Genomic DNA, 144,179 nt, shown 5'->3' with positions numbered 1-144,179 from the left:
GTAAGGATCGAGAGAAAGTGAGAGCGGAGAGCCTTAGGAGGAACTGCGAAAGGTCCAGCCGAAGCTGCGGCCTAAGTGTACACCATGGAGGTGTATTTGAATGGACCTGGAGGAGAGGTGTTAAAGGAAAGGACTCTAGTTCAGACAGAAGGGATCAAATGTGGACAGCGATCGTAGTTCCTGACTTGGGCCACCGATGCAGAAGATGAACCGCCGCGGTTGGGAAAAGGAGACGATAATTTGGACGCTCAGGAGAGCTACGAATATGCGCGGCATAATTGGCGAGCAATTTTCGACGTATGATCTCCAATGAAGAGCCCCCAGCCTCCACCAGTAGTCTGATCACTGGACTTGCCCTAAAAGCCCCAGTCGGTAGACGAACACCGCAATGGTAATTGCCAATCTTCGTAGTCTCTGAACTGGCATTCCTGGCAGCTGTTTGCTTTGATGGAATATTGAAAGTTCGAACCTGTGGCTGGTAATTTGCGATATATGATCACTTTAAATCTTCTTCCATACAGGTACTGGTGTAATTTCTTGACCCCATAAATTATATATAATTCTTCCTTTTTCCACGAATCCTGACGTTCAATTCCAATCTTGGAAGCAAAGTCGACGTATTTTTCTGATCCACCCGAACGCTTACGAGACAATACTGCTCCCAATCCATACGAATCCTTCAGTAGCTAATATCACAGTTTGAGTTGGGTCAAAGCGATGCAGTTTAGTTCCCTTGATAATTTTGTTCGTGGATTTCAAGAATACTGCTTCTTCTTGCTTGGTCCATTTAAATTGTACGATTTTCTCTTGAAGCCGATTCAGTGACCCAGCGGTTATAGTAAACTGCTTAATGAATGTGTTGTAGCAATTTATTTTTCGAATAAAGGATTCTAGTTCTTCGATATTCTTTCTTCCACACTTGCATGAACGATTTGGCCCAGTTATTCCACTTTGTTTTTGAAGAATTCACATACCTTCCTACTGCATCCGAGGCCGTTTTCTTCCAGTTGTATGAAAAATATGTCCAAATTTTCAAGTCGTCCTCCATATTTGTGACAGTGACAGTTATATCGTCCAAGTAATAGACACGTTTACGTATGATATCTTGATTTATTCAAAAATCACTAATATATTGCAGGAACAATTTCTATGCCAAATGCTAGTCTCTAGTACTCGAACAGTAGAAGTGGGGTATTGAAAACCGTCGCCTTCTTGGTTTCTTCCTCCAGTTCCAACTGGGTTTATACATCCGATGAATCTAATTTTGTTAATCGTTTGCTATTTGATTTTTTGGGAGAGTTCCTCAGGTTATGGAATCGGATACTGAACTATTAGCAGCCGTGAATTTGCTGTCATGATCCTGGTACATTTTCTTATCATCATCTATTTTGTTCCACCAAGTTTCCAATCATCAACCTATTTTCGTTGATAATCGAGTTGAAGGTATAGAAACACTTCATTCCAAAGAGATTTCCTGTATTTTTTTTTTTTTTTAGTTGACACCCGTAATGGAAGCTTTTTGGTTGTCCATTGTATTTGACCACTGCAATTATTTTTCCAGTTAGGTTAATCTAGATTGTATTCAATGTTTTCGAAGCTGAGTTTGAACTGAAATAGTCTGGAAATGCCAGCAGTTCGTGAGTATCCAGGTTTATCAGTAATATTTTGCACAAACAACCGGCAGGAATTTAAAAAATTTAAAAAATTTAAAAAATAAAAATATAACATAAAAAAATCTCAACTAAAACTAAAACAAATTCTAGGCAAAACGTAATAAGAACCAAACCTATAAAAATAATAAAAAATAAAAAACAACCAAATTTCCACAGATCATTTATTTATAATGTTAACTATGTAAACATGTAATACCGCTGATCCATTGTCATCCAGGCTCTGAAGGGAAAAATAGCATACATAAGAACCAACTAACATCAGATGGACGTCTCCAACGTACATCTAAGGAGAAACTAATAATTCTAAAAAAAGACAGGACATGGCAGCAACGATGTTATATGTAGAGTAAAAACACCAAACGAATTTAATATAAGTTTTTTGATCATAGTTACAGACCATTGTATTAAGACCATCTACGTATTTACAGAGCATCTGATGATGGCAATATGCCGAAATGAGCTCAACGTGAGTGATTTATAAAATAGAAACCATTCAAAGAGCAGCGTAGGTGGCTGATATTCATAATAATGAACAACAAAAGTTCATCGACGTATTTGTAAGTTTTACGGTGAAAGTACTATTAGAGTGGTACTCACATGGGTACGACAGTTCAGTGAAGGAACTGATAGAGATCATGATGATGAACAAAATGGGTATGTTTGGTTAATGAAATGAAATGATCGTACGGCATTGTTGGCCGGGAGACCCCATGCGACTTGCCAGTCAATGATGATGAAAGACACACAACACCCAGTCGTCTCGAGGCAGAGAAAATCCCTGACCCCGCCGGGAATCGAACCCGGGACCCCGTGAGTGGGAAGCGAGAACGCTACCACAAGACCACGAGCTGCGGACTTTGGTTAATAGAGAATTGGTTTACACAGCTGAAAAACTAGAACTGGTTTACACAGTTGAAAAAACTCGTAAAGGGAAGTCATAAGTTTACAGTATCCTATCTTTCTAACAACTTACCACAAATTTCAAGATATTTCTTCATGTAATTTCTGTTTTTGAAAAACTAAATTTTCGAAAAATGTGTGCTCCATAGGTGTTAAAATCGCTTACAGGGCAACACAAAAAACAGCGTACTGGCGGTGCACTTGAGTTTTGAAATGTTATAAAGATGATCATCATTTTCTAAGCACGATAATGACCCGAGAATCTTACGAAATCCCTCAATCGAAATTAAAATCATTGGAATTTAGGTACATTGCGTCACCAGTAAAGATTAAAGCCAAGCATATCCTGACATCTCGAAAAGTCATGTGAGGTCTTTGGAGATAGATATAGAGCCCTGTACTGGTGCATCTTTTTTTTGCGCCGTGAAGTGAAAGAACCAATGCAGATGCTTAAAGTCAGACGCTCTTAGAAACTGTGTTGCGCACTACAGAATGAGCATCGCGAAAAGCTCACAAACGGGACAGTTTTGCTTCCTGACATTGCCTAACCTCAAACTGCAAACAAAATTAGGTATATTAAGGGAACTGATAATTTAATTGTGTCAGTGGGAAAACGAATAGAAAGAAAAATAGTAACACAATATGGACTGTGAGAAAGGAATGAAAGGGAAAGCTGCCAGGTACAATTTTCCATAGATCTCTGTTCAATCATTGCAGATATTTGGTTCAAGAATAGTGAAGGAACGCTGTGTACATGGAAGAGCAATGGGGCCATTGGACAGCATTAGACATGAACTAATTGAAACAGGGGAAAGGAATACCATAGAAAAGGAATGGATCGCTTTGAGAGATGAAACAGGGGAGGCATAAGTGGAAACGCTTGACAAAAAGACAAGACCAAGCAGAAATTCTTGGATAACACAACAGATATTAAATTTGCTTGAAGCAATGAGGAAATAATAAACTGCAGTAAATGAACAGACACAATTGGATATAGATGAGCTCGATAGTAAGGGCAAAATAGCAAAGCCAGAATGGATAGAAGAGAAATGAAAAGCTGTAGAAGCATGTATGGCTATAGGAAACGCAGATGCTTCTTACAGGAATATTAAAGAAACTTACGGAAAAAAGAGAAGAACATCAAGAGCTCAGTGGCAAGCTAGTACTAATCATTGAAGAGAACGTTGAATAGTCAAGCTGAATAAAATAAAAGAGGTATGTAAAGGAAAGAAACATGATGACAGTCTTATGGAAAGTGATTGAAGCTGAGATGAGTGAAGCAGCACTGAGAGAATAATTTGGCAAAGCACTGTAAGACCTAATTCGAAACAAAGCACCAGGAGTAGACGACATTTCTATAGAATTATTAAGACACTTGAGGGCTCCAACAATGAAAAAAATGTTCCTCTTGGTATGCAGAACATGTGAAACAGGCAAAATAGATTTTAAGAAGAATATAATAATTCTAATACTAAATACGGATGAATCTGACAGGTGTAAGTACTACCGAGGCATCAGTTTAATAAGCAACGTTGTAAAATGTAACACAATTACCGCAAATATGTCAGTCGTCAGCTGCACAAGAAGACCTATATTTGGTTCACTTTACCGGTTTCGACAGTTTATGCTATCGTCTTCAGAAGTGAGACAGTCTCAGATCATTGGTAAGCCAACGTCAAAATAAGAATCGGACCGTAGTGTGCTACAAAGGGTAAGCAAAAAATACTTATATATAAAGCAAGTATGTTAAAAGCAGACGTACCAATATCGAACAACAGAAGTAAAACAGCTTTGTTAAAACAGATGTAAAATAATTAAACTTAAGAGCCACAAAATATCTTTGCTACAGAGTAAAAAAACAGAGTGACTTCTCTAACGATATATGATACGAGCAATGAATGGTAAACAGTTAATTGACAAACTTCACATTGTACATAGCATGTGTGAAAAGCCAACAACCAGATGATGACATGAAGATCACTGAACTCCCCTATACATAAAGTGGGAACGCTAGAGTTCACACAAACTGTAATAAATTCTGCCACAGTTGAAGCGCAAGTATCCATTAAACCTTATAAAACCATGTAAAATTATTGATAGAATCAATAAACCATGGACAGTGTTAAGCAAACAGACATACAAATCTAACATCATAACTAAAGGAATAAACAAAGGAAGATAAACTGTTCGAATTTTTTATCATTTTATGGTGGCGCCACGGGCCACTGGAACAGCGGCGATGTGTGGAACTGTTCAGTATCCTGGATACCAGGCCGGCCGCTGGACGCGTGTTAGCAGGAAACACAAGTAAGTGAGCTGCAGTCCGGCTTCAATGGTATGGCGTGGGAGGGGCCCCAGAGCGTGTTTACAAGTTGACTTGCTGTGTGAAAACGTGCTTGTAGCGTTTCTGGATGCTAAAACTTGGTGTGTGGGACCTCACAAACCTTAGCAGGCGTTTAAAAAGTCAAGCCTGTGATAGTCACACGTTTAAAGTGAGTAGTAGTTCATGGTTATACCAAGAAGATATCATCAGGACGTAAAAATCTATGTTACGTAAACGCCATTAATACATATTAGATAGGAGAGACAAAATAAAATTGCTTAAAATCTGTGAGTAATCCAGCTTAGACTGTGTACTCAGATACAACACGAGTTGAAAATGAAGTAGGTCACTGTAAATCATTTAACATGGAAGCTATAAATCAAAAAACCATTCGTTTTTCAATGCGTGTTGATCACTCAGAAAATCTTTAGCGTTACGGTGGGAATGTTCATAAATTTCAACTTCTTCTTATAGGTCAATTTTGCACATTTTGTCAGCTATATGCAGAATTTCCATATCGAGTAAACATGACGGGGGTTCAGATGGCTCTGAGCACTATGGGACTTAACTTCTGAGGTCATCAGTCCCCTAGAACTTAGAACTACTTAAACCTAACTAACCTAAGGACATCACACACATCCATGCCCGAGGCAGGATTCGAACCTGCGAGCGTAGCAGTCGTTCGGTTCTAGACTGTAGCGCCTAGAACCGCTCGGCCACCCCGGCCGGCCATGACGGGGGGGGGGGGGGGGGTAAGTGTGTTTTTCAGTATAAGATATTCTGCAAAAGTTGACTTATAGGAATTCTCACCATCTTTGTTGAGTAAGTACTCGCGATAACGGGCTTCAAAAGGCCTCCATGTCTGTCCTGTATAAAAGTTCGGGCACACATTGCACTGAATTTTATATATCCCAAATTCTTTTGGAAGAAGTGGAAATCTATCATCTTTTCGGGTTGCAATATCAACAATATTATGAAAGGAATAGATTGCTATTCACCGTAAAAATGACAGACTGAGTAGCAGGCATGCATGGCTGTTACATACTGGGTGACAATTATTACACTACACTAAAAAAGAAGTAAATTAATTATACTGCCTGAACATACTTTATTCAACGTGTAATCGTCACTACAGATATTCGGATTTAGATAGTGAAATATTCGATATGTATGTCATCATTGGCGATGATGTGGCGCAGATGAATAACGAAATTTTGCATGACCCGATGAAGTGTCGGAACATCGATGCTGTCGATGACCGCCTGAATGGCTGTTTTAGACTCAGCAATTGTTTGGGGTTATTGCTGTACACCTTGTCTTTAATATAGCCCCACAAAAGGAAGTCGCATGTGTTATGGCCCGGAGAATATGACGGCCAATCGTGGCCCATGCCAGGGGCCTCTGGATACCCCAGAGCCAGAATGTGGTCCTCAGAGTGCTCCTCCAGGACATCAAACACTCTCCTGCTTCGATGACATCGAGCTCCGTCTTGCATGAACCACATCTTGTCGAAAACAAGGCACTTCAGATAGTGGGGATGAAATCATTTTCCAAAACCTTCACGTACCGTTCGGTAGTCACTGTGTCATCAAGGAATATCATACCTGTTATACTGTGGCTGGACATTGCACACCACACAATCAACCGCTGCGGGTGAAGAGACTTCTTGATCACGAAATGTGGATTCTCAGTCCTCCAAATGCGCCTATTTTGCTAACAGATGAACCCATCTAAATGAAAGTGGGCTTCATTGCTAAACCAAACCACACAATACATACCAATTCCCATTATGTCCTGTGGCCAACTGTGCAGTTTGTACATCCTAGCGCAAATCATTCAGAAGTTAACACAATTTGAGCTTTCAACCAATGCGTTCATCAGAAAGGAAAACACACACACACACACACACACATTCACACAAGCAAGCACACCTCATGGACACATAACTGCTGTCTCTGCCCACTCCTGTCTAAGTGCAACCATGTTGTGTCAAACGGAAGCAGCAATCTGTAGTGGGATGGAGAAGGGGAAAGAATAGCAGGGTATGGATGGGGGAGAGGAGAAGTGAGCACTGCCTGTCGGGGTGTGCAGAGACTAGATGGCAAGGCAAGGCTGCTGGGTAAAGTCTCAGGTGACTGTGGAGGAGGGAATGGGGGAAATTTGAGTGGAAAATGAGGGGACAGAGAAAGGGAAAAGACTGGTGGGTGCACTTGGAGACAGCAGCGTCCAGTGAGGATGAGGGAACGTGAATTTAGAGGTGATAGGGCAGAGGGGGTGGAAACTGGTGAGTGGAGGGTACGGCAAGAATTGGTAACTATAAGTTGAGGCCAGGATGATTTCGTGAGTGAATAATGTATTGTAAGGATAACTCCCATCTGCGCAGTTCCCCTCCACCACCAGCTTTTCTGAACTTAGCAGATGGGAGTTATCGTTACAACACAGTCTCTGCCCCCAGAACCATCCTGACCTCATCCTGTGGTAACCTGTTGTCCCCACAGCCTTCCTCCAACAGTTTCTACCCCCTTTGTTCCATCATCTTCTCCCCTCACTCTCACTGTGGGCCATTCTCTGCCAATGCATTCATCAGTGTTTCCCTTTATCTGCCCCTCTCCTTTTCTGCTCCCCATTTCTCCCACTCCCTCTTCCACAGCCTCGATACACTGCACCTGGCAGCCTTGTCCTGCCACCATCTAGTCCATGCACTCTCCCGTCGCCTATGCCCTACCATCCCTCCCCCTCCACTCCGGATTGCTGCTTCCATTTGATGTGACACAGCTAATTTCTGGCAAGAGCAGCCAGACAAAGTGATCATGTGCGTGTGTGTGTGTGTGTGTGTGTGTGTGTGTGTGTGTGGGTGTGTGCGTGTCCAGTATGCTTTCCTGTGTGAATGTATCTGTGTTTTACTTTATGAAGAAGGCTTTGGCCGAAAGCTCAAACATGTAACAGTCTTTTCATTATGCCTATCTGCAACTCAAAATGAGATCTTTATTGTGAATAGCAGTCTATCCCTTTCATAATACTGTTGTTTATATATTTACATTGACATCTGACCATGTCTTGTGAATGCTTCACTTTTTTATTGAGCAGTATATTAGTTCTTCTTGATTATAAGTGTTACTCTAGTCTCGTACATCTTCTTGTTTTGATTTAGATCTGCCAGAGCTCGGTCAAATCCTTCTTGCAGTAACATATCTCGTACCTCATCTTCTTTGTCCCCTGACTAAAATATTTTCTTCAAGTTCATTTTGCTAGTACCACTGTTTTATATATTCCTTCCACCTAGAGCCTACATTTTTTGCTTAGTATTAGGTTGCAGATCAGGCTATTAATATCCATACAGATGTCTTTACCTTTCCTACAGGCAGCGTTATCTTTCCCACAGTCATGTAAGCTTCTATAGTTTTTCTTTTTCCTCTAGTTAATCCGACTTTGCCATTTTGCACTTTCCGTTAATTTGATTTTTACACATCTGTGTTCCACTTTCCCATGTCATTTCCTCCATTTTTATGTTTTCTCCTTTCTAAAATTAAATATAATATCTCGTGCATTGTCCAAAGATTTCCTTCAGGCCTTGTCTTTTTTCCTATTTGATGCTCTGCTGCCTTCACTATTTTGTCTCTCTAAGCTATCCATTAGAGTTCTATTGCATTCCTTTCTCCAGTTTCAGTCAATTGTTGCCTAATGCTCGCTCTGAAACTTTCAAAAACTGACTATTTCAATTTATCCAAACCCTGTCTCCTCACTTTCGTACCTTTCTACGATTTCTTCAGTTTTAATCTACTGTTTGTAAGCAACGAATTATGATCAAAGTCCATATCCGCTCCAGGGAACGTTTTGTAGTTTCAAATATGGTTAAACCTTCATCCCCCGTAACTAGCTGAATAATTTCTTTTAAACCATCATGCATTCTTGCAATTTCTTCATCGTCTGCGGAGGTAGCAGACATATAAGGTAATGCTACTGTTCTTCGTGTTGTCTTTGTGTCTACCTAGAAACTGATTATGCGTTCTGTATCTTTTTTTTAGTAGCTCAGCCTCATTCGTATTTTTTTATTAGTCCTTCTCCTTCGTTACCGTTATCTGGCTTTGTGTTTATTACACTGTACTTTCCTGACCAGAATTTCTGTCTTCAACCTATTCAATCGTCTTTTTAAATTTTCGAACCTACATACCTGATTTAAGGGTTTTAACAGTTGCTACTGACGTTTTGCGTTCACACATTAACACTATGTGGAGGGAGATTTCCTAGGAACGTAAACAGGCCCTATCGGGTCCAGTGTCTTTGTATTAAAGAGTCTCTGATTACATCACGTGGCAGTTCCACATCATAATAATAAGAGACTGTACTGATACACATTCATTATGTCATAGCCGGTTTAGTATAAGAAACCCCCACAGAGTTGGCAGTGTAACCTGATATTCTGTCGAATAAAACCAGTCGTAACATAATAACTGTGTATCAGTACAGCTGATGTGATTTCTTATTGCTACTGATACGCACAAAAATAGTATTGGAATGGGAGAGTAAAAAGACCCCACAGCCCAGCATTGCTTCAGTGCAGGGACGTGTCAACTCAAGTCAGCCACAAGACATAAACATTTCGACGCGGTTAGTGGCTCAGCAACTGTTGTGGCAGAACACCTGAAGGAAAATTTGGTAAATATTTCGAGTAGATTTCCCCACCATGTTATAGTTCTGGGTGGAGATTTATATTTGCCGGATATAGACTGGGAGACTCAAACGTTCATAACGGGTGGCAAGGACAAAGAATCCAGTGAAATTTTTTAAAGTGCTTTATCTGAAAACTACCTTGAGCAGTTAAAGCGACTAGTGGTGACAACATATTAGACCTTCTGGTGACAAGCAGACCCGAACTATTTGAAACAGTTAACGCAGAACAGGGAATCAGCGATCATAAAGCGGTTACTGCATCGATGATTTCAGCCGTAAATAGAAATATTAAAAAAGATAGGAAGATTTTTCTGTTTAGCAAAAGTGAAAGAAAGCAGATTTCAGAGTACTTGACGGCTCAACACAAAAGTTTTGTCTCAAGTACAGGTAGCGTTGACGATCAGTGGGCAAAGTTCAAAACCATCGTACAATATCCATTAGATGAGTATGTGCCAAGCAAGATCGTAAGTAAGAGATGGAAAAGAGCCACCGTGGTACAACAACCGAGTTAGAAAACTGCTGTGAAGCAAAGGGAACTTCACAGCAAACATAAATATAGCTAAAGCCTCGCAGACAAACAAAAATTACGCGAAGCGAAATGTAGTGTGGGGAGGGCTATGCGAGAGGCGTTCAATGAATTCGAAAGTAAAGTTCTATGTACTGACTTGGCAAAAAATCCTAAGAAATTTTGGTCTAATGCCAAAGCGGTAGGTAGATCAAAACAAAATGTCCAGACACTGTGTGACTAAAATGGTACTGAAACAGAGGATGACAGACTAAAGGCCGAAATACTAAATATCTTTTTCCAAAGCTGTTTAACAGAGGAAGACTGCACTGTAGTTCCTTCTCTAGATTGTCGCACAGATGACAAAATGGTAGATATCGAAATAGACGACAGAGGGATAGAGAAAGAACTCAAAATGGTTCAAATGGCTCTGAGCACTATGGGACTTAACATCTTAAGTCATCAGTCCCCTAGAACTTAGAACTACTTAAATCCAACTAACCTAAGGATATCACACACATTCATACCCGAGGCAGGATTCGAACCTGCGACCGTAGCAGTCCGGCGGTTCCGGACTGAAGCGCCTAGAACCGCACGGCCACCGCGGCTGGCGAGAAACAATTGAGATCGCTCAAAAGAGGAAAGGCCGCAGGACCTGATGGGATACCAGTTCAATATTACACAGAGTGCGCGAAAGAACTTGCCCCCCTTCTTGCAGCGGTGTGCCGTAGGTCTCTAGAAGAGCGTAGCGTTCCAAAGGATTGGAAAAGGGCACAGGTCATCCCCGTTTTCAAGAAGGGTCGTCGAAGAGATATGCAGAACTATGGACCTATATCTCTAACGTCGATCAGTGGTAGAATTTTGGAACACGTATTATGTTCGAGTACAATGACTTTTCTGGAGACTAGAAACCTACTCTATAGGAATCAGCATGGATTTCGAAAAAGACGATCGTGTGAAACTCAGCTCGCGCTATTCGTCCACGAGACTCAGAGGGCCATAGACACGGGTTCCCAGGTAGATGCCGTGTTTCTTGACTTTCGCAAGGCGTTCGATACAGTTCCCCACAGTCGTTTAATGAACAAAGTAAGAGCATATGGACTATCAGACAAATTGTGCGATTGGATTGAAGAGTTCCTAGATAACAGAACTCAGCATGTCATTCTCAATGGAGAGAAGTCTTCCGAAGTAAGAGTGATTTCAGGTGTGCCGCAGGGGAGTGTCGTAGGACCGTTGCTATTCACAATATATATAAATGACCTTGTGGATAACATCGGAAGTTCACTGAGGCTTTTTGCGGATGATGCTGTGGTATATCGAGAGGTTGCAACAATGGTAAATTGTACTAAAATGCAGGAGGATCTGCAGCGAATTGACGCAGGGTGCAGGGAATGGCAATTGAATCTCAATGTAGACAAGTGTAATGTGCTGCGGATACATAGAAAGAAAGATCCCTTATCATTTAGTTACAATATAGCAAGTCAGAAACTGGAAGCAGTTAATTCCATAAATTATCTGGGAGTAGGCATTAGGAGTGATATAAAATGGAATGATAATGTAAAGTTGATCGTCGGTAAAGCAGATGCCAGATTGAGATTCATTGGAAGAATCCTAAGGAAATGCATTCTGAAAACAAAGGAAGTAGGTTACAGCACACTTGTTCGCCAACTGCTTGAATACTGCTCACCAGTGTGGGATCCGTACCAGATAGGTTTGATAGAAGAGATAGAGAAGATCCAACGGAGAGCAGCGCGCTTCTTTACAGGATCATTTAGTAATCGCGAAAGCGTTACGGAGATGATAGATAAACTCCAGTGGAAGACTCTGCAGGAGAGACGCTCAGTAGCTCGATACGGGCTTTTGTTGAAGTTTCGAGAACATACCTTCACCGAGGAGTCAAGCAGTATATTGCTCCCTCCTACGTATATCTCGCGAAGAGACCATGAGGATAAAATCAGAGAGATTGGAGCCCACACAGAGGCATGCCGACAATCCTTCTTTCCACGAACAATACGAGACTGGAATAGAAGGGAGAACTGATAGAGGTACTCAAGGCACCCTCCGCCACACGCCGTCAGGTGGCTTGAGGAGTATGGATGTAGATGTCGATGTAGTCGGTAACTAAAAGTGCGACGTCGACACTTGAGTGCTAGTAAACTCAGGGTAAAAGTGGAAGGTGAACACATACCAAACTGCCTTCTTTGTCCTTGTAGTATTAAGTAAGGTGCATTAGATAGGACGCAAAAACGCATATCAGAAACCTGACATTGCTGTTACAACACTGGATAAACCTGTTAAGCAAATGTAACAGGACTACTGATGGCTGACCACTTGCAATAAACTGGATCAATTTGGTCATTATGAATGGTGTCTTACAGCAAGCATCTCCTCAGTTCAAAATAAATTCCCCAACTGGCTAGCTTACAGAAAATCCATCAGGAGGATTGAAGGCGTCCATGTCACTCGCACTCGACTCCATGATTATTGTATTTTAACATCTTGGGTAAGATTGTTCTAGTATTATCACACTATGCCAGTCATACTCTCGCTGCCTGACTTAATGACAGCAGTTCCGTAACGACGGATAAATGACGCCAGAATCAAGGATGGAAGAGGCCACTTCACGGTAGTCCATGGATTCACCAACACCTTTCCAGATCGGATCTCGGCTGCTCTGTTACTTCAGCATCACTCTACCAGATGGCCTACCTTGCTGGCAGGCCTGGATCAGCGCACAACATGACATCAGAGTTCATAGCACCTGACACTGTTGTCGATCTGATAGGGTAACACGGGAAATGACCAGAGAGGGACAGTGGACTCTCAGGGTGGCGTGTAAATCAATAACATGTGTACCATTGTCACGCATCCTTCGCAGGGATCTGCCATACGGAAGCGCCTACAGATCGACGTGAGGGGAACTTTCCAGACCAGGAGTCGCCGACCTGTGCTTCGACAGACGTTACAACCTCCGACAGTGTTGAATCTGCTACTGACGACAGCAGGTTCCACTGTAGCCGACGTAGCAACCGGCTGTCTCTGAGGCCATTGCTACAATATATGTATTGAACAGGGTGATTTCATCTGAAATCATACAGGTCATGTCAACTCGTGGTCATGAAGTGCTCCGAAAAAACTATGTATTAGACCTCTATATCATAAGTCTTAAGAAATAAAATATTTTCGTTCTAAGTTAATTTTTGTTAATGGTACGCTCCTTTGAAAAATGTGTATTTTGTTAATAACTCTTAAAAAAGTAGAGAACAAGAAATAATATAACTAATAAACCAAAAGTACTGGAGACCTGGCAGATATTTTGCGTTAAAGCTCTCTCACTTAGTGTGTTGCAATTTAGTTGACACTCACACATTTATGGGCTTCCTTTAACTTACCTATTTAATACGAAATTTAAGTTAATTTTTCCACTAAACATTTTTTTTCTAATTTGCAATGTCACAGGACGCGATCTTTTCTGTCATATTACCAGATACTACAGGTATAATTATAAACAGTGTCTTCTCTGCTCCATCTATCTGTATTATGTAACTATTTATTGTTAAAAATGTAAAAAAATTGCATTTTTACGAGTTTTTACGAATTAATTACTCGAAACCCCCGTCCGAAAACTTTTGAGAATTACCGGTACACAAATTATTTTTTGGTTAATATTTTAGTAGTTAGTGCAAACACAGTGGACAATATTTTTCAGTGTAAATTTTCAACATTCTCCATATTCCGCATCACTGGATTTCTAGTGTAAAATATGCATCCAGTGCTCTTCTGTTTATAACAAACGAGTGAGAACTTGCACATAAACCGTTCTGCATAGAATTTAGTGTTTGGTTTGAACATTTTGTTAGATACAATGTCAGTGAGGAAATATAGTAGTGAAATAGTGACGTGTGTGTACTAGAAAAAATACACTAGCAAGTAATGTTTAAGACAAGTGAACAAAACTTCACAGTTTTTGGAGTTCTGTCACAGGTATTGTAGAAATATCTTGGTCCTCAAGTAACAATATTAGCATCACATCCACTGTGTAGGAAATGCTACACTCACTACAAGAAGAAATTGAGTGACAACCCACTTCAACGATCACCGTCACCCGAATGTAAAAGTGAAAAAGACAAAGCAGATGTTTATATTCCTGGGTGTGATATTAACATATCTGCTGTAGCTCCTACTATATCCCACCTTAAACGTCCAGGAAAGGTAAGAAGCACAAGAAGAAAACAGTATGTAAAAAGAAAAATGGAAGAAACTGAAACAAGTTTTACGCAAGCAACGTCTTCAAAACTTTGCGAAGTGTATAATGTAGATGCATTTGGTGCAGAATCTGAGGATAGTGATATTGCACGAAATGTGACGTATGGTTTCAAAACCTAAATACGGCTATCTCAGCAGCCACCTATACTGAGGTTCAGCTACTGACACTGAAACCAAATTGGTTCAAATGGTTCTGAGCACTATGGGACTTAACATCTGAGGTCATCAGTCCCTTAGAACTTTAGAACTACTTAAACCTAACTAACCTAAGGACATAACACACATCCATGCCCGAGGCAGGATTCGAACCTGCGACCGTAGCCGTCGCGCGGTTCCAGAGCGCCTAGAATAGCTCGGCCACACCGGCCGGCCACTGATACGAGGCAGCTACTCTAAGCAGCCGACAGAACAATACATACCCACTTCCTCACATTATTTCATTCCAAAAGCTCATAAAACAAAGAATAAGAAAGGTATTTGGGCATCCATTGCAAGATGATATGCTTACTGTTGCTCTGGATTATTACCTAAGTGACTGCAGCAGGCGAAGACCTAACCAGGCTGATGCTATCTCTCTAAGTGAAAATGGTGAAGAAGGTAAGAAGATATGTGACAAGATTAATAGGAGAAGCATATCTCTTAATGAAAAAGGAGAACCCGAATTTAAAGATTGGTCTCACAAAATTCTACTCCTTACGATCAAAATGGGTAAAATGCCAGACAGTGAAGGCAGTGTGCACATGAATTTACTGCACCAATTTGAAACCTGTTCGTTTCGCCATAAGCAGTGTCACAGGAAAGAAGTACACAGAGATGGACCTCATGTTTTTGTGTATATTTCAAGAGCCACAACATAAGTGTTGGTTACAGAAGTGCGCAATGTGCCCTGGTGCTGAAGTGATGACTGTTGAAGCATTACACTTTCAGGATACTGAAAATGACGTAACCTATGCATTATGGGAGGTAGGAAATTTGTTGAAGAAGGCAGCAAAGCCAGAGAAGTTTGTTACAGAGGTTAGGCATTGGGTCATGAAAGGAACAAGCCATAGCAGAAGTAAAATCAGCCACGTCCCAGAATACTATCAGATTAGTTCTTCATTTCGAATTTTCTGAGAACTAGTGTGTTGCTTTGCAGAACGAAATACAAAGTTACCACTGGCACACATCACAGATATCAATATTCACATGTGTTGCTCACTTCATTGGAACATCACACTTTTTTGCTATTATCAGTGGTGATCTCATTAATGACAGTGCACATGCCTGCCACGCTGTCAGCATGATAACTGATGACATAGCATCTAGAGGCCACTGGTGGAGCAGCATCTCGTTTTAAAAACTGCTTTCAGCTTTATGAGCTTTCTCGACACCGTAATACACGAATTAAGACCAAAAATGGAGATTTTCAGCAACAGGTCATGGAAAAAGTGCATGTGATGGGGTAGGAGGTCTCCGTAAACATCTTGCAACCAGATTTAATCTTCAGTATGAAGCCGTTGTGCTGTAAGAGATGCTACTGGATTTGGACACACCGCATCCACAGTAGTAACAAACACGAAACTCTTAAATCTAAACGAAAGTACACTAAGGGAATTCCAAAAAAAAAAAAAAGAGAGAAAAGAGTGGTCTGCTTTGAGGCCTGTCGTAGGAATTCAATCAAGTCACTGCTGGGTTGCATCCCAGAGTGGCACATACACTACAACAATAGTTCTCCACGAAATGCAGCCTGTTTGTGTGTGTGAAATACAGAGATTGCAGTATACATTAGAAGACTCTGTAGTGAACCACTTCATTTCTTGTGTGTATGACAGTCAGTGGTCGGTGGGACAAATAAAAAGTGTCTCTCATGAGTTGCAAGATATAGCCGTCTCCTTTATGACATCTCATGGTCCTGGTAATGCTTTCAAATGCAATTCCCATTTCCCAAGTACTGCTGTCACTGGATCATTCTTGTCTGTGTGCAAATTCAGCTCGACTATACAATTTCAATGAGAATAAGATGAAAAAAACCAATGAACTCTTTTCAACAGTGCAGTGTTGATTGTTACATTGTTGGCAATTTTAATTCATGGAAAGTCATGAAGAAGTAAAATCATGACAGAATACAATAATAATTTGTGAATAATATCATAAAAAGAAAAACGGGTCTAAATATTCTATATCCCTTTATTTTTTTTTAAATCCTTTCAAAGAAAATTATGAATTGTTTTCCCACTCACTTATAATGCCGTAAAATAATTATTTGATTCAGAAATTTCAGTTTTATATTACATCTACTTCAAGTCAGCTACAAATTTAAATATTTAAGTCTCCATGATTTTTTGACCAAGAGAGTAGAGCTAGGTCTACCTAAAAAATTTCTAACATTTTGTATAGATAAGTATTTTCCACTCTGATTGCGTATTCCCTGAGACAATGACCAACTAACGTACCGTGAAATTTGTAGAACTTTTAGGATGGAGATTTTGGAGAAAATGATTTCCAGATAACCAAAACATTTCAGATTCTTTTATCTATATGTACAAATATTTTTCACAGTTTAAGAATTTCATGCATTAATGTCATAGCTGTCATTTAGCAGTTCTTCCGCTTAATAATTTCTCAAGGCGGTGAACATACTGTGACTCTTCAAATTTTCTAAACATAATTTTGAAATTCGCATAATGTAACAAATTTTCATAGTTTATTTTTCCGAATGAAAAAAATGAAAAAAGCTCAGAAGTGTATATGTCTTAATGATATAGTACTGACAACAAAGTATTTATTGAAAAGAAATTCCCATCTCTATCACTTTTGTTTTCTTTATTACAATTTTTCAATTGTCCCTTTCGTTACGACATTTTCACAAATATTATCATTTAGGAAGGTCTGTAGCATTTTAAAAAATCATCAGAAAATCAAAATATTGTAGTTTTGGAGAGGTGTTTTGTGGAACTTCAACATTTTTTTTTTTCAGCAAACTTTCAAATAGAGATGCGACACATTCACTCTTGACCCGTATGATTTGAGATGAAATTGCCCAACAGTAAGTAGACTGATAACTAACCTTATTTTACTAGCGCAAAATGTCGCCTCAAAGATCCTTAGACCACATATCATGACAAAATAATAGGCGTTTTCAGCCTGGGAGTGGACAACTCCTACAATATTAACAAGATGGTCAAGACTGGTTTCAGTTCCTAAAACTGGAGATCATGTTCAGTTCTACAGTCCAAATTATTTGTATGTTGTAATATACAGTTCCGCAGTTTAAAATACATTTCAGTCACACATACAAGGGCAAGGTGAGACATATCAGTCTAACAGTGAGAGACTATGCATTTTTAAGTAAGAAAATGCAGTTCTTTTTAACGTTGTCCTCTTCTGAGCCAATGCTCTTTGTCAAACTGGTACTTTTTCCATCTGTGAAACTAAATTCTGAAATTACTGGAGATACTCATCTTAGGCTGTCATAAACTCGTCATTGTCCTCAAAATGTATTCCCACCATGTGTGAATATGGGAATACACGGACTTCAGATGGCGCTAAATATTGTGAACAGAGTGTTGCTATAATTTGAACTTTCAATGTATTAGTTTCCTCAATCCCAAAGCACCTTTGTGATAAGATACTTCTTCCTGAAAAATAGACTTTTTTGCTTTAGTCTACTGATCTCTGTTAGTGTATTTTTTTCGTCTGATCGGTACAGAAGACTGGCATTGCAATCGCCAGTTATTGTTTTACCGCAATTGCCACACAAAGAAACGTTGGGCATAACATTTCCGCTAGAATAAAACTATTCCATGTTTTAGTAACGTGCCATTGCCTCCCATCTGCTCAATGATTGATGTTTCGTTTCTCGCGTGAGGTGGTGAACTCACGACTCACGAACGCTAACAACTCGACGCTTCTTATCAGTTGGATTCTTTTGAAAACAGTCCAAGGATTGCAGAAAATCGTTTTCACATCGTTTTATGGAACTAAATCCTGATTTCCCTTCTTTTTTGCTCTTCAGAAATATTTTTATTGTTCCACGCATATGACAAAGGTTGTCTGTTGTTACGGTATGTGCGTCCGCCTGATTAGCTGAGTGGTAACACCTCTGCCTTCCATGCAGCGGGATCGGGTTCGATTCCCAGCCGAGATGGAGATTTTCTCCGCTTGGGGAGTGCGTGTTGTATTGTCCTCATCGTCTTCTCATCATCACCGACGCCCAAGTCGCTAAATGTGGCGTCACATGAAATAAAACTTGCATCCGGTGATCGAAAATCCCCGAATGGGATCTCCCGGCCATCAATGTCACACGATTATTTCATTTCATTGTGTCCATTTCTCTACTGACAGTTGAACTGTATCCTATATACTTTAAAATAATGCGATGCTTGTTAGAGATTTTGACTCAGCGCTGCTATTGTGGAACGTACTGGAGTTTTAGCCAGAAAAATTATTACTATTGCTTCATTTTTTGTGTTACTAGTGGGTAATCGAAACAGATGATATGCAACTAACGACCCGCCTCGGCTTCGCAGTAGAAGTACTATCGACGGGCAGACAACTTTTCTGGCATAGCGGTAATACATACAGGGTGAAAAGTATTTAAACTGACAAACTCTGTGAGGTTGTAGGGGACATCAAAACAAATATTTTTCCCTAATGCCATTTTTTCCTATGAGGAGTATTTAAGCCGGTAGAGGAAGATTTCTCTGGCGGCAAATTAATTAAACCAACAAACACTTTTCAAATTTTTTTATGACCAAGAGACAACACATTAATACAACCCAGTTTCAATTACAGTAGATTTTCAAAAATGCCTCCATTGACACGTAAACAAAGGTTACACGGTCGGATAATGTTCTGTCTGACACAGGCAGAAACCCCAGGAGTATCCTGAATTGCTCCTGCTGCTGCTACTATCCGGGCAACCAGATCCTCTCCTGATGCAACAGGAGTTGCGTAAACAAGGTTGCGCATCTCTCCCCACACAAAAAAGTCCAGAGGGCACATATCTGGGGATCCAGCAAGCCATGGTACAGGACCACCTCTGCCAGTCCACGTTTCTGGGAACCGTCGGTCGAGGAATCGACGCACACGACGACTGAAATGTGCCGGCGCCCAGTCATGTTGGAACCACATGCGTTGTCTTGTACGGAACGGAACGTCTTCCAGCAATTATGGCAATGCTCTGGCGAGAAAATTGTAATAGTGCCTGCCATTTAATGGCCTAGGTAGCAGATACGGCCCAGTTAAACAGCCCCCAACAACACCGATCCACACATTAACGAAGAACCGCACTTGATGAGCGCTAGTAACTGTGGCATGTGGGTTATCCTGTACGAGTGCTGGTTGAAGGATCCCGCTCCACATGCTGCAGGACAACTTCCTCAAATTTGCAGCGTTCTTACCGTGCAACGGCGTCCCTGTTCAGGTAATCTGCAAAATGACACGGTATCACGCAGACGTTGGTACACAGCAGCAAAGGTCGTATGATGCGGGATACGGCGATTAGGATATTGTTGTTGGTAAACCCACTGTGCAGCTCGTCCGTTGTGGTGCGCTACGTAGTACTCGCCAACCATATCAGTGTACTCACTCCAGATGTATCGCTCCATTAGTAAACAGAGACAATGCACCACTACACTGGTGGACAGCAGTTGCCTACAACTGAAGAGCGTAACACGCCCTCTAACAACTGAAGATGGTAATACAACCTCTAACAACTGAAGAGCGTAATAAGACCCCCCGCGGTTTAAATAATCCTCATAAGAAAAAATGACATTAGGGAAAAATATTTGTTTTGATGTCCCCTACAGGCTCCCAGAGTTTGTCGGTTTAAATACTTTTCACCCTGTATACAGGGTGGTCAGAAACAGTATGAAAAGCTTGTAAGGGTTGTACAGGATAGGTTGTGCTGGGAAACAATTGTTAAGAAAAATATCGATACTCTGTGCCGTTTCCGAATTAATTAACGTCGAAGCTAGCCAATCAGGCCGCTGCAAGCGCAAATCCAAGCGGTCCGTCGAGACGGTGTCGCCAAATGTTTACTTCGTTTAGTTCCCTAAAACCGAACAAGAGGGCGATACAAAAATTAGAAATCGGACGATAGTAAGGATTGAACCCGAGCCAAGGCTGAGCAGCCTCATGCTCGTATCATCCTCGCTATGACAACAACTGACACTAATTACACCGGGCGGGCCGGCCGTGGTGGCCGAGCGGTTCTAGGCGCTACAATCTGGAAGCGCGCGACCGCTACGGTTGCAGGTTCGAATCCTGCCTCAGGCATGGATGTGTGTGATGACCTTAGGTTAGTTAGGTTTAAGTAGTTCTAAGTTCTAGGGGACTGATGACCTCAGCAGTTAAGTCCCATAGTGCTCAGAGCCATTTGAACCATTTTTACGCCGGGCGGGCCGCTCGAATTTGCGATCCTAAAGGTCTAACTGTCTAACTTCAATGCTATTATCTCGGAAATGGCGCAAGGTATGCAGTTTTTTTCCTTAACAATTATTTCTCAGCACAACCTACCCTGCAACTCTCTTGCTTGTTTCCGACAACTCGGTAGATACAAACCTTACCCCTGAATCAGTCTAGTAGCGAAAACCATATCAAAATCCCTACAGTAGTTCCTGAGATTAGCCTTCACATACAGGCAGAAAAAAGTGGTGGGGGGTAGGAGGAGGAGGGAGTTTACTTTATAATGGATGAAATCTGCAGACATTCACAGTGTAAAAAATAGCCTCGGAATGTCCCGAGGACGACGAAGCGCAAGACTAGTATGTTTCACCATAAGAAGATTTCTAAAAGTTGACACATGCTGTAAATGGATGAGCTATTATGTGGGCCATGGAAATGACGACAGTTTTCAGTTGGCTGAATAGCAGATAGAATACAAATTCCTTAACTCTTTCATAAATGTTCTAGGTTAATGTCAGAGTGATGCAACCAACAGAGCGGCTTTGAAAACAGCGAAACTAAGAGGAGGCGTCAGGCTTGGCTAAATGGCCCGCGAGGGTGTTGTGTCAGCTGCCGGCTGGTTCCCGGCCGCGACGCGAGCAGCGCGCTTTGTCCGGCCTTAACAATGGGCGAGTCTGGGGCAGTCGCCCGCAGCCACCCTTGCGCCGCAGGTCACCGCCTTACCGCCTGAATAGCACGGGGCTCGCATTACCTCGCTTCGCCACTGCCGCAGCACCGGCGAACGCCTTGGTGTGATCGGCTATATTGTCACGATGCCCTTGGCGCAAACAGCATACGCTCGAAAAAATATTCCATTATTTCCGCAAGAACACTAAATACCTTACAATTCAAAACGAATATAGCGATTTCACCATGCCTATAACTACTTAATAAATAGCGATACATCGATAAGGGCACGGAGAAGATATGAGAAAATCCAAAGAAGTTTCTACATACAGAGTGATTCAAAAAGAAAGAACAGATTTCATTTGTTTATTACAGACAAACTATAAAAAAAAAATGGTTCAAATGGCTCTGAGCACTGTGGGACTTAATATATGAGGTCATCAGTCCCTTAGAACTTAGATCTACTTAAACCTAAGTAACCTAAGGACATCACACACATCCATGCCCGAGGCAGGATTCGAACCTGCGACCGTAGCGGTCGCGCGGTTACAGACTGAAGCGCCTAGAACCGCTCGGCCACAATGGCCGTCCAAACTATAAAAGAAACACCTTACGCATGTCACTGGATAGAGAAGGTACAAAGTTTTGACACAGTTACGGTGTTATTTGTTTGTAGCAACATGGTGACTCCACCACTAGAGAAGTCTAGATTGGATTGGAAGAGGTGGACAACAAGATCTTGTTCATTGTTTTTGACCTACCAGGTCCCCAGATTTCAAACTTTGCAATTTTTCTGTGTGTGTGGGGTGGGGGGGGGGGGAGGAGGGGGTACATAAAAAATAGTTTTCGTCCCTCCTATGGCAGCTACTCTTCTAGACACGAGAAATTGTTTTGTTGAAGCTGCCGATTCAAAAAAAGAGAAAGCAGTTGATACGTGTTTGGAATAAAATGGACCACCGTTTCGATGTTTCTCGAGCAACGTGAGGTGCTCTTGTTGAGTATGGTATAGTGTCTGTGCGAACATAAGACTCTATCCAGCGACATGCGCATTGTGATTCTACCTTTCACAGTTTATAATAAGCAATTGAAATCCATTCTTTCTCCTTGAATCATCTTGTATTTTAGAAGTGCTTCTATGACTTCTCTTGGACAAAAAATGGTTCAAATGGCTCTGAGCACTATGGGACTTAACATCTATGGTCATCAGTCCCCTAGAACTTAGAACTACTTAAACCTAACTAACCTAAGGACAGCACACAACACCCAGCCATCACGAGGCAGAGAAAATCCCTGACCCCGCCGGGAATCGAACCCGGGAACCCGGGCGTGGGAAGCGAGAACGCTACCGCACGACCACGAGCTGCGGGCTCTCTTGGACAAACGCACACCACCTTGGCGACAGTTTATTTCACGCCATACATCGTGAAGCATAGGCGGAGTCACCGATGCCGAGCTCAAAAGAAATGCACATTCTGAATTTTCGGCAAAGTCTTTTACATAACCCCACAACAACAACAAAATTAATGGGTGTGAGTTATGGATATAGGTTTACAAGAGCAGCATACATTTTCGCCATGTCCAGTGTGACCAGTCCAATGATTTGGAACATGGTTATTTAAAAATGAGCGAACACCCATCTAGACAGTGAGAGATGAGGAAGGAGGGGGGGGGGGGGCGGAGGTTGCCCCATCTTGCTGAGAGGTGTCATCCGTGGAGTCTGTATGAAACTGTGACACTGGCCATTACTTAAGCATGTCAGGAAAATTTTTGTTGAACGCTTAGCTAAATGAAGAAAACTGAAACGCACAAATGCGTTAACTTTCGGCGAGTCACATTGATGTTCAGCTGCACACTACAGCTTTTTCTGTACCCCATATCCCGAATGTTGTGCCGGATAACCTTGCCGCTTATGTGCAAAGTTGACATATTATCAAATATGAGACATGCAGCAAAAACTTTTGTTCCTCCATGACATTCAGCGCACTGCACCTGCGGTTAGAAATTTTGTACATTCTTTTCTTAGTTCTTACCGATGTATCGCTGTGTATTAAATAGTTACAATCATTTGTAATCACAAATTCATTTCGTTATTGCCCCGTATATCAATAACTGTGGAAATTGCAAAATCCTTAAAGAATGCTTCGAATGAATTCAAACTCAAAGGATGTTTGGAGCAATGGATCAGCAATAGCTTACGTAAACTACAGAGAGAAGATATACACGCAGGCCCAGCAATAATATTCCGTGTGAGATATCACCGACCCTGTGGGGCACGTAGGGCAATCAGCCTACTTTCTGGCACTAAGGCTTCTTCATTTTTCTGTTGTTTTTGCTGCTTCAGTTGATCAAATAATTCGTATGAGCTTTATTTTTAAAACATTTTAGGTTCTAAAAAATTAGAAAAAACAAGATCCACTTCAGTTCAGACCATATTATTCTATGGCCGAAAACAGAAGTAAAACGTATCATTCCTGTACTAGGAAGAATAAAATCGTTTCGGTAAGTGTAAGTAGGGTGTTAAGATTTTTATATTGGTAACGCCACGTAGCACCCTGTATGAAAATCACTGGCTGTGCTGTGTGCAGTCTGTGGCTGGTTTGCATTGTTGGAATATTCGCTATTGTAGTGTTGGGTAGTTGGACGTGAACTGCGCGTAGCGTTGCGCAGTTGGAGGTGAGCTGCCAGCAGTGGTGGATGTGGGAAAAGAGATGGCAGAATTTTGAGAGCGGACGATCTGGACGTGTGTCCATCAAAAAGAGTAGGACTGGATGTCATGAACTGATATATATACACTCCTGGAAATGGAAAAACGAACACATTGACACCTGTGTGTCAGACCCACCATACTTGCTCCGGACACTGCGAGAGGGCTGTACAAGCAATGATCACACGCACGGCACAGCGGACACACCAGGAACCGCGGTGTTGGCCGTCGAATGGCGCTAGCTGCGCAGCATTTGTGCACCGCCACCGTCAGTGTCAGCCAGTTTGCCGTGGCATACGGAGCTCCATCGCAGTCTTTAACACTGGTAGCATGCCGCGACAGCGTGGACGTGAACCGTATTTGCAGTTGACGGACTTTGAGCGAGGGCGTATAGTGGGCATGCGGGAGGCCGGGTGGACGTACCGCCGAATTGCTCAACACGTGGGGCGTGAGGTCTCCACAGTACATCGATGTTGTTGCCAGTGGTCGGCGGAAGGTGCACGTGCCCGTCGACCTGGGACCGGACCGCAACGACGCACGGATGCACGCCAAGACCGTAGGATCCTACGCAGTGCCGTAGGGGACCGCACCGCCACTTCCCAGCAAATTAGGGACACTGTTGCTCCTGGGGTATCGGCGAGGACCATTCGCAACCGTCTCCATGAAGCTGGGCTACGGTCCCGCACACCGTTAGGCCGTCTTCCGCTCACGCCCCAACATCGTGCAGCCCGCCTCCAGTGGTGTCGCGACAGGCGTGAATGGAGGGACGAATGGAGACGTGTCGTCTTCAGCGATGAGAGTCGCTTCTGCCTTGGTGCCAATGATGGTCGTATGCGTGTTTGGCGCCGTGCAGGTGAGCGCCACAATCAGGACTGCATACGACCGAGGCACACATGGCCAACACCCGGCATCATGGTGTGGGGAGCGATCTCCTACACTGGCCGTACACCACTGGTGATCGTCGAGGGGACACTGAATAGTGCACGGTACATCCAAACCGTCATCGAACCTATCGTTCTACCATTCCTAGACCGGCAAGGGAACTTGCTGTTCCAACAGGACAATGCACGTCCGCATGTATCCCGTGCCACCCAACGTGCTCTAGAAGGTGTAAGTCAACTACCCTGGCCAGCAAGATCTCCGGATCTGTCCCCCATTGAGCATGTTTGGGACTGGATGAAGCGTCGTCTCACGCGGTCTGCACGTCCAGCACGAACGCTGGTCCAACTGAGGCGCCAGGTGGAAATGGCATGGCAAGCCGTTCCACAGGACTACATCCAGCATCTCTACGATCGTCTCCATGGGAGAATAGCAGCCTGCATTGCTGCGAAAGGTGGATATACACTGTACTAGTGCCGACAATGTGCATGCTCTGTTGCCTGTGTCTATGTGCCTGTGGTTCTGTCAGTGTGATCATGTGATGTATCTGACCCCAGGAATGTGTCAATAAAGTCTCCCCTTCCTGGGACAATGAATTCACGGTGTTCTTATTTCAATTTCCAGGAGTGTATATTACGACTTTTGATCAATACTAAGGTAAATACATTGTTTGTTCTTTTTAAAAATCTTTCATTTACTAACTATGCCTGTCATTAGTTAGTGCCTTCAGTAGTTAGAATCTTTCAGTTAGCTGGCAAAATTGGCGCTCGCTGTATTGCAGTAGTTCGAGTAACGAAGATTTTTGTGAGGTAAGTGATTCATGAAAGGTATAGGTTATTGTTAGTCAGGGCCATTCTTTTGTAGAGATTATTGAAAGTCAGATTGCGTTGCGCTAAAAATATTGTGTGTCAGTTTAGTGTTTATCAGAATAAGTAAAGAGAGAAATGTCTGAGTACGTTCAGTTCTAATCAGCTGCTTGAAAATCAAATAACGCATGAGGTTTATCAGCACAGTAATTCATAAATTTTTCTAAGGGGACGTTTCATAAGTTATACAGCTGACGCTCCTGTTGTTTTCTTTTCAGATAACATTCAATAAATATCTGTATTTGAGTAATTTTCAGCGGTGGCGACGTTCTGGAGAACTTTTAACATATTGATGCTATTGAGAAACAGTAAAGGCTCTTATATTGTTGTGGAGTGGAGAGCTCAGATGTAAAAGTGTGCGAATGGAGAGGTTAGCATTGCGCCAATATCAATTGATGAAGAGCTGTTCAAAAGAATTGAAAACGTGATTGAGTGCCAGTATACTTCGTCGACGTCAAATAGAGCGATATTAGCTTGTGAAAGACTCTCTCTCTCATATATATCAAAACAAGGTTTTGCATTACCCCGGTTCCCAGAACTCCTGAAGATAGACGTTGACTGTGGATACTGTATCAGAGACACCGTCCCTTTGACTGTTCAGAGATGTCACTAAACCCTCCCTAAGATTTAAACAACCATGCATGAGCAACACCTATTAGACGGAGGGGGTCCGACAGCCTTTCAGTTCCAGTCATTCCACCAGGAAGGAGGTACACGGCTCGTGTTGTCCGTAGTCCAACCATACCTAGACGGTCAATGCCGCGGTTCGCTCGCGTTCGCATTGTTATTTTGTGGCAGGAAGGCCTCTCAGCAAGGGAAGTTTTCAGGCGTCTCAGAGTGAACGAAAGCGATATTGTTCGGACATGGAGGAGATAAAGAGGGACAGGAACTGTCGATGAAATGCCTCGCTCAGGCTGCTCAAGAGCTACTACTGCAGTGGATGACTACTACCTACGGATTATGGCTCGGAGGAACCCTGACAGGAACGTTACCAAGTTGAATAATGCTTTTCATGCAGCCACAGGACGTCGTGTTATGACTCAAACTGTGCGCAATAGGCTGCATGATATGCAAGTTAACTCCCGACGTCCATGGCGAGGTCCATGTTTGCAACCACGACACCATGCAGCGCGGCACAGATGGGCCCAACAACATGCCGAATGGACGCTCAGGATTGGCATCATGTTCTCTTCACCGATGAGTGTCGCATATGCCTTCAACTAGACAGTTGTGGGAGACGTGTTTGGAGGCAACCCGGTCAGGCTGAACGCCTTAGATACACTGTCCAGGAAGTGGTGGTCATAGAAGGTGCCGTAAAGGCTGTACGACACGTGAATGCCATCCTGTGACCGACAGTGCAACCATATCGGCAGCATATTGGCGAGGCATTCGTATTCATGGACGACAATTCGCGCCCCAATCGAGCACATTTTGTGAATGACTTGCTTCAGGAAAACGACGTCGCTCGACTAGAGTGGCCAGCATGTTCTCCAGACGTGAACCCTATTGAACAGGCCTGGGATAGATAGAAAAGGGCTGTTTATGGACGACGTAACCCACCAACCACTCTGAGGGATCTACGCCGAATCGCCATGAGGAGTGGGACAATCTGGACCAACAGTGCCTTGATGAACTTGTGGATAGCATGCGACGATGAATGCAGGCATGCATCAATGCAGGACGACGTGCTGCTGGGTATTAGAGGTACCGGTGTGTACAGCTATTGGACCACCACCTCTGAAGGTCTCGCTCTATGGTGGTACAACATGCAATGTGTTGTTTTCATGAGGAATAAATCGGCGGAAATGATGTTTGTGTTGATCTCTATTCCGATTTCCTGTACATGTTCCGGAACTCTCGGAACCGAGGTGATACAAAACTTATATATATTCCAACTCTCTGCTCCTTGTGCCTTCGATCTTCCCCAGCAATAACATCTTTTCCAATGAATCATGTTTTCTCATAATGCGACTAAAGTAGGTCAGTTTTTGTTTCAGTATGAGATCCTCTAGGGATCAGTCTGGTTTTATTTGGTCCTATACTGACCTATTTGTTCTCTTTGCGGTCCATGGAACTTTATGAAGTTTCCTCCAACACCACAATTAAAAGGGGTCGATTCTACGCCGTTCAGTCTTTCTTATGGTCCGTATATAACATCCGTACATGAGTACAGCACAACTGGAAAGACCATAGACAGCCTTTACTGTATAGATCTTTGTTGTTAAAGCTATGTATCTATCCTTAAAACACTGTCAAGGTTGGATAGTGCCTATGTGCTACGTAACAAGCGTCTCTTGATTTCGTGGCTGCAGTCACCATCAGAAAAAACCTGGGAGCCGAGACAACAGAACATAGAAACAGCCTACATTGTCTCTCCTCCTATATGCCATGAAGTGATTGGTGTAGTTGCCATAATTTTCGTTTTATTCTCGTTTAGCATTAAACTAGCCTTTTCTCTTTCTTCTTTCTCCTTCAGTAAGAGGTTCTACAGTTCTTATTGATTTTCTGCCATGAGTGTGGTATCACCTGCTATATTAATTCCGGTTTCTTCTTCACCTAACCCAGCGTTCTTCAAAATGTGCTCTGCATACAGATTGAACGCAGCGTTGCAGTAATCCTGTCTGTAACTTGACCCGTATAGTTGCTCCATACATGGTTCTCAATGTGGCTTCTTGTTCAGAGCGCAGCTTGTAGTCTACACAGAAATTGTGGTTCCAGAGACCACAGGTCAAAGTGATTGCTACCATAAGAGCAAGGAAAAGAGGCTCTTCAGTTTTAATAAATTTGGCTGTGTCTCATCTGAGTGCACGAAGGAGAAGAATAATCAAATGTAGACAATGAATGCTTACGCTGTTAAGAAGAGTATTAATAATTTAAATTGAAAAATGTCCTAATAAGGATCTAAGAGGTAAAGGCGCTAATTGACTGTGGCAGTCTACTTATTACAAGATATTTAAGAGGCAATGAACTTCATGATAGTGGTATGCAGAAAATGTTCAGGTACCATTTCTGTTGTGACTGATGATGTTAAAATTGAAACAAATGTATGTGGTCTATGGAAGCCCTATGAATTTAGACCTTGTTCCTTTAAACAGCACAAAATTCAAATCAAGTACAATTAACACATAAATTCTTTTAATGGGAGGTGTGACTCTGCTGTCTTATTAGCAAATTTTCAATATTTGACATCAGTTTAGTTAGGTATAACCTTAAATCTCATCCGTCACTGGTTTCAAACTTTTTTTAAGGAGATTGGCTACCAAGCTGAAACCCCTTTCCATGAAGTACGAAAATTAAAAACCTATCAATAACATTTTTCCAATAATCCATAATTCAGGTTAAGCAACAGGTGAGCGTCTCTGAAACCAGAATTACTGAGATCCCTTTCTAAATGGCAAGTTCGTCGTTAGTGCATATTCCGATCAGTTCTTCTTGTATATGACATCAATTTCTCAAATACCAATGTATTTATTAATAATCCACTGTGGTATTCCCATAGTAAAAACATTCTCAAGCCTAGTGTCAAAGTCTGCGTGGTAGTTTGTGTGTGACAGATTGGGAAACTGGAAAAATGTGCGCTCTCTTATGGTTTTGTTTCATTTGTTTAACTCTGCATGAGAAAGATGATACGAAGAACTTTGTTTTCATCAAATTTAGACCGGCATATTGTAATTGCAAGCTATTTTTATTTAATTTGATAAAGAAGTCAGTTAAGAAAGCGATCTTTGGTTTCCACTTGATTAAATTTTCTTTTAAAATTTGATTTTTGTCATCCAAAAACTCTAAAACAGTCTCAAAAAGTGAGAAAAATATTGTCAAACAAAATCTTTTGACAGTCAGCGTACCTCTATGCGTAGGACTATCGATCAAAGTTCTCGTCATTTTCTTCAGATAACTGCGCAAATAACCTAGAATTCAACGGCGTTGTTTCGAATTTTCTTTACTGTATTAACAATAAATTGAAGAGACTGATGCAAGCTACCACTCTGATTTTCAGTAACTATATGGATGGATGACGCAGTATATTGCAAACACCTCAGACACATTTTCTTTCAAACGTTTTATAAATCCACAATAGTGGCCGAACATGGCAGATGCTCCGTCGGCTACCACTGATGTTATATTTGACAAAGGGATCGTTTTTTCGACGAAATAACCTTTCTAAACGTTAAATATTGATTCACGTGTAACGTCTGTTTTGACAGTTCTCACGAAGAGCAATTCTTCATGGATTCCTTGGTCCATAACAAAAACGAACATATGCCAATAATAATGTTTCGTTACCACGTAAACTTCATTCGTCCAGTTGCATGGAGAAATGGGTCAGTCCCCGATAATTACATAAGATGCTTTCAAAATCATATCTCATTTCATTAATATGTGTTTCAATTGTGTATTTGCTCAGTGGAATCCTTTTCAGTGTGTCATAGTAAGCTTATGTATACAGTTTTTAAAATCTCTTCAGGGATGGCACAAACTGTTACCCGGCAGCAAGGGATTTTCCAGATTTTGCTATAAGTAGCGAGATATTGTAAGATGCTCGCATGCCATCATTATGTCTTTATGAAGTCGAAGCAAACATACCGCTGTGCGTCTCTTTTGAAGTTCTTGTTTGAATAATTGTAAGTGCTTCAAATCTTTACCCGTTTCATCAGGTTGACACCTTCTCAGATGATTCTTAGCCAGTATGGTTTCACATCGTCGTTGCTTAATACTTCTCTGCATAAAAGGCACATAGATAATCGTTTGCCCAACAATTATGGTATGAAGCCAAACTTCAAATAATCAACACTGTACTGTCTACATTTCCTTTTAGATTCGATCATGATTAGTATCAGTTATGTGTGAGCAAACATTAAATTGTTTAGGTAAATGTGATAAGACATAAAAATCAAAGTCAACTCTCAACCGTGGTTATAGTGGGTGGGGCAGGTAACAGTATTGACAGAGATCCTGGGTACAGTATAGAGTGTGACCTGGCAAAGATTGCATCAGCATCAAAGCATACTAGTGTTGAGTTTGTATCTGTTCTTGGGCGCCATGACGGACCTCATTTGAACTCTTCTGTCAAGAGAGTTAATTTGGAGCTGGAACGGCCGCTTATGTCGGGTGCAGGGTCACACATTGGTGTGGTTCCTGTTGATTCTCTCAATAGGTGGGATTATACTAGGGATGGCCTTCACCTCAGCCGGAAGCGGAAGGGTAAATTGGCTGGGGAAATAGCAGGAAAGTTAAAGGGGGAAGGCACTGTCATGAGTGGTAAAATACCAGTGGTTATAGGGTTCAGACTCAAAAAATGGCTCTGAGCACTATGGGACTTAACATCTGAGGTCATCAGTCCCCTAGAACTTAGAACTACTTAAACCTAACTAACCTAAGGACATCACACACATTCATGCCCAAGGCAGGATTCGAACCTGCGACCGTAGCGGTCGCGCGGTCCCAAACTGAAGCGCCTAGAACCACTCGGCCACACCGGCCTATAGGGTGACCCTTTTTTAGTGTAGAAAGGACAGAAAGAAAGCAAATTTTAAGAGAGATTAGAACTGAGACAAACCTTCAGCTTGAGAAAGAAACCAAAAAAACCTAATTCTAGCTTATTACATCAGCATAAACAACTATTGGTTAAGAATTTTCAACAGTCAGCAAATGTTTTAACTCTGCCCAATTTTAACTCAGTCAATGTGAAATGTCAGCTATCTTTATTGCATCAAAATATTCGAGGACTGAGAAATAAAATTAATGAATTAACTATCTGCATAGAAGAATTAGAGTCTACAAACCCAGCACACATAATCTGCCTCTCTGAACATCATGTGACCACTGGTATAGAACTTTTAAGTGTTACAGGGTTTAGGTTAGCATCTCACTTTAGTAGATCAGAAATGGAGAAAGAAGGAGTTGCCACATTCATCAGGAACTGTCATAAATTTAAGAACATAGATATTCATAAATTTGGCCTACAACAGCATATGGAAGCATGTGCAACAGAAGTACAATTTCACAAAAAATCCTTCATATTATTAAGTGTATATCAAGCACCTGCAGGTAACTTTAATCTGTTCATCAACCACCTTGAAGCTGTACTGGCCCATTTAACAACCAAAAACAAAGAAATAGTGGTTGCTGGTGATTTCAATCTACATCTCCCAATAAGAACTTATTTGAGTTAGTAACATTATCATTCAACTTAATTCCCACTGTAAAGTGACCCACTAGGGTAGCCAATTGCTCACAAACAGCCATTGATAATATCTTTATAGAGAAGTCCAATGAACAAAATTATATTACAAAACCAATAGTTAATGGCCTCTCAGACTATGGCATGCAGTTCCTTCTGTTAAATGTTAATACTGAACAGGATATAAAATCTGTTAAATCTGAGCTCAAGAGGGTAATCAATAAGCCAAAAATTGATTATTTTAGGACACTCCTCAGAGACATTCACTGGACTGATATTTACAGTGCTCATGGCATGAATGAAAAATATAACACTTTTGCTAATGAAGTGCTTACCTTATTCGAACATTGTTTTCCCCCAAAACTTACCAAGGTTAGAGCAAAGTCTACAAAGAAGCCATGGATTACTCAAGGAATAAGGGTATCTTCTAAAAGAAAAAGCAAACTGTATCTGCCAATCAGAAACATTTCCGACGTTGATTCTATAGCACATTACAAGAAATACTGCAAAATATTAAAGACTGTAATACAGACTTCAAAGGAAATATATTACAAGGAAACATATCAGGTAACAAAATAAAGATAATATGGGATATAGTGAAGGAGAAGACCGGTAGAACCAGACATGAAGAGAAACAAATAGCATTAAGAGTAAATGATACATTGGTTATAGATGTGTATAGTGTTGCAGAACTTTTTAACAAACATTTTATAACTGTTACTGAAAAGATGGGGTTGTCAGGTTCGGTAGATGCTGCTATGGAGTACCTCAGACAAGACATTTCAAGTAACTTCCATAATATGAATTTGATCCTCACTACCCCAGCAGAAATAATGTCCATCATAAAATCTTTAAAATAAAAAGCATCTAGTGTGTATGATGAAATATCAACGACGTTAATTAAAGAATGTGATTCTGAGCTAAGCAATATATTAGGCTATCTGTGTAACCAGGCGTTTATCAGTGGAATATTTCCTGAATGGTTGAAATATGCAGAAGTTAAGCCACTGTTTAAGAAGGGAGATAAAGAAATAGCATCAAATTTCCATCCAATTTCACTGTTGCCAGCATTCTCAAAAATTTTAGAAAAAGTAATCTACAGTCAGCTTTATAACCATCTTATCTCAAATAACATACTGTCAAAGTCACAGATTGGATTTCTAAAGGGTTCTGATATTGAGAAGGCTATCTACACTTACAGTGAAAATGTGCTTAATTCATTAGACAAGAAATTGCAGGCAACTGGTATATTTTGTGATCCGTCAAAGGCATTTGACTGTGTAAATCACAATATCCTTTTAAGTAATCTACAGTCAGCTTTATAACCATCTTATCTCAAATAACATACTGTCAAAGTCACAGATTGGATTTCTAAAGGGTTCTGATATTGAGAAGGCTATCTACACTTACAGTGAAAATGTGCTTAATTCATTAGACAAGAAATTGCAGGCAACTGGTATATTTTGTGATCCGTCAAAGGCATTTGACTGTGTAAATCACAATATCCTTTTAAGTAATCTACAGTCAGCTTTATAACCATCTTATCTCAAATAACATACTGTCAAAGTCACAGATTGGATTTCTAAAGGGTTCTGATATTGAGAAGGCTATCTACACTTACAGTGAAAATGTGCTTAATTCATTAGACAAGAAATTGCAGGCAACTGGTATATTTTGTGATCCGTCAAAGGCATTTGACTGTGTAAATCACAATATCCTTTTAAGTAAATTAGAATATTATAGTGTAACAGGAAATGCTGCAAAATGGTTCAAATCTTATATCTCTGGCAGGAAACAAACGGTGTTATTAGGAAAGAGACATGTATCAAGCTATCAGGCATCATCCAACTTGGAACTAATTACATGTGGGGTCCCACAAGGTTCCATTTTGGGACCCTTACTTTTTCTTGTGTATATCAATGACCTTTCATCAGTAACATTACCAGATGCCAAGTTCGTTTTGTTTGCTGATGATACAAACATTGCAATAAATAGCAAATTAAGTGTAGTCTTAGAAAGATCAGCTAATAAAATATTTGTGGACAATAATCACTGGTTCCTAGCCAATTCTTTGTCACTAAATTTTGAAAAAAACACACTACATGCAGTTTAGAACTTGTAAGGGGTGTCCCACGAGTATATGTCTAACATACGATGACAAAAAGAGAGAAGAAGTGGACAGTGTTAAATTCTTGGGATTACAGCTTGATAATAAATTCAGCTGGGAGGAGCACACCACAGAACTGCTGAAGTGTCTTAACAAATCTCTGTTTGCAACGCGAATTGTGTCAGACATAGGGGATATAAAAATGAAAAAGCTGGCATACTATGCTTGCTTTCATTCCATAATGTCATATGGGATTATTTTTTGGGGTAATTAATCAAGCCAAGCTAAAGTTTTCTTGGCACAGAAACGTGCAGTAAGAGTTATATGTGGTGTGAACTCAAGAACACCCTGCAGAAGCCTGTTTAGGGAACTAGCGATACTAACTACTGCTTCCCAATATATTTATTCCTTAATGAAACTTGTCATTAAAAATATATCACTTTTTCAAACCAACAGCTCAGTTCATGGAATCAATACTAGAAATAAGAATAATTTTCGCAAGGATTTAAAGTCACTTAGTCTTGTACAAAAAGGTGTGCATTATTCAGGAACCCACATTTTCAATAACTTGTCAGCAGCCATAAAAAGCTTAACAACCAATGAAATTCAGTTTAAGGGAAGCCTAAACGATTTATTGGTGGCCAACTCCTTCTACCCCATTGACGAATTTCTCAGTAAAACCAATATATATATAGTACAATATAACTTCTGCACAATATCAGTGCAGTAATGTGTTCATCGTAAATATGTGTGTGTGTGTGTGTGTGTGTGTGTAAGTATAATCTAACTTCTGCACCATTTCAGTGCAGTAATGTGTTTATTGTAAATAAGTATTATAGTAGTTGTATTACATGTTTATTACCTTATAAATAAATAAAAAACTTTTTATTTTAAATTCAGTGCATTGGTACACTCCTGGAAATTGAAATAAGAACACCGTGAATTCATTGTCCCAGGAAGGGGAAACTTTATTGACACATTCCTGGGGTCAGATACATCACATGATCACACTGACAGAACCACAAGCACATAGACACAGGCAACAGAGCATGCACAATGTCGGCACTAGTACAGTGTATATCCACCTTTCGCAGGAATGCAGGCTGCTATTCTCCCATGGAGACGATCGTAGAGATGCTGGATGTAGTCCTGTGGAACGGCTTGCCATGCCATTTCCACCTGGCGCCTCAGTTGGACCAGCGTTCGTGCTGGACGTGCAGACCGCGTGAGACGACGCTTCATCCAGTCCCAAACATGCTCAATGGGGGACAGATCCGGAGATCTTGCTGGCCAGGGTAGTTGACTTACACCTTCTAGAGCACGTTGGGTGGCACGGGATACATGCGGACGTGCATTGTCCTGTTGGAACAGCAAGTTCCCTTGCCGGTCTAGGAATGGTAGAACGATAGGTTCGATGACGGTTTGGATGTACCGTGCACTATTCAGTGTCCCCTCGACGATCACCAGTGGTGTACGGCCAGTGTAGGAGATCGCTCCCCACACCATGATGCCGGGTGTTGGCCATGTGTGCCTTGGTCGTATGCAGTCCTGATTGTGGCGCTCACCTGCACGGTGCCAAACACGCATACGACCGTCATTGGCACCAAGGCAGAAGCGACTCTCATCGCTGAAGACGACACGTCTCCATTCGTCCCTCCATTCACGCCTGTCGCGACACCACTGGAGGCGGGCTGCACGATGTTGGGGCGTGAGCGGAAGACGGCCTAACGGTGTGCGGGACCGTAGCCCAGCTTCATGGAGACGGTGCGAATGGTCCTCGCCGATACCCCAGGAGCAACAGTGTCCCTAATTTGCTGGGAAGTGGCGGTGCGGTCCCCTACGGCACTGCGTAGGATCCTACGGTCTTGGCGTGCATCCGTGCGTCGCTGCGGTCCGGTCCCAGGTCGACGGGCACGTGCACCTTCCGCCGACCATTGGCGACAACATCGATGTACTGTGGAGACCTCACGCCCCACGTGTTGAGCAATTCGGCGGTACGTCCACCCGGCCTCCCGCATGCCCACTATACGCCCTCGCTCAAAGTCCGTCAACTGCACATACGGTTCACGTCCACGCTGTCGCGGCATGCTACCAGTGTTAAAGACTGCGATGGAGCTCCGTATGCCACGGCAAACTGGCTGACACTGACGGTGGCGGTGCACAAATGCTGCGCAGCTAGCGCCATTCGACGGCCAACACCGCGGTTCCTGGTGTGTCCGCTGTGCCGTGCGTGTGATCATTGCTTGTACAGCCCTCTCGCAGTGTCCGGAGCAAGTATAGTGGGTCTGACACACCGGTGTCAATGTGTTCTTTTTTCCATTTCCAGGAGTGTATTTGTATAATGACTCTTTCATATAGTGTTCATTAAAAAATGACGCTCATTCCACTTGGGACCTGTGAAATAGTACATTAGCTTATTTGTTTTAGTTGTAAATATTTGTCATGTATTGTTGTTTTTCTGACATGTTCCATATCCTGGAGGACCTCCTCAGTACAGATCAATTGGAATGAAAGTAAATCTAATCTAATCTAATCTCAACCTCAATTCATGAGCGGCGCGACTCCGTGCAATAGAAAGAGTTAGAAAAAGTTATTAAAAAATAATTTACTTTCTTTTAAGCGGTACTCTCAAACAACATGACATTGACTCACTTTAACCAGTACGGTATCTGACTATAGTCTATTCACACAGCGATAAACTATGGCTTCCTAGTCCTGGATCGGCAGAAGTCCTTCCTCCACCCCCCCCCCCCCCCCCCCCGCACCCACCTCAAATGTATTGTGCGAAGCCGCTGCGAACCTTACCTACGTAAGACACGAAACTATGCATATGTAGCCACGGCGAAGTGCTTGTTGTGTTGTGTTGTTGTGCCACTAATAAACATAAACTCTTGATGAGCGACGAAGTGGTTCCCTTTTCATCATGGGCAGCGCCAGATACTCTTTCCAGTCCTCAAAGGGTACGGGTAGTACTTTACGGAGTGGAGCTAGAAAAATAATCAATAATGTCGCTGAATGTTGCGAACAGGAGAGCGGAAAAGAGTAGCTCAACCCCTCTCTCTTAGCAGGTGAGGCGAACAGTGACGTACACAGGAACAAGAATCACTTGTTAAGAACAATTTTTTGCAACATTGTGAGCAGTATTCTCCAAGAATGCACAAAGGGAACTGCTCAACACCAACTGTTCCTTCGGTCATCAAGCAATGTAAGATCTCCAGACGATCTGTTACAAGATCGAAACTGGTCATCTAAAAAAAAAATAAATAAACAATTTAAATGCGAATACAACTGTGTGTATTGAAATAAGACTGTACGAAAAATTCAGAATTTCGTTTGCGACCAGCCTAAACAGGATCCTATCTCGTGGAGCCCCATTACATCTAATTCACTAGTTCACATCCAAAAAGTTTTCTTTTTTGTTTTTGTTCTGTTTTGATTCACTGTTCTAGAGCGAAGTGAAGTTTCAATAAACGAGACGGATTTACTGTTAAGAAGCCAGAAGGAGAAGTTCATTTCAAGGGCAGCCGTAAAGCAGGAAATGACAATTAGATAATGAAAGCTCTGCTAGAGGTGAGATTACGAAGCACATTGAAGTGTTAGGGTCTAATTAAATTCCAATAAACAAGAAAATTACTGAAGTGAGGATGATGATTGTTGTGAAAGAAAACCAACCAAACTATATCAGGCCTAGCAGACCGTCACTAGTAAAGAAAGAAAATCGCGACAGCCAATGTTGTAACTTGTAGTGACGGCGACCGGAACGGTCGCGGGGTGGCCGAGAAAGGGCGGCGGGACCAAACGGAGAGCGGCCCGCGAACAAACAAACGAACGGAAAAGACGGACACGAAACAACGGCGGACATGAAAAAACGACGGACGATGGAGAGACGACCTTACGACGACAACGCGCAAGAAGCAGCGGAGAGACAGAGACAAGCAGACGAATCCAAGACGCCCACTATTAATGAAAACAAAGAACGATAAACACGCTGTCTGTTGTCGAGGGCCGGCTGGTGTGGCCGAGCGGTTCTAGGCGCTTCAGTATGGAACCGCGCGACCGCTACGGTCGCAGGTTCGAATCCTGCCTCTGGTATGGATGTGTGTGATGCCCTTAGGTTAGTTAGAAGTAGTGTTCTAAATTTGTGGCGATGTGTCGAGACTCGCCGGCTGAGCGAGAGGCCGGCTCCTAAATACTCTATCGGTAGCGCCGCTATTGACCGCTGGAACCACGTGTTCCACTGTGGCGCCCTCACAATATATGTGGGCCAGGACGCGCGCGCCGCCACAGCCTACGGCGCGATGGTGCAGAGACCTCTAGGGGTCTTCGACGTCCATGACGTCTGGCGGGGATTCAAATTCCGCGGCGCGCGGTACCAGAGCCAAATTCAGATGTGGCTTCGTCAAGGAATTACAGAACCAAGTACATCTAAATATTGCTCTGAAATTAAATTTGCAGCCATTCTTGAAGAGAACTGTTAAGCTTCTGGGATATGCGGTACAGGCCGTCAATCACCCTTGTGTGCATCCCTACCACAGGCTACACATTTGTCTGGGTATTGACAAGACGTTCTAGTGTGGTTGAAATGATGACACTGGTAGCAGCACATTGGGTTTGGAATGGATGACTGGACTGTGGTAATTTCTTAGCCTGCTTTGATCTTGGACAGTAGCTCTATGGATCAAAGGTGAGAAAGAGAGTTTGGGTGGGTACTAAGGAGGACCCCAACTTTTTCATTACCTGATGGATAGCAATGACACCCTGATCAGATAGGTAAGACTGGATTTTGGCCTTGGTTAGACCGTTGAGCATCCTAGTGTAAGTAACACCATAGGAAGAATACAAAGTTCTGTGGACATCGACACAAACAGAGTAGCTGTGGAGAAGAGAGTTGGCAAACAATTGGGTTTGAGAATCAGAAGTAGTCTCCGAAAGCAATATGCCATTCCGTAAACGAGAGCAGGATTTCATAGGGCTGGCATTTGCATCAACACCTTTCTGAATAATAAACGAATTTACCATGGCAAAGGACTGACCGTTTTCAGTATGTGAGACCATGAGGAACCGTGGTGCAGTGGGAAGGATCTTTGAATCGCTAGCCTCAGTACTCTTACGTTTCATAGATGGTGACTGTGAAGATGATTGGCTCATTGCGAGAAAATCGCCCATGTTTGCCAGCATTTCCAATGGCACACCCCATCCACCAGGGGCCCCTTCACAAGGGGGCGCACCCACCTTAGGTGATTGTTCACACCTCAGGTCACACCTCCTGAACACCTGACAGAGGGACAAATCGTAATTTTGGGAAGGTTGGAGCTCAGGCAATCACCCCTCCTTGGGCCTGAGCTGTACCAGGGGGTATGTGTGAACCCTACCTTTCGACCTAGGGCTGGGAATGATGCGTTACCCAGTCACCTGTTACGATTCAGACGCATGGGCTGGCCTTCAGAAGGGCACAGGGAGGAAGAAGGGAAAGAGGAACCTCAAACAACGAAGCAGAGGAACGAGAAGAGAAGGGAAACAAAGAAAGGAAAATGGAGTGAAAAACAGTGGTGAGACTGTTCTTATGTCAGTGACAGACAATGCAGAACATTCCCAGTAAGACCCCAGACATGTTCCCCAAGGGAGGGGAAAAAGAACAGCAAGAGGACAGACATGCAGCACGGAAGGGAAAAGATGCTGTAAAGGCTGGGGCCCCATGGTAGCCAAGCACGAACCCGCCAGAGAGTGGCGAGCCCTCTGGGAGGCAGGAAGATTGGAAAGTGGCCACAACCACACAGGTCATTGTAGACTCTGCAATGGATGGATGGGAGGAGACCAGTGCTGTAGATGGAAATATCAGTGTTGTGCCACACTTAAGTTTCTGGGGGCACCAGTATACAAGAGACAAAGGTCGAGATTTACTGGAAAGTTTCTGGTGTCTTTCTGTGGATAGTGTTCATGGTTCCACCCCAAAAAGGTTTATGGGCACTGAAGTCACCCGATATTAGGAATGATGAGGGGAGATGGGAAACCAATGGAAACAATACATTCTGAGACACTTCAACATTGAGAAGGAGACAAATATCACAGATGGCAAAACCCAGAGATGCCCTTACCCAAACACCCGCAGCCTTCAAAGTTGAAACAAGAGGCACATGTTTGCTAAATACAGAGTCCAGAACACATGTGCAAACTCCATACAACACCTAATCATAGTTGGTGCGATTCTTAAAATATCCCCAGTAGCCACAAAAGGCAGGAGTCCAGTTGCTGGAAACTAAGTTTCTTTAAGGGCAATACAGAAAGCAATGGATGACCTTAAGAGATGTCATAGCTCAAACAGGTGTTCGGAAAAACCGCTAAAATTCCACTGGAGAATCATATTGTCATTATATTGTAAGGGTGAGGAGGGATGAAGGAGGCAGGCTATGCCCCAGGGTCCACTGCTACCACCAGTTGAGAGATTATGCTACGAACACATATATATTTAGAGACATGTTCTGTGGTGTGATCTGGAGCCTCAGGGGCCATTGATCTGATGGCATGGGGGGCCACCTGAATCTTCATCATCTTGGAATAGTTCTTTTTATCTTACTTTTCCTTAGGGGTTTATATTCCTGGGAGGATTTTTCCAAATTAGTTTCATAGACTGAGGAAGATCGTAAAGCCCTACAACCAGCACCCTGAGGCTGCTTCATCCACTGGCTGGTCACAGACCAGCAGAAACTTTGGAAGGGAGTGTCCCAAGGGACCTCTCCCTGGCGTGAGAAGCCGTAGAAGGATGAGAAATCTCCAGCTGAGAGATGGGAATCAACATTCCCAGAGGGTAGGGACCCATTGCTTCCAATGTAGATGTGGGAGTATAAGCAGCAGGAGAGCTCTCAACTACCAGGGGGCAGGAATGGCCGAGCGGTCCTGAGAGCTCGATGTAGGAGGCATAATGGGCAAGGATACCGCTGCCAGAGAGAGTGATGTCATCATAGCTATAGCATACTTTATTGTCATACTTGTAGGACGTAGACACTCTTACTTTTTCTTGGCCTCTTTGGATATTAGTCTGTCCAGAGTCTTATATTACCGAATTTTTTTTTCTCTTTGTGAAAGACAGTGCAGTCTGTTTAGCAGGGAGAATGATGCTCTGCATAGCTGACACAGGTGGAGGGCGGGGGGGCGGGGGTACAAGGAATGGTCATATGTATGTAACAGTCGTCCATAATCCCTACAGACTGGCCTCGTGTTGCAACTCTAAGACATGTGCAAGAAATTTCATGTTTTCGAATCACCACGTGGGTGGTCATAAAGTTCGATGTCACATCAGTGTACCATCATACTAACCTTTTCAGCCGACGAATTGCTTTCAAAGGCCAAGATTAAGGCCCTGATAGCAACCCTGTTGTCCTTTTGCCCCTATGGACACAACAGACAAAGGGTACATCACATTGCTCACAGTTGGTGCGTAGCTCATCATTAGACTGCAAGAGAAAGTCACAACGGAATATGATGCCTTGAAGTATGTTTATACTGTTATGGAAGCGACAGTTACGGAAATGTCACCCTGTTTGTCGCAAGCGAGCACATCTGTGGTGTAGCGAGGATTGCTGTTTTAATAAGAACTGACTCACTCTTCATTTTGGAGGTGGCTTCAACTTCCCCAAACCTGTCCTCTATATTCTCTATGAAGAATACGGGCTTTGTAGTAAAAAAGAATCCTCTTCTCTCCTTGTACAAACCAGATCCTGAGGGTAGCATTTCTCTGTTGGTCACTTAGCCGTACATTCATCCCACAGCATAAGCAGGGAAGGGAACATTTTGGGGTCGTACTGCATTGAATGAGTTCTTTCCCTCTTAAGAGACTGCTGGAGCTGTATGACAACCAGCAGGAGAAAGCTTCATCTGCTTCATTTGCAAATCATCCACCATAGTGCCAATCACTCTGAATAGAGACACTCCCCATGAGCACCACCCAGCCTTAGCAACGAACGACTCTCTGGCCGTTAATCCATTGTTTGGCATCCCTGTGCCCGTGTCATGATAGCTACGTACTCCTTTGTCGTACATGGGGAGTTTCCAGCTCCGGCACCAACAGTGTGATTCCTGGGTAGTCAGGGAGCTATCACTGTGCAGACACATGGTGATCCCCCACAGTAAGATGGCTACCATGCTAGGTTTTAGGTGTGCTACCTTATAGGAAAAGTAAGGTGCTAAGGTGGGAAGGCACAAAGGTGGAACTTACACCACATGGGGCAACCTTCCTTGCACACACTTATGAAAAATTTGGAAAAGTGGTGGCAAGTCCATTCCAACAATGGGGACCATGTATTTATTAATGAAAAGGTGTAGAGAGCGCCGGAAGTGAAGTGGAAAATTAGGTCTGTACAGGTAAGACCATCCGATAGAAAGACAGAAGAAGAAAGGGGTAGTGGGACTATAGGTTTGCAACACAGAAAGAGAAGTAATTCTGCAAAGATTGGGGCTCTGTGGTAGCCAAGTGCGTACTTACAGAAGAGTTGTGAGCACCCGTGGGGGCTGGGAAGAGGGCGGTTACCACTGACATCGATTAATATCTTGATTAGTGAACTGATTTATTTATTCTTTATGTGCTACCACAAGCTTCTACAGATAATAAGTCGGACTACAGGACAGAGAGAATGTAACAACACTGTGAAGAGATTGGCCACATTAGTTTTCTGTTTGGTTGGTTGATTTGGGGGAGGGGACCAAACGGCGAGATCATCAGACCGATGGGATTACTGAAGAATAGGGAAGGAAATCGGCTGTGCCCTTTCAAAGGAACCACTCCGGCATTTGTCGAAAAGCGATTTAGGGAAATCACAGAAAACCTAAATCGTGATGGCCGGATGGGGGTTTGAACCGTCGTCCTCCCGATTGCGAGTCCAGTGTGCTAACCACTACGCTACGTCGCTCGGTCATTAGTTTCTGGTTCAAAGTCAATGTCCACATTTAGAAATTGGATTAAGATCTAGTCATAAGTTATATATTAAAAGGTTATGAAAGCGACTGACTCCAAGCAGATTATGTGGTTAAAATTACAAATTACGAAGAAGCATTATCAGCATTAATTTCAATTTATATTAATAACTGTACTGCAGTTATAACATAAAAATGAAAGCCTGTGAAAAAGGTATGTTAATGTTTCGACACTAGTAACGGTAATTTCTCAAAGTGATAAATAATTTTAAAAATTAATGTTACAATTTACAGAAATTGTGTTTGTCTCCTATTTAACTTAAATATAGCCTTGAAGTGCCCTGTCCTTCAACCATTTTTAAAAAGTTTACTTTTCACAGTTTTAGATGTCCATATTAATTGTTTATATGGTTTCCAAGAGTTTATTGGTCTGCGTTTAACTTTATTTATACTTGTTGCTCATAGGGTCGCTTTCTGAAACCGGACTCTCACCTGCCATGTTAGAGAAGTCGAGAGAAAATCATTACCACCACAAAATTGCTACAAAAAATAACATGATGGTGTTTAACATGAAAAAGGTAAATTGTTCAAATAACGATCCATGTTGAACAACCAGAATATGTGTCTGGTCTCAAAATATGTCTGAAACAGCAGTGTATGCATCTACACAAGTGTTTGTACTACACATTTAAAATAAAACCCTAGTTCCTCAGACTGAGATTTATTTTAATACAAAATTCTTCGATAGCATAAGTCTATGCAATAATAAATACATTTAACACTTTGGAATGTGATTAATAAATGATTGTCTGGAACATTGTTTTCATTTAATTACTGAAACGCAGTCAAATTAAATTGCAGCAGTATTCACATTAGTGCTGCGAAAAAATGCTTCCACTTCGAACATATCGCATTTATAAGACAACCGGTAGTCTGTAAAATGCACATCAGTCTCACGAAATTATCACAGATAGTAAAGGAATCTAGACATTCAGCTGTAGCAATCCTTAGTTACGTCTACGTGCTAATCAAAATGCAGATTCCTTATTTGTTTACACAGGGCGCTACATCTATATATATTTAACACCTTTATTATGCGGGCAGTATATCACGGCAGTCGACCGCGACCGTAAACAAACGAGAACTTAAAAGACTGTCCGAGGGGAAAGGAGAGGTGCAAGGGAATAAGTCCCGCCTCCATCTCGTAGCGATCACTGACTCCTTTTGTTGTAGTAAGAGATACATTCAAATACCTTTATGCACCGGGAATAGTCTCTCCAGTCTCCATTCATTTCAAAATAAGAAAAGAAAACAAACAATCCACAACACAAAGTAAATTGGTGAACACGAAGCACTTGGTAGCGGTTACAGGGAAATTGTTTGCTGCGGCTGGCAGCGGTAGTTCAGGTCTGACAGGAATGTTGGGTTACAAGGATTTTTTATAAAACACAAATTTTCCGTTGAAAAGGATATATTTAAATTAACATCAACACAGAAGTACAATCCTTCAGAGTGACTGCTGTTGTGTCCCGGTTTTAGTGTGATTTATCCTGGAGGGCTATCTCTCTAAAATAACTTCCGGGAATTCAGCCAGGTAACACTTTCAGCATCCGCCGATATTTTGGCGGAAGAACACCCCGCCATTTTCAAGGCAACTGCAACGGACAGGCGACGTACATGCAAATTTAAAACCTCCGTTCTCGGACTGATGCAGAAAACGCACACATTGAACACTAGTGCCACCAAAGATGACCAAAGTCAGAGCTATCGATAGTGAGACTGCTAATTCGCAGGTGAGGTAGTATTGACTCTTTCCCTCTGTGTTTTGACAAGGGAGAGAGCCGGATTCCAAACAGAGTTTAAACAAAACCTCCATTCCTATTAACGAGGTTGTTTACTAATTTAATATCAACTGCCTCCTTAATAACTAACACTGTCCCAATAGCTGGCCGTGCATGCCAGTATCTCGGTGTTGTTATATAACATGGGGTGACCACTATCCAAGCAATGTTCGGCAATAGCAGATCTACTTGACTGCTGTAATCGTGTGTGCCGTTTACGCTCAGTACATCGGTCCTCCAAGGTCCTGATAGTTTCACCAATATGCCATGCCGCAGCCAGCTACAAGGAATGCGATATACACCCTCCTTACGCAGACCAAGATCATCCTTAACAGAACTTAAAAGCACTCTAATTTTAGATGGAGGTCGAAAAACACATTTCACATCGTATTTCCGCAAAATACGACCGATCTTGTTGCAAATGTTTCCTACGTACGGCAAAAAGGCAGTAGACTAAGGTGTCGACCCAGAATTATCATCAATCACCCGATGTACAGTTGGTCTATCACTATAATCATTTTGACGAAACTTAACTTCCAGATGGGTCACCTCAGCTGGCAAAGTCTCAGCGTCGGAAACGACATGTGCCCTGTGTACCAAGGTACGAAGTACCCCTTCACGCTGAGCCGGATGGTGACAAGTAATAACCTGTAAGTACAAGTCGGTGTGAGTACGTTTCCTGTAGATTGCATGTTCAAATGATCCATCATCCTTCCTCCTAAGCAACACGTCAAGAAAGGGAAGGCAACCATCCTCTTCCACCTCCATGGTAAAATGAATGATCAAGTTTAGATGTTCTAGAAAGGCATTCAAAGTCTCCCTACCATGAGGCCGAACAACAAAGGTATCGTCAACATATCTAAAGAAACAGGCGGGTTTCAAAGGCGCCGACTCCAATGCACGTTCCTCGAAGTCTTCCATAAACAAATTTGCGATCACAGGAGACAATGGACTACCCATCGCAACTCCATCTGTCTGCTCATAATACTGGCCATTGAATAAAAAGTAAGTGGATGTCAACACACGCCGAAAGAGATTAGTTAATTCAGCACCAAACCTAGCCTCAATTAACCGCAACGAATCAGACAGAGGAACACAAGTGAAGATAGAGACCACATCGAAACTCACTAAAATACCAGAGTCATTCAACTGCAGTCCCTCCAATCGGCGTAAAAAATCAGCTGAGTTCCTGATATGTTTACCTCTACTGGGAGGAAATGTATCGGTGTTTACGTAAGTTGGATAAACTTCGTGGCTGTCGAGTTAGAGTGCAATGTGCTTTGTCGTTTTTATTGAGGTGCTGTGATGAAAATCATGTCCCAACATTTGCCAAGGTTGTGCGCCATATTAATTCTCCTGCTGCCAATCGCATCAAGCAACGTGCTGGCTTGGCTCTTGTTCGTGAAAGGACTCGTTTTATTCGTCGACGTTTGAATTCTGTTTTTAAGAATTGTTTCGTTTTCTTTTAACTGTTGCACCGGAATTGTCTGATTTCACTTGGGATTAGCTGGACGGTGCCTCATGGACTCAAGCTGACTGGGAATACAATTCCGTTACTGCCCGGTATTTGGCAAAGTTTGAACGTTTCCAACGCGCGGAGTCTGACGTTATATCTCGACGTTCTGTGATAAATCTCACATAGAAATATTTTGACGACGCAACCATGCCGGCCGTTGTGGCCAAGCGGTTCTAGGCGCTTCAGTCTGGAACCGCGCGACTGCTACGGTCGCTGGTTCGAATCCTGCCTCGGGCATGGATGTGTGTGATGTCCTTAGGTTAGTTAGAAGTAGTGTTCTAAGTTCTAGGGGACTGATGACCTCAGATGTTAAGTCCCATAGTGCTCAGAGCCATTTGAACCATTTTTTGACGCAACCATATCCGAGCTTGGGAAGGGTTTAAATTTTGCACCCACTCAGAAGAGCTTGCTGGTAGTTGATTTTATTAGTTCAATTGAACAGGCAGTTTGCAAACTACCTCCTGACGCTGCAGAGGAGGTTAGGAGGGAGACATGCCGTGTGTTGACTAGGGCTCGTCCACCCAAGAGTAATATAACAGCAGCACAGAGGGCTGCTTTACGCTCTCTCAAAGTTGATCCTGATATTGTTATTTTACCTGCGGACAAGGGCAATGCCACCGTTGTTTTAAATAAACAGGATTATGTACAAAAGATGCAACGTTTACTATCTGATTCAGCGTCTCGCAGAATCGATGCAGACCCCACAAAAAGTGTTGAGGGAAAGACGAACAGCCTCCTGAAGAAAAGTGGTTTGCCGCAGGACACTATCAAGAGTATTAACACCTATAGTGCTGTTCCCCCTAGGTTATATGGCCTTCCGAAGGTTTACAAGAAAGGGGTTCCTTTCCGTCCTATAGTGAGTAATATCGGCGCTCCGACATATCGTGTAGCCAAGCATCTTGCTTCTCTGTTGAATCCATAAGTAGGAAGGTGTGAACTTCATATCAGGAACTTGGCAGATTTTTTACGTCGTTTGGAGGGACTGCGGTTGAATGACTCTGGTATTTTAGTGAGTTTCGATGTGGTCTCTCTCTCTGTGGTCTCTGGGTGCATAAACGGCACACACGATTACAGCCGCCAAGTAGATCTGCTATTGCTGAACATTGCTTGGATACTGGTCACCCCATGTTATATAATAACACCGAGATACTGGCATGCACGGCCAGCTATTGGGACAGTGTTAGTTATTAAGGAGGCAGTTGATATTAAATTAGCAAACAACCTCGTTAATAGGGATAGAGGTTTTTGTTTAAACTCTGTTTGGAATCCGGCTCTCTCCCATGTCAAAAAACAGAGGGACAGAGTCAATGCTACCTCACCTGCGAATTCGTAGTCTCACTATCGATAGCTCTGACTTTGGTCATCTTTGGTGGCACTAGTGTTCAGTGTGTGCGTTTTCTGCATCAGTCCGAGAACGGAGGTTTTACATTTGCATGTACGTCGCCTGTCCGTTGCAGTGGCCTTGAAAATGGCGGGGTGTTCTCCCGCCAAAATATCGGCGGTCGCTGAAAGTGTTACCTGGCTGAATTCCCGGATGTTATTTGAAGGTTGTATATGCCAGGAGAAACTCAGGTGTCATATCACTCTAAACTTTAACTTATATAATATTTAGTACCAGCGACGATAATAAGTTTCGTGCCATCAGTTAGGTACCAAAGATTCCTACAAGGCAATGGGGTGAAACTGTAGAAACGTAAATAACATGTAAATAACATGTAAATAAATGTTGTCCTACGTCATTCAAAAGAAAATTCAATTATACTTGAATTTTAGTATTATTTGTTTTGAGAACTGTGCTGTCGAACTAAGATTCGAGGCTGCTTCCTGACGACGGAGATCAGCCTCCAAGATATATCATGGTCGACAATTAATGTAGTGTTGACTGGTTGCGAAGTATTTTATTGTCTTAAAAAAAACAGACAATATAGAATCACCGTCTGTATTCAAGGAACAAAAAAGCAAACGAGTAACATGGGAGCGATGTCTTTCACGGTATTCTGACTGCATAAAATTTTTCCATATTTTTCTGGCTCATACGGAAGCTCTTACGGTTCACCAAGTTCCCCATTCAAGTTGGATACTTGTCGATTAGTTTCTTGTGGTTGGTGCCATTTGTGAGGTTTTATGTCCACACTGTTCGTGAATCTTCTTCTAGATTTTAATCTTACTGGAAATTTATTCTCTGCATGGTGCATTACGCTTTTTTCATCGAAGATTCTGTTTGGACATGTCCTTGTATTCTATTGCTGATTGTCGAATACATGAAATAGAGAAACCAGTTGCTTTATACGCTTTACTCTAGAAGTGTAGCCTTTATCCAGCCTGTTATTAACCTGCGTGTTTCATTCAAAATGGATCCACTTTTTCCGTATGAGCAAATCCAGTCCAGACTAGGTAGGCATACTCTACATCTATATCTACGTGATTACTCTGCTATTCACAATAATGTGCCTGGCAGAGGGTTCAATGAACCACCTTCAAGCTGTCTCTCTACCGTTCAACTCTCTAACTGCGCGCGGGAAAAACGAGCACATAAATTTTTCAGTGCGAGCTCCGATTTCTCTTATTTTATTGTGATGATCATTTCTCCCTATGAAGGTGCCAACAGAATGTTTTCGCAATCGGAGGAGAAAATTGGTGATTGAAATTTCATGAGAAGATCCCGTCGCAACGAAAAACGCCTTTGTTTTAATGATAGCCATTCCAATTCACGTATTATGTCTGTGGCACTATCTTCCCTACTTCGCGATAATACAAAACGAGCTGCCCTTCTTTGTACTTTTTTGATGTCATCCGTCAGTCCCATCTAATGCGGACCCCGCACCGCACAGCAGTACTCCAGAGTAGGGCGGACTAGCGTGGTGTAAACAGTCTCTTTAGTAGACCTGTTGCACCTTCTAAGTGTTCTGCCAATGAATTGCAATCTTTGGTTGGCTCTACCCACAACATTATCTATGCGATCGTTCCAATTTACGGTATTTGTAATTGTAATCACTTAGTATTTAGTTGAATTTACAGCCTTCAGATTTGTGTGACTTACCGCGTAAGAGAAATTTAGCAGATTTTTTTTAGTACCCATGTGAATAACTTCACACTTTTCTTTATTCAGGGTCAATTGCCACCTATCGCACCATACAGATATCGTATCTATATCATTTTGCAAATCGTTTTGGTCATCTGATGACTTTACAAAACGGTAAATGACAGCATCATCTGCAAACAATCTAAGACGGCTACTGAGATTGTCCTCTATGTCGTTAATATAGATCAGGTACTCTGAAGTGGAAAAGCGCAGCGCCGTACAAGTTTTTCTGACAAGGGAACCTCCCCATCGCACCCCCCTCAGATTTAGTTATAAGTTGGCACAGTGGATAGGCCTTCAAAACTGAACACAGATCAATCGAGAAAACAGGAAGAAGTTGTGTGGAACTATGAAAAAATTAGCAAAATATACGAACTGAGTAGTCCATGCGAAAGATAACCAACATCAAGGACAGTGTGAGCTGAGGAGCGCCGTCGTCCCGTGGTTAGCGTGAGCAGCTGCGGAACGAGAGGTGCTTGGTTCAAGTCTTCCCTCAAGTGGAAAGGTTAATTTTTTATTTCAGACAATTATCAAAGTTCAGGCACTCACACATAATCAACTTCGCTCTCCAAAATTCCAGGACATGTTCAGATTTGCTTGGACTTATGCTTGATTTGACGGTCTACACACGGAAAAATTTGAAAACGTTAAAAACATATGTTTTGAGAGAGCACAGGGAAAACTGTGCGACTGTGAAACTGTTCCATTCATTGGTTGCAGTTTATGTGATAAACTCTTATGTTTTCATCACTTTTTTGGGAGTGATTATCACATCCACAAGAAAACCTAAATCGGGCAAGGTAGAAGAATCTTTATGCTCATTCAGCAAGTGTACAAGTTAGGTGGGTCGACAACATATTCCTGTCATGTGACGCACATTCCGTCACCAGTGTCGCATAGAATATATCAGACGTGTTTTCCTGTGGAGGAATCGGTTGACCTATGACCTTGCGATCAAATGTTTTCGGTTCCCATTGGAGAGGCATGTCCTTTCGTCTACTAATCGCACGGTTTTGCGGTGCCGTGGAAAAAAACACAGACACTAAACTTATTACAGTGAACAGAGACGTCAATGAACGAACGGACAGATCATAACTTTGCGAAAATAAAGAAAGTAAACTTTTCACTCGAGGGAAGACTTGAACCAAGATCCTCTCGTTCCGCAGTTACTCACGCTAACTACGGGACCACAACGCTCCTTGATGTTGCCTATCTTGCGCATGGACTACTCAGTTTGTATATTTTGCTTATTTTTTTCATAGTTCCACACAATTTCCTCCTGTTTTCTCGATTGATCTGTGTTCAGTTTTTTAAGGTCTATCCACTGTGCCAACTTATAACTAAATCTGAGGGGGGTGCGATGGGGAGGTTCCCTTGTGAGGACAGTAATGTTTGATCTCCACTTACTACATGTAAGTTTCTTCAAAACATTTTTCTTTGTTGCTGCTTTGTTAGCAATTTGAAACCAATGATTTTTAACAGTCGGATACATCACTAGAAATACTCTTCAATTTTTAGCAGTGTCTGTTGCTCCCAGCTTCTGTCTCCCTCAGTATAAATTTGTTTTTGGATGGAATCAGCCTTGAGCCTACATAGTTTCCTTTTCTTGTAGGAAAACATGGTCGCTGAAGTTACAACAGCAGTGTTTATTATTATTTTGCTTCCTGTTATCACTTGCTGCGGTTTTCTATGTTTCAGATTTTTTTCTTTTACAGTTTATCATTTTTTCTAGTATCTGAAATGAAAAACATAGAAAATCACGGAAACCGCAACAGGCGGTAACAAGAAAAAATTTAAAAACCACAGACGATAATGAGCGAAACATGTCTGGGAAAAAGAGGAGAAAATTTTGTTTACTCAAGGCGGAACCCACCCTGAAATAAATTTATTTCTAAGCATACAGACACAAGAGCTTCAACCTTCCAATATCCTTTGAGTTTTTGTCTGGCCTGTCTGTATCTGAAGTGAAACGCACATTCTTGTTATGTTAAAGGATTTTGTCTCAACATGTGTTGTATGTAATTCGTTGATGGGTAACCAGGCCCTGTTAGTTGCTCTCTAACAAGTTCAAAAATTTTACCGTCTGCAGAGAGAAAATACTTCCTGTTACGGAGAATTGGTTGGCTATTTGTGTACTGATGCCAGTTTACTTCCCACAGGAAGACCATTACGTTGCCTTCTCCACATAACTTTTTTCTTTATCGAAACATAGAAGAGATGCGACAATTATAGAATCAGAGTAAGGGTTATGCCCTTAATTGTGAAAGGCAGTCTTTTTAAGAAGAGCCAAATTTGGTCCTTGCCGACTTAGCGACATCACAGTGTTGTTCATACAGCAGTTTAATGTGAGATAAAATACGAAACCTCTAAATACAAACAGAAAGAAAACTATACACGTTGCAGTTATCTACGGCGTTGTAAAACGACAGTACTGTTATACTGAGAGACTGTTAACTGTACATATAGGTAGCAGTAATCGTAACATCTTTCTTCTCTCAGCCTGAAATTTACTAGGTAAGGAATGCCGACATGAATCGAAAGAAAAGTTCCAGAATAGCTTCACGCCTCGATGCCTACTAATTGTTATATTGGTCGATTGCCCTTTAGGATGCCTTATCCTTGAGGCCTTCCCGTTTAGAATAGGCTGGCCGACAAACTGGAAGTGACAAATGCTGAATGCCGTGAAGCCAACAAAGGACGGCCCACATGTCTGGAGTCAGTGAGGGGTGGCCAGCAGGAACCTAACTCAAACGCGCGCCACACGCAGCTGCAGCTGCACCGCTGTAGTGTATATGACTCTCCCACGTCATGACATCGTATTACGTTCGTTTCCAAAGTCTCTCGTCGTCGTCGTCGTCGTCGTCGTTGTTGTTATCTCGATACACTATCACACTACAAAGAAAATTATTTAACCAAAAAGTCTAATCGCATAGCAATAGCGCGCATTTCATAATTACGATGTTTGTCAGATTTCGTAGCTGAGAGACGCAACTGCACGGCAGCACCAGGTTTTACCTTCTGCATCCTCTATTCACGTTATTAAAATTAAATTAAATGTCGTGTATCGTTGTTGGCTGGAATATCCCGTGGGACAGGTCCAGCTACCGAATTGGAAACGGTATTCTTCTTCCTAGAGAAAGCTTTTGACAATGTTGACTGGATTACTCTCTTTCAAATTCTAAAGGTGGCAGGGGTAAAATACTGGGAGCGAAAGGCTATTTACAATTTGTACAGAAACCAGATGGCAGTTATAAGAGTCGAGGGACATGAAAGGGAAGCAGTGGTTGGGAAGGGAGTGAGACAGGGTTGTAGCCTCTCCCCGATGTTATTCAATCCGTATACTGGGCAAGCAGTAAAGGAAACAAAAGAAAAATTCGGAGTAGGTATTAAAATCCATGGAGAAGAAAAAAAACTTTGAGGTTCGCCGATGACATTGTAATTCTGTCAGAGACAGCAAAGGGCTTGGAAGAGCAGTTGAACGGAATGGACAGTGTCTTGAAAAGAGGATATAAGATTACATCAACAAAAGCAAAACGAGGATAATGGAATGTAGTCGAATTAAGTCAGGTGATGCTGAGGGAATTAGATTAGGAAATGAGTAACTTAAAGTAGTAAAGGAGTTTTGCTATTTGGGGAGCAAAATAACTGATGATGGTCGAAGTAGAGAGGATATAAAATGTAGACTGGCAATGGCAAGGAAAGCATTTCTGAAGAAGAGAAATTTGCTAACATCGAGTATAGATTGAAGTGTCAGAAAGTCATTTCTGAAAGTATTTGTATGGAGTGTAGCCATGTATGGAAGTGAAACATGGATGATAAATGTTTGGACAAGAAGAAAATAGAAGTTTTCGAAATGTGGTGCTACAGAAGAATGCTGAAGATTAGATCACATAACTAATGAGGAGGTATTGAATAGAATTGGGGAGAAGAGGAGTTTGTGGCACAAGAAGAAGGGACCGGTTGGTAGGACATGTTCTGAGGCATCAAGGGATCACAAATTTAGCATTGGAGGGCAGCGTGGAGGGTAAAAATCATAGATGGAGACCAAGAGATGGATACACTAAGTAGATTCAGAAGGATGTAGGTTGCAGTAAGTACGGGGAGATGAAGAAGCTTGCACAGGATAGAGTAGCATGGAGAGCTGCATCAAACCAGTCTCAGGACTGAAGACCACAACAACAACACATTCTTCTTCCACCCATATTGGCCCCTTTCCTCGTGGATATGTGAGAGGTGTGTCGTATGTGTACTTGTGGAGCGTAAGTGAGTATGATGGATGGCTGTATAGTGAAGTGTTATATTTATGTTGTATGGGGATGTTGTTGTTGTTGATGATGATGATGATAAAGATGAAAGAAGGGATAGGATGAAACCAGGTGCCGGCACCTGTAGGCTACTCCTCACGAGTAGCACCAAGGTGGCCGCAAAGCTTAACGTCACAATCCGATGGGCGGAATATTATCCCCAGTGTCATATGCCTTCATTCATGATACACTGCGGAGAGGTTTGGATTTTAATCCAGGACATTGACGCCAAGACTGTTGACCAGGAATTTTACGCCACTGTCTCTTGCCCCCTTGCCAGTCAAATGCTAACATGAAAATTTCATCCACCAGCAGGATTCGAACCGAAATACTTTCAAGTCGAGAAAACACTACAGCGGCTACAGAGTCACCGCGTTAACACCAAGATAAACGCCACAGGACACTGTACACGTACCAGTCGCTGTCATACATTCCAAAAAACTCGTCCTTTAGAAGATAAGACGTCGGTGTGCACGAATAAAGAAAATATTACCAGTGCATAGAAGGAGGAGGGAAGAAACATAGTTACTGTACTTAACTCCATATTTCATGGATGATTATCACGCCTACGCCTTCTTTCTTAGTTTACAACATGGGTTTCCGAACTTCTGTTTGTCGCGCTCCTCTACTGCCAAAAATGGAAACTTTGCGCCCGCCTTCACAATAATAACAGTGTACTGTATTGCCTACAGCAAGCACCTAAAATGCGACCGATTAGCTCATTGTGTTAACGGTTGGGGTGGGGGGGTGGGGGGGGGGCGGAGCGGAGAGAGTTGAGGGTTGAAAGGGAAAGTAGCGAGGACTTGCGGGGTAGAGGGGATCGTGAAGGACCAAATGCGTATGTATTAACTTCTCTCTCGACACTACCAACGTAAAGGTGGTGCGTGCGCCTTGTACCGATCAGCCACTACGGTGCAAATACCTCACGGAAGTTAACACAGATTCATTAAGATTCATTATTAGAGCCCTAATCTTCATGCGCTATCGTATCTTAAACAAGCGTGCATTCATAAACTGCCACAAGACCAAAATTACCAATGAAACAAAAAAAAATAAAAAATAAAATAAAATAAAATAAAAATACGCAGCATCAAAATTCAATTTTGTATTTACATTGATTTCACTTTGGCCCATGCTTTTATGCAGAACATTGGCCGACGGGCACCAGGTGCGTTCCGAACGAATTGCACTCACCTGTGAGTAGGAAGCACTGATGTGGAGCTAAGTCAAACTGCCCCCCATCACAACACTCCGCGCGTACAACAACCACAACAACAATGTCCGTTCTTAGAAATTGTTTCCTCAGTTAATTTTGGGACTAGGTCTCTTCTTACTACATTGTTAAGTGCGATGGGAACACTTCACAGCTCTACACAAATTTTTCCGGATGTTCGCGCGTTCATTGGACTATCGGGGATAGAGTATTTGTTATAGAACGAACATTTGAAATTAGTGTTTTATCTCAAGGGCGTGCAGGTGGAGCCTAATATCTTGATTTCTTAGCCTGTCTTCTGGAATGGTTGAAATGCCTCTAAGCACTATGGGACTTAACATCTGAGGTCATCTGCCCCCTAGACTCAGAACTACTTAAACCTAACTAACCTAAGGACATCACACACATCCATGCCCGAGGCAGGATTCGAACCTGCGACCGTAGCAGGAGCGGACGGGAGCACCTAGAACCACTCGGTCACAGAGGCCGGCACCTGTCTTCTCTTGTGCGACCTTTAACACCTCTAAGGAATTTCATTTCTTTTACCTGAATCCGGCTTTCTTGCTTCTTGGTAGTCAACACAGGTCTCACTTCCATAGGGCAGTGTGGGAACTGCAACAATTTTGTAAAATTTAATTTGAGTGTCTTTCCTGGTTTTGTTTTTTAGGTTTCTGTTATTTGTTCCACATACCCGGCTGAATTTACTAAGCTTAATTTCAATACCTCTGCTGTAGCCATATGTCACTTCATATCCGAAGTAATTGAAATGGTTTATTTGCTCTAAAATCTTCTGATATATCACTATTTTGGTTCTGATTGATTCTTTCTCCATGAATGCCATTGTCTTACATTTTTCAAAGACAATGGCCTTCATGGGGAAAGAACCAATTAGGACCAAAATAGTGATAGATCAGAAGATTTTAGAGCAAGTAAACCATTTCAATTACCTGGGATGTGAAATGACATGGCTTCAGCAGAGATATTGAAATTAAGCTTAGCATGACTTTTCACAGTCTTTCTGTGGAAGTACAACGGGGATAAATATTAGTCACTCCTAGGAGGCGCCACAGCGAAAATGCGAAACAACGCCTCTATGCCTGAAACCAGCTCCATTCCGATGAGGTGGAGTGTCCAAAAGTTTCTTCAGTTACGCCATACCAAGTCAAAGTCGTTCATAAATGATTAGATCAATCAGAGCGCCCAAATATTGCGGTTGTGGTAGCTACGTTCATCTGCTGTTGCAAATGGACCTAGATGTTTTCGATGAGATTGAGATGGATGATTTCGCAGGGCAGCTGCAGTCCATTAAGATACCCAAATGTTCATCAAAACAGGAACGTTTGTCTGCAATATTAAGAACAAGTCAGTTGTCGTCTTGGAATGCGCGGATAGCCACGGCACACTCATCATGAAAATTTCGAAAAGGGGCCAACATACGGTCACAAAAAGGTTGTAATAAATATCTTGGTTCACGTTCCCGGTACACCGAATGAATGAACCGAAGTCATGGTAGGAAAAACACACCCCGAAAACGTCACTAATAACCTTCACCCGAAATTACACCCTCCACACATTGCTGCTTAAACGCCTGAGTTGCCCCTCGGTGCACTCGATGTCTTGCATCATGACTCTCCAGTCCACACTAGACGCCTCCTGTCAGGTGATATGAAGACGTGCAGCTCTACACTGAGGTGATTAAAGTAATGGGACAGCGATATGCGCATGTACAGATGGTAGTAGCATCGCGTACAAAATGTATTCAAAAGGGCAGTGCATTGGCGGAGCTGTCATTTGTACTCAGGTGATTCACGAGAATGGTTGTTGGAGCTAGACGCATGGGACATTCCATTTCGGAAATCGGTAGGGGTTCCAACATTCCGCGATCCACAGTGCCAAGAGCGTGCCGACAATACCAAATTTCAGGCATTACCTCTCACCATAGACAACGACCGAAAGCAGCGGTGTTTGCGGAAGTTGTCACTGTTAACAGACAAGCAAGACGATTGGAAAGCCGTGACCTGGTCAGATGAGAGATGAGTTCCGATTTTAGTTGGTAAGAGCTGATGGTGGGTTCGAGTGTGGCGCACACCCCACGAAGCAAAGGTCTCAACTAGTCAAAAAGGCACTGTGCAAGCTGGTGGTGGCTCCACGACAGGACAGGATCTTCTAGTCCAGCTGAATCGACTATTGACTGGAAATCTTTACGTTCTGCTTATTGGAGACAGCCTTTCATTTATGGATTTCATGTGCCCAAACAACGATGGAATTTGTATGGACGACAATGCCAAATGTCACCGAGCCACAGTTGCTCGCGATTGATTTGAAGAACACTGTGAGTGAATGATTTGGCCACCCAAATCGCCCGACATGAATCCCCATCGAGCATTTATAGGACATAATCGAGAGGACAAATCGCGCACAAAATCCTGCACAGGCAACACTTTCGCAATTATGGACGGCTATAGAGGCAGAATGGCTCAATATTTCTGCAGTCGACTTCTTACGACTTGTTGTCGAGTCCATGCCAGATCGAGTTTCTGCACTGTTCCGAGCAAAAGTAGGTCCGCCACGATATTAGAAGGTATCCCATGACGTTATCCACCCTAGAGTATGTGCTGTTCTGGGCAATGGCCAAGTGCTAGCTGCACGACTCTGACTGTCCACTGTATGCTGTCCCCTTTGTGATATTCGAGTTCCTGTCTTGTCGCGGAGACGTTTCTATTATTTTGGCCATGTTTACAGTGCTTTAATTCAGCGTATAATTGTGATAAAATTACTAAACCTGGCAAGATAGTTGGACAGTTTCAACTGTGTTCATCCTGTTAAGTTTTGCACCATTTGATTCACTATTTTCCTCCTAGTGGCACGCAAATTTTGTTCCGAAAATTTTGTTGTAAATTAAAGTAGCTTGATCTCTTTAGGTCGATAGTTTAGGAAGATCGCCTTTTGCGTGCTTGTAGCCTAGTAGCTTGTTCATAAAACCATGACGTTTTATCACTTTTAGTTTTTTTTAGATAGTTCTCGCAGGATACTGATTTTCAAACGGTCGGGTGGCATAAGGAAAGTCTGTCATAACATTTAAAGCAGTTTTCGCATGCAATAAATAAATAAAAAACAAGCGGTCAAATTTGAAGGAAACCGTATATTTTGCCGAGGTTCCGCATTGTAACATCTTTATAATACATAGAAATGACATATTTCAACGCGTGAAGCAACTGCATAATTTATTTTTAATTGTACAAGCAGTTTCGGTCAGAAGCTAATTTCTAATACAAATTCTTGTTAATAGGCGGTGTTACATAAAACAAACGTTAAAATGTAATGTTTTAAGCTCTTGCAATTGAATTTAAACAGTTGCGCTACTATTTGACGACATACGTTGAATGAAAGAGCTGCATACTTATATTGAAATCTAAGGCGCTGCAGTCCTGGACTGTGCGGCTGGTCCCGGCGGAGGTTCGAGTCCTCCCTCGGGCATGGGTGTGTGTGTTTGTCCTTAGGATAATTTAGGTTAAGTAGTGTGTAAGCTTAGGGACTGATGACCTTAGCAGTTAAGTCTCATAAGATCTCACACACATTTGAACATTTTTTGATATTGAAAATATGTTGGTAAATAAGGAAACAATTGTCACTTCTGTGTGTAACTGCACGCAGGTAATTTTAAATTTCCATCTCCGTGTGGAGGATATCAAATGATCATAACACTATACTAGGCATAAGGTTAAATACCCTTGTTAATAAGTACCCCAGCTTTTTTTTAAAATAAAAATGTAATGGTCGCAGAATTGTGGGGACGTGGCGGAACACGTCCCCATCGTTAACAGGGCTATGACTGCCTAGAGGCTAGCGCTCTCTTATGGGTCTGGACAGCCCTGGCGCACACGAGCGGCCGGTTATTATACGGCAGAGCGTCCCCCGAGGGCGACACTGCCAGGTGTGAACTGCCTTCAACAACAAATTGAGAGAGTCCCCAGTAAACTGCATGCCGCTACCTCTCTGAATGACCGCAATTCGCTCTCTAAAGAGCACATTTAACGACCTCTTCAAGTTATTTATCGCCGACACATATACAGCGTATGCTGGCGGTTATTTATGGCTCCTAGATGCAGTGCAGGCCCCTTAAAGGAGTGTCGCCGTCTTTTGTGGGTCGGGCCGCTGTCATCTTTAACAGTGGACCCGCCATCCTCCCACTCCTCCCTCACGAACGAATGGCGTCAAACGCTTTTAGGCCGCTGGGACTTCACGCGCTACCTACTTTCAAAACTCGTAGCTGAACCCAAGTGAGCAAATGGCTCTGCTATTTCGAAGAGCACCTTTATCGTTATACGCTTGGCCGGTATTAATACAATTCATCGCTTGGCCTGTAGCAATACATAGTTCATTTCATCTATTTACACAAATTTCAGTCGATACCCAAGAGTCCTAGCGACAGCGTATAGTAACCTCCGCCCTTAGCTATTCAATAAGAATTTACCGGTTTCAGCAGCCACTGTCCATATTAAGAACATAAGACAGATGGTAAAGCGTTTACTCTAACCACTAAGAAAATCTCATCGACAACGTGGTTTTCTCAGTGGCCACAGTGAACACAGCATCCATCTTTAAGATGGCCGGTTATGGACGAAACCGATGATTGCTTTTAGAAATTTTGTGTGATTGGCCCGGAAAATAAATTGTTTTCCAAGTCTTACGTTTATGTTGAGGGTCAATTATCAACCCTTGCACCAAACATCGATCCTCTGCAGGGTCTCCTGAAAGACGCTTAAGTGTTGTAGCGTTGTAACATATGCGTTTGCTACAGAATCACTTGCTAGGATCATAGATGAGCTCGAAGAACTCCTCCACTACGATGTGTGTGATTCTGTCTGTGTCGATTCGAAATGATGATGAAATATAGAGATGTTGCGTACAGGGATGAAGACGCTTGCACAGGACAGACTGACTAGGAGAACTGCATCAAACCAGTCTTCGGACTGAATACCACAACAATAACAATAGTACAAATGGTAGTAGAAGATTCTTGAGTTGTTTACTTGGTGTTTCTTCACGTTACAAAAATGTCTCACTTACTATGGATCTCAATGGGAGTGGCAATCTGATACAGCTATATCTGTCGACTCTGAAAAGAGTGCTTTCTAACTACATCTGAGGAACAACTTTTCAAGACGCATAATGAACTGATACGAAATATGTATTTTCTGACCTGCTATAAACTCTCTTGCACTCAAATTCCGTTAAAACGCAGTTTAAATCTCCAAAAAGAGCTCTGAAAAGTTGTAAATGCAACAAATAGCAGTTTTTCCTCTGGTAAAAATAAAACGAACTGCATGAAGTGCACCAATTTATTTATTTGCGTTATTAAACAATGTTAGCTACAATGTGAGACTGATAGATTAATGTACAGATTTTTAACAGACCAACAGTAATCAACTAATATTCGTTTTCTGTATTACATCAGTGTTGTGTGCGTTTTTTTTCCATTCTGGCTGTTAAAAATTAAAAAAATCAGATGCAAAAACTTCGTCGTGTTAAGACGGAGTGTACAGTTCTATACTCTGAGAATAATTTGAGAAAAAGGTGAAACAATTTGTTGTAACCACATATTAAGGGGTTACCCTGCTCCATTCACGAATGTAAATGGATGTTTACGTGACTCTGTGGGAGACGTAATCATCGATTTTATTGCACGATCCCTTGGATTGTGATATATAAGAGGCTGAAGGTTCTTGGTGTTCCTAAATCGGTATTCGCCGAGTTGTTAGGCGACTTTGTCTGTCTTCTCAAATTTTTCAACGTTTCTGTAAGTTTCATGTAACATTCTGCCGAGAATCAAATACGGTAATTATCAAATCAGACAGCGGTTCTACGAGGTGTACATACACACTCGATATACCTTTCTAGCTACTTCTGACTGACAATCCACAGTTTGTACACGGTCGTGTAAGGAATATCTTTGGGAGACATTTAAATTCATGTATCCTTCCAAACAATCAGAACTGTATATACTTGCTTTATTTAGAGTTGACTCTACACTGTCTGATCAAAAGTATCTAGACACCTTTTAAAACCTGCGCCGACCGGCCACCGTGTTATCCTCCGCCCACAGGCGTCACTGGATATGGATATGGAAAGGCCTGTGGTCAGCACACCGTTCTCCCAGCCGTATGTTAGACACCTTTTAGTGGACATTAATATAGGATGTGTCCACCCTTCGCCTTTATGTCGGCTTCAGTTATGCTGGGAACACTTTCAATGAGGTATCTGAATACTGTGGAGGAATAAAGCAAGAAAAGTCAAAATACCTTGGAAACTACAGTAGTTTATTTATCATTTATTCTGTTGTAAATGTTTTTTTTTCCCCACATACCTGGCAAATAAGAACAAAAGAAGAACAGTCACAGTTTCACTTCAGATAGAACATTCCACCGTTTTCAAGACAGTAAAGCAACTTTGCGTTAAAATATGGCACGCTTTGCACAACTACATAACAAAGTATCTAACTGTGTTAACATTTATCAAGCTGAGTCTGTCGTAGCCACAGAGACATTCTCATAAGTATCTCATAACGCAGTTAACTGCGGAGCTAGTTATGTTGCATTTTCAGTAATGGGTAGTTTCGTAGACTACTACAGTAACACATTTGAATAGATGAATACCTTTAAAGGAAAGAGAACCGAACGACACCTCTGCTAAACTGTATCCAAGATCTAATTTCTTTTTTTATACATCCAGACATAATTTTACGTCTACATCTATACTCTGCAAACCGCTGTGAAGTGCGTGGAAGTGGGTATGTCCTATTGTATGAGTTGTAAGGACGTTTTCCCTTCCATTCACGTATGGAGCGCGGGAAAAATGTTTAACACTCAGTACCGGTCCAATACTTGTCCATTTTCGCAGAATCGAGTCAATTTTACCTTTGTTCAGAAATTTATATCTTGGAAAATATGTAACATATAAATACAAAATTAACCTTGTTTCAGCCCATTTTGTCTTTTTTAATATGCAACTATGAACAAAATCCTGTCTGATAAAACATGGACAAATATGGTAGTCGCTTGAGAAGACTGTATGGAGGATGTGTAAGGGCTTCCCAGCAAAACTTCTGCTGCGTTGTCGGAATAACCTTGGCAGTTGTGAGTGGGTCAAAATGTTGCCAAGGTTGTTTCGAGTACGCTGCGATTTCCATATTTTTGGAGCCCTGAAGAAGGACATTCGTGGCCATCCGTTTGCTTCGGGCAAAGGGATGCACACCTGGGTACAATCATGGTTATGTAGGCAACCACAAACATTTTCCATGAAGGCACTGACTGGCTTGTCTCACTGTGGGATAAACGTATTAACAAAATGGTTCTAATGGCTCTGAGCACTATGGGACTTAACATCTGAGGTCATCAGTGCCATAGACTTAGAACTACTTAAACCTAACGAACCTAAGGACATCACACACCACCATACCCGAGGGAGGATTCGAATCTGCGACCATAGCAGCAGCGCGGTTCCGGACTGAAATGCCTAGAACCGCTCGGCCACAACGACTGCCAAACGTATTAACAGTTACGGCGATTACTTTCGAAGTAATAAACAGCCACCCGTCGGAGCTTCGAGTCCTCCCTCGGACATGGGTGTGTGTGTTCTCCATAGCGTAAATTAGTTTAAGTTGAAGTAAGTAGTGTGTAAGCTTAGGGATCGATGGCCTAAGCAGTTTGGCCCCATAAGATCTTACCACAAATCCATAATTACTTAAGTAACAAACATTTAATTTTTCCATCTGTCTTGTTTTCATTTGGCTGCACTTTATACGTGGTGAACTTTAATAAAACCGAAAAACTGCAGGGACGGATTTCTGACTGGAAATGGAGGAAAAAATGTTCTATCAACAAGTGTCCTGAACTGCGTTGTTGCCACAGTAGACGTCGCTGACGAATGACAGTTCCTCCGACCACATGCTGTGTGTTCATTGTGTGTTGCAGGTTGTGTGATTAATGCAGCGTACTGTAAGCAGCAGAATGGTCCGGAATTCATGTCGGGAACAAGCCGAGATTTGTTGTGTACGGCCGAGCAGATGGAAATGGTCGAGGGGCAGCACGGCTGTACCCAAGTAAGTAACTTCACAGACACCAGCCACATCATACATTTCAAGCCCTTTTTGGTTTTTTTCTGTGATGATGGTCCTTTCAGACAGACGAACATACCCGGGATGATGATGATTTATGGTGGACGGCGCTAAGCAGCTAGGTCATCAGCGTCCTTGTATTAATGTTATGCCGAAGAAGATTTTCATAATCTATGGAAGGAGAGCAATAAACTGGAAATCTACGTTTGATCCCACCACAGAAAACGTAAACCAACACCACACAGCGGGATAACTAAACGAAATCATGGAGAAATAATCTGTAAAGATGCTGTTAAGAAATGGACAAATAAACGTGACTGGATGACGACTTAGAAATAATACGTCACCCAGCCACCCAGTGACACATTAAGACTGCACACTAAGTATTTTGGGAAGAATTCCGGACACAGCACAAAATTTTAAGACACGAACAACACTCGCCTCGTTATCAGTTACAATTGAGGGAAGATCCTGTGGGAGACCCAGTTCAACCCTCAGGTCGTCATATAGAACACACTCGGTTAAAAGATGTCGTAATGATAGCTGTGTCCCGCATCTCTGAAATACTGGGGGCTCCTCCCGACGTAAGAGGAAGCCGTGTGTCAGTGGGTAATGTCCCACTCTAAGCCGAGTAAGGGCTACTTTTTCACACCGTCGCAAGCGGAAGGAGGTGATCCATGGTCGCACTGAACAGACCAGGAGGCAGCGGACTGTGCGTATACTAGATTTGTAGGATCGGGTTCTACAGAATATTGAGACGAACCCTAGTACAAGCTCCTGCAAGTGGCCCGCCAATATGGTGTAAGCTAAAGTACGATTATGTGTATCCTGCTACCATCTCTATCACCTGCAATCACACGGAGGCCACTTTCAACATCTGTTCTGACGTGGATGCGACGCAGCTCTGTATTGCGTTCCGGGACGATTTGTTGTCGCTGCACGCACACCGTCCATTTCCGGACACATGTCCATAGGACTTTTTTCCTCCATTTCCAATCAGGAATCCGTCCCTGCACTTTGTCGGTTTTATTAACGTTCAACCTTTATATTTACATCTGTACTCCGCAAGCCACTCTACCAGTATAATTTTCCCTGCTTCGTACTCCATTCTCAGTTTGCATACAGGGAGAATAACTGTCTGACCCTTTTGCAAAAGCACGAATTTCTCTAAGTTAAGCGGGGCTCACACGGAACGTGTTTCTCATCGCGGAGCACGCCAGACGTGGTGTCCATCGCAGATGCTGCAAGCTCTAAAACGATCTGCTATATCTCAGGGAACACAACGTGCACCTCATCGTGATTTGCGACCCAGCGGCAGTTACCGGCTGCATCTGGCGCGTAAATCACACAGTTTCTTTACGAAAATAGGTGCGGTTAGAATAGCTCGGTTAACACTGTTAGCGACTGTTGAAGAAAAGCAGAGAAAATGAAGTTTCTATATTCGTCGATGGTTGAACAAAGAATGTACCTCTCCATAATGTTGTACAACGGTCTGGAAAAGAAAATTGATAGAAGTTATTCTTTAACTCAGCTGAATCTTCATCCCATTTTCGGCTTTAAATTGAATATAGTTAAAGTGTGGTGTCTAACCAAGAGACAGGTATATATAGTTTACTTAAAGTTTCATGAAAGCAAATAATTCCCGTGCATAAACTGAGTTTACTTTTTGGCACAGACTGACAGTCACTTTAGGATTTCTGGCTGCTGGGGAAGACGTTAGCTACGCAACAAGAACTGCAAGAAATACATTATTTATAATAAACAGCATCGACCATTGCAGATAATACTTTTATTTAAAAAAGTTGGAATAAAGAATTGGAAGGGGGCAAACGCAAATCTGCTACCTTTCCCTTCACAAATCACGATGCCAGCAACTACGCCACGGGTTCGACATGGCAGTGAGGTATCCATATATGGTATACATTGTGTAAAGACTATATCTAAAAATGTTGTTATTTGATATTTAATTACTGCACGATTTTGGTAGATCAGCATTATGCCATACCACTGAAACTGCATACTTTCGTAACACTAAAAACATCAAACACGGGAAACCTTTAACTAGTACCGATATGTAGTTACCTGTCTTTTTATTATAACCAATCATAGCTAAAACGACGCGTTTTGTGCCGAGCACTGTATAATAACTAGACACACCAAATTCGAAGTTTAATTCGATACAATATGGCAGCAAGTTCCGCTTGTGACGTGAAAACGATGTCTCATCTTGTTGGGCACGTTCTTCTCTGTTAGTAAAAAATTTGACCTAGCAGATTCTTCATTTCACGCTTCGCAGTGTTGTGTAGCGTGGAATTCATGCTCCGTCACCAGCCCATCGTTCCCTTGTGCTTTCACATGCCCTAGTGTGCCTTATCATGGCTTTTTTAGATGTTGACCCTTAAAATTTTGTGATTAAGGTTCTTCGCAGTGCACAACACTGTTCTTGTAGTCACTTTCACTGTAATTTGTTCAGAATCTCTCAGACACTTTTCCACTGACTATACAAACCCGTGACGAATAATGCAGCTCTTCTTTGATATTTTTTATGTTCAGCGTAAAAACAACTTAACTAGGCAACATTCCAGTTCGACGAACAATACCCAAGAGTTGGTCGAAAGCAAAAAGAAAAGTGGGCTCGTAAAGCCGAAGAAACGCGAATAGTGAGAATGAAACCAAGCTTTTATCACTGCAAACTCTGCTAGCAACAAGGGAAAATCATGTTGTCTTCATAATATGTAAAATGGGCTACAAACGCAGTAAGTAACGTGTAAATCACATTCATAAAATAAACAGTTTTTGATTCTACACTGCTGGCCACCGTAAATGCAACACCAAGAAAGACAAGAGGTAGCACAACAAAATTTATTTTGTAGATAACATATTGACCAAGTATCAAATGATTACGTTTACAGACGTCTGTGACATGTGGTTCCTGCCAGAATCAGTAGCCAGAGTAGCCGCCATTGTTGGAGATCACCGCTGCCACACGTCTCGGCATTGAGTCAAAGAGACGTTGGATGTGTTCCTGGGGTACAGCAGCCCAAGCAGCTTCCACACATTGCCAAAGATCATCTGGTGTGGCAGCTGGGGATGTAATCTGGGTCACTCGTTGAGCAACCATGGACCACATGTTTTCTATCGGCGAAAGATCCGGAGAGCGAGCCGGCCAGGGAATCAATTCAATCTGGTTATTGACGAAGAACCTTTGGACAATGCGTGCCACGTGTGGTCGCGCATTATCCTGTTGAAATATGGCTGTGGCCGAGCCCTGAAGGTAAGGAAGGACAACTGGCTCCAGCACCTCGGATATGTAGCGCCGGCTATTTAAAGTACCGGCAATGCGTACTAGAGGCGTGCGAGAGTAATATCCAATACCGCCCCATACCATAATACCCGGTGCAAGACCAGTGTGGCGGTGCAGAATGCAGCTGTCCAGCATCCTCTCTCCACGGTGTCTCCACACTCGAATCCGACCATCGTGGTGCTGCAGACAGAAGCGTGCCTCGTCAGTAAAGACAACGTCATTCCATTCTGCCGTCCACATCCGTCTGTCATCACACAATTGGCGACGGAGACGTCTGTGGTTGTGCGTCCATGGTAGACGAAGCAATGGACGTCTTGCAGACAGACCACTCTGCGGTAAACGGCGTCGAATGGTACGCGCAGACACTGGATGATGCGTTACAGACGCAATGTGCTGTGCTATGGTTCGGGATTTCACTGAGCGATCCGTCACTGCCATGCGCACAATTTGCCTATCAGCACGTGCAGTGGTGCACCGAGGTGAATGCGATCGACCACGTCGATCCGTCGTACCCTCCTGCATCCAACGGTCACATATTCGCATTACAGTTGTTTGGGTTTGTCCAACACGACTATCGATTTCTCTGTATGATAATCCACAATCTCGGTAAGCCACTATCCTTCCTCTGTCGAACTCGGATACTTGATCAAAAGATGTTCGCTGTTGTCTACGAGGCATAACTGATCGTCTTGTGAAACAACCACAAGGTAAACACACGTGCCGAACGTACACTCGTCGAAATCGCCAAGCCTTAAATGGCGCTATGAGGTGGCGCCACAGGCGCGCCTGATGTGCGTCTGCGCTGAAATTCTAATCAGTTGCATATCTCATCGCTGCAAACTCATGGTGTAAATTTCACTTGATTCGGATGCTTCCTTCAGGGTGTTGCATTTACGGTGGCCAGCAGTGTATTACAGTCAAAACAGTCCGCCTCCGTAGCGTAGCGGTAGCGTTACCGTCTACCACGCAGTGGGCCCGGGTTCGATGGGTGTTGTGTGTCATTCATCATCATTGACTCGCAAGTCGCCGATGTGGCCTTACCTAAACAGGACTTGCAATACGGCGGCCGAACTCCCACAAATGGGGCCTCCCGGCCAACAATGCCATACGATCATTTCATTTCAGTAGTTTACAGAGTATGGTTGTATAATCACTTTGACAAGCGTCAAGATGAAACAGACTACGAAGCGGAAAGGCAGTGTACCATGTTCTTGGTTTTTTGTGTTTGCGTCTGCACGTTTCAAATACCGCTTGGCTTCTAGATACAGAGACTCGGAAACTGTAATAATGAAAATTGAGAAAGGGCTTGAACTGGAGTGTGACAGAACAATACAGGGAGAGAAACAAGATAGATGGTATATGACATGAAATTTGGTGTGTTTTGTTTCCGGATTTCACTGAGTGTTCATGCGCTGAAAAAATGCCTGGGTGAGTATTCTTTTTCACTTATTCATTAGTAACATGTTGCAGTATGAGTATGCATTCCGCATTGCACTACAATTTTCGTCATTTATTTTTCCCAACAACCGTTACGTAACTTTATTTATCGGAGCGTCACCAACACTGTGTTCCGAGAAACGTATACAGTTTTCCTAATTTATGAGATCTAACCTGTGCAGAATTACAGTGCTGCAGTTTATTGAGTTATGTAGTCGTATTGCATACGGAAACAAGTACGCCATTTATCGTTGGTTTAAAAATAACTATGTAGTTTCCTCGCAATCTTATAGTTAACATGCACCACCAATAGAATGAACGGTTGATAACAAAGGAGTCGCAGTGGTAACCCAGTCGTTCTCTTGATATGATATCAAAGTTTATCGCTATGACATCCCTGTATAGAAGATTCTCGGTTTGTATGTCGCATCAAATTTTGGTGAAATCTGAAAAAAGATTCTGGTCCCACATTCATTGAATGAAGAAACTGCAATAATTGATTCAGTTCGTTTGGATCGTATGACTAAGGCTCCGTGAGTGCTGTTGACAATAACATAATTGGGGAGAGTTGTACTGTCATCGATTAAAATTAAAACTACGTGCTGTAAGCACTGAGCTTGAAACTAGTTATCGAGACAGCGTTATAGTAAGTCAAGAGCAGTTTACTGTTTATCATGTTTCACATGAATTGAGAGGTTCAATTACTTAAAAAGAACAACGGAAACACAAAACCGTGCACGTAAAGAGAAATCAATTGACTATTCATTTTTTTTATCCTGTATAAGACATAAGGTATTGCTGTCGTGCCAAGGCATTTTGCCTTCCTTACAAAATTAGCAGCTAGTGTATCAATATTTCTTACTGCTGACATGTACATGGCAGACTCCAAGCTCTCACAAAAAAATATAGGTTTCCCCAGGAGGAATGGTCGATATTCAGGGATATGACAAGGACTATTATTCGAAGCAAAAAAGTCTAGCAAACATGGATTCGTTCTGCGTTCCATACTTTGAGAGGTGGTTGTATGGACCAAAATAAGGAAAACTGTCCAGCAAATATGAGCTGTAAAGTGCATAGTGTAAAACCCTTCACTGAACAAGTGCTCTTAGCTCGTAAGGTACGCATTTTGAAGTCTATGTTTAACAAACAATTCTTTCTTATTTTGGTCCATGCTACCTCCTCCCAAAACCTGACCGGCCGCTGTTACCGAACCGTTCTAGGCGCTTCAGTCCGGAACAGCGCGACTGCTACGGTCGATGGTTCGAATCCTACCTCGGGCATGGATGTGTGTGATGTCCTTAAGTTAGTTAGGTTTAAGTAGTTCTAAGTTCTAGGGGACTGATGACCTTAGATGTTAAGTCCCATAGTGCTTAGAGCTATTTGAACCCAAGATCTGGAAAGCAAATAACCTGCAGTAGACGAGGTTTTTTCACATATTGAAGATGAAAAAGTGCTCATAGCGCTTAAGGTATGCATTTGAGAGCCCATGTTTGCTCCATACTTTTGCTTGGAATTATCATTCCTGTCATATCCCTGAATGTAGCCCATTTCTCCCGAGACACCCCTATATCTCCAAATTTGCCAGAACAGAACATAATTATAATAAAAACAACAAGTTTTAATGATTTCGGCAGCAATATCACCATGGTTCTGTTTTCACGAGCTGTTAAGAAATACCTAGTAGGTATAAACAAAACACACATTTCTTGTTGCAGTTTTGGTAGCGGTATTTAATTACCCTGACACGTTTCGCATTTATGAAAGACATCTTGTACATCTACATTCATGTAAGATAAAACATAGAGCGTAGGCTATCATTGCAACAGAGTTCACGTCATGTGCGCAGCGGCGTAGCGACAGGTAGCAATGTTCCTTCGCCGAATCCTGTACAAGACACAGGCAGGCAACGACTACCGAACAAGGGGACGCAGACGTAAATCATCACGTCGTGGGCATGAATATCGTTTTACGCTTTCCACGACTTTCCAAAATTAGTTCTACCATATTCTGAACTGATCCCGGTCTAATGACGTTAAAAATGAAATTGACAAATGGGAATAACAAACTGATGGTAGGTAATTTCACATATTACCCGCTTCTACATCAGCATCAGTGATCTGGAACACGTAGAAATCCAATAAGAGGACTGCTTGCGGCTTCTTTCTACTGTCACCTGTATATCTGGATGATGGAGATTAATTTCTAGATTTTCGTGACTTTGTAGGAACTAATACGACGAGCGTAGGAAATATTAAAGGAAATATTACGGTATATAGTTTCGTGCGTACGTACCAATAATTCACGGTATAAAACCGAAACCATTACCACTGGGACTCTCCTTTACGCGTTTCAACAAACTTTAGTATGCAAAGAAGAGCGACAATGATTTTCATTTTTGGTTTGTTTGTGTGGATTATTGGCACGCACCTACGAAACTATCCAGCATTTGTAAGAACATAGTTACGAATCAGTTACTAAATATATGTTGCGTGTCTGCATTTATAATTTGTTCAGCTACTTATACATTGTCGATGTAATAAACATTGTATTAAAACTATTTCGGAGTCCTTCCGTGTTGTATCAACCGTCGATTATTATAAATTCATATCGTTTTTCGTTATCTCGTGCAAAACGTAAGGATATAAACGGTACGAGAACGTTAATGGATATGCTGTTCTATCTACAACTTCAGTATCGTCTTCTATTTACTCATAAATGTTGTACTAACGATGTAACTGATTTCCCTATTTAAGGCTCTTCGTTCAGAATAACTAGCACATACAAATGAGCAGAAGAACATACGAAACTGGGACATATTCAACAATGCCTATTACTTCTATGACTGGAATACAAGTATCAACTGTCACACAGGAACTGAAACTGTAGTAATAACTATTTCTTATAGGCTGTCTCTAAATTTTATGTACAGACACAACAATCATTACTATCGCTTAATATGTCGTGCACAGGAGTTAATAAGAGGATGTAAAATCAAAAGCTTCTTTCTTTTATTCGCGACAACTTCCTACAACGACGAAGATACAGATTCTATAGCTGTATCTTCATCGTCACATCCGTAACAATCTGTAATCCATGCGCTATTCACCTTGTACTTGAATAATATCAACTTTAAAAGGCAGAAATTGTTATGTTCCATACCTGGATAACTTGCTTTTCAGCACTACGTTATCACTTGTTCGACTTCAGCATCCATATGTAGTTAGGAGAATTGAACTTCGAAAAAATTTAGCGGCATCACGACTATGTATGTGGAACAAATAAAAATCAATATGTTTTCGAACAAAATCCGGTTCAGATTGCTCTACGATCCTTTTGTCAACCAAAGAGCTTATTCTACACTCTTAATCATGGAAGTTTATTAAAATCTCACGCATGAATGGATTAAATTTTGTCTGGAGGTACGAGACGAACCTGAGATACTGCATTATTAATTATATAGTACCACATACATTCCGTCAGTAATAGTTTCAATTAATGCCTTCGAAATCCACACGAACGATGTTTAGAAGTCCTCGTAGCTAGGCCTTTTGACATTCAAATAACCATATTTTCAGGAGAAAAATTTATAAAATTGTTGAAGGAGCAAATCCTTTTTTGGATTCTTGGCCTTGGACTTCGTTGGCACGTAGGCAATTGTTTTGCAACAGTTTCATTTGCGCTCTGTATAGCAAATGCTTCGATCAGTGTATCAGTCACCCGGCTCGAAGCAAGACTCCAGAAAATCATCAACTTCCATCGAAAGGTCACATAAGATTGTGGTCTACAAAAATCATATGTGCTGACTGAAGCGACGAATGAATATTTGTAGCAATGTAATTATTATTCCTCGGTATTTAGTTGAATCTAAAACATTCTGAGTTGTGTTATTTATAGCGTAACGGAATTCTTTTAGTACCTTACGAAATGGAATAGGATCAAGGGCGTATCAACTCGCCCCTATACAACATCAACAGACGTGAGTTAGGCAGAAAAACTTCTCCTACAACTAGGCGAACATCATGCTAAAGAACTGTTAACGTACTCGTGTTTCTCTAGACTGTAGAGAGACAGAACAGGTAGAGAACTACAGAAAGAGCCGATAAAGTGCCATCCGAGGAGATGGAGGATAATACGGATTTGTCCAATCTGCAGACCAGGAACGAGTGAGAAAACGTCAAGCGTACGAAACCGGAATGGCCAGGAGTTTTAATGGGGCTTCCTATGGCAACAATATCAGTGAGTCACAAATGAGTCAGTCAGCTCATACTAATACCAGAGAATAACAATTTCTGGGACTGTAATGGAATGATCATATAGGTTCAATAGGAGGTAAAGCAGGTGCAAACCCCGGTTCATTGGTTTGGTAGACTGGCAAAATGTAATCTTTCTACAAAGCAGATTCTGGCGTTGTAGGCTTTCCGTGCGAAATAAGTTCCGATAACTTTCTCGAGTTTGCAGCCAGATCTTTATGTCAGGTTGACACAATATTTCGATGATCCAAATGGCCGCCATCTTCAGGTCAGGCGCTGCTGTTGCTGAGTCTCTTCACAAGGTCGGTGAAGATTATTACAAAGGGGATTGTTTAGAAAACAATGGTGTGACCTATTCCAGGAGATTGCCCAGGCGTTTGGTACGCATACGAAATAGGACTGACCGGGGATATTGAACGTGTAGAAAGGAGAGTAAAGCGAATGATCACAGCTTTGTTTGGCTCACGTCAGAGCGTCATGGTAATGCTGAAAAACGCGAACGAAGTGACGCTTGGAAATAGACGTCACTTATCCCGCTGGAGCAGCAAGAATCTAGGAATATACTACAGTCTCTTAGCAGCAGATCCGCAAGGACCTCGAAGATATAATTGGACTTAATTCGTTGCTCACAGAGGCGTTTTAACTTTCTTCCCGCGCTCCATATGCAAATGGGTTAGGAAGAAGTTCTGCTATACGGTAACATGGAAAATTCCCTATGTCATGCATTCACAGTCGTTTACAGTGTATGGATTTAGATATTCGCCTCTTAATATTTGCCTGCTTCGAAACTGCTGTTTCAAGTCTCAAATCCACATATGAGCATATAGTTCTAGCTAGTGCTACTAACATAAAATTTTTATTCACTAGCCCTTCCAGTGTGAAATTTAAGCGGATGATTTCTTCTTCAAACATGTCGCTACTTCAGCTTGTTCCTACACATCATATGAACAGTAGTCATACTCTTATAGATATATTTGCAGCGAAATTCTCAAACAAAGTATTTAGTACCTCTCAAATACCTGCACCTGGCATTTCTGCCCACGACAAAATTTTCATGTCGAGCTTACTAGAATGTTCCAGAAAAAAACCACAACTAACTACATACTAAGACTTCAAATGCATTACCTATCTCAACCTGCAATTGAGGCGCAAGAAATAGTTTGGAGGACGTCTTCTGTTCCCTTCTCTGACATAAAAGAAAAACTTCACTGATTTAATAACAAACTTACTCAACTATATGACAAATATGTTTCCCCAAAGACCTAACTGAAGAACGAAAACAGCTCATGTATCTGAGATGCTGCACATCGGGAATACAAACTGCACAACACGTCTGAAAATCATATTGCTTACAAGCTGAATCGGAACACAAAGCCAGCCAACCTGTGAGAAATGCAAAACTTAGACATGCTCATACATTAACCGATAGCATAAAAATGCCAGCTGCCCTATAAAATAACCTGCATGGTGTTGGTATAGGCAAAGTAAAAGCTGCAACTGATCTCATTGACCCAGCCGAATAACCGAACCATTAGTTCACATTACCCTACAACCACAACTGAACCACAAACGAAACAGAGATTCATTGATTACTTAATGAGGATAAACGACTGTGGCCACGAAACATTCTGTCTAAAGTATGTTACTTACAATAGCGTCAAAAAAGCCATCATGCGTATCAGATCAGCGTCTACTTGACATGATGACACCATAGTCCAAATGATGAAGCTTATTATTGATCCACGACTGCCTCCCTTAACAGATGTCTTCAACCACTCCTTAACCACAAGTGTTTCTCCTGAAGCCTGAAAACAGGGACTAGCTAAGCCACTGTCTAAACAGGACGTTGCCAAAGCAACCTCTGACTGCCGACCTATTTGCATTCTTCCTCCACTAGCCAAGGCATTAAAATATACAGTCCACGACTAGCTAACCACAAACAACCTACGAGACGAATACCAATCAGGTTTCCTTAAAAATCACCGTACAACTTCTGACTTAATAAAGGCAGCAGATGACCTGAAACTTGGCATGGGTGCACAAGAGGCGACTGCCAGGTGTGTCTTAGACTTCAGCAAAGCCTTTGAAACCGTCAGCTACGACATTTTACTCGGTAAATTTAGCGCCTAAATTTCTAACAAAGTGCTCTGCAACGGTCTCGCTCATACCTGACGTCTCGCCAGCGGTGCGTCATGTCCGGCACCATAAAGTCACATTGGAGGCAGGTGGTTTCAGGCGTCCCCCAGAGTTCGGTACCAGGTTCCACTTTTCATTGAATGTCAATTATGCGTCATCAGTTTTGTCCTACTGCAAACAACCGTATGCTGAAGACCTCCAATTGTATGTGCGTGCAAAACTAATAAACTTGAAGACAGCTGTCTAGTTTCTCAGTACCGATCTGTGTGCACTATCAAATTGGTTGTAGGTATCGGGTTAAAGCTCAACCTATCCAAAACCCAAGCGGTGCTGTTTGTTTATTGTAGGCTCACTAGCCCGAAATATCGGGAATTCCTACAATCTTGAACCTCCTCCACCTCAGCAAAGAGTTTGGTAGTAACGACAGATGAAAATCTAAATTTGACTGAGCACATAACTGCTCTGTGCAAGAAGGCATCAGCATCTCTCCATACCCTACAAAAATATGAAAAGACCTCCTTCCTTGACCTCAAAATCAAAATTGTGCGAATACTTATACTTCTGGTGTTTGATTACAGCGATACTATCCTGTAAGGTCTCGCTCAGGAAAGCTCGCGGCGCCTGGAACTGCTTATGAATGCCTGTGTCCGTTATACCTATGATGCTCGACTCTTAAATCATATATTACTATCACATGCACGGCTATCCTGGCTGCCTGCAGACAAGGGCAGAGACTTTCGTACCCTCTGTCTTCTCCACTGTCTTATCAATATACACTGTCCGTGATCTCTCTCCGCGGCTTTCACCCTCTTGTCGGAACAACATGGCAGAAACACCCGTTCCCATCAAAGCAGAGTCCTTTCTCTCCCGCTCGATCGTTCAGACACTTTCTCGCAATCCTTCTCAATAGTAGGGACCTGGCTCCTGAATACCTCCTGCGTCATACTGGACAACTGCATGACATTAGCAGCTTAAGACGACAATTAATGACTTAACTACTACAACAACAATAATGATCACCATTTTCCCTGTACACACTCTTTACACTTGTACCTCCTGCATTCCATTCAGCTCTTCCTCATTTCCCAGTATTCTTAGTTGGTGCAGTCTCCTTAAATTTCCTTTCCCCAGCAATCTCTGTATAAGAAAACATAAATTTTGTACAACTGTAAAATCCTTTTATATCTGCGACTGTCTTTTTGTTATTATTAGCAACCAAGTTAGACAAGAAGCCCACGCCTACCACAATAGCGCAAGTTTATATGCCAAGTCGCTCCGCAGATGATGAAGAGATTGAAGAAATGTATGATGAGATGAAAGAAATTATTCAGATTGTTAAGGAGACGAAAATTTAATAGTCATGGAGGACTGGAATTCGATTGTAGGAAAAGAAAGAGAAGGAAAAGTAGCAGGTGAATGTGGAATGGGGGTAAGGAATTAAAGAGGAATCCGCCTGGTAGAATTTTGCACAGAGCATAACTTAATCATCGCTAACACTAGATTTAAGATTCATGAAAGAAGTTGTATACGTGGAAGAGATCTGAAGACATCGAAAGGTTTCAGATTGATTATATTATGGCAAGACTGGGATTTAGCAATTTTAAATTGTAAGACATTTTCAGGGACAGATGTGGACTATGACGACTATTTATTGATCATGAACTATAGATTAAAACTGAAGAAACTGCAAAAAAGGTAGAAATTTAAGGAGATGGGACATGGATAAACTGAAAGAACGAGAGGTTGTAGAGTGTTTCAGAGGGAGCATTAGTGAACAATTGAAAGAACGGGGGAAAGGAACACAGTAGAAGAAGAATGGGTAGCTTTGAGAGGTGAAATAGTGAATGCAGCAGAGGATCAAGTAGGTTAAAGGACGAGAGCTAGTAGAAATCCCTGGGTAACACAAGACACAATGAATTTAATTGATGAAAGGAAAAAATGTAAAAATGCAGTAAATGAAGCAGGTGAAAAGGAATACAAACATCTCAAATATGAGATCGACAGGAAGTGCAAAATAGCTAAGCTGGAATGGCTAGAGGACAAATGTAAGGATGAAGAAGCATGTATCACTAGAGGTAAGATAGATGCCGCCTATAGGAAAATTAAGGAGACCTTTGGAGGAAAGAGAACTGCCTGTATGCGTATCAAGAGCTCAGATGGAAAACCAGTCCTATGCAAAAAAGGGAAAGAGGGAAGGTGAAAGGAGTATATAGGGGGTCTATACGAGGGCGATGTACTTCAGGGCAATAATATGGAAATGGAAGAGGATGCAGATGAAGATGAGATGGAATATATGATACTACGTGGTGAATTCGACAGAGCCCCGAAAGACCTAAGTATAAACAAGGCCCCAGGTGTAGACAACATTCCGTTAGAACTACTGATAGCCTTGGGAGAGCAAGCCATGACAAAACTCTTACATTTGGTGAGCAAGATGTATGAGATAGGCGAAATACCCTCAGACTTCTAGAAGAATATAATAATTCCAATCCCAAAGAAAGCAGATGCTTACAGATGTGAAAATTACTGAACTATCAGTTTAATAAGTCACGGTTGCAAAATACTAACACGAATTCATTACAGACAATATGGAAAAATTGGTAGAAGCCGTCTTCGGGGAAGATCAGTTTGGATTTCGTAGAAATATAGGAAAACGCGGGGCAATACTGACCCTACGATTTATCTTAGGAGAGAGGTTAAGGAAAGGCAAACCAACGTTTATAGCATTTGTAGAGTTAGAGAAAGCTTTGACAATGTCGACTGGAATACTCTCTTTTAAATTCTGAAGGTGGCAGGGGTAAAATACAGAGAGCGAAAGGCTATTTACAATTTGTACAGAAAGATGTCAGTTATAAGATTCGAGGGACATGAAATAGAAGCAGTGGTTCACCGATGTTATTCAATCTGTATATTGAGCAAGCAGTAAAGGAAACAAAAGAAAAATTCGGAGAACGTATTAAAATCCAGGGAGCAGAAACAAAAATCTTCAGGTTTGCCGATGACACTTTAGTTCTGTCAGAGACAGCAAGGGACTTGGGAGAACAGTTGAACGGAATGGACAGTGTCTTGAAAGGGTGATATAAGATGAATGTCAACAAAACCAAAACGAGGATAATGGACTGTAGTCGAATTAAAGCAGGTTATGCTGAAGGAATTTGGTTAGGAAATGAGACACTTTAAGTAGTAGACGAGTTTTGCTATTTGGGCTGCAAAATAACTGATGATGGTCGAAGTAGAGAGGATAGAAAATGTACACTATGTGATCAAAAGTATCCGGACAGCAGGCTGAAAATGGCTCACAAGTTCGTGGCGCCCTGCATCGGTAACGCTGGAATTCAATATGGTGTTGGCCCTCGCTTAGCCTTGATGACAGCTTCCACTCTCGCAGGCATATGTTCAATCAGGTGCTGGAAGGTTTCTTGGGGAATGGCAGCCCATTATTCACGGAGTGCTGCACTGAAGAGAGGTATCGATGTCGGTGGGGCCTGGCACGTAGTCGGCGTTCCAAAACATCCCAAAGGTGTTCTTTAAGATTCAGGTCAGGACTGTGTGCAGGCCATTCCATTACAGGGATATTATTGTCGTGTAACCACTCCGCCACAGGTCATGCGTTATGAACAGGTGCTCGATCGTGTTGAAAGATGCAGTCGCCATCCCCGAATTGCTCTTCAACAGTGGGAACCAAGAGGCTGCTTAAAGCATCGATGTAGGCCTGTGCTGTGATAGTGCCACGCAAAACAACAAGGGGTGCAAGCCCCCCTCCATGAAGAACACGACCACACCATAATACCACCGCCTCCGAATTTTTCTGTTGGCACTACACACGCTGGCAGATGACGTTCACCGGGCATTCGCCATACCCACACCCTGCCATCGGATCGCCACATTTTGTACCGTGATTCGTCACCCCACACAACGTTTTTCCACTGTTCAATCGTCCAATGTTCACGCTCCTTACACCAAGCAAGGCATCGTTTGGCATTTACCGGCATCATGTGTGGCTTATGAGCAGCCACTCGACCATGAAATCCAAGTTTTCTCACCTCCCTCCTAACTGTCATAGTACTTGCGGTGGATCCTGATGCAGTTTGAAATTCCTGCGTGATGGTCTGGATAAAAGTCTGTCTTAATTTTCTCCAATATTTCCTCTTGGTTGAGTGTTAGATATTCTGGGTCTGTTCTAACGATCTTAGTTTTCTGTTGTTTCCTCTTAGGGATTAGGCGTGTCTTTATCTGTAGTAGGTGGTGATCCGAGTCAAAGAAGCCCTTTCGTGTGTTGATGTTCTGGATTTCCCTCTGTGCTTCTCTTTGTATTATGACGTGGTCGATCTGTAATTCTCTCTTGCCCTTTGGGAGTTTCCCTGTGGTTAATATTTTTAGGATTTCTTGATGTTCGTTGACATGACTTTGAGGTCATGGGTCTCGCAGGATTGAATCAAGTATCTCCCGGTTAGGTTTGTGTCACGGTGTGGTGTGTATCTTTCTGTAATGTGTATTTTTGTCCTTTTCTTAGTTTTGCGTTGAAGTCTCCTAGAATAATTTTAGTTTGGTGTGTAGGTATTTTCTTGATTGCCTCCTCCCAAGTCCTCAATGGCGTCTGGGTCCTTCCTGTTGTGGTCATTTGTTGGAGTGTGTGCGATTATGATTGTGTATGTCCTGTTTGCCGACTTAATTGTCAGTGTGCTGATTCTTTCGTTAGGCGAAATGAAGTCCATTACTGCGTCTGCGATCGTCCCGTGTACTGCGAACCATGTGCCACAGAGTCTGAGGTTCTTCCTGTGTACCGACGGTTTTCCCTTGTGTATTCTGTAGTTTGTTGAAATGGTCTTCATCTGGGAATCTTGTTTCTTGCAGTGCGCAAATTTTGATCTTGAACCTGTCTAAAGTATCTGTGAGCTGTTTCATCTTGCCCGTCTTGAGTAGTGTGTTCACGTTGAGTGTTGCGATGTAGTGTTTCTGTTTTGTCTTGAGGGAGTTTGAGAAGCTACGATTCTTTTCATGATATCTGTGAGCCCCCGGAATCCGATGCTCACGACTGTTCCAGTTTATTGACTAGGGCCCGGGGTAGTGAGATTTTCCTCGTTGTTTCATCAGATGTTTAGTGGCTGGATTTGTGGCATGTTGCCGAGTACAACCTGATTCTCCAGATCAGGAGGTTGCTTGAGGCCGCCACTAACATTTGATACAGATACCTTATGTAGCCGCCCATTGTGAGAACCGATACTACTGATAGTTTTCGTCCGTCCGTAGTATTTCATTTCATCGGTACCACCTATATCTCCGAGGCATTCCCCTATCCGCCACGTGGGGAGGCGTCCGTTTGTGGGTCTATCACTTCTCAAGAGTTATCGAATGCAGTTATAAAAAGTATACGGTTCCATTTGAAAAAAGTTACTAACTTCAGTATCTCAGTTGTTCCCAGAGCTAAAAACATTAACCAAACAAAAACACGTGACCCTCGACGCTGTAGCATTTGCCGGAAATCGCGTTTAGATATAACATCTCTTTTATTTCGCGAACGGTTCGAGGGGGGAGTGTTTTTGTTTGGTTAATGTTTTTAGCTCTGGGAACAACTGAGATACTGAAGTAAGTACCTTTTTTCAAATGGAACCGTATACTTTTTATAACTGCATTCGATAACTCTTGAGTAGACAATTACTGTGATATGCCGTTTGTTAATGTCGACGTTGAAACCTGTCGTAAAAAGTTCGAGAAATGTCCTAGAATGTGAGATCACGGTGGCCAGAAACGGCATGTAAGATGCAAACGCTACCAAGCAGGCTTCTCGGACCAGACTGTGTAGTTGTATACAGTATGGCAGGCCTGCGCTACGAGAATAAAGTTGTATTTCCCCTTGAACCAGCTTACGACCTAGATGCAGGTTCACTTACGAATGCTGTATATGGAAATAAGGCATAGGCTAGAATCTAGCGTATCACAAAGGCTTTAGAAAAACTTTTTCCCATTTGTGTATCCTCCCAGATTTACGTGAGCTGAAACAGAGAAATCAACTGTTAATTCTTCAAAAATAAAGAGGTCTTTTACGCTGCTAACTTTATCCTTTATTTAACCACGTGTTCATACTGCTGACCAAGAACTGAAAGGAATATTTTCAATCGCCGTCCGAATGAACGATGAGCAGATGTAATAACAGTGAATGATATGATAGAGCATGCACTGGTGATTCGACGACAAATATCGTTTGGTGCAGTTGGAGCTTCGTCATAGAGTGTATCTTTGAGTGCTCCCCCAAGAAAGAAAGACAGAGGAGTCAAGTCCGGGAACCTCGCAGCCCATTTGACAACAGAATTTCGTCCTGTTCAGCGTCCGGCAAAGTTATCATTCAGTGTTTGCGTTGCAACACGGAATGAGTGAGTTGGACAATCGTCATGTTGCAACCACGTACACGGTCGAATATTCAGTGGTAGCTCTTTTAGAAGAACCGGCAGAGTGTTCGTCAGAAAGTGTGCGTACGAATGTTCGTTTAGAATGCCTAAGATGAAGTAAGATCCCACAGTGTAATTTCCTGTGATACCGCGCCATATGTTTACGCTCCACAGTCGCTGATGTTGCACCTGACGAAGCCAGTATGGATTTTCGGCTGCCCAGTAGTGCAAATTTACATTAGTGTTGCTGGTAAACGTTGCTTCGTCGATAAAGTGCATACGTTGGAATAACATAGGGTTGTATCTCAGTTGCTGAAGGGCAAACCGACAAAATTCTGTACGACGTTCTAAATCACGTCGTTGAGTGCCTGATGTAGTGACAGATGATAGGGATGGAAATTTTGTCTATGCAGGATGCGAATGACACTCGTCTGGCTGATTACGCATTCCTTGGCAATAATCCTTGTGTGCGGATTCATTAGCTTCGTAGCCAGAACAGCTTCTTCTTGCTCTCTGTCAGCTGCAGTCTTCTTTCTTGTCGTCTTTCTGACATTAAAGCAGCCTGTCCCCGCTAGCGTCTTAATAAGTGCAATTGTCTGGTGCGTCGGACATTGACGATTCTCAAAGATAGCCCCATATCGCTGTACTGTTTTTACGGCATTTTTTTCACATTCACCATATAAAAGTAGTATATCCAACTTCTCCTCATTGGTGTACATGTCTGCACGCAACGAACGCTGAAGCAGAAATGAGAGGCCTGCAGTGCAGACAAGTAAACAGGCAAATGTGTCGACATTCTGACAGCGTAGCACAAGTGCTCTGCTTGGCGGTGTTTGTGCCGCTAATGCCGATTCCAGCCACCGCGCTCTCAAATTCTACGACATTTCTCAATTTTTTATGACAGGTTTCAGCATCAAAATTAACAAACGCTGTATCACTGCAATTGTCTTCTCAAGAGATGACGAATGCAGTTATTAAAGATATACGGTTCCATTTAAGAAAACGTAATTGCTTCAACATCTCCGTTGATACCAGCGCTAAAAACATTAATCAAAAAAAGTAAGTGCTCCTCGACGCTCCAACATTTGCCGAAAACCGTGTTCCGATATGTGTAACCATTCGCGAAAGAAAAGGGGTCTTACATGACTCACCCCGTATACGGGTAACCGGGTCTACCGCTTTGTCTAGCATTACAATTCCCCAGCTTAATTGCAACTGATATGCGTACGTTTACACGTACTTGCTGTTTATTCTTTATTTTCTGCGGGGAAACAAGGAATTGCCAGAGTTATAGCTGCCTTTGAAGTGATTCGAAATACACCAGGTATATTTGTCAGAGAGCGTCAAGATCTTGTTCGCCAATGTCATGCTCGCATTGAAGTTGGTGGTCGCCAGTTTCAGCAAATTTTGTTTGTTACAGTGCAAATGGCAAGTTCATTGTGCCCATGACGGTATTTGCAATTAATTGTAACTAACGTAAATAAAAAGTACACGGTAATATGATTTTATTCCTATTATCTCCTTAAGCTGACTTCTCCGCCCGAGGTTCCCTACCTCAAATCGTTCAGTCTAGTATTCTCTATGTCCTGTTAAATTTTTGCACGCTCTTACGAAAACGCTCTGTACACGAAGTGACGTCGACCAACGATTCTTTCCTTCAGTGCGGATGCACACCATGCCCGACCTCTTACAGGAATCGGGGACAGCAAGTAAGGGGTTCCTGGGTAGGTGTCGCTATGTCAGTAGTAAGTACAGGGCTGGGAATTTAGGTCGGCAGGGAAGCATCCTCTGGTGGCCGAGGCGGTTAAGGCGACCGCTCACGTAAAGGGGGACATCCTGGCTCGAGTCCCGGCTTGGCACAACTTTTCACACATTACAATCGATACATTTCGATGCCCAAATGCAGCTAACGTCATTAAAACCTTTGAACGAAAGGTTGAACGAAAGGCCATTTGTCGCACTGGCACATAGAGTTACATTTCAGTGGACCAGACAACATGCAAACTGAACAGTAGCTAACAGGAGACGTGTAGTGTGGTCCAACGAGTTGCGGTTTTGCCTCCTTTTCAAATGATGTAAGCATCGAATGCACCTGTAAAGGAGACCACGTGTAGGACGCTGGTGCGACCTATTCTTGAGTGCTTGGGATCCTTACCAGGTCGAATTGAAGGAAGACATCGAAGCAGTTCAGAGGTGGGCTGCTAGATTTGTTACCGGTAGATTCCAGCAACATACAAACGTTACGGAGATGCTTCGGGAACTCAAATGGGAATCCCTGGAGGGAAGGCAACGTTCTTTTCGAGAAACATTACTGAGAAAATGTGGAGAACCGGCGTTTGAAGCTGACTGCCGGACGATTCTATTACCGCCAACACGCACTATGCGTAGTGACCATGAAGATAAGATACGAGAAATTAGGGCTCATACGGATGGTCGTTTTTCCCTCGCTCTGTTTGCGAGTGGAACAGGAAAGTAAATGACAAGTAGTGATACAGGGTACCCTCCGCCAAGCAGGCATGTTGGCTTACGGAGTATCTCTGTTCATGTGGATGTAGATCGACGGCCCTATGAGGCGTGGTACCGAGTGTATAGTACAGGCAAGAAACAGGGCTTAATTTCGGCCGGAACGGCGTTCCAGCACTTCCAAGGGAATTTTTTTGAACTCACTGGAACAATCCTGCACCGAAGATTGAAAACAGTATACGTGAATTAAACCGCGGGGTAACTGAAAGTTGCCGCAGCGCCGGCATCAGTGAGTGAATGTGACAATGGGCGACCAATGTGACGCAATGGGCAGTGGCGTGGGTGCGAGGTATTGTGTGTGTGTGTGTGTGTGTGTGTGTGTGTGTGTGTGTGTATGTGTGTGTGTGTGTGTGTGTGTGTGTGTTGTGATTGATACATGACATTTTAACATTTACTTAACCATCTAACTCCGTTTCTCTCGTTACATCGTGTTTTGTTTTTCCCAACTCCCCGGGAAGTCGGAATACTACGTGACCCTGATGGATCAGGTATATTTTCATTGTCATTGTCATCGCTAAATGCTTTATTAATTAATAGTGGACACATGTTCACCGAGAGGCAGCAATGCAAGTGTTGGAACGTTGCGGCTGGCGGCAGTTGAAAATATGACGTCAAAGCCACTTGTGCCGATAAGCATTGAGCTGAACTATGGAGCAATGCTGCGGGAATGGACGGTAGCACCTCTTGTTTCTATTAAATCCCTGTGGTTTTGTTGTTTTGATTACAGGAAGTTATGTTTTAAAAACCTGAATTTCAGAACAGAATTTTGTAAAAAAAAAAAATGATTTCTCGTTAAAAGTTTTATTGTGAGTTTATAAAAATCGAAACTTGGGTTTTTTATGGCTTGTGGGGGAAAGATGGGTTGTGTGGTTGAAGAGGTGCGATCTGACTTCTAAAACCTTTGATAGTAAGCACAGTCCAGAAATGATTCTGTGATATTTTCGGGGTGTTTATCGCACACCCGCCTTCCAAGACGGCAACACAGCTGCCTTCGCAAAGTTGCACGCACATATTCCTGATTTGTCGAACATACTGGCACCCGACTGTACCTCGAGTGCCCCGCAAATCGCCATATCTTAATCACATAGAATAGTCTGGAATTGGAACAACGGTGAAACAAAACAATCAACATAACCGCAGTTTGTTAATTTCTAGGTATATAATCGTCAGTGAATAACTTGAACTGGACATATCAACTCGAAGACACTTGTGGACTCTCGTCATCGCCAATCTTTTGTCATTATCATAGCCAGAGGCAGTGTTACACGTGTTAGCGTGATTCCTCCTGCGTCGGGAACACATACTTTCATTGATCTATAGAATATTATCTGACTCTCTACAACTGAAATACAATATGCAGCCACATTAAAGCGAACGTGTGTCAAAAGCCTGACGCTGCAGTCATGGACTGTGCGGCTGGTCCCGGCGGAAGTTCGAGTCCTCCCTCGGGCATGGGTGAGTGTGTTTGTCTTTAGGATAATTTAGGTTAAGTAGTGTGTAAGCTTAGGGACTGATGACCTTAGCAGTTAAGTCTCATAAGATTTCACACACATTTGAACATTTTTCAAAAGCCTGAATAACAACTTTTAATAACGTACAGAAAGAGAGTCAATGAGGTTCGGGAACGTACCGACAGGAATGTGGAGCCGTGTCGCCTCCAGTGCCATGGGCCTCTGCGTTTGGTTTCTCGATTGAGGATCCATGGCGCAAACGGCCCGATCGCGATGTTCTCACAGATCCTCGATTGGGTTTTAATCCGAGGAGTTTGGTCACAAAACGCTTGATCATGCGTGCTTGTCAAGCACGCAGTTGCGTATGTAGTCGCGTGTTAGTCCTGTAGCTGCAAAATGCTTGGCTTCTTTCCCGCTTACTGACATTTTCATTGATTTAGCCGCCCGTATAGTTAACATCACACTAGTATCCAAATTTGACAAAGCGACGGCCATAAAAATTAGGACATAATTAAATATGTGCAGCAGATAATATTTCTCGCGGGTTTCAATGTAAGATCTTGGTTAAACTTAAGTGCATGTCAATATATATATGTGGCAAGTTAAGTGTACATGACAGTGTATTAAGTAAATATTATTCTAGTTTGAGGCGTACAAGCTACACGACGCAAGAATACTTCCACATGCCGCGTTTGCACAGACTCAACGTGAGTGGCAAAGATTGCCGCAACTCTGCCTCAGTCGCATGCGTGTATGTGAATTCTTATAGACGTGTGCCTTGACAAGCGAGCTCCAGAAAAGCAAACGGAATATGCTCGATGAAATTTGTTGCATTTGGGAGAGTTGATCTTGCCTGGCGCATTAAATGACATAACGGAGGAAATAAGGCGCCGCATAAATTCGATTGATTAAATAACTGAAATAAATAGGTAGGGCAGCAGATCGTATTGAAGACGAATAGCCTGAGAAGGCTTCTTAGAAAAGAAAAGAAAAAGTAACCGCATTTTGTGATTAAAATGAAACAGAGATAAAGATTCAAGCATGCTGCCATTTCCTGGGGTGGCGTGATAAACCATCTTACAATCGAGTCATTTTTAATTGAACTAAATAAATGTGATAAATTATTTAATACCGTACGTTTTCTCGTCGATTCTCAGAAAATAATGCTAAACAGTAGGGCTCATATTACTTCCAACGAGCAGAAGTAGGGCGGAGTTTCAATTTATTATACGTACTTGTCAAGACTGCAGTCACGTGGGAAGCCGCCTTTAGTTTCCGTGCTCTCTCTCTTGTTTGTTTAAACACTATCTGTGGCTTCAGTCACGTAAATGTCTCTGCCTCTTCATGGTATTAATCTCCTATTACCGTGCGTGTTGAGCTGGTCCTGTCTCAAAAATTACTTTCGTCTTATCAGCAGCGCATGTCAAGACGAACTTCTCCGGTTGTGTGTTTATATCGCATCTTAACTCTGTACAGGGACAAACAGTTCCAGTCCACCCTTCTAACCGAACGATAACGAAATAACCAAGCCATGTCGTCTGCAGCTGACGTAAGTACCCATAAATTGGTGACACTTTTTTAAAAAAATTAGACGTCGTCTGATGCTGACAGTATTTTGTACGTGGTTACTTAGTTCAATAGGTAAAACGGATACCTTCAACAACCTCTGTGACAGTCATTCAAACCACTGAGAACGAATGTTTTTTCTGTGGTTTTCCTACGTCACCTTCGGCCAGTGCCGAAATGCTTCCTTCAGCAAAGGATGTGGCTGATTTCCCCTCCAATCCATATCCTCCAGATATAGCTTCTCTAATGAGTTCTGTCTGATGTTCCACTGAGCATTTAAGACCCAGCGCCGTACCCGGCTGACCCTGAGGGCGGGCTCTACGAGAGGAAATCTGTTATAAGCTATAAAGCAAAAATAGCGATTTACATCAGTTTTTGACCCAAAAGCTTAAAACGTAGAATGTAAGGTTTATTACTTAATTGCATAATATTTTATTACCCAGATTTAATAAATTGACGAGATTAAAAATCATTAAAGAATTCAACAGGGGTTTATTAATCGCTATGAAAAACTATGTTCTTTAAAACAATAGCAAGATGGTGAGTTGGGATTCATGTTAGTGCAAAAATCAAAGATAGGCCTACATTTACTATTTACTATAATCAACTGTCAGCGATATAACCACAGTCTTAACGCACAGTCACGACACTGAAGGCTGTGAAAATGGTTATAATTAAACACTTCGAAAGTCGCTAGCGCCCATTGCGGTAAGAAAGTCAGCTGTAGGATTAATGCTTATTTTCAATTATTTTTCTATTTAATTACACGAAACACTTGCAATATTTTTGCGTTCCAAGCAATAGTAAATTATCAAAAGCCATTACTGATAGTGAAATAAATGCAAAAACAGCCGAATCCCACTAATCCAGTGACAAAAGCTACAACTTATTCATGAAGAAATACTTTTGAATATGTGTATAGTTGCAGCTTACACCTCTGAAAGAAAGAGAATATAAACACATATTTCATACATGAGAAGCATATATTTCTGGTTTTGTCTGTTCTTATTATGATAGTCACTTCCATTGACATATAACAATTTTGTATGGAGGCTAATGATTCGTACATTCTTATACTGAAGTCGACTAACCAATACACGAATATTTTTGTAAATGCAGTTACTTTTGCTTCAAAAGCGAATGTGTTTAAGATTCTGTCGTTTGTGGCTCGGATGTAGCAGCAATTGTGGAATTGGTTTCTTCTATGTAGGGAAAAAGTTTTATTATTTTTGACTTTTTTGTCAAGTCAGTGTGGTTTTTCCTTCAGTTAAATTTGTGATGGCGTATTTGATACGTTAATTAATATAGGTATTGCATTTCACACAAGTTTCCTGCGTTCCACATTCACAGGTTTGATTGGAAGTGTAGAGACGAAAACTTCACGTCATTGAGTAATTATTTAACGTCTTTTTGCAAAACTTCAGGTGTTCTCCTACTTACTAGCTATTTTTTTGTTTTTAAGAGAAGATGACATTCGCCAGTAAATATCTTTACGCTACAAGAGAACAGTAAATAAGCTGTCCTGTAATGTATCTCTTCGTACTTCCTAGGGTCCTTAGGAAACTAAAAGAAGACAAATGTCTCGTAATTTTTTAGTTAGCGTTGATTTTTTTATGTCACTGCATATGCACCCTATTGTAAAAACTATCTTACAAATTAGTAAAATGATACTATTCGCGCTCATTCAATGTCGTACTCAGATGTGTAGCTTTCTGCCCGCTGGGAGTTCAGGTGTCGCCGCGTATAATAAGCGCGAGTGTTGTCACTGTACGTGTTGGATATAACTATAATGACAGTTTTTATATAAGAATGTTAACGCATTCGTTAATTTGATTTTTGAATTTCTCGCAGAAACATTTACGGTTGTTGCGTACCCTTGCCAGCGCGTCAGGAGTCACTGGGCGCTCTGTCGAAAGTCACGAGTCTCAAGAATCTTGTCTCCTTCCTGCAATACCTCTTTAAGGAATAAAATGGTTTTCCTAAACTTCAAGAATTCAATAATCTATATCTGTCCATCTGTCGACAGGAAGTAATTTTTTTTGCAGATATTAGTTTGAATAAAGTGAGGTACGGAAGAAATCACCCTTCTGTGAAATCGCACTTCAACTGCTAAACACCGTTAATTATTCTTTTAAAAGTCTTAAAGTATTTGCCGAATGAGGTGCTTGCACATTTGACCGAATGCCACTGGCAATTTGACGTGAGGGTGCGGGGGTTTGATAGGTGTATGCTCGCTTAATTCACATTTCGTGTCCACTGTAAAGCCCAACCGAATGAGCCCACTCAAAATGATTATGTCTATGTCTTTTGCTATTATGAGAGGACAACGCCACAATATCTAAAGAAACACTTTAAAATAACAAGAAAGTTTTGTATTGCGAGCCTCTGGGCTGCGCGTAAGTGCGGCCTTGTTAAGCCCATTTTACTTTAGTAGGTGGTAAGACTTAGGTTCGTAAATATTACGTGCTGTAGAACAGTGCGACTATGGGCGGGACGATTTAAATCCCAGCCTCTGGGAAAGTGTGTACACTGTTGTCTACCAGTCAAATGACCATCCGTTTCTCGAGGACTTTAAAACATTACCAATTTAAGCGATATACAATGATTTACATAAAAAGATGTATAGTACGCATTTTACTGCTTTTAAAAGGTAATCCCTATCATCATTCCGCGATGTCCGGAAGGGTTAAGGTAATCCCTACCATCATCCCGCGGTGTCTGGAAGGGTTTGCTGCTATGCTTCGTTATCGATAACTTTCTTTGTCGCTCTTTTGCTGTGGTCGACGTTTTTATCATGCGTTTCTAATAGGCCTAAATCATTAATGAACGCAGGGTCCGAAATACAATATTTACGTTCCAAAAGCATAAGTTTATGACTACGGTGGAAGAAAAATACTTGTTTCCTATCTCGCATTCATTACAAATCTATTAAAAACTAGGTCCTGTTCAACGCTTTAGGCGAACTAGGCGTCAATAAGTGGAGGACATCTAACTTTGAGCGAAAATGTTGGTAATTGTTCGTTTGCGTATTTAAATGAGTTTGTCTCCTGACCAGCAGTATTCTTTGTGTCAGTACAGTCAATAGTATCAGTAACTGTTCCCCCATTCCCTACTCCACTCACGAATGGCCAGCAATAAAGGATGCCTGTCGACAACACACTGACAGCTTTAATGATGGCTGAAATGTGAAAAGAGGCGGTATTCTTACTCTGACACGTTTTCCTTCCCTTCATGCCATATAATCAACTACTAAAGGAAGCGCCTGCTGATGTAATCATCCTTCTCTGTAACTGAATCACTTGGATGTAGTAGCTGCAGTTCATTCCATTCACAATTTTCTCTTAATTTTTCCCCACTTTTTTTCCCTTCTATGATGCCTTTTATGAAGCTGTTATATGGAATTAGGTCTCTTCAGTTTCCTTTTTTGTTTGTTCACGGGATTTTCTTTCAGACCAAGATGACTCTTCTACATATCGGTATCTCTATTCTAATTTTTCTTGTCCTGCTTCGCCGGAGTACACCCTTGACAACCATAACTCAGAAAGCTCCAATTACATGTATTGCTGAATTTCTCTCTGGTCTGTACACAAACTAGTTGTTTGTTAATATTCTTTGTCTCATATCGTCTTTTCTCTTTTTGTGTACGGGGTCGGCATTGATATACGGTTTTAGGCCGTGTTAGTAGTAGTCGGAGGCCGGACACACGTTCCTGACGCCATCATTCCCACACAGGACGGAAACTGTTTGCGTCTAGAGGAAATCAGTGTTCAAGTGTGAGAGCGATTTATGAATGTTTTTTGTAGCGTATATATGAGGCGCGACTTGGGTACCAGTCCGACATACACTTAGATGAGTGCGGGAAACCGCCAAAAAAACTACCCGCCTCACTAGCCCCCATCGTTAACTCGCGAGGCGCACTCGATCTGGGACACGTTCACTCCCTGTATCCCGGATGCGGTGCTTTAACGCGGTGGACTGTCCGGTTGTTTGTTGATAACTTACTCTTATTTCTGAAGACTTGTTTGCTCATTGCAATTCTGTTAATATACGCTATGTGATCAAAAGTATCCGGACATGCAGAATTGACCACTAGATGTTACGAGAGGCAGACCCGCCATTATAGAAGAGGTGGGGAGTATCGTGTTGTCCAGCAGAGAAGCAGCAAAAGGAGCGTAGACCCATCAGGTGAGCTTAGTGTCCTCGGACGTGGACTAGTCACTGGATATCATCTGACACTTCAACCCTTCTAAAGTTGCGCAGGTCGATTGTTGCTGATGTCATTCTCAAGAGGAAACGCGAAGGAACGACCAGAGCTACACCAAGACCAGGGAGACCTCATGTAGGGCCCACTGACGGAGAGGGACTGTCGAGAATTGTGGAGATTGGTTGTATAAAATCGCATGAAATCAGCGGAAGGAAACACTCCTGAGTTCCAAAGTGCTACCAGAATCCATCTGGCACAATTACTGTGAACTGGGAGTTACAAAGAATGGGGCACAGTCATCGCATTTAGGAGGTGCGACAATAAAGTAAGGAGACTGATGTGAAAAAAATGTTGCTTACTGTTTTAGTCAAGTTTAGTGTTGTCTCCTTCACAGTAGTTCACTTCTGACTGCACACACTTTTTCCAGCGGTTCTGCCATTGATGGTAACATTTCTGGAACTCATCTTCCATAATATACTTCAAAACCCTCGTCACAGCCTTTTGGATATCTTTTGTTGTTTGAAAATGGTGTCCCTTGACCGCCGTTTTGACTCTTGGAAATAGAAAAATGTCGCACGGAGCGATATCTGGTGAATAAGGTGGCTGTGGTAGTACTGAAATTTGTTTTGAGGTTAACAACTGCTGTGTGGTGTGACATTTTTGGGGACCATTGTTGCCCAAATCTTTCTCATTCCAAGATCTTCAGTTATTATTAGACAAACCGTTTCTCGATTCATGTTCAGTTCTTCTGCAATCATTTTCACAGATAATCTTCGATCAGGTTGTATGAGTTGCCAAGTTGACATCCATCCGTGAGGTTGATGGTCGTCCAGTTCAGCCTTCATCTTCAACATTCGTTCTGCCTTCACTAAACATTTTATGCCAACAATAAACTTGAGCTCTTGACATAACCTCCTCACCAAAAGCCTTCTGAAGCTTACCGTAAGTTGTCGCGTTTTCACCCAATTTAACACAAAAAGAAATGGCATACCATTGCGCAATATTATGCTGTTCCATTTCCGTGATGAGAGACAAAAACATGTATTAACTTATTACAGCACAACTCACGACTGAGCAGTTGCATCGATGTGCCACTTGGACTAGAAACAGCTTATAGACCAAGATCAAAGATATTGTGCCTACACAAGCCTACAGGGTTGCCACATCTTGCAAAGAAAATCAGTCTCATTACTTTATTGTCACACCTTGTATCTTGTCGTTGCTAAGTGACGCTTGAAAATTTTAAAGAACGACGCTACTGGACATTGGATGACTGGAAAGACTCATTTAGAGTGCAGCAAATAGTGTGCAGCATTCACATGAGGCGGCATGGTGTGTTTGCCGTTGCGGGCGAACCGAGCACTGCGTGTTCAGCAGTGGGTGCAGGGGTCAGCTCGGAGCAGACGATGTCATAATGATGTGATGGCAGACAATGCCGCCCAGGGTGACGAACCCTGGACTAAGGCTGCAGCACTGCATCAGGTGTCCGCAGTTCTCCAGTGACTCGGAACTGAGTCGTCACCTGTTCATGCCTCAGAGACGGTGGCAGGCACGTCAGCAAGTAGTCTAGTGGAGACGGTTGCAGGGTGTCGGCTGTCAGGTACCCAGAGGATCATGCCACAGACGGTGATTCATGTCCCAGAGACGGTTGCGACAGCCATGTCATACTTATGGTATAGACTCTGAGGCCGTAACAGTAGAACTTGCGGCGATGACCAGCACACAACAGACGCTGTGTGTGGCGTTGCCTTGCTGAACACCTACTAGGCTGGGCCGGTGGTTTAACTGCAGCATCTGTCACTGATTATGTCGAAGGAAGCGTTTCGAACACAGGCCTGTGCCCTAGTCTGGCTGTTGCTATGTGTTAGTGGGTTGAAATACAGAAACTTCCTGAAAGTTAATCAGTGCCCTGGCCATTGACTCACAGACGTTTGGTGTGGAAACCTCCTACTGCTGCTGATCAGGCATTTCATTGCCCATGGCTGAGCTGTAGTTACTACTCTGTATTGTAGTGATGATGAACTACGCTGTACCATGTGGCAATCTGATGGAAAGGGTTGGGCTTCACGAATGCCTGGAGAACGTGTACAGGCCCAATAGTGAAATATGGAGGGGATCGTACTAAGGTTTTTCTTGAGTAGGGTGTGGTACCCTAGTTGTAATTAATAAAAAGCTAAATGCATAAGAATATGAACACATTTTATAGCGCTGAACACTGCATACAGTAGAAGAACAATCTGTAGACCGTAATTGTATCAGCATGATAAAGCATCCTGTCTTAAAGCAGTATCTGTGAGGCAATGGTTTGTGGACAGCACCATTCCTGAAGTGGACTGTTCTGCCCACAGTCCTGACCTGAACACAATGGATCAGCTTTGGGAGAAAGTCGACTTCGCCCCATAGTCCAACATCACTCTTTTCTCTGCTTTTGGCTCTTGAGGAAGAATGGGCTACCATTGGTCCACAGATATTCAGACACCTCATTGAAAGTTTCCTCAGCAGAATTTAATCCGCAATAGAAGCGAAGGGGAACACATGTCATATTAATGTCCACTAATAGGTACCCAAATAGTTTTGATCAGAGAGCATACATCATACTTTTGTTGTCATTTGTAATTGTTCTTCCCATGTAGCAAGCTTCGGGATTAATTAATGTAAATGAAATCATCTGGCTATCGACGCGGCATCGTACTTTTATAGTCTGTCCGTAAACTGAAGAGCGAGTAAGTGCTTGAGCTGGGAAAGCGGCCTTTCCTGGGAGAATGGTACAACTGTCTTACAGGATGACTAAGAATCCGTTTTCCGTCTGTCAGTCCAGCGTGCGGTGATTTACGTAGATTCTGTCGGTGTGCGTTTTTTGTTATCTTTCTGTATTGTGTCTAGCTTTAACGCATTTAGTGTAAAAGAAACACTCCCCGGAATGTCTGCGCACTGCGTCGCCAGTGATTCAAAATGTACGCTCGAAAGAGGGGTGTAAGCTCGTGTAAGACCCTGTTGGAGTCCTTGAGAAGTAACTAGTTAGAAATAGTGGGACAGACTGTAACAAAACGATACCGCGCAGACAGAAAGATGTCATTAAACGTCGGAGACAGGAGTCTCAAAGTAACGCGCAACTGTTGACATCATTAACAACACGAAATCATTATATGAATAAAATCCAACAATCCAGCATCCCTCTGCGGGAGTAAGACTTTTTTTGTCCAGGTATGTTCTTGTGACTAATGCCTTTAAATACATTAAAAACTTTGAAGTATCACACCACTGTGGGAAAATATAAGTTTCGGACAGGGATGTAAGCTTAACTACGGAATGCCTAATATAAGGTAGGGCCTACAGACGCCAGAGATACAGTTTTGACGTTGCTGTATATAATGCAAACAAAACTAAAGAAAAATCAGGAGACGTTCATGGGATTTGTCGACCTTGAAAAAGCGTTCGATAATATCAAATGCTGCAAGATGTTCGAAATTCTGAGAAAATAGGGTTAAACAATAGGGAAAGAATATACCTACTATATGCACCAGAACCAAGAGGGAACAATAAGAAATGAACACCAAGAACTAAATGCTCGGATTAAATGAGGGTGTAAGATGTAAATAAAGTCTTTCACCCCTGCTATTCAACCCACACATTGAAGAAGCAATGACGAAAATAAAAGAAAGGTTCAAGAATGGAATTAAAATTCAAGGTGAAAGGAGATAAATGATAAGATTTGCAGATGACATTGCTATCCTTGGTGACAGTGAGGAAGAATTACAGGTTCTGCTGATTGGGATGAACAGTCTAATGAGTACAGAATATGGACTGAGAATAAATTGAAGAAAGATGAAAGTCATGAGAAGTAGCAGAAATGAGAACAGTGACAAACTTAACATTAGGATTGGTGATCACGAAATGGATAAAATTAAGGAACTCTGCTATCTTTGCAGCAAAATAACTCACGACCGAAGGAGGAAGGAGGACATCAAAAGTAGATTAGCACTGGCAAAAATGGCATTCCTGGCCAAGATAAGTCTACTAGTATCAAGCATAGGCCTTAATTTGAGGAAGAAATTTCTGAGAATGTACATCTCAAGCACAGCGTTGTATGGTAGTGAAACTTGGATGGTGGGACAACCAGAACAGAAGAGAATTTATGCATTTGAGATGTGGTGCTACAGGAAACTGTTGAAAATTATGTGGACTGATAAGGTAAGGAATGAGGAAGTTCTCTGCAGAATTAGCGAGGAAAGGAATATATGGAACACACTGACAAGAAGAAGGGACAGGATGAGCCGTATAATGTAAAAACTGTAGAGAAAAAATATATAGGATGCCCCAAAAAGCACCGGAATTGCTTATTGTGTTGTGTGGGAAGGCCTCTGATTGGTTTTCGAAAAGGAACCCATATCCAGGAATGCATGGTTTGGGCACTGGAGAGTATTGAAGTCTGAGATGGGTGTATGTTCCACACTGCATCAATTGACTCAACATGAATAACACATTGTGCTGTCTACATTACATACAGGCTTTGAACTGTGTACATCCTACATCAATGGGGAGCCTACATCTGTAGTGCTGAGCCTCACACACATTAATTAGTGTGTGTGGTTATCTTTGAAGTATTTCAATCGCTCCATGGATTTGAGCAATTAGGTCCTCTGGTGACTTTACAGTAGTGCCATACACCATAGTGGTGATGTTGAGGTGATTCTGTACATAGACATCAAAGTGGGCTGAAGTTCTCTCATGTTGCACCCTTATGTCCATCTGAGCATTTAGTAGCACTACATCCAATGGGGCACACAAAACTTCTCAAATAAATGTGAAGTATATCAGTCCTGTTAGTCTGTTTGGCAGTAAAAATGGCCCAATGATATGGTAAACAATTATCCCGGCCCAGATGTTAGTGCCGACCCTGTGTTGGTGATTTTGAATCACTTGCACACATTGAGTGTTGTCTGCCCAAACATGCATGTTGTGTAAGTTTAGTATTCCATCTCTAATAAATGTGCATTCATCTGTGAATAGCATCAGGCTCGGGAATTGTGACTGGCGTATGCATTGATCTAAATACCAGTGCCCAAATTGTACCCATCATGGGTAGATCTCTTCCCGTAATGCCTGGGTTTTATGCATATGGTTTGGATTGAGCCAGTGTTCATGGACAATATGCCACATGACACCTTTTACCAGTGTACAGTGCCTGTACCAAAATGCCAAGTGCTGGTTGCTGGATCCTCTTCAAACATTGTCAGCATGCCCTCTTCCAACTGTAATATTTGAATTGAGTGTTGATGACCTGCATTACGTTTTGGTACCTGCCAGAGGACAAACAGTAAACTGGGGATAGTATTTGCAGGTACTTTGCTGTACAGTGGACACACTGTAAGCAGAAAATATGGATGTGCAACCTTCCAGCTTTCCTGAGGCAACTGTCGATGGCAGCAAATGTGGAATGATGTGGGGCACTTCTGTTCACCCGTTCCATATACAACTTGTAGCAGTTCCCCCATTGCAATCTGCTTTGTTGTATGCAAGCACCATGTTGGTCATTTCTGCATGTGTACTGGTACATGTCACAGTGCTATCAACTACATTACTGCACTGGCAGACCACACAAGGCCCACAGTAGAATGTGCACAAGGGCTATGTGGAGGAATGTAGTGCATGTGTAGGAATGTTACTAGACTCAGGTCATCCATCCACAAAACACAGGTGGGTAAAGGGTTGCATACCTTCTGTATTCAGACACTGAAATGAATTGGAATAAACCATCACAGCCATTTCTTCTGAGACTTTGATGATCTTCAGTGCCCAAGCTGTGCATTTCCAGACATGGATTCCTTCTTGAAAACTTATCAGTTTGCCTTCCTGCACAACATACCAAGTATTGTTGGTGTTTTTTTGGGACACCATGTAAATCAGCCTGTCACCGCACACTTCACTTAATAAAAACAGATTTTCATCATGACATGTTTGAGCCTGTCTTTTCCAAGTCATAACCAAAGATTGGTCTTCCTATCTAACCTTGATTTCAGGCTACATTCAGTCTGTCAGCGCAACTTTAAAAATGGCTAGTAGACATCATTATTCATAACATCCTTTTGCTCAATTTATCTCCATCTCCACCAGAGTTCTGGTCCTCAGACAGGCAAACCCTGTGGTTCATAACAATAGATCATCTATACCAACAGCCCAATTTCTCAAATGCCCATGATCTTGCCACCACTAAACACAACTTTTTTCACTGCCCAATTGTTTCCAAATCTACAATATCTATCCCGATCACACTGACTAACTGTATCCTCACTGACAGTAACTTCTTCTTCTTAGAGATCACTTACAAGCAAATTTGTGGTGATGTCATGGGCACCAGCACAGCACCATTAAATGCCAACCTATTCATGGAACATCTAGAAGAATCTCTTCTAGTCACTCAAGATCCAGACACCTCCCTTGGTCCAGATTCACTGATGACATCTTCATGATCTAGATGGAAGGTGAAGACAACCTGTGAATACTGCTCCAGTATCTCAAAGCCTTATCCCCCATTTGCACTTCATCTGAGCTTGGATCTGATTTTGAAGGCTCTGGTCCCCATTGATGACACATCTGGATAGTAGCAGGTTAAATAAGTAGCTTATTCTGTGTGTCTGAATATTCTGTGTGTTTGAATAGTCTAATCCTAAAATTCTGTACATGTACATGTTTTTGTACTTGAGATATACAGTCTTGTCTTTTAGTAACTGTAATGTGTAGCACAGTTGTCATTTTCTTGTTTTGAACAACCAGCAACTGTTGGTCACAGTTCAGTGAGGCTCCAGCCTCCATTGGTGACATATCAGAAGAGTAGCAAGTTAATAATTTAGCTTCTTCTTTGTACTTCTTTAGTTTAATTCCTAAGTTCCTCGTGTGTTTTTGTGTCTCAGAAGTGTAGTCACATGTTGTAGTAACCCCCTAAATTGTAAATTCACTCAGTCTGTACTGCAGTTGTAATTTTTTTTGAATGGCCAGCTACATAATTCAGTGAGGCCCCAGCCTCCTTTAGTGACACACCACGAGTGTAGCAATTTAAATATTTTTCTCTCTCAGTATGCTTTTATTTTTAATTCTTAAGTTAGTAGTACTACCATGAATAGGATGTGTGCATGCTGTGTGCAGATGCCAGAGATGCTGGCTGCAGTTTGCGAACAGCTAATGATGCTTTTGGCCGCAGTCATCCATCCTCAGGCTACTACCTTGAACTGTGGGGTGGCAGAGAATGAGGAGCATTGCATGAGACACATTAGATGTCACTTGGTTTGCTCAAAAGCTCTACTGCCAAGTCATCTTGCAGTGTATCCAATGCAGGGGATATGCCCTCATAACAGGATCATTGGTGGGTTCTAATGTGTTCACGTCAGTCAAGGCAGAGACTCAATACAGATGCTTTCCATCTGGCCTCATCCATTCAGTGGACATGTCTTCATCTATCTCTACAGCTACATAGATACTCTGTAAGTTACTGTACAGTGCATGGCAGAAGGTCCCCCCTACCACTACTGGTCATTTCCTTTCCTTTTCCACTCACAAATAGAGTGAGGAGAAAGTGACTGTCTATATGCTCCCATATGAGCACTAATTTCTCATCTCTTATCTTTGAGGTTCTTACACACACTCTATGTCAGCAGAAGAAGAAGCTTTTGCAAGTCAGCTTCAAATGCCAGTTCTCTAAATTTTCTCAACAGTGTTTCTTGCAAAGAACGTAGTCTTCCATCCAAGGATTCCCATTTGAGTTCCCGAAGCATCTCCGTAACGCTTAAGTGGTGTTTGAATCCACTGATAACAAATCTAAGCAGTCCGCCTCTGAATTACTTTGACGTCTTCCTTCAGTCTGACCTGGTACAGATCCCAAACACTCAAGCAGTACTCAAGAACAGGTCACACCAGCATCTTATATGTGGTCTCCTTTACATGTGAACCACTTTTTCCTAAAATTCTGCCAAAAAACTGTAGTTGACCAAGTAACTTCCACAGTTCACACATGCTCGTTCCATTTCGTATCATGTTATAGCATGATGCCCAGATATTTAAATGACTTACATTTTTCCATGTTTAGAACTAGCTGCCATTGATCACACGAACTGGAAATATTGTTTAAGTCATCTTGTACCCTCCTACAGTCACTCAACGTGGACACCTTACCGTACACCACAGCATCGTCACCAAACAACTGCAGACCGCTGCCCACACTGTCCACCAAATCATTTATGTATACAGAGAACAACAGCAGTCCCATCACACTTCTCTGGGGATTCCTGAAGAAACCATTATCTCTGATAAATGTTCGCCATTGAGAACAACATACTGGGACCTATTACTTAAGAAGTCTTCAAGCCACTCGCATAACAGGGAACTCATTCCATATGCTCTTAACTTCATTAACAGCCTGCAATGGAGCACCATATCAAATACTTCCCAGAAATCTAGAAGTGTGGAATCTGTGTGTTGCACTTCATCCATTGTTCACAGTATATCCTGAGAAAAAGACAAGATGAGTTTTGCACGTTTGATGCTTTCTAAAATTATGTTAATTCATGGACATAAGCTATTCCGTCTCAAGTAAGTTTATTATATTCAAACTGAGAATATGTTCAAGGATTCTGCAGCAAACTGAAGTTAAGGATATTGGTCTGTAATTTTGTGGGTCTGTTCTTTTACCCTTCTTATATAACTGCCCTTTTTTCCAGTCACTTGGGGCTTTGTACTGGGCAGAGATTCATGATGAATGCAGGCTAGGTAAGGGGCCAAAGCCATAAAGTACTCTTTGTAAAACCAAATTGGGATCCCATCTGGATCTGGTGATTTATTTGCTTTCAAATCTTTCATTTCTCTACGCCAGGGATGCTTATTATTACACTGTCCCTACAGAAGTCTGTCTGATAGTCAAACGACAGTATGTTTGTACAATTGTCCTGTGTGAATGATTTCTTGAATATGAAATTCAAAACTTAGGCTTTTGTTTTGCTGTCTTCAACTGCCATACCAGACTGTTCAACAAGGGACTGAATTGAAGCCTCAGATCCATTCAGCAAGGTCCAAGCAGGCACACGTGGATGGTGTTTGCTAGTGGTCAAGAGCTCCAGTGTTAGGCATTTTATGGAGGCCCTAGGGGAAATAGCATCCAGTGCTGGAAAGAAGTCAAATGTGTGCTCAGTATATCTGCTTGGGGCCTCACCCAAGGTGTGTAGGAGGCCTTGCCTGCAGCTGTTGAGGGTGCAGGGTGCAGTCATCTGCAGATTGTAGCTCATGTTGGCACCAATGACTTCAGTCGCTTAGGATGTGAGGCCATTCTCAGTTTATATGGGCGACCAGCACAAGTGGTGAAAACTGATGGCCTTGCATATGGGGTGCAAGCAGAGCTCACAGTTTGCAACATTGTACCCAGAGCTGATTGGCGTCCTTTGGTTTGGAGCTGAGTGGAGTGTCTCAACTGAAGACTCCATCAATTTTGTGCCTGTCTTGGCTGCAGATTTCTTGACCTGGGTTGTGGGATGGGGAATTACAGGCTGCTCCTTGGTAAGCCAGGGGTGCACTGCACAAAGGAAGCAGCTGTTTGTGTAGCAGAGTACTTGTGGAGTCACATAGGAATTTTTTAGGTTAGATGGTAGTTTGAGATCCTCTGATGAATGTTTGACATTTAATTCACAGAGAGTAGAATCAGTCCACATAAAAGTAAAGACGCTTTTACTATTAAAATTATTTTACAGTAAATTGTCAAAGTATTTGTCACAATGTTCCTGAATTTAAGCTCCTCCAGGAAAATTGTTGCACTCAAATTATTCTTAGAAACGAGAGCTGGATGAAACCCGAGGTAGAGAGTGCTGTATATACTGTAAGGCATAAAACATATATTGAAAAGATAGATTCAACACATAGGAGAGGCAGGGTTCACTGCAGTAGCAAAAAACATTCTGTATATTGAAGAGACACTCTACCCTCAGAAGTGCAGAAATACCCAGATCATGCAGAGTATAGACTGGAATTTCTATAGATTCATTGCATGTGGTATGGACAGTAGTCCTGTCAGGCAGATTTGAACAGATTTTATGGAGGTAGAGAGTGCTGTATATATTGTAAGGCATAAAACATATATTGAAAAGATAGATTCAACAGATAGGAGAGGCAGGGTTCACTGCAGTAGCAAAAAACATTCTGTATATTGAAGAGACACTCTACCCTCAGAAGTGCAGAAATACCCAGATCATGCAGAGTATAGACTGGAATTTCTATAGATTCATTGCATGTGGTATGGACAGTAGTCCTGTCAGGCAGATTTGAACAGATTTTATGGAATCTTATCAATAGCTAGTTCAGCAATCCACATGCAGTAGAAATGTTTTAGACCTTGTAGCTACAACCAGACATGACATTATCAACAGTGTCAGTTTAAAGACAGGGATTAGTGATCACGATGTCATCAAAGCAATGATAGCCACTAAAGTTAATGAATCCATCAAGAAGGCTGGGAGAGCGTTTATGCAAGAAAGAGCAGATAAGCAGTTGTTAGCATCGCACTCAGACTGTGAATTGATACCATTTAGTTCCATGGACATAAAAGGAATTATGGACAAAGCTTAAATTGATTGTAAATCACTTTGGAGATTCATTTGCCAAATAAGTGGATTAAGGATGGAAAAGACACACCATGGTTTGATTAAAAAATTCAGAAAATTCTGAGGAAGCAGAGAACTCGTGGTTCAAAAAGGAATGTGCAAATGACAACTGGCAAAAGTTAGTAGGAATTCTTGTGCCTGTAGAAAGATTGATGCACAAAGTTGTACAACAACTTCCACCATCTACCTTAGCAAAAGATCTTGCCAACAACCCAAAAAAATTCCGACTCTACATAAAATCAATATCTCTTTACAGTCCTTCAGTATAGTCTCCCTACTTCTCTGTGACTGAATCCCAATGTCTCACAGGCTCTGTTATTCTGTCCAGGACACCACTCCTGTCCAGTAATTAACTGACTGGTCTGGGGTGGCAATAGAAGACAGCAACAGGGAAGGTGAAATTTTAAATTTCATGCTTAAGAAATCATTATGGAGGAAGACCATTCAAACATAGTGTTGTTTGATCTTCACACGGCCTCCCGAGTTGCATACAGAAGCAAGTGAAAGAGTTGAAAACAAATAAGTTATCAGGTCCAGACAGGACCCTAGTTCAGTTTTACAGTGAGTAGTATATGGCATTGATCCCTTACTTGGCTTGCAATTATCATGAATCTCTCCCCCAGTGCCAAGTGCCAAGTGACATGGGGGAAAAAAAGCATTTGTGACTTCACTGTATACAAGAAGGGTGAAAGTATGAACTCACAAAATTACTGACCTATATCCTTAACACAGGTTTACTACAAAATTCTTGAACATATTATGAGTTTGAATGTAATAATAATAAATATCCTTGAGATGGAAAAGCTGCTGCCCACAAATCAGTATGGATTTAGAAAGCGTCACTCACGTAAAGCTCAGCTTACCTTCATCTCATCGATGTCCTGTGAACCATGGATGAAGAGCAGCAGGTAGATGCCATGTACCTAGATATCCAGAAAGTGTTTGGCATGGTACACCACTGCAGACTGTTAACAAAGGTCCAAGCATATGGATTCGGTTCCCCAATATGTAAGTGGGATGAAACTTCCTTAAGTAACAGAACCAACTATGTTGTCCTCAATGGCTAGTGTTCATCAGAGACAAGTTTATCATCAGGAGTTCCCTATGAAAGTGTAGGACTACTCTTATTCTCTGTATGCATAAATGATCTGACAGACAGGGTGAGCAGCACTCTGCACCTGTTTTCTGATGATACTGTAGGGTACAGGAAAGTGTCATCATTGAGTGACTGTAGAAGAACATCAGATGACTTAGGCAAAATTCTAGTTGGTGTGATGAATGGAAACTTACTCTAAATGTATTAAAAATGTAAATGGAGACAGATGACTAGGAGAAACAATCCCAGAATGTTCAAAAACAGTATCAGTAGTGTGCAGCTTGACGTTGATTAAATATTTAGGCACATTTTGCAAAGCAGTATGAAATGGAATGAGTGTGTAAAGTTGGTAGTAGGGAAGTCGAATAGTCAACTTTTATAGGAGAATTTTAGGAAAGTGTAGATCAGCTGTGAAGGAGACAATGTGTCACTAGTGCAACCCATTCTTGAATACTGCATGAATGTTTGAGGTCTCTAACAAGTCAGATTAAAGGAAGAGATTGAAGAAATTCAGAGACATGTTGCTAGATTTGTTACCAGTGGGTTTGACTTATATGCAACTTTTACATAGATGCTTTGTTAATTCAAATGAGAATTCCTCAAATGATGAGATTCATTTTGTGAAACACTGCTGAGAAAATTTAGAGAACCGGCATTTGAAGTTGACTGCAGAAAGATTCTACTGCCACCAACATGAGGACAATGAAGAGAAATTAGTGCTCTTATGGAGGCATACAGACATTCATTTCTTCCTCATTCTGTTTGCTAGCAGAACTTGAAAAGAAATGACTAATAGTGGTGCTAGGTACCCTCCACCTTGCACCATATGATGGCATGTGGAATTTATCTGTAGATGTAGATTTACTAACTACTAGCCACATCTACATTTCAACAGCTGCCACCCATTCCACACTATGAGGTCCTTGCCATGCAGCCTATCCCACACGTGGTCATTGCATCTGAAATAATGAGCATACCTTCACCTAATATAGCAAGAATCTCACTGAGGCCTTCACAGGCCATAATTACCCTCCACACCTTCTCCACATAAAGATTTCCTGTGTCTTTTCTCTGCAGTCACCATCCCCCACCTACCTCTTGACCAGCCCCAGGGAAAAACCTCCTTCGTAACTTAGTACCACCCTGAACCAGAGCAACTGAATGACTTTCTCTGCCACCATTTTGATTACATCTCATTGTGCACTGAAATGAGAAGTATGTTCCCCACTATACTTGCCACCCATGCCACAATGTACTCTGCCACCTATCCAGCCTCTACAATATCCTTGTCCTTCCATATTCCACACTTGCTCCCAATCCCCTACACTGGTCTCATGTACTTGAAAATCATGTAAGTGTAGGATGTTTCCCAAACATCCTCCAACTACCACTGTAGTGTCATAGGTACAAACTACCAAATGGAAAGTCAGAACTAATTACAACATAGAAGATTTATTCTGAAAACAAGTTGAACATAATTTAGTGTAATTACTTGTGTCCAGGTCCATAGCCAAAGTTCATTTCTCATAAACACTATCACAGGAACAGTGTTGCGACTAGAATGAGACTTGCACCATACCCCAGGAGGCTCTCCAGATGACTCTCCTTCCCAGCCACAACAACATAACTTAGTAATGTGGGGCTGCATCTTGATCAGCTCCGTGGACTCCTGTGGTATGACTGCTGCATCTCTTGTTGCCCCCCACCGTGAGCACTTTGAACTATGCCACATTGGTGCCACTGGAGCATTGCCACATGGTGCTGGAGAAGGTGGTTACTGTGTCTTTCTTGTGGCGGCCGCGCTGTGTGAATGCACGGCACAACAGCCACGTACTCTAGTACAGTCATAGGCTTACCTGTGAAAACTGTCATGCACTGTACCAACTTCACTTAAACCAGTGTGCTGCATTATATGTGGCCATCACCACCACCATGATGTTTGTCTGCACTAGCAACCACCGCCAAACTGTGGCCAAGAGACAATGGGACCACCCAGTTGCAGAGCATGCACGCAATATAGTGTGCCTGACTTCAGTGACTGCTCCATGGCCTATTTGAACTGGATCCTTCCCACAAACATAAGCTTTTCTGAATGTCACAGCTGGGAACTCTACCTAGAACACATTATTTGTTATTGTAACCCCTTGGCCTCAACCAACGCTAGTCCTTGTCTCCCACCTGCCTCTATTCATTTTCCTCTTCCCACATCAGCCTCGTACATGCCTTGTCCCCCAGCCTGTCCCTGCCCTTTCTTCCCCACCCAACACGGCTCTCCCAGTGCTGCACCTAGTACCCCACCATCCTGTCCTTGCCACATGTCTGCACTCTCCCGCAGTCAGCACTACAGCACTTCCCTCATGTCTACCCTGCTATCTGTCAGCTTCCCCTTCTCATCCCTCTTGTGTACCCCCACTATCCATCCCATCTGAGTTCACTACTTAATGCAGTGGGGGCACAGCGCCAGGAGATGATAGAGGCCTTGAAAGTTGTGCACCTGAATGTGTGACGTGTGTGTGTGTGTGTGTGTGTGTGTGTGTGTGTGTGTGTGTGTGTGTGTGTGTGTGTGTATTTCTTCATATGATGTAGGACATTGTCCGATAGTTGAATAATGTCCAATAGTCTACTTTCAAATGTGGCTCATTGCTTCCTTCATGTGGTGAGCAGCAATCTACCCCAATTAGTATTACTATTATTCTGTCTCAGAGTTTCCATTATTTGTTCTCTTTGTTAATGGCACTGATATTTATTTTTGTACTCTGATTTTTGTCTAGACTGAGAATCAGTATTTTATTACTCCAGTCTATTTCTCATTTATTCAGCTCTCTAAAAAGTCTCTTCCACTTGACTCTATGAAGAGCTTTCTTAATGTCAATGAGATCATGAAAGCTTGCTTTTAGTTATTCCTGGAGAACACAATCAGTAAGAGCACTGTCTGCAGAAGGCTATATTCCAGGCTTGTCTGGTGTGCAGTTTTATCTACTAATAAGTTTTAGTATATAAATGGCTATCATATAATCATATAGATATCTGAGTCATGTTTACATAGCTTGCAAACTGATTTGTTATGTATCATTATAGCAGAAATTTGGTGAAAGGTCTATTGGATGTGGAAAAATTAATCAAGTAACTAACTGACAAAATCGTAACAGACTGAAAAGAAGGAGGAGAAAGAATTTGTAGCATTTAATAACCAAGTATTTTAACTTGATTATGAATTATTTTATCTGTAAAATAGCTCAGAGTATATTTTGTTGGGTCATCTGAACTACCACTTTCAGATATTGCTTTGTCTTGCAAAGTAATGATGGTGTGGAGTGTGTCATCATACATACAGAAACAGATACACAACAGAATAATGATAATACCTTTTTTGCATTATATTAGTTTTTGGAATGTAAGTTGTGGTGACAAACTGATCAGTAGTGTAGCTTGAGTTCTAAATCACAAAGGTGACATTTGACTGTGTGCTGGTGAAATGGTATTGAATACTTCAGTTAATCTGTTTTATCTGTTTCAACTTAACTGGGAGAGTTTGTCAATGACCAATTGGGACAGACACTTATAAAACTCAAAATTTTTAATTTCATTATCTTCTTTATATGTTGTGCCATTGCCTCTTCTGTTACCACTGTTCATGTCTCACTTCATGACTTTTCATAATGTATAAATATTACACCTATGGTATTTAAACTTTGGCAATAATGGGAAAGTACTGTATATCCTGTTTGTACAGTTTTCATTGAAAAAATAGTATCATTGTGCATTGCACACCTACCACAGTAATTTTTTTGTGAATATCAATTGACATTGTGTATTCACATAAATTATTTTTCACAAGAATACATTAATGATGAATATTTGCTCAATATTATGCCATGTTTCAATGAAGCTCCATCACATTTTCAACTACGAACCATGAAGGTTAAGACTGAGAGTAAATACTTATGATTTTAGTGAAAATGTAACTTTTCCACACTGTACTGATCAAATGTAAAGAAAAGGTTAGATAAGAAACTTTATTGGCCATTTTTTTTTCTTTTTACAAAATGTTTTAATTTTTCTCTTATTACATGCTTAAGAGGATCATGACTAAACAATGTTTATCTCATAGAATATGTTTCTAACTTGACAGAAAAGGTAACATATGATTCTAAACAGTTACAGAACATTACATCACGAATTGAGAACCTGCTGCAAGAGATACGTGGAATAGAGAGTTCGACACCACAACGCTCTGCTAGGACCAAGTTACAGTTTGAGGATTCACCTGGAAGGCAATCATCTATCAGACGTGAGACCAGTAGCACTCTCATTATGCCTAAATTAATGACTTAAATGTATTTGATTTTGACATTTCATGACTAATGCACAATATTTTTTTTTACATAAGTGTGTGTGTGTGTGTATTTTTTTTTCTTTTTTTTAACATCATTATCTTTCTCTGCAAGAGCTTTCTACCACTATATTATATATTATATATATTATATATATTATATATATTATATATATTAACATATGAACAGGAGTGGTGTCCCAGATGGAATAATAGAGCTTCTGAGACGTTGAGATTCAGTCATAGAGAAGCAGGGAGAGTATACTGAAGGACTGTAAAGAGATGACTGAATCCCAGTCTCTCAGAAGCTCTATTATTCCATCCGGGACACCACTCCTGTTCATATGTTAAAAGGCTTGTATAATAGTGGTAGAAAGCTCTTGCAGAGAAAGATAATGATGCTTATGCATAGGTTTTTTTCAATTTTGGGAACAAGCTGAAGTCAGGTGGACTCATGTCTGGACTGTACGGAGGATATGACAACACTTCCCATCCCCATTTGTGCAGTTTTGGTGATACAATGTTGCTGATATGTGGATGAGCATCATCATGGAGAATGAGTGGCCCAGCCTTGAGCAACAGAGGTTGAGTTTCGTGCATTTTTCTGCACAGGTTTTGAATTAAGTTAAGCTATTACACTGCTGTAACACTTGTTCCACATGATACTCTATTTGCCACAGAGATTCTTTGGTGACCATAAGCAAAAATCATCATTTGCTTAAGCTGTGATTGGTCATATCAAAATTTTTTTGGGTGTGGAGAATCTGAAGCTCTCCACACATTTGACTGTGGTTTCAACTCTGGTTCAAAGTCTCTAATTCATGTTTCATCAATAGTGACAGTTCAAACAAGAATCCTTGATCCCTTTCAAGGTCGATTTGTTGTTTGAGTGAGGTTGCAATGTTCAGGTGTTTCTACTTCTCTTCAGTAGTCAAACAATGCAGGATCCATCACACATAAATATTTCTCTTCTTCACATCATCTGTCACAATTTGGAATGCTTATGTTTGGGAGAATTCCCATGGATTCAGAGAGATCCTCACAAATCACACTACAGTCTTCTTCAAGAGCATCTGCCACAAGTTTCACACTTTGTTCATCTGTTGACGTTTTTGGCCTCCTGGGTCTATCATCAGTACTCATATGACCACCACAGAAATGATTAACTCAACATGAAAATTTACTGCAGTCCACTGTAAACTCATCACAAATTTCACTTAATTCACTGTGGATTTCTGTTAGGCTTTTGCTGCTAAAGTTTTGGTCTTGATTTATAACCTCTGGTCTTCAACAGCCACAGTACCTGAGGCCTCAGCAGAGTCCACTTTACCTCTCATCAATTTTGTGTTAGAGTACAAAGCAAAAAAACAAAAACACATGTTTCTTCTTCAGGCTTCCAACCACCTCTTTTGTAATTTTCATTGTTGCTGCATCAAACAACCCACAGTAATACTAACCTGTGCATTATTTATGAAATGTCCCTGGTATATGTGGTAAACAGAGGACATATTTCAATATATCATTAATCCCTACAAATTCATAGCTACTCAAAGACTACTTTGTCACTTCCTAACATCACTACTGTTAATATTCAAACTGAAAATGCTGAATGAGCATATGTTGTCACGCAATTTTCCCATCACTAGTCTATTCTTACGTATAAAATATTGATGATCATGTACCAACATTGCCTGTCAGCAATCCAGTGTTACATGACTTCATTTTTCTTGAAGTCATTGTTCAGAAAATCCTTTATCTACTTATCCATCCAGAGTCATTTGGGTTTCCCTATTGCACATTTTCTGCAGTAGATCCTAAGAACCCTCATGCCTGGTCATTACTGCATTTAATTTATCCTGCCTATCTCAGATTTTTGTCAACTTTCCTGCACATATTTTATGCCACACCTTATCGACACTCATCTTTCATAGTTAAGTTTTCTCTCATTTAAAATATTCATGAAATTCTTCTATATTCTTTGTTGCCTTATATAAAGTGTTCCACTCAATAATATATAACATAGGAACTGTTGTGATACTGTGTATCTGTTGTTATGTTTTATATCTAAAAACGAAGATGATGTTACTTATCAAAAAAAAGCATTGGTATGTTGATAGAGACACAAACAAACACAAACACACACACAAAATTCAAGCTTTCGCAACCCACGGTTGTTTCATCAGGAAAGAGGGAAGGAGAGGGAAAGACAAAAGGATGTGGGTTTTAAGGGAGAGGGTAAGAAGTCAGGGGGAAAAAAGGACCGGTATACACTCGCACACACACACACACACACACACACACACACACACACACACACATATCCATCCGCAACCGTGGGTTGCAAAAGCTTGAATTTTGTGTGTATGTTTGTGTTTGTTTGTGTCTGTATCAACATACCAACGCTTTCGTTTGGTAAGTTACATCATATTTGTTTTTAGATATATTTTTCCCACGTGGAATGTTTCCCTCTAGTATATTCATATCAATAATTTGAACCCAACAATTACGTTTGTTATTGTCACTGTTGCATTTCGAAATCTTTTTTGTCATCTTACTTTCTCTTTCTGTTTGTGCAAGTAGTTTCACTTTGTATTCACCTTTTCCTTTTTACTGTAATCTACCATACAATTTTATCCTGCCTATATATACTCAATAATATGTAACCCACTTCCAAACCATAACCAAAAAATTTTTTCCCGCTTTCAACACTACCGCTAAGGTATATGTGCGGATGGATATGTGTGTGTGTGTGTGTGTGTGTGTGTGTGTGTGTGTGCGAGTGTATACCTGTCCTTTCTTCCCCCTAAGGTAAGTCTTTCTGCTCTCGGGATTGGAATGACTCCTTACTCTCTCCCTTAAAAGCCACATCCTTTCATCTTTCCCTCTCCTTCCCTCTTTCCTGATGAAGCAACTGTGGGTTGCGAAAGCTTGAATTTTGTGTGCGTGTTTGTGTTTGTTTGTGTCTCTATCAACATACCAATGCTTTTGTTTGGTAAGTTACATCATCTTTGTTGTTATGTTTTGCTAGACAATGTGTCTAATGTCCAAATAATTTGATTTCATGCAAGCTGCATTGTCAATTTGTTAATTGGATACCAGTTTTTGAATTAGGTGCCTAGATGAACAAAATTTTCTACTCTGATGTAGCTCACTCCCTGACAACAACAACACATTCTCAGAATCTGACCTGCATAGTGTTGGTACTTTCCAGTTCTGGTACATTCCTTGCTCATCTATCATTCTGACTCTACTTTTCTGGACTTTCTGATTTTAGATAGCCTTTTTCTGTTAGTTGTTTCTTATAATCCTGTCTTAAATATAGTGTATACGTCACTATAGCAATAACTGTTACTGTATTGTAAATGGAACACTTTTTCAATAGTGAAAATAGTTGTGTGGTATGTCTGCCACAAAACTGTTTCTCAGTTCATTTAAATTTGTGGTTCCTCATAGTAAACTTATCAGGGACCAATGGTGGTGAGCTATCATATACTACTGTGATACAGCACACTGTAACTATTGCACTAAAATTTTGCCATTTCACTTTGAATGCAAGCCAGAATCACACTAAAATTTAACCATTGCTCTCTGAAGGAGGGCAACAGACTTGCCGCAGTGGATACACTGGCTCCTGTCAGATCATGAAGTTAAGCGCTGTCCTGCATGGCCGGCACTTGGATGGGTGACCATCCAGGCTGCATGCACTGATGCCATTTTTCAGGGTGCACTCAGCCTCATGATGCCAGCTGAGGAGCTACTCGACCCAATAGTAGTGGCTCTGGTCAAAGAAAACCATCATAACGACCAGGAGAGCGATGTGCTGACCACACACCCCTCCTATCCGCATCCTCAGCTGAGGATGTCACGGTGGTCGAATGGTCCTGATGTGGCCTGAAGACAGAGTGCTTTCTCTCCGAATGGGTGCTGATATACAAATAATGTGGGTGGGAACATGTTTTGTAGCACTCTCTTCGTGATAACTAGAAAACAATTATTCAAATGATGCTCTGCCATGCTACAAGCAGCTCAGGAAGTGTCATAGCTGTGCATACTCTATTGTGACATCATCATGTCTGGCACTATGAGTGCTATGTTGCTCACAGCACCAGTTCAGATTTTTCTTCAAAACTGCATGTAGTGCATTGTGCATGCACAGAGTATGACTCTTTTTACAAAGTACTGCTGTTGTTACAGCACTGTGGGTGAGTGGCATAAGGAACAGATTGGTAATTAGCAGACTTGGATTTGATTCCCATTTCTACCAACAGTTTTTCATTTTGTTTTATCCCTCACAATGTTAAACTATTAATTACAAAATTTAAAATTTTATTCAGTAAGCCTTTGGAGAAGAAAGTGAGATTTAAAGACTTAGGTAGATGCATTTAAAATGTAAATTCAACAGGTGAGGGGCTTGGGATGAGGCTCACTGATTTGGCTTACGTAAAACTGAAATTTTTAAATACTTGAAAAATATTTTGATCAGCTTTTTAATCGTCCAGAACCAATCCATAAGCTCGAATATTCAGACACTCATGAAAATCTTGAAGAAGATTTACCTCCAATTATCAAAGAAATTGAGGAAGTTATTAAAACCTTGTAAAGATACTAGAGAAGACTCTGTTGTAGCACAGCTTTTGAAATGATGCCTTTAAAAAAAAAAAAAAAAAAAAAAAAAAAAAAAAAAAAAAAAAAAAAAAAAAGACATTAGCTACAATTAATCTTTGAGAGAACTTGGAAAACAGTAATACATCCAGGAGAGTGGAAGGTGGCTGTGATACATCCGCCGGATAAGAGGTTAACAAGATGTTAATAACAGCAGAGGAATTTCCTTGCAACCAGTTGCATATAACATATTTTCAAAGATTATACTAAACAGAGCGGAAACATCACTGGATAGTAATTTAGGTGAATATCAAGGTGATTTTAGGAAGGGCGGGTCACATTCTGAACAAATATTTAATCTGAAGTCAATCATTCGCCACAGATTACTGAATTCAAAGGATCTGTATTTTGCTTTAAAATTGCATGTAGCATACTGTGCAACAGTACAGTATGAGATAATTTTAAAGTGCCATTGTCATGATTCCATGGGGAGTGAATGGTTTAAAGTATAGAGTGGTAGTTTGTGGACCCAAGTTCGATTCCTGCAGGTACCATCCCATAATTGTCATTTTATTTTATCCCTTGTCATATTTAACTATTAACTATAAAATTTAAATTTATTTAAACAGTTCAACTTATATATGTAAAATTAATATATTCAATTTGGTTACAACTATTACCAATGTAAGTCAAAAGGCTATAGGCCTCACATTGTAGCTCACTGGTATAATTTTGCATGAGCCACAACTGGTGGAGACATCTGCAACAGTAAATGGGCTGTAAAATTTATTACAGATTATGCTCCTGTTTCAAAGGTTAATGTAAATTTTAATTGATCCAGATATAAGGGAGAATTTAGTTGTATACTGTTAGACAGAATGTGGAGATATTATAATTTTCTACATGTAAAGATTTTAAGTTGGAAACGGAAAATCATTTAACTGGTGACAACAAAAAGTCTTTGTGTATGGTGTATAAATGGGAGTACCAATGAACTTGTTTCAGTTCAGACACAGAAAAATTATGATTGAGCACTCCATCAACAGTGAGGTCATTCAGGATCAATTAAATTTATGAAATACAAACTACAACACCATAGCTCAGTTACAGCACACTATACAATGGGTGTACCTGTTTGTGGTAAGCTATTATAAATCATAGCTTTAAAGATGTAAATGTCAACAACTGGTGACTGAAGTAAATTACATTTTGGGTAGGTAATTTGTAAGAGTTTCAGTGAGGAGGGGCTTGTCATGCTCTGTAAAGATTGATTTGGGTTTGCAAAAGGCTGGAATATACAGAATACGATACCAATGTGGCAAAGCCACACACACAGTACATGACACGTGTGGAACATGATCACTACACTCATCTTTTACATTCCAGTAAGTCGGCCATAGCCAAATATTATATCTCCACAGGACATGCTATGGATTATTCTGTGTCAGAATTCTTGGCCACAAGGAAAGTCTTCTGGGGTTAAATTATTTAGGAATCTCACAAAATATATTTGGTGGAACTTCTTACTAATTAGGATGGCAGCTTTCAATTGGATAAGTTGTGTTACTTGGTGATGTCTGTTGTATCTTCAGGAATAAAACATTTTACAGCTAATGACATGTCTACCAACAATTAATTTTATTATGTTGACATCTGGATTTTAACACTGTGCGCTCACAATTCGATGAGTACATGCATGCAATATCACAATTACTCATGTATCTATGCTCCTCAGATGAAGCAATTTCCACAGAGGGTGTTAAACTATACAATTTTTGATACAAACATAGTGAAGCAATCTGTCAATCCCCAGAGTTAAAAACTCACCTGAAGGTGGGTGAATGTTTGTCAGTTGAAATATCATGACAAGATGTTGACATAAGCCAGTTGCAAACCCAAAACCACATGTAATACAATCAATAATCTCTAGAAAATCTTCAAAGCCAAAAACTTAAGTTGTCTGAATACTTCATGTGACATTCCATATACATAATCCCAAATGGTGAATAATATGATTACTCATACTGTGCTGTCAAATTTTCTTTTCCGAATTTCACATTTGAAAAACATTATGTTTCATGTACAATGCAAGTAATGTGTCCAGCATTGTGCAGGAACTGTATAGGATGGCATCACACTCTTGCTAATTACTCGATCGTGTAGCAGGTGAAATATCAATTTTAACTATGAACAGTCTAGACAAGTTAGGAAGAGCATTGGAAAGAAAACTAACAACTATGTCACACCACTTAGCAGTTCAAACTGTTGTGTGTATTGCATCTGCTCAGAGAGCTGTGAACAACGTCAAATTGTGATTCTTCAATTTCTCCAGGCATATTTTATGATGAAATAAATCTTGGGTGAACAACCTGGTGTGAGTGTGTATAGGACACTATGCACACTCATACCAGGCTGTTCACCCGAGATTTATTTCATCAACATCAAATTGAAACTTTGCAAAATATGGATAGTACATCAACTGATTAATTCAAGTACTGTTGCTTGATGTTAGTGTTGCAGCTGGCAACAGCAGTCTTTACATGACAGAGAGGGTACTCCTGAAATTCCCTTTTATTGGATGAATCATGGCTGCAAGGTATAAAGAGAAACACACACACACACACACACAGATATGTATATATATTTATTGTTTGTTCCCATTTTATTTCAGACTGATATTGGCAAGTGTAAACTTTCCCAGCATATTAACTGATGATCTTCATTTCAGGTCTATGGCCAAATCATACAATCATCTTGACACTATGATTCTGTGATCCATCTGCAGCTCCAACAATAATATCATTGGACATTGGCATAGTTAGGGACATATTTGTATTTGTTATTTTCATAAATTAAGTTGGCGCATAAGTTTGTAGCATTTCCCCATGAGTTTAATAAACACAACTAATACACATAATAGAGTCTTTAGTCATAAATAGTATATTGTCCTTCATTATTTACTGCAGTCTGCTTATGCTGGGATAACTTTTCAACTTTGCAACTATAGTTTTGAGGCAAAGAACTCTTCAAGCCATATTCAGAGCGCAGAAGAAGTTCCTTGAAAGTTTTGAAAGTCTCTTTGGGTTTGTTGCCAGATCCTAAAAACTCAACTCAATTCAATGTTTTAGTGATCCAATGGTTTGTCATCTCCAGGAGAACACTGCTGCTGCTGCTGCTGAGTCACTCTGAGAGTTCAGCAGGACTCAAAAGCAGCAGCAGCAGCAGGTATAGTGTTCTCCAGAAGGTGATGAACAGTTGGATCACTGAAATATTGAATGGAGTTTGTTTTAGAATCTTGCAACAAATGAAAAGAGACTTTCAAGACTTATTATGCTGGGAAAGCCTATGAAGTCACATAATTGAAGGCTGTTCAATAGAGAGCAGAAAAGGGGAAAATTGGAGGGTACAAGACAGGGGGAATAAGGAGGGTGCAAAATGACTTCCCAATCCAACTCCTGTATAGTGTCTTTTGTCAGTCTAGCAGAATGCGGGCAGGTGCTGTCTTGGAGTAGCATCACTTAAAGCAGTCTTCCTCGTCATTGTTTTTGGATTGTGTTTTCAAGGTGTCTCAGTTGTTGACAATAAATGTTATCAGTGATGGCTACACCTTGGGGAACCAATTTGTAGTACACCAAATGTAACATTATCTATTATGGATGTGCGTATGTCTTTGTAGGGGGAGTTGCTGCTTTGTTTGGGCTCAACCATTCCTTTCTTTTTCCTTACGTTAGCATGGAGACACCATTTCTTGTCACCAGTGATGATAGAGTATAGGAATGGTTGGTATTGTTCAGAAGCCAATTGATGACGAGAAAGCAGAGATATGCCCCCTCTGATTGGCATGTGTTACCTATACACCCAATGTTTGAACCTTCACCATTGCATACAAATGTTACACAATGGTGGAATGATGACAGTTCATCACATTTTCCAGTTCTCCAGTACAATCATGTGGATTATTCTGTGTTAATGTGTTTAAACAATCTTCATCAAACACCTAATGTCTTCCCAGATGTGAAGAGTCGTTAATGTCAAAACAATCCTCCTTAGATTAGATTAGATTAAGTTTTCATTCCATAGACACAAAAATGAGATGATTCTTGTTGGTGTGGAACATGTCAGAAAGAATAACATAAAACATTTGAATACAATACTTATTACCCTGATCATTTGTCAGCAGATTGTCAAAATAGGTGAATACATTACAGTAAACTGGAACTGCTGATATTTACAGAATTAATAGACTGTCAGAATGAAACATTGTTATGCACTTTTAATAACTTTATCGCACACAAAGTACCTAATCCTGACCGTCATGACTAAGTGCTGGCAAAACTGAAATCTAACAGACATTTTTACTTAAGCTGGTCTAACAGTCCCTATTAAGATATTCATGTATAGAGTAGAAGCGGTTGCCTATCAAACAGTCTTTCAAAGTATGTTTAAACCATGCTTTATCTGAAAAAAAAAATCAAAACATAGTGCCGCACTGCCCACTGAGCGCCTAGCGAGTTGGTGACGCAACCCGCCCAACTTGGCTCGGTGCCAGGCCGGCCGATGCACCAGCGCAGCGTGCTGCTAGGACATCTACAGCGCGCGTCCGGGATAACGCTTGCCTGCTCGTGCCTGCAGAGCCCAAGTCCCTTATCAGCAGCGTTACGTAGGCAAGGTAGTTTGCTCCCTATATAAGCGGGCAGTGCATGCCAGCAGAACCATTACTCTGTGAGCTCTATCTGCAACAGCATTGAAGCACTATGCCTCGTCGACATGAATATCGTCAACGCCGCCACGGCATGCCTGTCTACAAACACATAATAAGCCTTGAGAATAAACTTGGCACAAATGGAACCGCTCAAAGTGTTATATTGAATGGACCTATTTTCTTCCGTGGATGTCAAGTTAATTTCAGTCTTGATGCTGGCACAGGGAGTAGTGGAAGTGGATGGTTTACGCTAGCTATTGTCCGATGTGAGAATGCCTCTCTGCCTGGACTTGAATCAGTCGCCGACCGAGATGTCATCGCTTACAAGACCTGTACGCTCAGCGGTTGGTGACGTCAGCATTCGGAGATTAAGGGACCAAAGTTAAAGTGCTTATACATTGAGGAATAGGAAAATCAATGTTTGCGTACGCACCAGGGGAGCGCACTGCTAGGACATCTACAGCGCATGTCTGGGATAGCATATTTTCACTAAAAATAAATTAGCTCTTGTAAGCGTCATCGCTTACAATACCTGCCATTGTGGAATAGATGCTAAGTCCCTATCTAGACCTAGTTATGTATATAGTAATATACCTTTTACATTGTATACCCACCCCTGTCGTAAAGTTAGTAATGATGAAAAAATACATGTATGGATGAAAGGACTTGGTGTACTTGCTGAGAATGTTACTTTAACTGGTGATGTAACTCAGCGGTGCCTGCAGAGTGTAAGTCCCTTATCAGCCGCGTTACATAGCCAAGGTCGTTTGCTCCCTATATAAGCGGGCAGTGCATGCCAGCGGAACCATTCTGCTGTGAGCTCTATCTGCAACAGCATTGAACCACTATGCCTCGTCGACGTGTATATCGTCAACGCCGCCACGGCATGCCTGTCTACAAACACATAATAAGCCTCGAGAATAAACTTGGCACAAATGGAACCGCTCAAAGTGTTATATTGAATGGACCTATTTTCTTCCATGGATGTCGAGTTAATTTCAGTCTTGATGCTGGCACAGGGAGTAGTGGAAATGGATGGTTTACACTAGCATGTTAATAAGCACTAAAAAACAAGGGTACACACCGGTCTTAGTTTCTGAAAATTATTAAATTTATTTTTGGTGAAAATATGCTAGCCCAGATGCGCGCTGTAGATGTCCTAGAAGCACACTCCCCTGCAAGGACTTGGTGTACTTGCTGAGAATGTTACTTTAACTGGTGATGTAACTCTTTACTGTAATTATTAATAAAGTGTGATATGTAGCGTCAGCTGGGAACCAGGGAGTGTACATCATGAACCGGGGGCTCAAGGATACAACAGTTTGAAAAATTATCAAAACATAGTGCTGCACTGCCCGCTGAGCACCTAGCGAGTTGGTGACACAACCCGCCCAACTTGGCTCGGCGCCAGGCCGGCCGACGCACCAGCAGAGCGCGCTGCTAGGACATCTACAGTGCGCGTCCGGGATATCGCTCACCTGCTCATGCCTGCAGAGCATGTACCCTTGTTTTTTAGTGCTTATTAACGTGCACAAGTTTTTTTATCTAAAATAACATTTACTATTATTTTATAGCATTATAAACATTGATTTTCCTATTCCTCAATGTATAAGAACTTTAACTTTGCCCCTTAATTGTTGAATGCTGACGTACCAACCGCTGAGTGTACATCGTGAAGTGTGGGCTCAAGGATGCAACAAACTGATAAAAATTTACTGTACTGATTGCCACAATGCCCATTTAGCAACAGCATGATGTATGTGTACCACCACGGAGGGCGGTATAGGGGGTGGGTTGGTGGGTTTCCTGTACGCACCAGGGGTCGCGCTGCTGTCAGTAACAGAAATAAAGTACTTGTTCACGAGGTTTGCAACACTATGTGGTGCCTCTGGTGTGAAGTGCCATGTCTTTGAACTGATGTTCTTTGGCTTTACTTTAGTTCACTTTGTCTGTGTCTCACTGGGAACCATGTTCAACAGCTTCTCTTGTATTCACTTTGTTCAGTGGTAAAATAAATGTTCATTTGTCTGCAAAAGTGTGTTATTATGGCTCTACACCATGTAATACCCAAAGTGATGATCCTCACATAGTTGTCGTGTGTTTGGAAATTATTTTGTGCTTCTTTTCATCACAACAAACTTTGTGTGCCGACCTACATTGTCCTTGGAATAATGGATCTACCAGTGTTGTTTTGTGCCAGTGCGTCACACCTTATTAACTGTTCTTGCATTTATACTAGTTTTCCCAATGTACATTTGGTTAAAAGTCAACAGTTACCTGGTCCCAACCATTCCGCCGACCACTTAACCATTACTGGCTCAACATGGCCACTGTGAAATGCTACTACGCAGCTACACCTGCTGCACAGACAGTGCATGCCGCTTAGTGACATTGTGAATGATAACTGTGTGAAGGACGTTGTTTCACACAGCAGCTAAACAGTCACCTTTTGGTTGGTTTGATTCACTGCCGAAGTTTGAGAACTGTAATTTGATCATTCACGAGGTTGCACATTCTTATATGTCTGATGTCATTGGCACCCCCTCCCCCACCTCCCTCCCCCGGAAGCTGTCTCGGTGACACCTGTCACCTCAACCAGTGACCATTGCTCCATGGTCACACCACACTCGCCTCCCTCCCATTCTTGTAATTTCTCTGGCCATTTCATCCGTGCTGGTTTCCAGATCAACTGCCTGCATTGCAAAAGGACAATTCTTAACTTGGTTCACACTGGTGAATCATTTACTAGATATCCATGGGATTGTGGACAATAGCACATGTTTAATCTTCCTGGTGAGCCACCTCCATGCTCATCCAGACCTCATCAGTGATCTGCTTCTCTCACCTCCTGCCTCGCCCAAGTATTTAATAGCAAAAACATTACTCATTGAATGCCTTTCTCGCCCTCCAGCAGAGGCTATCCACCACATCATCCATGACAAGCACCTCGATGACTCCACACCTTTTCAGCTTTAGTTTCACCTTCATACATTAATAGATGACCAAGCTCTACCAGATGCCACACTGTGGACCTTGTGGATGGTCAAGCTTCCGTCGAACCTACAACTTCACCTACTATCTCACGTAGCAGACCCTCTCGATATTACGCGTGGCTGATCAGTCCTACGCAATCGTTCGTCACCGCAGGCATGCCATGCCTCAGCAGCTCAGCAGTCCACCAGGAGCTCCTTCCTGGTGGCCTACAGGAGGTACTGCCTGCAACCTCCCAGCAGGAGCTGACTTCACCCGTGCAGCAGCCCGAGCGGTCTCAGGCAACAATGTGGTCAGCTAAATCCCCCGCCCTCTCCGCACCAACTCGTCTCCAAGCTTACCCACTATGCTGGTACCATGCAACCTATGGTAATGCTGCTCACAACAGTCGCACACTCTGTGCATACCCAAGTGAGTCTGGTGGGCACGTTTAGGTGCCATGTCCTGACATGGTGCCTACCTTCTGATGCCACACCGCTTGCTCCAGCAGCACAAAGCCACTATGTCATGGACCTGCCATCAAGCACACGCTTTCTTGTTGACACCGGCGCCAATGTTAGTGTTATCCTGGACAAGCTAGTGGGCAACATGCTTTCTCTTGCTAACCTCGCTTTGATAGCCACAAATCACTTTCATGTCATGGTCATTGGCTCCATCAAGATGTCACTTCACCTATCACCAATCACGACCTTTCCTTGGACCTTCCATGTCACCGTTGTGGATGAACCTGTGATCGGGTTGGATTTTCTACACCATTATGAACTTTCACCAGACCTGCAAGCCGAAATGCTCCACCATGCATCTAGTTCTACTGTTCTGTGCTCAAACAAGTTCTGCACGACTCTGCTCACCACCTCCTTGGCTACGCTTTGCACTTGTGCATCTCTGCTCAAAGGTATTACTGCACTTCTCTCTGACTTGGCAGACATCTGCATGCAGATCGATGGGCTCCGCACACATAACGAGGAGTTACGCACATGCATTGCTGCCACCTCTACTGAATTGGTTCACGCACGGAGTAATATTTGCAGTCTGTCTGCAGAGACATTTCTTTCGGAACCATCACCCATTTCTTCTGCATCTTCATTCTGCATTGCTCCTGGGTCAAGCTTACCTTCCCCTAGTCCCCGTTCCATGCCATTGCAGTTGAATCTACAGAATGCACATGTTCCTGCACCCTGGGATCCCTCGCATCACATGGCTGCTGTGCTATGCCCTCTGTCGTTGTCTGCCTCTGTCGCCCCATCCACGTCACTCCGGCCCAGCACGGATGCACATGTTCTCGCTTTGTGGGTTCCCTTGCATTGGGTGGCTGCCATGCCATGCCCTCAGGCGTCGTCTGCCACCAATGCACCACCCACGCCATTTCGGCCTGGCAAGGACAGTGAACGGCCGTGCCATCCCCTGCCTGTCTCCCTTCACGGGTTTCAGCAATCAGCAATGGCACTCCTTACAAAATACACACCATGGATGGCTCACCCATATGTCATAAAGCATGACATCTTAACACTTGCAAATTGCTATGAGCGAAAGGAATTGTTCAGGATGTATTTGCTTTGGGCATGCTCTGACAATCGGACAGCAACTGGTCTTTACCTATCCATCTTGTGCCTTAGAAGGATGGCTTGCTGTGCATGTGAGGGGACTACAGGTCACTAAATGCTAGGACAATAATCCCATACCTCATATCCAGGATTTCACTCAGTTACTGCATGGCTTGAAGTTCTTCTCTATCTTATACTGTTCGGAGGTGCACCACCAAATTCCCATGCACCCACCGGATATTCTGAATATGGCCATCATTACACCCTTTGGTTTATTTGAGTACTGTTACATGCCTTATGGCTTGAAAGACACTGTACAGGCACGGCAATGTTTCATTGATTCAATTCCGCTACCTCTGCCTTTCGCTTTTGCTTATTTGGATGACGTACTTATGTTTTCCTTGTCCGTTGAGGAACACAAATTTCATCTTGATGCAATTTGTATGTCTCTCATGGCCAATGGTGTGGTTATCAGTGACGACAAATCCCAACTCTGTTTGGAATCATTTACATTCCTTGGCCATACAGTCTTGGCTGACGGCCTCCAACCAACAGATTCTTGTATCAAAACCATTCTAGCACTGCCTCTTGCTGAGGATTACATGCAACTCCAGCACTCTCTGGCCATGTTAAACTTTTATCGATGCCATATCCCCCGGGTTGCCTCTGTGCAGTTGTCCCTTGCAGACGCCCTCTCCGGTAAAAATACCAAGGCAAAGTGAAAGTTGGATTGTACTCAGCCCATGCTCGATGCTTTCAACAATTTGAAATCGGCCATCGTGAGAGCAGTCACTCTCAGATATCCCAACCCCGAGGCCCGTATTTCAATCACTACCGATACTAGCGATTCAACTGTGGGCGCTAACAGCACACTGCGGACTCCACGCAGCCACTCCGTTTCTTTTTGAAATAAACTAAGCAGGAGTCAGCGGAAATGGTCAGCCTTCAACCATGAGCTTTTTGCGGTTTATGAGGCAGTCGAGCACTTCAGGAGCAATGTGGAGGGGCGTCCTTTCACTGTCTACTCGGACCATAAACACCTCGTTGATGCAATATGCGACCCAGCAAAAGATCTACCGCTGCACCGCTTCTGACACATGGACATCATTTGCCAACATTCTTCAGATGCTTGCTACATCTGCGGTGCAGAAAATGTTGCAGCTGACTGTCTATCTCATACATGGGTGATTTGCACATCCTTGAACTTAGATGAACTGGCACATCTTCAGACTGAAGACACAGACACCCAGCAACTGGTTTTGGACGATGAGTCTTCGCTCGCCATCAAACCTCTTACCCTCCACAGGTCATCAGCCCTGTCTTCTGTGACGTTTCTACTGGCTCCCCGCACCCCTTGGTGCCATCCGCCCTTCGATGTGGGATCTGTGAAGCCTTACACAATTTGGCCACCCCGGGACATGGGCAACGACAAGACTAGTGACAGAACGTTTTGTCTAGCCAGGTGTGCGGTATGATTGCCACTCCTGGTTATGTGCATGTGTTCCTTGTCAACATAATAAAGTGGGCAGACATGTGGAGCCTCCTTTAGGACAGTTTGACATCCTCAAGGGCCGCCTGTGGCACGTGCACATTGATGTGGTCAGTCCTCTTTCCTCTTCTGAGGGGTACAAATACATTTTGTCTATGACCCATTGGTTTGAAGCAGTTCCTCTGGTCAACATTATTAAGGCTTGTGCTTTCTTATCAATGTGGGTGGCGAAATTTAGCTTTTCAGTTAACTACGGGTCAGGGATGACAGTTTGAGTCCTTGCTTTTCGCTCAGTTGTGCGAGCGGTGCAGAGTAGCGAAATTTCACATGACGGCCTATCATCCACAGGCAAATGGCTTGGTTGAGCGATGGAACAGAACTCTTAAAGATGCACTCATGGTGGGCTTTGGTCTCAGGCACTTCCTTGGGTCTTACTTGGCATCTACTCCACCCACAAGGAAGACCTGAATGCTTCACTGGCGGACGTTTTATATGGAGAACCCCTCGTCCTGACAGCCAAATTCCTGAAGGACACACTGCAATTGACCTTCTGCCCCATGTAGAATAAGTGTGTGCACTCATTGTCCACCTTCGCCCACCCCCATCTCATACTCATTCCACATTGCTGGTGTTTGTACACAAAGACCCGGCAATGTGCGAATTCATCATGCTACGAGACGGCTCTGTACGGGCAACCCTGCAACCACCATACTCCAGTCTGCACTGCGTTTTACAGCACGGAGTTAATACTTTCATGATACTACACAATGGACGACCAAATACGGTTTCAGTGCACCAATTAAAACCTACATGTTCCATCCCCAAGCCATATTCCGATTCCCCTGACCAGCGTGCTTTCGCCGGCACCTCACCCATTGATGCCACTGACACGGCCTCCAATGACTCCCCACTGCCTGCACAGCTGTCCGACATGGCTTCCAAGGTGCCCACTTCACACACTGGACTCCGCCTTCATCTGCCATCTGCTGCACTCTCATGAGGATTTTGTGTTGACGTGAGCTAGCTTCGCCCTGTGACCCACACTGTGCAGGTAAGGGGGGAGCCTCTGTGACACCTCTACCATGAAGCACCATGTCTTTGAACCGATTTTCTTTGATGTTAACTTTAGTTCACTTTGTCCATGTCTTGCTGCATGCCATGTTTGACAGCTTCTCTTGTATTTGCTTTGTTCAGTGGTAAAATATGTTATATCCTAGCCAGTAATGCCAACCGAGCCCGCTGCCAAAAGGTTGGCAGCATCAAAGTCCGGACGCCGTCCGCATAAGCAGCGCCAGCGATACAGGAAATCGCCGCAAGTCTGCGCGCGCCACCGCTGGCTTCTGGCTTCTTAAGCGCTGGAGTCGCGAGTGCTAAGACAGTTCTGGATTCGCCGCTCAGTTGTATACTCGCCACCGAATTGTGTACTTGCTAGTCAGTTGTGTGTTCATCGCAGCAGAGTTGTTGTTTGTCGTCAGCCGAAGCTGACCTAGCCGCTCCGACTCGAACTAGACAGATTTCTGTAGACACGGAGTTCACTACTGTGTTTCTGTATCTTCGTTAATAAAGATAAGTACCGACTTTTATTTAATCAGAGTGTTTGGGTTTTCATCTTTCTGTTCACAGTTCCAGCGGACTGGTCGGCCTGCTATTAAACGTGTGGCAGTGACTTCGTAAGCCGTTTCTACAGCGAATTGTTTGTCGCTACGAACGCCGCCACAAAACTGGCGACGAGGACTTCCGAACTCGTGTGCAGGGCTGGTTCAACTTGTTTCTGGTTATACTAATTATAGCGATAAAATTTTGGGGGCTGGTTTAATATGTGTTCACTATGTCTGCCGACTTACAACAGTTGATCTTGTTACAGAGTCAGCAAATACAAAGTCTGGTGGAAGCAATCGTCCAACACAAAAGGAACAAGCACAGGCAGCACCACCGTTCCATGCTTTTGATGCATCAAGAGAAGAATGGCGAGAATATTTCGCGCAGTTGCAGGCGCACATGACAGTCTACAAAATCACAGGTACTGAGCGGCAGCTTTATTTAATTTCCACTGCAGGCGTGGAAATCTATCGACTACTTTGTAAGTTGTTCCCGGAATCCCAGCCAGAAGCTTTAGACTATGACGTTGTTGTTAACAAGCTTGCTGAGTATTTCAAATCGCGAGTTCATGTGGCAGCAGCCAGATTCAAGTTCTTCAGATTAAAGAAACTGCCACATCAATCTAATAAACAGTGGTTAACAGATTTACGGGGCCTCACCCGTCAGTGCCGATTTAATTGTGTGTGTGGAGCTTCCTACAGTGATGTCATGTTACGAGACGCTATTACTCAAAACATTGCAGATTCTCGTATTCGTGCTGCTATCTTAAAGTTGCCTGACCCGTCATTAGAGACTGTGATGAACATCATTGAAGCCCAAGATACTTTTGACTATGCTGAGTGTGAGTTAGATCAGCCATGTATTTCTCAAATTGCCTGTGCTAAGCAAGTTATGTCACGCCCGCGGCCCCACCGGCAGCGTCAGACTGTAAACACTAGCCGGCCGCGTCATGTTAAACACATTCGTCAGCCGCGTGTGCAAAATGATAGAGTTAAGTCTTGCCCTAAGTGTGTTCTTGCTCATCCTCGTGAACTTTGCCCGTTAAGCAACGCGGTTTGTCACTTTTGTCAAAGGAAAGGACACATCCAGACTGTTTGTTTGCGTAAACGCAAGAACAATTCTAGTGCTGCCCAGCCCATGGATATTCATGTTCTTCAAAGCCAGCCCGCCCAGAAGGTCGCGTTTAAAGACTCTTCCACGGTTCGTGTGGGTAATAAACTTGTTCGCAATAAGCCACCCACCCAGCCCTCTGCTATGCGACCCAAGCGTAATTCAAACGCTGTAAAAAGTAATGTACAGACTGCAAGTGAAGCGGGAGTTGTTGTTCCACCCGCTCAACCCACGAGTTGTCGTAAGCAGCGAACACGCGCTACACGCGCTGATTTTGTGTCTTCCGCCTCCACTGCACCGATCCAGAGACAGTGTAATAAACTATTTGTGAAGCTACGCATCCAGGATAAGACCTTCAATTTTCAATTAGACACTGGTGCGTCTGTGACTCTCATCAATAGTGCTACGTATGCGGCTATCGGCCGCCCTAAACTTTCAGCGGCAAAACATTCTTTGGCTACTTATAGTGGAGAACAAATTCCTGTGTTAGGTGTATGTAGCGTGCCAGCCACATTCCGTGGCAATACAAAAACAGTTTCATTCACAGTGCTCCGCCCTACAGACAGTGTAAACATTTTCGGATTAGACTGTTTTTACTTGTTTGGCCTGTCTATCCAAGACAATGTGTTGCAAATTAATTCTGTTGTTGTTCCTCAAGACAGCATAACCGATTTGTGTAAACGATACAGTGACATATTTAAAGACGAACTAGGTTGTGCTGCGAACTTTGCCGCTCATATTACGTTAAAAGATAATGCTCAGCCTCGATTTTGTCGTGCTCGTCCAGTGCCTCACGCCCTCCGGGCACCTGTAGAAGATGAACTTCGTCGTTGGCAAAACAACGGTGTTATTCAACCCGTTTCAGCGAGCCAGTGGGCTTCTCCCTTAGTTATTATAAAGAAACCGTCTGGCAAGTTACGTTTGTGTGCTGATTTTAAGTCGACAGTTAATCCTCAGACTGTCATTGATTCTTTTCCTTTGCCTAGACCGGACGAGCTGATGGATAAGTTAGGGGAAGCTCGTTTCTTTTCCAAAATTGATCTCCGTGAAGCCTATTTGCAATTGCCCCTCGATGAGCAATCACAACAGTATTTTGTCATAAACACGTCGTTGGGGTTGTTCCGTTTTCTGCGTTTGCCTTTTGGTTGTGCGTCAGCTCCAGCTGTTTTTCAGTGGTTTTTGTCACAACTTCTGGCTAATGTGCCATCGTGTTGCAACTATTTAGACGATATTGTTGTGTCCAGTCGGATGCCTGCTGAACATTTCCGTAATTTGGAGTGTTTGTTTAAAGTGTTGTCTCAGGCAGGCCTACGTTGCAACATCGATAAATGTTCATTTTTCCTTACGGAGCTGGAGTATCTGGGACATGTTATTAATGCTCAAGGCATTCATCCCTCCCAGTCACATTTAGCAGCTATTCGTGATTTGCCCGCCCCTCGCAATCTGCATGAATTGCAAGCAGTTCTTGGCAAATTGACGTTTATATTAGGTTTATACCTAATGCATCACAGATTGCTGCACCGTTGCATCGTCTCCGCCGTAAGAATGTTCCGTTTGTATGGTCAGCTGATTGCCAATCAGCCTTTCAGCAGCTTAAAGAGGCTTTATTGAATGATCGTTGTCTGGTCCATTACGACCCTAACAAGCCTCTGGTGTTAGCTTGTGATGCCTCTTCTTTCGGCCTCGGTGCTGTGTTGTCTCACCGAGTCGGTAACACCGAATGTCCTATTGCGTTCGCATCTAAATTGCTAAACAAAGCTCAGTGTAATTATAGCCAATTGGACAAGGAAGCGTTGGCTATTGTGTTCGGTGTCACAAAATTCCATCACTACCTCTATGGTAGACCATTCTATTTAGTAACAGATCACAAGCCCCTGACGTCACTGTTTCATCCGTCTAAACCAGTTCCTCAGCGGACAGCTCAGAGACTACAACGTTGGGCTCTTTTGTTATCACAATACTAGTATGAGATACTGTATCGCCCTACAGCTCAGCATGCAAACGCTGACGCGCTTTCTAGATTGCCGATTGCTGCGGATGATGTCTTCAATTCCTCTGACGACTCTTGCCATCAGATTGACGCCGATGAGCATCAATCCCTCCGGGATTTTCCGATTGATTATCGTCAGGTGGCACATGAGACAGCTACGGATCCTCATCTGAGTTTACTATTACGTTTTGTTCAACGTGGTTGGCCGTCCAAGGCAAAGGACATATCGGATCCTGTGGTTCGTCGCTATTATCCGCAACGTCATCTGTTGTCTGTTTCGCACGGAGTTTTGCTGTTACGCACCGAGAATGACCAGCTTCGTGTAGTGGTTCCCCAAGTGCTCCAATCCAAGGTCCTCGACTTGTTGCATCAAGGTCATTGGGGAGTGGTCCGCACCAAGCAGCTTGCCCGCCGTCATTGTACATGGATCGGCATTGATAAGCAGATTACGCAGATGTCTACAGATTGTTCGACGTGTGCCGAACACCAAGCTGCTCCGCCTCAACGCTATTTTGAGTGGGCACGCCCTGCCGGTCCCTGGCAGCGAGTACATATTGATTTCGCTGGTCCATATTGGAATTCTCGTTGGCTCATCATGATAGATGCATTTAGTAATTTTCCGTTTGTTGTGCCCATGCAGTCTACAACGTCTGCACAAACTATACAGGCGTTGACTTCAATTTTTTGTATTGAGGGTCTTCCAGAAGTTTTAGTGTCTGACAATGGTCCACAATTTACCTCTGCTGAATTTGAAAGTTTTTGTTCTGCCAATGGCATTCACCATGTTCTTACTCCGCCGTTCCACCCTCAATCGAATGGTGCAGCGGAACGTTTTGTACGCACATTCAAGGATCATATGGACCGCCTTTGTGCTACGCACTCTCGTCAGCAGGCCCTCATCACGTTCCTGTCGTCGTACCGGACCACGCCACGCGACGGCCCTTCGCCTGCGGAGCTTCTCCATGGCCGTCGTCATCGCACCCTACTACGGTTGTTGCACCCCCCCGGATCGACCCGCCGCTTCTGAGCATCGCACGCGTTTTCAGCGCAACGACGCCGTTTTTTTCAGAGTTTATCTCGGTCGCCGTCGTTGGGAACGTGGTACCGTGATAAGTGTCCAGGGTCACGGTTTTTATTCTGTTCAAGGTGCTACTAGGGTGCACAGGAGGCATCAGAACCAGTTGCGCCACGCTGGCCGCCCAGATACTGCCGCTCGATCTTTGTCCACAGATTTGGTCCGCGGCGGGTTCCAGCCGCGCCTTCCGACTTCGCTGCCGCCCCCAGGGTAGCAGCAGCAGCCGTCGCCGCTACCACGCCGACAGCCCGTCCCGTTGATGCCTCCCGCGCAGCTTCATCCGGGAGCGCCCCAGGTGGTCGCTCCGGCGCCTGCGGTCCCTCTTCAGTCGCCACCGCCTTCAAAGCTGATGGACGTCGACCCCTCAGCCGGGCCGCCTTCCCAAGCGGTGGCTGTGCAGCCTGTCCTGCAGCCGCTTTCCTTGGGCACCCCCAAGGAGTCTGACACCGCAGCGCCTTGTCCGGTGCCCACTCAGCAGCCGTCGACGCAGCGTCAGGAGACGCTGCCTCTCTTCGTGGGTCCCGACGCCCCGTCGCGTCTAGTACCAGAAGCTGCGCCCGTGGTCACAGGCGTGCACCCTGACCTCGGTTTTCAGTCGGTGTTTCCCAAGGCCCCGCGCAGCCAATGCTGGGGTGCGGACCGGGGACTGCCACCGACAACAGTCTCTGCCCCGGTCTCTTCTGCTATGCCTGCGGCCAGACCCCTCCCCCGCCGTCGGCGCTTGCCACGTCATTACTCAACGACGGTGCGGCGATTTGGGGGGGAGGAGTGTTATATCCTAGCCAGTAATGCCAACCGAGCCCGCTGCCAAAAGGTTGGCAGCATCAAAGTCCGGACGCCGTCCGCATAAGCAGCGCCAGCGATACAGGAAATTGCCGCAAGTCTGCGCGCGCCACCGCTGGCTTCTGGCTTCTTAAGCGCTGGAGTCACGAGCGCTAAGACAGTTCTGGATTCGCCGCTCAGTTGTATACTCGCCACCGAATTGTGTACTTGCTAGTCAGTTGTGTGTTCATTGTAGCAGAGTTGTTGTTTGTCGTCAGCCGAAGCTGACCTAGCCGCTCCGACTCGAACTAGACAGATTTCTGTAGACACGGAGTTCACTACTGTGTTTCTGTATCTTCGTTAATAAAGATAAGTACCGACTTTTATTTAATCAGAGTGTTTGGGTTTTCATCTTTCTGTTCACTGTTCCAGCGGACCGGTCGGCCCGCTATTAAACGTGTGGCGGTGACTTCGTAAGCCGTTTCTACAGCGAATTGTTTGTCGCTACGAACGCCGCCACAAAAAAATAAATGTTCATTCGACTACAGAAGTGTGTTATTACAGCTCTATGCCACATAATACCCACAACTACATACACTTATTACCAAGGTCTCATTTATTTTTGAACTATCTGTTCCTCCTACTTTTTGGCCCAACCTGCCTCTGTTTTCACTATATTCCATAGAGTTTTTATTTTGTTGCCTGATGTAATTATCTTTTTCTCATAGTAAAGCTACTTCGATTTCTGGAGTACTTGCTTCAATATTTTGCAGTATCCTTTATAATGCATTACAATGCTAATATCAGAGCTGTTCTTAGATAGTAGATACAGTCTCCTTTTTGTCCCACATGATATCTTTATTCTTTGTGTAATCCGTGGTTTATGTTTCAACTTCTGTTTGATTTGAGTTACCTTTAGGAGAAAACTATTTTCAAAAGCAGAAGTAACTTTATTACTGAATGCTTTGTATCTTCCATTTGAGTCAGAAGTATTGTAAACATCTGTCAAGTTCATGTCTTTGAGGAATCTCCTAAAATTGCAATTTTTGACTGATTTATTACCCTTCTGTAGATATTTTATCCTGACAAGTTTCAGTATTTAACACGAGATGCTGCTTGTCATGCTGAGGTAGCCCATTTACTATTGGTTTTGTGATATGACTTTTTTTCCTAGATTTGTCTACAAAGTTATTAATAAGCAGTCTTAGAGCATTCACATACACTAGTTGCAAAGTTCAGAGTACGAACTTAATTGAATGACAGTGTTAATGTTTGCAATAATTGTTCACTGACAGAGATTTTCAATAAATCTACATTAAAATCACCAGCAACCATTATTTCCTTGTTTTTTACTATGAGATGGGACAACAGAGCTTCCAGATTTTTTGTGAAAGGGTTAAAATTTCCTGAAGGTGCTCTGTAGGTACTAGGACTTCTTATGTAATACTACTTCTGTTTCACAAGCTTCTAAGCTCTGAGCAAAATTTATGAATCTCATTATTCCTGAAATCAAAATAGTTTATGAAAAATTTGGCAACCCCTCCTTCCTCCATATTTTCTCAACAGAAGTAGGAGCTAACTTGAATCCTGTAATGTTCAACATATCTATGAGGGTTGAATGAAAAGTAATGCTTCCACCTTTGTTAATTGGGTTTGGATGGGAATATTTTAATAAATAAAATGCAGAAATAATCCTTAGAATGTGATCTTTAATTACCAATATTCACTTTTCCACATAATCATCAGCCAGTTGGATACATTTCTGCCAATGATGAAGTTTTCTGAAGCCGTCATGGAAGAAGTCGACACTGTTTCCACAACCACAATCTCATAGTTTTCTCAATGCCTTCATCAGAAGCATAATGATGTCCCCTCAGATCATCTTTCATAAACGGGAACAGATGGAAGTCAGATGGTGCTAAATCTGAACTGTATGGAAGATGCTGTACGGTGGTGCGATTCAGTCTCTTAAGTTCTGTGGTTTGGCATTGTCATGCAGCAAGAAAATGTTTCCCTTTTCCTTTTGGTCGCTTGTTAGCTGTTGTTTCAGAGTTTGCAGCATTGTGATGTAATGCTCTGAATTTAGTGTTGTTTCATGGTCAAGGAAATCAACATGGATAACACCATCTGTGTCCCAGAACACTGTGGCCATGATTTTTCCAGCTGAGGGCTGCGTATTGAATTTCTTTTTCTGGGGCGGGTCTTTGTGTCGATATTTCATAGACCGACGTTTTGTCTCCAGGTTGTAATAGTGTACCCATATTTAATCTCTTGTCACAAATGAATAGAGAAAGGTGTCACTTTCATTCTCATAACATGAAAGGAGTTCCTGCCAAATTTCAAGTCTGTACGCTTTCATTTCAGGAGTCAGCATCCAGGGTACCCATCGTGCACAGATCGTCTGATTGCCAAGCAAAGTAATAATGTGACCCACATGTTCTTGTGAAATGCTGATTGTGCTTGCAATTTCACTCTGAGTGACACAATGATTGTCCTGAATCAATTTGTCAACATTCTGCTTGTGAAACTCGGTGGTTGCTGTCACAAGACATCCAACTCTTTGTTTGTCATGCAGGTCAGATGTATCTGCCTCAACATCTTTAAACTTACTTGCCCAATGATGCACAGTACTCACATGAATCAGCACAATCACTATCAGCTGCTTTCATTCTGTGATTAATCTCCTCTTGGGTGACATCTTCTGCTATCAAGAATTCAATGACTGCACATTGCTTAAATCACATTGACCGACTATCTGCACAGGGTTCTGTACTTCACATTGTAACAACACAACTGTTCAATGCTAAGGCTTCCTGACAACTGGAGCTGTAGAGAAGAGGCTACGGAACAAGCCAGTACCTGCTGCATACCAATGCTGCCAACTGTTGAAGAGCTACGAAGGTGGAGGCATTACTTTTCAGTCAACCCTCGAATACCAGTGGTCACGTGATGTTTAGAGTGGCAGAATATATAAACTGGTTTGCTCAACTTTAATTCTTCAATGCAAATAAGCAGCTCATTAAGCTTACCCCTTAGTCCTTGGATATTCTGATGCATTAAGGATAAATGATTTTGTGCAATGACTGAATTGCGGCTGGTTGAGCTTAATTTTTCTGTCAATTTTTAGAGTATCGTGTTTCAATCAGAGGCTGTCTGCATGAATTGTGTACATTAATATTTGCTTTCTGACTGCCTGTTTTATCAATGTGAATGGCATTTTCAGCCTGTCTCTGAACAGCTTTTGTTTCTATCCTCCCTGCCCTAAAACACAGCTGTTCTGTCACTTTTAATCACTGGTACTTTACCACCTGTGATAGTGCCCCCCCCCCCCCCCCCCTCCATTAGTTATTTGCCATTAGCCCAAACAACTTTCCTTTCCTGTTGAGGGGAAGGACATGGCTAGTACAGTCCCAGCTGCTGATAGAATCAACAGGAACCACATCAATATGAGACATCGTACCTGATCCAAGTGGCCATTCCATCTTTAAATTAACTCTCCTAACAGAAAGTTTAAATGATTCTGGGCATGGTACCTCATAACAGATGCAAGCCCAACACCAGTATGTATCATTGTTGAAGCTTTTTCTTAAAATGAGAAAACTATTTTCATGGCATGCTCTATCTATTGTCATTATCTCCATACACAGCACAAATGTTTCTGGTTGCCTCTTCTGCTGTCAATCTTCTGTCGAACTCAAACAGAAGAATATGTCAGAAATGTTCCAGTTTCTCCACTTGGCACATCAATTTCTAGTGTTCACAATTCCACTCACTGTCTCCACATGACAAAGTGACAATATGTAAACTGAAATAGCAACAGCGAACTAGAAATAAAAAAATGTCAATCTATAAATAAACCCATAGCAACTGGAATACCAACATACAAAACAAAAATACTATGAATTTATGCCCCAACCTAATATATAACTACTCTTAAATAAATTTTTGTGAAATTTTGGTTGTATTATCTTTTCTTTGTAAGAATGCTTAGTAATTTTTTTTTTTCATGGAAAGTCATGAAGTCATTTTTTGCATTCATTTCTGGTTCTTTTGTGCAAATTCTGTTTTGTACATACAGTGCACCTACTCATTAGCCCATTTTTCTTGCAGTAATTTCATACAACAACACCTATAAATGCATCCTAGTGATAGTATTGGAACTCCATAATTGGAGTGTTTTCTTCAGTTGGCTTTATTCCACACTGTTACAGCAGTTTCTAAAAGTTCTTTTACCAGATACAGTTTAATCTACACTATCAATACATTGTGCCCAGTTGCCATGTGGGAGAGAGAAAATGAAATGAGAACACACATGTTCAGAATGTGGTAAATGAACGTTCTGTTCCATTTCATAATCTTAATCACTGTTAAATGTGAGCTCAGTATCATTTCAGAGTGGTTAATTGCCTTGTACTCGAGTTTTAACCAAAAAATAAAAGTTTCAAAATTGTCTTTTGGTCTTCCAAAGAGTCTCCCCATGTAAATCATGCAACATCTATCCTTGTCATTAATTTGATTTAATTAAACTTTTTACTAGCTTATAAATGTACTTATTGTGAAGACAGTGAACATAAGATTGACATGTTTTAACACATCACAAGGCTACTGTTGGTGGGGGTAGTAGTATGGGCAAAGCCAAGAAAAAAAAGTCAAGTAAACATGGCCTCCAAAGTGAACACCTCAACAACTATGAGCAGTTAGTCATCTTCACTGAATTTTAGAGCTCATGTTTTCTAGACAATTATTTCTTGTTTTCATTCATGTTACCTCTTCCTAAAATATGAAAAGTAAAGAACTTGTAGTTGAAGAGATTTGTTTCACATTATCAAAGAGGAAGTAAGATTCATAGCTCTTAAGGTATGCATTGTAGAACCTACATTCCCCAATTTTTTTTTTTCAAATGATCTTTTCTGTCATATCCCTGAATATTGACCATTCTTCGTGTGATACATTGTATCTATACATAAGAGTGATTCAGTTGCCATAATGAAGTCATTTTATGCAACCCACAATGTTATATCTGGTCTTCAGAAATCACGGGTGAGATGTCCGCCCTGGTAGCTGAGTGGTCAGCGTGACAGACTGTCAATCCTAAGGGCCCGGGTTTGATTCCCGGCTGGGTCGGAAATTTTCTCCGCTCAGGGACTGGGTGTTGTGTTGTCCTAATCATCATCATTTCATCCCCATCGACGCGCAGGTCGCCAAAGTGGCGTCAAATCGAAAGACCTGCACCAGGCGAACGGTCTACCCGACGGGAGGCCCTAGCCACACGACATTTCCATTTTACGGGTGAGATTTTCATGTTGCCTTGCTGACTACATGCAAATTATTAGTGCTGCAGAAAAAATGAACATGACCTTTTCATAGTGTATTTAATGTTATTAACTGTTGCACTGGGATACCTTTTTGCTAGAGACCATAGTTTTCGAGTTGTTCAAGAAAAACATACAAAAGTGTCCAACAGATGCGCTTCCCCCTCCCCACACTCAGTCCACATGGGTCAGGATGTGTAGGATATGTAGTATGTTGCTCATAGTGCTCCCTCCTAGCATTGTACAAAAATTTGCAGCTCTACAAATTATTTTCCACGATGGCCCTTGTTGATCTTCATTGACTGGTGTTATACGCCACCAGCTTAGTCGAGCACTTACAAACTAGATATGATGTTAAATTGCAAAATTGATGTTTGTGTACATTTTACCTAACTATTTTGTGAATTTTAATAGCATAAAATAAACAATTATACTGTTATATTCATCAGACCTTCTGACTGCAAAACTATTGTTTTTCTAAAGGTTAAGTTTGGATCAATTTTCAACTCAGTTAGTTTTAGCATAATGTTTATGAAAGTCATTTTTCCATCATTAGCTTCACAGGCATATTTAAATTAATAATGTTATTGAAATGCCAGCTTGCTAGTGGCATAATAGCTCAATCTGTAGAGACCAAAAAACATTGACTATGATAATAGGTAGTGTAGTCGGGAATTTTTTTACAATGGTAAGAGGGAGTGCCATGAACAACATACTGGAAGTACTGATGGGTGAGGGATGCATGTGGGTGTGGAGGCTCATTTTAAGGTCGCTTTTATACATTTTTCTTGAATAACTCAGAAACCACAACGTCCAGTGCAAATGTATCCTAGTACAGAATGTATCTACATCTAATTTCCGACATAACGGTCCTATGCATTTTTCTGTAGGACTAGTAGTAGGCACATAATGAGTGAGAGAATATGAACATCTCATGTGTGGTTTTGGAAGACCAAATGTATGTTATGGATTGCACAAAATGACTTCAACAGGGGCAGCTGAATCGGTGTATAAAGCTGTGTAAGAACTTTCCTAGACCCATAGACTAAAGTGCACCAAGTCTGACACACAAACTCCTTGCCCCAAGAAGACCAATGTATGGAGTTTCATAGCACTCTAGTTCTAATATTTATGGAGATACAGATATACGTATTTTTAAGCCCCTGACTTGTAGACTACCCTTCATGAGAGGTGTGTTGTGTGTGGGAATAGTACCGACTCAACTTATTACCTGAAGGATTTTACAACCCCCTCTTCACCCCCCCCCCTCCCCCCGCATTGTATAGGCTGCAAAGCACAAATGCCATGTTGTGTTAAGAGTAGTATTGGCCTGCTTCATTGGTCTGCTTTGTGTGGCAACCTTTAGGTCAAGGGGAGAAAATAGTTTCCAAGCCCATGGCATATGGGCTGTGTTGCACGTGTGGACATGCCTATCAGAAGGTTGAGGTGGATAGAGAAGGAGATGGAGAAAGGGAAGGGGGCAAAAGGAAATAGATAGAGATAAGGGGCAGGATGGGATGGGTAGGTAGAGTGGGTCGGGAGGAGATGTAAAGCCAGAGGGAGAGAGGGAGAGGGTGATGTGGACATAGAAAAAGGGTGGAGAATGAGATATACAGAAAGAGGCAAGGGGATGGATAGAGAAGGGTGGGGAATGAGATGGTCACATAGGGAGGCAAGAAGGTGATCAACAGAGAGAGAGAGAGAGAGAAGAGGAGGAGATGGACAATAAGATGTGTGCATTATATGTGACACACCTGTATGCAGGCAAAGCCACAGGGGAACAAAATATGTATATACATATATCTACATCTACATCTATATCTACATTTATACTCCGCAAGCCACCCAATGGTGTGTGGCGGAGGGCACTTTACGTGCCACTGTCATTACCTCCCTTTCCTGTTCCAGTCGCGTATGGTTCGCGGGAAGAACGACTGTCTGAAAGCCTCCGTGCGCGCTCTAATCTCTCTGATTTTACATTCGTGATCTCCTCGGGAGGTATAAGTAGGGGGAAGCAATATATTCGATACCTCATCGAGAAACGCACCCTCTCGAAACCTGGCGAGCAAGCTACAGCGCGATGCAGAGCGCCTCTCTTGCAGAGTCTGCCACTTGAGTTTATTAAACATCTCCGTAACACTATCACGGTTACCAAATAACCCTGTGACGAAACGCGCTGCTCTTCTTTGGATCTTCTCTATCTCCTCCGTCAGACCGATCTGGTACGGATCCCACACTGATGAGCAATACTCAAGTATAGGTCGAACGAGTGTTTTGTAAGCCACCTCCTTTGTTGATGGACTACATTTTCTAAGCACTCTCCCAATGAATCTCAACCTGGTACCCGCCTTACCAACAATTAATTTTATATGATCATTCCACTTCAAATCGTTCCGCACGCATACTCCCAGATATTTTACAGAAGTAACTGCTACCAGTGTTTGTTCCGCTATCATATAATCATACAATAAAGGATCCTCCTTTCTATGTATTTGCAATACATTACATTTGTCTATGTTAAGGGTCAGTTGCCACTCCCTGCACCAAGTGCCTATCCGCTGCAGATCTTCCTGCATTTCGCTACAATTTTCTAATGCTGCAACTTCTCTGTATACTACAGCATCATCCGCGAAAAGCCGCATGTAACTTCAGACACTATCTACTAGGTCATTTATATATATTGTGAAAAGCAATGGTCCCATAACACTCCCCTGTGGCACGCCAGAGGTTACTTTAACGTCTGTAGACGTCTCTCCATTGATAACAACATGCTGTGTTCTGTTTGCTAAAAACTCTTCAATCCAGCCACACAGCTGGTCTGATATTCCGTAGGCTCTTACTTTGTTTATCAGGCGACAGTGCGGAACTGTATCGAACGCCTTCCAGAAGTCAAGAAAAATAGCATCTACCTGGGAGCCTGTATCTAATATTTTCTGGGTCTCATGAACAAATAAAGCGAGTTGGGTCTCACACGATCACTGTTTCCGGAATCCATGTTGATTCCTACGTAGTAGATTCTGGGTTTCCAAAAACGACATGATACTCGAGCAAAAAAGATGTTCTAAAATTCTACAACAGATCGACGTCAGAGATATAGGTCTATAGTTTTGCGCATCTGCTCGACGACCCTTCTTGAAGACTGGGACTACCTGTGCTCTTTTCCAATCATTTGGAACCCTCCGTTCCTCTAGAGACTTGCGGTACACGGCTGTTAGAAGGGGGGCAAGTTCTTTCGCGTACTCTGTGTAGAATCGAATTGGTATCCCGTCAGGTCCAGTGGACTTTCCTCTATTGAGTGATTCCAGTTGCTTTTCTATTCCTTGGACACTTATTTCGATGTCAGCCATTTATTCGTTTGTGCGAGGATTTAGAGAAGGAACTGCAGTGCGGTCTTCCTCTGTGAAACAGCTTTGGAAAAAGGTGTTTAGTATTTCAGCTTTACGCGTGTCATCCTCTGTTTCAATGCCATCATCATCCCGTAGTGTCTGGATATGCTGTTTCGAGCCACTTACTGATTTAACGTAAGACCAGAACTTCCTAGGATTTCCTGTCAAGTCGGTACATAGAATTTTACTTTCGAATTCACTGAATGCTTCACGCATAGCCCTCCTTACACTAACTTTGACATCGTTTAGCTTCTGTTTGTCTGAGAGGTTTTGGCTGCATTTAAACTTGGAGTGGAGCTCTCTTTGCTTTTGCAGTAGTTTCCTAACTTTGTTGTTGTACCACGGTGGGTTTTTCCCGTCCCTCACAGTTTTACTCAGCACGTACCTGTCTAAAACGCATTTTACGATTGCCTTGAACTTTTTCCATAAACACTCAACATTGTCAGTGTCAGAACAGAAATTTTCGTTTTGATCTGTTAGGTAGTCTGAAATCTGCCTTCTATTACTCTTGCTAAACAGATAAACCTTCCTCCCTTTTTTTATATTCCTATTAACTTCCATATTCAGGGATGCTGCAACAGCCTTATGATCACTGATTCCCTGTTCTGTACATACAGAGTCGAAAAGTTTGGGTCTGTTTGTTATCAGTAGGTCCAAGATGTTATCTCCACGAGTTGGTTCTCTGTTTAATTGCTCGAGGTAATTTTCGGATAGTGCACCCAGTATAATGTCACTCGATGCTCTGTCCCTACCACCCGTCCTAAACATCTGAGTGTCCCAGTCTATATCTGGTAAATTGAAATCTCCACCTAAGATTATAACATGCTGAGAAAATTTGTATGAAATGTATTCCAAATTTTCTCTCAGTTGTTCTGCCACTAATGCTGCTGAGTCGGGAGGTCGGTAAAAGGAGCCAATTATTAACCTAGTTCGGTTGTTGAGTGTAACCTCCACCCATAATAATTCACAGAAACTATCCACTTCTACTTCACTACAGGATAAACTACTACTAACAGCGACGAACACTCCACCACCGGTTGCATGCAATCTATCCTTTCTAAACACCGTGTGTACCTTTGTAAAAATTTCGGCAGAATTTATCTCTGGCTTAAGCCAGCTTTCTGTGCCTATAATGATTTCAGCTTCGGTGCTTTCTATCAGCACTTGAAGTTCTGGTACTTTACCAACGCAGCTTCGACAGTTGACAATTACAATACCGATTGCTGCTTGGTCCCCGCATGTCCTGACTTTGCCCCACACCCGTTGAGGCTGTTGCCCTTTCTGTACTTGCCCAAGGCCATCTAACCTAAAAAACCGCCCAGCCCACGCCACACAACCCCTGCTACCCGTGTAGCTGCTTGTTGCGTGTAGTGGACTCCTGACCTATCCACCCTATGGCGCAAGTCGAGGAATCTGCAGCCCACACGGTCGCAGAACCGTCTCAGCCTCTGATTCAGACCCTCCACTCGGCTCTGTACCAAAGGTCCGCAGTCAGTCCTGTCGACGATGCTGCAGATGGTGAGCTCTGCTTTCATCCCGCTAGCGAGACTGGCAGTCTTCACCAAATCAGATAGCCGCCGGAAGCCAGAGAGGATTTCCTCCGATCCATAGCGACACACATCATTGGTGCCGACATGAGCGACCACCTGCAGATGGGTGCACCCTGTACCCTTCATTGCATCTGGAAGGACCCTTTCCACATCTGGAATGACTCCCCCCGGTATGCACACGGAGTGCACATTGGTTTTCTTCCCCTCTCTTGCTGCCATTTCCCTAAGGGGCTCCATTATGCTCCTGACGTTGGAGCTCCCAACTACCAGTAAGCCCACCCTCTGCGACTGCCCGGATCTTGCAGACTGAGGGGCAACCTCTATATGTATATACATCTATACAAGCACACACAGGATGTCCCACTGCCAATATTTCTGTAACCCCAAGACATATTGACAAACAGCTTTCACGGGCATGAATGTTCGGCAGGGGCTCACGAAAGTAAATACTATGAGACATTCTAAACTGTGAATACTATGAGACATTCTAAACCATGTGCAAATATTGGTTTCAATGCACACTTATGTTTTTTTAGTATGGACACCCCATATTTTTCCATACACAATCAATAACATGAGAAATCACAATAATAATGGCATTGGTTGCATTGCAATATGTCAATTACATCCCAAGAAATTGAAACGCAAAGTTGACATGTGAAATGAACAAAATGCACCACTATTGCACTTCCCACAAAGCAAGCATGACCCCCACATTGCTTGTAATCATGAAGTGATTGAGTTATATATATTTACTTTAAGTGTTATTGTGAGGGCTGAAATGATAATAAGGATTCCTGCCACAAAAACTGATATGTACATAACAGTGTCAGTCATATGTATTGTATTTATCTATGTACAGACTATGGAACTGTACCAGCCAGTGTAAGCTGCACTGTTACACCGCCTAGGTCAGCCTTTTGCCCCTGCAGTTGTGTACAGGAATGGGCGGCGATCAACTCTGTGTGTGGGAACAGCTTACTATGAAGCAGGTTGTTCTGTGTGTAATGGCACATGTGCAGCATAGGTGTATGACCAATGGTACCCTAATAGATGTCATTGAACCCACCCTATCATCATGTATATTGTTAGACAGTTTTGCGTGACATGGTTGTCTCCATGAATGCAGATCTGCACATGAAGCACCAGAGGTAGCTGTTCCGATGGTCACTGCAATAAATACTCAAGCAAGTATTTGTGAAATGGAGGGACAGATGGGAATCCCTCAAACAAGCGTGATGCGTATTCTGTACAAGCATTGATACCATCCATATCATGTGATGCTACACCAAGGTCTCCACAACAACAATGTTCACAATCACCTGGAATACTATCAGTGGGTTCTGCAGTAAGGCCATGACTTTATGTAGATGGTACTGTTTACTGATGAGGCCATGTTTACAAACTGTGGGAATATAAGCTACACAATGTGCACTTCTGGTTACCAGAGAACCCACACTGGATTCGCTGGATTGAACATCAATGTCAGTGGAGTGTCAATGTATGGTGTAGTATTGTAGGACACCACATCATTGGTCCATATTTTGTTTATGGCACATTTAACGGGTGACAGTATGAGTGGTTCCTGAGATGTACATAATGTGGACTTACGTAAGACCTGTCCCTTCATTTATGTCATGTAATATGGTATCAGCATGGTGGATGCCCTGTGCATAATGCCATGGTGGCACTACCCGCACTAAACCAACAATTCCCACTTTCATGCATTGAAAGGGGCAGTGCCGTTCAGGGATTTCCAGCATGGTCACTGGACCTCACCCCCATAGACTTTTTTTTTTGGGGGGGGGGGGGGGGGATGTGAAAGATGTTGTGTATCAGCAGTCCCAACAACATTGGCCAACATGAAAGCTAATTTTACAGCTGAATGTGCTGCAATAACACCACAAACACTGACAACCATGAGTGGATCCATGATGGAGCATACACAGTGGTGTTTCCAAGAAAATGGTGATCTCATCAAACATAAGTTGCTGCATTTCAGCTGTGAGACATGTGATTGCATGCTGGGGAACATTTAGTGTAGTACGGGGAAGAGATATGTTTTCTTGGTACTATTGTATGTTTATGTTTGCGCTGCACCATATGGAACAGTTCAGTTATGTTGCAGTCATTAAAGATGTTCAGTGACATGTCCTATACATGGCATGTGTGATTGTGTAATTGATGTACAACTATGTACAAATAGCAAACATATGGCAGCCATTAATTTTGTTTGCTCTGGCTGGTGGTTCATTACCATTACGTCCATTGTAGTACTGTCAAAAAGTTCAATAAGGCACATATGAGTAAACTCAGTCCTTGTTTTCATTGTGGGTGTCTGTACATCAATAAGTTTCCCAGCCACATTCTAACAGTGCACATAGCAATATTGTAGTGATTTGAGAATTTCTGTGTAAATTCTAGAACCACTCAGCCTTCTACCATTTCGAACACACGATATTCTAGATACGAGTGTGGGATGGTAAAATCCTACCTACGGCGTGTCACATGTTTGTGTGTGCAGGTTTAAAATCAGTTGGTGGAAGAAAGTAGACACAGCAGTCAAACGGCACTAACAAGTACTTGTTGGGCAATCCATATATGTTTTAGAGGAAGAACCATGGAGTTTTTATGCATCTCTGTGCCTATTGTGTCATTGGCAATTCTTATGTGAAAGAAGAAGAGTTGAAAAAGTAATCTTGTGGACTGTTAATCCAGCCTTGGCAGAGGGAAGACTTCTCTTTATGATTCATGAGAAGTAGAGTTATGGCTATTAAGCCAGCTCTTCTATAAATGCAATTAAATTTGTTTCTGATGTTGGACAGAGTGGGTGACTTACTGGAAGTCATATATGTATGTGGAAAGTGAGTTCGAATATACTGTTGCTTAATGAAATTTATAGTTTGTGTATCTACTTATTTCACAAGTAGGAGTAGCATCATTCAATGGAGACAAAGTCAAGTGGGTTTTCCAGCAGCCAGCTAGCTAAGAAGATCAGCTGCAAATCTCAAGTATAAAAGAAGTGGCAAGTTTGTACATCTACTTCACACTTTAAATCGCCGTCAAAAACATTAGAAAGTGGCGACAGTGACAAGACCCAAGAAAATGGGAATTTTAAGTAAAAAATAGAGAAGAAGTTGTTACGTGTTGCCCTAGCAACCAAACATAACATGACAAGGGATTTACTCTGAGAGATTGGAATATGTTCAAGTGTCCAATGAAGCAAAATTTGAATGAAAAATGGTGAAGATGTGGGAAATTCACAAGTATAAAACAGCAAAGAAGATTTTGCTGCATTTGTCTAAGAAGAAATACGCATAGAGCACTTCAATCAAGAAGATCCAGTGTAGGGATTATACCACTTTCACACACATCGCGGGCACGCAGATGCGGAAACCAATCTACATCCGACGCTGTTGGCACTAGCTGCTGTTCACCGGCGCTGACCTGCCTCTACATCTGCTAAAGTATGCAATGAGACTTCTATGCCAGGTGAACGTGAATCAAAACTTTATTACTTTGGTGGAAAGTGGTACATACTGTTGAGTGAACTTTTATTGTATAATTACAGATTTAAAGTTAGTTTTAAATGCTTGCTAGGGCTAAAGCATATAAAAGCATGGACAATATGCAACAAATTGAGGACACTCAAGAACCACGTTCCACATCATTACGAAGTGTTGTATTCATGATCTATGGAACAAGTATTAATCTAATCTAATCTAATCTAATCCAGCTATGGCTATGAAAGTGAGTAAAGAAGTGCCAGACTGGGCTGAGTTGTTAAATTTAATTAAAGCTCAGAGTCTGCAATCAAATGCTCAGAATGAGACACTAAGGGAAGAATTAGGTTTGATAAATTCTCAATTAAATGTTCAGAACCTCAAGTTAGACTCATTAAATACACAACTAAGTTTGGTAAATTCTCAATTAAATACCCAGATTGAAACTTTAAAGGCTCAAAGTGCGACTTTGAGTTTCGTAAATTCTCAATTAAAGGCTCAGAATGAAATTCTAAATGCTCAAACCACAAATATAGGTTTGTTAAACGTCAAAGTAGATTCTCAAAGCAAGGAATTTAGTAAGGCTGAATTTGATGCCAAATGTAACAAAGTAGAATGCAAACTTAATGAAAAGTTAGGATCTTTAGAAAATCTGTATAATGTTAAGTTTAATGCTGTAAAGCAGGGACTGAATACTTTGAAAGAGAGTGTAGATAAGAATAATGAATTAATACTGATTATTCAGCCACAAATTACAGGTGTCAATACATGAGTGGATAATGTAGAATGGAATTTGAAAGAGAAAATAGACAACTCTGATATTATAATTGTAATTAGTTAGGAGGAACAATTTGGGGAAATTATAGATCAAAAAGTTAACGAGAGAATAACATCCAGGAATGTATTGCCCATTCCTTCTTCTGAACTTAATGGTACCAGGAAGGGAATGGACAACCCGTGGAAAGAGATGGTACCAGGAATGGAATGGACAAGCTGTGGAAAGAGATTAAGCTTATTCAAGACAAAGTAGAAAAAAGAGTATCTTCACCTAATGTTGTGTTAACTAGTGAATTGGTGACTGATTTGCAGTGGAGAGACTTTCAAAATAAGTTTAAAGAGGAATACTGGTCTGCCAGTGCACAAGAAAAGTTAATATCAGATCCATGGGACCTGGTCGGAGTCATATATCCCCCAGGGACATTAACATTCTGAGTAAATGGATGGAGTGATGACCGTTGGATCCCGAATTGTTTTCAGAGTTTCTTCTAAAATAGTCTTCTTGCACTGAGTTCCTTTAAAATCTTAAACTATTCTGTCATCTATCCTTTAAGATCTGGAACTATCCTGGAGTCTTATTGCTTAGAAAACCAAATATGACTATAAAATAGAGAACAACTTTAGAGAATCACGAAAAAGAAGTGATATCTAAACAAAATAAACTGAATAGATTATTACATTTGTGGAAAATGTAATATGGTGTGACTAATTGAACAGTTGTTATACCAAAGTATACAGCTTTTGTATTTTGTATAGAGTATTTTATACCTTTTATGAGATGTGATATAGATGGGAGTGTTTGTATAAATTTTGAAAGGGGTGGGTATTGTAGATAAGAGTGTAATTTACACAAACAGATAAATCATGACTAACACAAAACACACATCACACCTTTCAAACAACCCTCACAAATAAGTGTGCCTGAGTCTTTCGACAGTGAAGGTGGGACAAGTCCGTTCTGTAGGAGACGATTTAACACCAAACCTCCTCTGGTGTCTCACTCAGTTACCCGAGAGGTAGGGATCCTGGACAATGGGGGTGGGAAGGGGTTCCCGTCTTGGGGGCTATCTTCTTTATCTTCTTCGATCCTAGTGACCTAATCCATTTTTTCCTTTCTTACTTTTTAATTTGAGGACCTGTCTATTTTTCCCCTCTTTCCATATTCATAAACTTCTATTGCTGAAGTCCTCCCATATTTCTGTGGTTTCTAATAACCTACATCATCTTTAGATAAGAAGCCTGAAGAATCAGACTTCACGAACACACATCCGCATATACACAAGTATACTCTTAGACACAAACATACAACTACAGACTAGAAATCCTGTCACAATGAGAGAACTGCCAAGGGTTGCAG

Source organism: Schistocerca piceifrons, chromosome 3, assembly GCF_021461385.2.
Source record: "Schistocerca piceifrons isolate TAMUIC-IGC-003096 chromosome 3, iqSchPice1.1, whole genome shotgun sequence".
Taxonomy (NCBI): domain Eukaryota; kingdom Metazoa; phylum Arthropoda; class Insecta; order Orthoptera; family Acrididae; genus Schistocerca; species Schistocerca piceifrons.
The sequence above is the reverse complement of the archived record's forward strand: the minus strand, read 5'-3'. Positions refer to the sequence as shown.